The 144,179-nt window shown below is 45.5% G+C and overlaps 1 protein-coding gene across 4 annotated transcripts; it reads left to right on the forward strand.

Moving 5' to 3' along the window:
• Nucleotides 1-12,975: 12,975 nt before the first annotated feature.
• On the forward strand, nt 12,976-96,494 carry LOC132824519 (src substrate cortactin-like). Of its 4 annotated transcripts, none has more exons than XM_060839140.1 (17): nt 12,976-13,084; nt 24,108-24,191; nt 32,926-32,999; nt 42,541-42,670; nt 52,372-52,482; nt 53,184-53,238; nt 54,036-54,146; nt 63,542-63,652; nt 64,596-64,706; nt 75,195-75,305; nt 77,902-77,957; nt 85,983-86,052; nt 86,705-86,853; nt 90,029-90,289; nt 91,645-91,780; nt 91,994-92,065; nt 95,710-96,494. In XM_060839140.1, exons 2-17 carry the CDS (start codon nt 24,108-24,110, stop codon nt 95,844-95,846), a joined length of 1,779 nt encoding a protein of 592 aa, XP_060695123.1. In that variant the 5' UTR covers nt 12,976-13,084; the 3' UTR covers nt 95,847-96,494. The 4 variants fall into 4 exon arrangements, with proteins under 4 accessions (XP_060695123.1, XP_060695122.1, XP_060695126.1 ...); XM_060839139.1 differs by having other exon boundaries at nt 90,026-90,289; nt 95,710-96,493; XM_060839143.1 differs by lacking the exon at nt 54,036-54,146 and having other exon boundaries at nt 90,026-90,289; nt 95,710-96,492.
• Nucleotides 96,495-144,179: the final 47,685 nt, after the last annotated feature.

The following is a 144,179-nucleotide window of genomic DNA, read 5'->3' on the forward strand; positions in this document are numbered from 1 at the left end:
ACAGACCCTGATGAAAGGACACAGACAGACTCCGATGAAAGGATACAGGCAGTCCCTGATGAAAGGACACAGACAGACCCTGATGAAAGGACACAGGCAGACTCCGATGAAAGGACACAGGCAGACCCTGATGAAAGGACACAGGCAGACCCTGATGAAAGGACACAGACAGACTCCGATGAAAGGATACAGGCAGACCCTGATGGAAGGACACAGACAGACTCCGATGAAAGGATACAGGCAGACCCTGATGAAAGGACACAGACAGACCGTGATGAAAGGATACAGACAGACTCCGATGGAAGGACAAGACAGACTCCGGTGAAAGGACACAGACAGACCCTGATGAAAGGACACAGGCACACCCTGATGAAAGGACCCAGGCAGACTCTGATGATAGGATGCAGACAGACCCTGATGAAAGAGCACAGGCAGACCCCGATGAAAGGACACAGACAGACCCTGATGAAAGGACACAGACAGACCCCGATGAAAGGATACAGACAGACCCTGATGAAAGGACACAGACAGACCCTGATGAAAGGACACAGACAGACCCTGAACAAAGGACACAGACAGACCCTGATGAAAGAACACAGACAGACTCCGATGAAAGGATACAGGCAGTCCCTGATGAAAGGACACAGACAGACTCTGATGAAAGGACACAGGCAGACTCTGATGAAAGGATACAGGCAGACCCTGATGAAAGGACACAGACAGACCCCGATGAAAGGATACAGACAGACCCTGATGAAAGGACACAGGCAGACCCTGATGAAAGGACACAGGCAGACTCCGATGAAAGGACACAGGCAGACTCCGATGAAAGGACACAGACAGACACTGATGAAAGGACACAGGCAGACTCCGGTGAAAGGACACAGGCAGACTCCGATGAAAGGACATAGGCAGACTCCGATGAAAGGACACAGGCAGACTCTGATGAAAGGTCACAGGCAGACTCCGATGAAAGGTCACAGACAGACTCCGATGAAAGGACACAGGCAGACCCTGATGAAAGGATATAGACAGATCCTGATGAAAGGAAACAGACAGACCCTGATGAAAGGACACAGGCAGACTCTGATGAAAGGACACAGACAGACCCTGATGAAAGGGCACAGGCAGACACTGATGAAAGGGCACAGGCAGACCCCGATGAAAGGATACAGACAGACTCTGATGAAAGGATAGAGACAGACCCTGATGAAAGGACACAGACAGACTCCGATGAAAGGATACAGACAGACCCTGATGAAAGGACACAGGCAGACTCTGAAGAAAGGATACAGACAGACCCTGATGAAAGGACACAGGCAGACCCTAATGAAAGGACACAGACAGACACTGATGAAAGGACACAGTCAGACCCTGAAGAAAGGATACAGACAGACTCTGATGAAAGGATAGAGACAGACCCTGATGAAAGGACACAGACAGACTCCGATGAAAGGATACAGACAGACCCTGATGAAAGGACACAGGCAGACTCTGAAGAAAGGATACAGACAGACCCTGATGAAAGGACACAGGCAGACCCTAATGAAAGGACACAGACAGACACTGATGAAAGGACACAGTCAGACCCTGAAGAAAGGATACAGACAGACCCTGATGAAAGGACACAGGCAGTCCCAGATGAAAGGATACAGACAGACCCTGATGAAAGGATACAGACAGGTCCTGATGAAAGGACACAGACAGACTCCGGTGAAAGGATACAGACAGACCCTGATGAAAGGACACAGGCAGACTCTGACGAAAGGATACAGACAGACTCCGATGAAAGGACACAGGCAGACTCTGGTGAAAGGATACAGACAGACCCTGATGAAAGGATACAGACAGATCCTGATGAAAGGACACAGGCAGACCCTGATGAAAGGATACAGGAAGACCCTGATGAAAGGATACAGACAGACCCTGATGAAAGGACACAGGCAGACCCTGATGAAAGGACACAGGCAGACTCTGATGAAAGGACACAGACAGACCCTGATGAAAGGATACAGACAGACCCTGATGAAAGGACACAGACAGACCCTGATGAAAGGACACAGACGGACTCCGAAGAAAGGACACAGGCAGGCCCTGATGAAAGGACACAGGCAGACTCGAATGAAAGGACACAGGCATACTCTAATGAAAGGACACAGACAGACCTTGATGAAAGGACACAGGCAGACTCCGATGAAAGGACACAGGCAGACCCTGATGAAAGGACACAGGCAGACTCCGGTGAAAGGATACAGACAGACCCTGATGAAAGGACACAGGCAGACCCTGACGAAAGGACACAGACAGACTCCGATGAAAGGACACAGATAGACACTGAAGAAAGGACACAGGCAGACCCTGATGAAAGGACACAGACAGACTCCGATGAAAGGACACAGATAGACACTGAAGAAAGGACAAAGGCAGACCCTGATGAAAGGACACAGGCAGACTCCGATGAAAGGAAACAGGCAGACTCCGATGAAAGGACACAGACAGACTCCGGTGAAAGGACACAGGCAGACTCCGATGAAAGGACATAGGCAGACTCCGATGAAAGGACATAGGCAGACTCCGATGAAAGGACACAGACGGACTCCGATGAAAGGACACAGGCAGACTCCGATGAAAGGACACAGACAGACACTGATGAAAGGACACAGGCAGACTCCGGTGAAAGGACACAGGCAGACTCCGATGAGAGGACATAGGCAGACTCCGATGAAAGGACACAGGCAGACCCTGATGAAAGGACACAGGCAGACTCCGGTGAAAGGATACAGACAGACCCTGATGAAAGGACACAGGCAGACCCTAACGAAAGGACACAGACTGACTCCGAAGAAAGGACACAGGCAGATCCTGACGAAAGGACAAAGGCAGACCCCGATGAAAGGGCACAGGCAGACCCTGATGAAAGGACACAGGCAGACCCTGATGAAAGGACACAGGCAGACTCCAATGAAAGGACACAGATAGACACTGAAGAAAGGACACAGGCAGACCCTGATGAAAGGACACAGACAGACTCCGATGAAAGGACACAGGCAGACCCTGATGAAAGGACACAGGCAGACTCGAATGAAAGGACACAGGCATACTCTAATGAAAGGACACAGACAGACCTTGATGAAAGGACACAGGCAGACTCCGATGAAAGGACACAGGCAGACCCTGATGAAAGGACACAGGCAGACTCCGGTGAAAGGATACAGACAGACCCTGATGAAAGGACACAGGCAGACCCTGATGAAAGGACACAGGCAGACTCCGATGAAAGGACACAGATAGACACTGAAGACAGAACACAGGCAGACCCTGATGAAAGGACACAGACAGACTCCGATGAAAGGACACAGATAGACACTGAAGAAAGGACAAAGGCAGACCCTGATGAAAGGACACAGGCAGACTCCGATGAAAGGACACAGGCAGACTCCGGTGAAAGGACACAGGCAGACTCCGATGAAAGGACATAGGCAGACTCCGATGAAAGGGCACAGACGGACTCCGATGAAAGGACACAGGCAGACTCCGGTGAAAGGACACAGGCAGACTCCGATGAAAGGACACAGGCAGACTCCGGTGAAAGGACACAGGCAGACTCCGATGAAAGGACATAGGCAGACTCCGATGAAAGGACACAGACGGACTCCGATGAAAGGACACAGGCAGACTCCGGTGAAAGGACACAGGCAGACTCCGGTGAAAGGACATAAGCAGACTCCGATGAAAGGACACAGGCAGACTCTGATGAAAGGTCACAGGCAGACTCTGATGAAAGGTCACAGACAGACTCCGATGAAAGGACACAGGCAGACCCTGATGAAAAGATATAGACAGATCCTGATGAAAGGAAACAGGCAGACCCGGATGAAAGGACACAGGCAGACTCTGATGAAAGGACACAGACAGACCCTGATGAAAGGGCACAGGCAGACACTGATGAAAGGGCACAGGCAGACCCCGATGAAAGGATACAGACAGACTCTGATGAAAGGATACAGACAGACCCTGATGAAAGGACACAGACAGACTCCGATGAAAGGATACAGACAGACCCTGATGAAAGGACAGAGGCAGACTCTGAAGAAAGGATACAGACAGACCCTGATGAAAGGACACAGGCAGACCCTGATGAAAGGAAACAGACAGACACTGATGAAAGGACACAGTCAGACCCTGAAGAAAGGATACAGACAGACCCTGATGAAAGGACACAGGCAGTCCCAGATGAAAGGATACAGACAGACCCTGATGAAAGGATACAGACAGGTCCTGATGAAAGGACACAGACAGACTCCGGTGAAAGGATACAGACAGACCCTGATGAAAGGACACAGGCAGACTCTGATGAAAGGATACAGACAGACTCTGATGAAAGGACACAGGCAGACTCTGGTGAAAGGACACAGACAGACCCTGATGAAAGGACACAGACAGACCCTGATGAAAGGATACAGACAGACCCTGATGAAAGGACACAGACAGACTCCAGTGAAAGGACACAGGCAGACTCTGAAGAAAGGACACAGACAGACCCCGATGAAAGGACACAGACAGACCCTGATGAAAGGACACAGACAGACTCCGATGAAAGGATACAGGCAGACCCTGATGAAAGGACACAGGCAGACCCTGATGAAAGGAAACAGACAGACACTGATGAAAGGACACAGTCAGACCCTGAAGAAAGGATACAGACAGACCCTGATGAAAGGACACAGGCAGTCCCAGATGAAAGGATACAGACAGACCCTGATGAAAGGATACAGACAGATCCTGATGAAAGGACACAGGCAGACCCTGATGAAAGGATACAGACAGACCCTGATGAAAGGATACAGACAGACCCTGATGAAAGGACACAGACAGACCCTGATGAAAGGACACAGGCAGACTCTGATGAAAGGACACAGACAGACCCTGATGAAAGGACACAGACAGACCCTGATGAAAGGATACAGACAGACCCTGATGAAAGGACACAGACAGACTCCAGTGAAAGGACACAGGCAGACTCTGAAGAAAGGACACAGACAGACCCCGATGAAAGGACACAGACAGACCCTGATGAAAGGACACAGACAGACTCCGATGAAAGGATACAGGCAGACCCTGATGAAAGGACACAGGCAGACCCTGATGAAAGGATACAGACAGACACTGATGAAAGGACACAGACAGACCCTGATGAAAGGATACAGACAGACCCTGATGAAAGGACACAGACAGACCCTGATGAAAGGACACAGGCAGACTCTGATGAAAGGAAACAGACAGACCCTGATGAAAGGACACAGACAGACCCTGATGAAAGGACACAGACGGACTCCGAAGAAAGGACACAGGCAGGCCCTGATGAAAGGACACAGGCAGACTCGAATGAAAGGACACAGGCATACTCTAATGAAAGGACACAGACAGACCTTGATGAAAGGACACAGGCAGACTCCGATGAAAGGACACAGGCAGACCCTGATGAAAGGACACAGGCAGACTCCGGTGAAAGGATACAGACAGACCCTGATGAAAGGACACAGGCAGACCCTGACGAAAGGACACAGACAGACTTCGATGAAAGGACACAGATAGACACTGAAGAAAGGACACAGGCAGACCCTGATGAAAGGACACAGACAGACTCCGATGAAAGGACACAGATAGACACTGAAGAAAGGACAAAGGCAGACCCTGATGAAAGGACACAGGCAGACTCCGATGAAAGGACACAGGCAGACTCCGGTGAAAGGACACAGGCAGACTCCGATGAAAGGACATAGGCAGACTCCGATGAAAGGACACAGACGGACTCCGATGAAAGGACACAGGCAGACTCCGATGAAAGGACACAGGCAGACACTGATGAAAGGACACAGGCAGACTCCGGTGAAAGGACACAGGCAGACTCTGATGAAAGGTCACAGGCAGACTCTGATGAAAGGTCACACACAGACTCTGATGAAAGGACACAGGCAGACCCTGATGAAAGGATATAGACAGATCCTGATGAAAGGGCACAGGCAGACCCCGATGAAAGGACACAGGCAGACTCTGATGAAAGGACACAGACAGACCCTGATGAAAGGGCACAGGCAGACCCCGATGAAAGGATACAGACAGACTCTGATGAAAGGATACAGACAGACCCTGATGAAAGGACACAGACAGACTCTGAAGAAAGGATACAGACAGACCCTGATGAAAGGACACAAGCAGACCCTGATGAAAGGACACAGACAGACCCTGATGAAAGGACACAGTCAGACCCTGAAGAAAGGATACAGACAGACCCTGATGAAAGGACAAGGCAGACTCTGATGAAAGGATACAGACAGACCCTGATGAAAGGATACAGACAGGTCCTGATGAAAGGACACAGACAGACTCCGGTGAAAGGATACAGACAGACCCTGATGAAAGGACACAGGCAGACTCTGACGAAAGGACACAGACAGACTCCGATGAAAGGATACAGGCAGTCCCTGATGAAAGGACACAGGCAGACTCTGATGAAAGGATACAGGCAGACCCTGATGAAAGGACACAGGCAGACCCCGATGAAAGGACACAGACAGACCCTGATGAAAGGACACAGACAGACTCCGATGAAAGGACACAGATGGACTCCGAAGAAAGGACACAGGCAGATCCTGACGAAAGGACACAGGCAGACTCCGATGAAAGGTTACAGACAGACCCTGACGAAAGGACACAGGCAGACCCTGATGAAAGGACAAAGGCAGACACTGATGAAAGGACACAGGCAGTCTCCGATGAAAGGATACAGACAGACCCTGATGAAAGGACACAGGCAGATCCTGACGAAAGGACACAGGCAGACCCTGATGAAAGGACACAGACAGACTCCAGTGAAAGGACACAGACGGACTCCGAAGAAAGGACACAGGCAGATCCTGATGAAAGGTCACAGGCAGACTCCGATGAAAGGACACAGACAGACTCCGATGAAAGGACACAGACGGACTCCGAAGAAAGGACACAGGCAGATCCTGATGAAAGGACACAGGCAGACCCTGATGAAAGGACACAGACAGACTCCGATGAAAGGACACAGATAGACACTGAAGAAAGGACACAGGCAGACCCTGATGAAAGGACACAGGCAGACTCCGATGAAAGGACACAGATAGACACTGAAGAAAGGACACAGGCAGACCCTGATGAAAGGACACAGGCAGACCCTGATGAAAGGACACAGGCAGACTCCAATGAAAGGACACAGGCAGACCCTGATGAAAGGACACAGACAGACACCGATGAAAGGATGCAGACAGACCCTGATGAAAGGATACAGGCAGACCCTGATGAAAGGACACAGGGAGACTCGGATGAAAGGATACAGGGAGACCCTGATGAAAGGGCACAGGCAGACCCTAATGAAAGGACACAGGCAGACCCCAATGAAAGGACACAGGCAGACTCTGATGAAAGGACACAGGCACACCCTGATGAAAGGACCCAGGCAGACTCTGATGAAAGGATGCAGACAGACCCTGATGAAAGAGCACAGGCAGACCCCGATGAAAGGGCACAGGCAGACCCTGATGAAAGGACACAGACAGACCCTGATGAAAGGACACAGACAGACCCTGAACAAAGGACACAGACAGACCCTGATGAAAGGACACAGACAGACTCCGATGAAAGGATATAGGCAGTCCCTGATGAAAGGACACAGGCAGACTCTGATGAAAGGATACAGGCAGACCCTGATGAAAGGACACAGGCAGACCCTGATGAAAGGACACAGACAAACCCCGATGAAAGGATACAGACAGACCCTGATGAAAGGACACAGACAGACCCTGATGAAAGGACACAGACAGACTCCGATGAAAGGATACAGGCAGTCCCTGATGAAAGGACACAGACAGACCCTGATGAAAGGACACAGGCAGACTCCGATGAAAGGACACAGGCAGACCCTGATGAAAGGACACAGACAGACCCTGATGAAAGGACACAGTCAGACCCTGAAGAAAGGACACAGACGGACCCTGATGAAAGGACACAGTCAGACCCTGAAGAAAGGATACAGACAGACCCTGATGAAAGGACAAGGCAGACTCTGATGAAAGGATACAGACAGACCCTGATGAAAGGATACAGACAGGTCCTGATGAAAGGACACAGACAGACTCTGATGAAAGGATACAGGCAGACCCTGATGAAAGGACACAGGCAGACCCCGATGAAAGGACACAGACAGACCCCGATGAAAGGACACAGATAGACACTGAAGAAAGGACACAGGCAGACCCTGATGAAAGGACACAGGCAGACCCTGATGAAAGGACACAGGCAGACCCTAATGAAAGGACACAGGCAGACCCCAATGAAAGGACACAGGCAGACTCTGATGAAAGGACACAGGCACACCCTGATGAAAGGACCCAGGCAGACTCTGATGAAAGGATGCAGACAGACCCTGATGAAAGGGCACAGGCAGACCCCGATGAAAGGGCACAGGCAGACCCTGATGAAAGGACACAGACAGACCCCGATGAAAGGATACAGACAGACCCTGATGAAAGGACACAGACAGACCCTGAACAAAGGACACAGACAGACCCTGATGAAAGGACACAGACAGACTCCGATGAAAGGATATAGGCAGTCCCTGATGAAAGGACACAGGCAGACTCTGATGAAAGGAAACAGGCAGACTCTGATGAAAGGATACAGGCAGACCCTGATGAAAGGACACAGGCAGACCCTGATGAAAGGACACAGACAGACCCCGATGAAAGGATACAGACAGACCCTGATGAAAGGACACAGACAGACCCTGATGAAAGGACACAGACAGACTCCGATGAAAGGATACAGGCAGTCCCTGATGAAAGGACACAGACAGACCCTGATGAAAGGACACAGGCAGACTCCGATGAAAGGACACAGGCAGACCCTGATGGAAGGACACAGGCAGACCCTGATGAAAGGACACAGACAGACTCCGATGAAAGGATACAGGCAGACCCTGATGGAAGGACACAGACAGACTCCGATGAAAGGATACAGGCAGACCCTGATGAAAGGACACAGACAGACCGTGATGAAAGGATACAGACAGACTCCGATGGAAGGACAAGACACACTCCAGTGAAAGGACACAGACAGACCCTGATGAAAGGATACAGACAGACCCTGATGAAAGGACACAGGCAGACTCCGATGAAAGGACACAGGCAGACCCTGATGGAAGGACACAGGCAGACCCTGATGAAAGGACACAGTCTCCGATGAAAGGATACAGGCAGACCCTGATGGAAGGACACAGACAGACTCCGATGAAAGGATACAGGCAGACCCTGATGAAAGGACACAGACAGACCCTGATGAAAGGACACAGACAGACCCTGATGAAAGGATACAGACAGACTCCGATGAAAGGATGCAGACAGACCCTGATGAAAGGATACAGGCAGACTCTGATGAAAGGATACAGACAGACCCTGATGAAAGGACACAGGGAGACTCGGATGAAAGGATACAGACAGACCCTGATGAAAGGGCACAGGCAGACCCTAATGAAAGGACACAGGCAGACCCCAATGAAAGGACACAGGCAGACTCTGATGAAAGGACACAGGCACACCCTGATGAAAGGACCCAGGCAGACTCTGATGAAAGGATGCAGACAGACCCTGATGAAAGGGCACAGGCAGACCCCGATGAAAGGGCACAGGCAGACCCTGATGAAAGGACACAGACAGACCCTGATGAAAGGATACAGACAGACTCCGATGAAAGGATATAGGCAGACCCTGATGAAAGGACACAGGCAGACCCTCATGAAAGGACACAGACAGACCCCGATGAAAGGATACAAACAGACCCTGATGAAAGGACACAGACAGACCCTGATGAAAGGACACAGACAGACTCCGATGAAAGGATACAGGCAGTCCCTGATGAAAGGACACAGACAGACCCTGATGAAAGGACACAGGCAGACTCCGATGAAAGGACACAGGCAGACCCTGATGGAAGGACACAGGCAGACCCTGATGAAAGGACACAGACAGACTCCGATGAAAGGATACAGGCAGACCCTGATGGAAGGACACAGACAGACTCCGATGAAAGGATACAGGCAGACCCTGATGAAAGGACACAGACAGACCGTGATGAAAGGATACAGACAGACTCCGATGGAAGGACAAGACAGACTCCGGTGAAAGGACACAGACAGACCCTGATGAAAGGACACAGGCACACCCTGATGAAAGGACCCAGGCAGACTCTGATGATAGGATGCAGACAGACCCTGATGAAAGAGCACAGGCAGACCCCGATGAAAGGACACAGACAGACCCTGATGAAAGGACACAGACAGACCCCGATGAAAGGATACAGACAGACCCTGATGAAAGGACACAGACAGACCCTGATGAAAGGACACAGACAGACCCTGAACAAAGGACACAGACAGACCCTGATGAAAGAACACAGACAGACTCCGATGAAAGGATACAGGCAGTCCCTGATGAAAGGACACAGACAGACTCTGATGAAAGGACACAGGCAGACTCTGATGAAAGGATACAGGCAGACCCTGATGAAAGGACACAGACAGACCCCGATGAAAGGATACAGACAGACCCTGATGAAAGGACACAGACGGACCCTGATGAAAGGACACAGACAGACTCCGATGAAAGGACACAGGCAGTCCCTGATGAAAGGACACAGACAGACCCTGATGAAAGGACACAGGCAGACTCCGATGAAAGGACACAGGCAGACCCTGATGGAAGGACACAGGCAGACCCTGATGAAAGGACACAGACAGACTCCGATGAAAGGATACAGGCAGACCCTGATGGAAGGACACAGACAGACTCCGATGAAAGGATACAGGCAGACCCTGATGAAAGGACACAGACAGACCGTGATGAAAGGATACAGACAGACTCCGATGGAAGGACAAGACACACTCCAGTGAAAGGACACAGACAGACCCTGATGAAAGGATACAGACAGACCCTGATGAAAGGACACAGGCAGACTCCGATGAAAGGACACAGGCAGACCCTGATGGAAGGACACAGGCAGACCCTGATGAAAGGACACAGTCTCCGATGAAAGGATACAGGCAGACCCTGATGGAAGGACACAGACAGACTCCGATGAAAGGATACAGGCAGACCCTGATGAAAGGACACAGACAGACCCTGATGAAAGGACACAGACAGACCCTGATGAAAGGATACAGACAGACTCCGATGAAAGGATGCAGACAGACCCTGATGAAAGGATACAGGCAGACTCTGATGAAAGGATACAGACAGACCCTGATGAAAGGACACAGGGAGACTCGGATGAAAGGATACAGACAGACCCTGATGAAAGGGCACAGGCAGACCCTAATGAAAGGACACAGGCAGACCCCAATGAAAGGACACAGGCAGACTCTGATGAAAGGACACAGGCACACCCTGATGAAAGGACCCAGGCAGACTCTGATGATAGGATGCAGACAGACCCTGATGAAAGAGCACAGGCAGACCCCGATGAAAGGACACAGACAGACCCTGATGAAAGGACACAGACAGACCCCGATGAAAGGATACAGACAGACCCTGATGAAAGGACACAGACAGACCCTGATGAAAGGACACAGACAGACCCTGAACAAAGGACACAGACAGACCCTGATGAAAGAACACAGACAGACTCCGATGAAAGGATACAGGCAGTCCCTGATGAAAGGACACAGACAGACTCTGATGAAAGGACACCGGCAGACTCTGATGAAAGGATACAGGCAGACCCTGATGAAAGGACACAGACAGACCCCGATGAAAGGATACAGACAGACCCTGATGAAAGGACACAGACGGACCCTGATGAAAGGACACAGACAGACTCCGATGAAAGGACACAGGCAGTCCCTGATGAAAGGACACAGGCAGACCCTGATGGAAGGACACAGACAGTCTCCGATGAAAGGATACAGGCAGTCCCTGATGAAAGGATACAGACAGACTCCGATGGAAGGACAAGACAGACTCCGGTGAAAGGACACAGACAGACCCTGATGAAAGGATACAGACAGACCCTGATGAAAGGACACAGGCAGACCCTGATGAAAGGATGCAGACAGACCCCGATGGAAGGACACAGACAGACTCCGATGAAAGGACACAGACAGACCCTGATGAAAGGACACAGGCAGACCCTGATGGAAGGACACAGACAGTCTCCGATGAAAGGATACAGGCAGTCCCTGATGAAAGGATACAGACAGACTCCGATGGAAGGACAAGACAGACTCCGGTGAAAGGACACAGACAGACCCTGATGAAAGGATACAGACAGACCCTGATGAAAGGACACAGGCAGACCCTGATGAAAGGATGCAGACAGACCCCGATGGAAGGACACAGACAGACTCCGATGAAAGGACACAGACAGACCCTGATTAAAGGATACAGACAGACTCCGATGGAAGGACAAGACAGACTCCGGTGAAAGGACACAGACAGACTCTGATGAAAGGATACAGACAGACCCTGATGAAAGGAAACAGGCAGACCCTGATGAAAGGATGCAGACAGACCCCGATGGAAGGACACAGACAGACTCCGATGAAAGGATACAGACAGACCCTGATGAAAGGATACAGACAGACTCCGATGAAAGGATACAGGCAGACCCTGATGAAAGGACACAGACAGACCCCGATGGAAGGACACAGACAGACTCCGATGAAAGGACACAGACAGACCCTGATGAAAGGATACAGGCAGATACTGAAACTGCGGTTGAACAGGACAAGAACAAATCCTGCCTGTTGCCTGTTGTTTGCTGGGGATTTGGGAAAGGGGTTGTTGGACCCGGCGGGAGGCAGGAAGAAGGGGGTTTGTGGCTGTGTTTGGATCCTGAGGGATATTGACAAAAGGCTGGGATGGAACAGCTGATCCCAGACACGTGATCAGAGCAGGAAGTGTGTGTGATTCAGAGACGGAAACTGTGAGCAAAGGATCCCAGCTAAAAGGGAGAGAGAGAGAGAGAGCATTTACAGGAGCACGGGGAATACAGCCATTCCCGCGAGGTGAGTGATTGCACAGAGCTCCTGGCCCACAGGCAGGGACATTACCCTCTGCAGCTCTTGTTTCTCTCTCATCGCTGCATTCCTTGAGTCAGGAGCTGATGGCAGATTCCTGAGAAACTGAACTTGTCTGGGGTTTCACATTTCCTGTGAGTGGGCTGGGGCTGGGGGGAGGGGGGTGTTTGTATGATCCCCACAGGATGGGGGTGTGTGGGGGGTAGTGATGGGGATTCTCCCCCTGCCCCCCACTCCCCACCCAGTGTCTCTCCAGCTGCTTTGTCTAGTCTCTGTCTGAATGCGGCTAGCGCAGACCCTCCCTTCCCTTTTACTGAAAGGGCTCCCTCTTCCTCTCTCTCCCCCCCTCCTCCTCTCTCTCCTGCCCCCCTTGGGGTCGGGCTGGGTTGTCCAGGGGCTGGGGGTGAAGGGTAGACTGGGGTGGGGCAGGACCTGGCTCCGGCTGGGGGAGAGGGAGAGAGAGACTGAGCCCAGCGCAGCTCCCCCTCTCTCTGCCCTTCCCGAGGCTCAACTTCATCTGTTATAAAGTTTAAACCTTCAGGGATTAGAGATGGGTTTGTTTTGGGAACAGAGCAGCCTTTAGAACAGTCACCGTCCCAGTGAAGGAGGGGGATGGAGCTGCTCTGGGGGGTGGACACGGGCCAAGGTCAGATCAATCATGGAAGATGTTTCTCTTGGTGCTGGGAAATTCCGATCCCAACCCCATGTCCACATGTTGGAAGCTGCAGAAATCCCAGGCAGCTCTCCCTAAAAACCGGGAATGGGAGGGCAGGGTAGGGCTTCTGATGAATGTCTTCCTCTTCGTTTTGTGAGCTGCCAGCACAGGGTTCCTTTGTGTGAACACCAGAGACAGGGGAGGGTTGGAGGGCTTAGACATTGAGGTGTCTCAGGGAGTATGTTATTACTTGATGTTAAAACGGATCCTCCCAGTCTCTGTGCTGTGAATGGCGGTTGGGTGAATAAAATCCAATGTCTGTAGCAAACGTTGCCAGAAGTTGAAGTGCATTTGTATAGCACCTTCGCAAACGGTGGGCACTTTTCAGAAATGTTTACTGACTGCCAATGAGTTTGTACATAGCAAGATTTCACAATGAATTAACATTATTTGCTGTTAATGATGATATCAACGAAAATAGTGGGCAGGACCCCAGAAGAATTTCCTTGATCTTGGATCTACCCTTCAGCCCCAGCCCCTGGACACCTGGACCCTCCGGTAATTTACACTCACTCAAGAGACCAGAGAAGGTGTGGTATTGAGTCTGTCCTCAGAGAGGGGCTGGCCTAGCTTCTCAGTTCCCTGGGGTCAGTGACTAAAAGTGAGGAGTATTCTGAGTTTGCCATGGTTCATTCCTGGCTGTGGGTGGGGTGTGGAGAATGCTGCCTTGTGAATAGGGACTGTTCATGGAAGTCAATCCACTTCACTGCAGTTTAAGATCAGTAAGAGAACGATGCAGGGAGGTTTAATCTAGGATTTGGGAGAAATCCGGTTGACAGTTCGGGACAGACAGTAAATGATCTTGTAGGCACTGCCCTGACCCTGTGAATAAACAGGAGGTACTTTTAGTTTAATGGCCGTCACTGAAATGACACACAGAAGGTGGAAACTGATCTTTGGCTGTGATTTCATTCAGCAGGGTCTAATCATACAGTTCAGAAGAGGCCCTTTGGTCCATTGATTCTGTACAGCCGATGCTACACTCAATCTTTACTCATCCCACTTTCCTGCACTCAGCCTCGTGTATTGTGACATTTCAAGTGCTCATCTAAATACTTTTTAAAGATTTCCTGTCTTGTGCATTCTCGCAGCCAGTGCTTTCCAGAAACCTACTACCCTCTAGGTGAAAAAAACAATTCCTTAAAGTCCCTCTCAGCCTGCCTTTTGCTTTGTAACAACGTCCCCTTGATACTGACCCTGTGACTAAGGAGCACAGCCACTTTGTATCCACTGTCCACATTGGTCAACTTCTCCTTTAACCTCGGGCTGTCACACCTGAGATGGAATATTACATTAAGAAGGTGACTAGCAATTTTGGATCTGTGCTAATAATTAGGTAATTAATGTGAACTTCTGATCCAAGAGAAATGTGTCAGTTGCATTTGATCTCAATGAAATGGCCCTGGGTTCAAGTACTGCCCAGAGAGATTGATACTCCAGGGTCAGCGCCAAGGGAATACTGCATTGTCGGAGGGGTAATCTTCAGAATAAAACATGAAATTGAGATCCAACCCTCTCTGCTTGGATGTAAATGACACTAGCACATCACAGAAGGGCCGTGTTACCTTGCGTCCTGATCACCACATACCCCTCACTCACCCTCTCTCAGAGATGACCTGGTCATTTAATTTGTTTTCTGTCTGTGAAAAGTTGCTGTGTGCTAATTGGCTGCAACATTTCCTACATCGCACCATGTGACTGCCCTTTGATAGGGTTTCATTTGTTTTCAAATAGTTTGGAATGCTGTGATGTCACTTTAAAAAAAAGCAACATGTGGATAACAGGCGAGATACTGTGGATGATGGAAATCTAAAACAAACACACTATGCTATAGGAACTCAGCAAGTCTGACACTATCTGTGGAGAGAGAAATAGTTAGTGTTTCAAATTTGATATGATTTTTTATTTTGTTACCTTTGAAACTTTTTAAGGCCTTTAGAGTCATAGAGATGTACAGCACAGAAGCAGATTCTTTAGTCCAACTTGTCCATGCTGACTAAATATTCTAAACTACTCTAGTCCCACCTGCCAGCACCCGGCCCATATCTCTCCAAACCCTTCCTATTCATATACCCAATCAGATGCCTTATAAATGTTGTAATTGTACCAGCCTCCACCACTTCCTCTGGCAGCTCATTCCATACACGTACCACCCTCTGTGTGAAAAGGTTGCCCGTTAGTCCCGTTTATATCATTTCCCTCTCACCCTCAACCTATATGCCCTCTAGTTCTGGACTCCCCCACCCCAAGGAAAAGACTTTGTCTATTTACCCTGTCCACACCCCTCATCCCTGTCCACACCCCTCATCCCTGTCCACACCCCTCATGATTTTATAAATGTCCATAAGGTCATCCCTCAGCCTCTGACACTCCAGAGAAAACAGTTTTGTTGACTATTGTCTTCATCTGGGTTGTCCCTCCAATGGATTAGTGATTTTCTTACTGATTTCGAGAAGCAATTTCATGTGGACCAAGTATCCGTCCAAGATAGGAACATCAGTAGGACCAGGATTAGACCCTTCAGCCCATCAAGTCTACTCATCCGTTCATTGATCTGATCTGTTGGCATGAATTAAACTGCCTAGTTCCAGGATTCCTCTGCTATTAAGCAAACCCCTTCAATGCTAGTTGCTTGGGATATTAAATCAGCAACAAATCCCCTTGTCCAACCGTCTCCCAGTCGGATGTGGGAATGTTCACGCGTGATTGCACAAACACGTTTACAACTCCTCGTGCTGAAGCAGTCTGTGTTCAAACACACTAAAACCTGAACATTATCCAGGCTTGTGCTGACAAGTGGGAAGTAATATTGCACACATCAGGCAAAGACCATCTTCATCAAGAGACAATCTAACAGCACCCTTGACATTCAGTGGTGTTACCATCACTGAATCCCCCACTATCAACATCCTGGGGGTTACCATTGAGCAGAAACTCAACTGGACTCATCGCATAAACACAGTGGCTACAAGAGCAGGTCAGAGGCTAGTCATTTACCTCCTGACTCCCCCAAAGCCTGTCCACCACCTACAAGGCACAGGTCAGGAGTGGAATGGAATACTCCCCACTTGCCTGGATGGGGGCAGTTCCAACAACACTCAAGAAGCTCGACACCATCCAGGACAAAGCAGCCACTTTATTGGCACCAACTCCACAAACAATCCACAGCCTCTGGACACAATATCGAGTTCAATAATGTTAGGGCTTGAGGTGGTATTTCACCATGCCCTTACCCCAATCCCTGCTCACTAGGCCTCATTATCATATGGTCTGCTATTACACATTACCTTTTCTTAGCCATTCATTCTCCCAGCCTGACCATTATCCATTCCTTTGTCTGTCCAACTATTCTCGCTCGTTTGGATCTGCCCCCCACCTATCATTTACTCCTCACTCCCTTCCCCCCAACCCTCTCCTCTGCAAAGCAACCAGCATTTTCCTAGCTACCAAGAGTTCAGAGGAAGGGTCACTGGACCTGAAACGTTAACTCTGATTTCTCTCCACAGATGCTGCCAGACCTGCTGAGCTTTGCTGGCAAATTTTGTCTTTGTTCCAGAAGATTCTATCTTCATTTCAGATTTTCAGCTTCTGCAGTATTTTACATTTATGTTTTATTCATTTGCATGATGTGGGCTTTGCTGGTCAGGTCAGCATTTATAGTTCATCCCCAGCTACCCCTGAGAACATACAAACAAGGATTGAGAGGAGACCATTCAGCCCTTCCAATCTGCTTGGCTATTCAATAAGATCATAGCTGATGTCATGTTAACCTCACTCCAATAAGACTAGCGAGCTTCAAATGAGCAGGTGGGAGACAGCACATCCTGAGGGAGACTTCTCCCCAGTCTCTGAGTATTTCTGGGAAGTTGAAGCGCAGTACGAATTCTGTGCAGAGGGGAAGTGTGCGACTTGCTTTTATGTTTGTGTGGTTTGTAGTTTGTGAGGACTGTATCCTGTATTAAAAAGATGCACAGGCAGAGGAGAACATGCAGTGACGAGGCAAGGCCAGGCAGTGCAGGGGTCTCCTGTGGCTATTCCCCTGGAAAACCCAGCCATCACTTTGGATAGTATCAAGGGAATGGTCTCTCTGGGGAAAGCAGCAACTGCCAATCATAGATTGTTCTGCTGCACAGGGGAGGAGTAATGGGTGTGGGAATACAATAGTTACAGGGGGTTCAGGGGAATACAATAGTTACAGGGGGTTCAGGGGAATACAATAGTTACAGGGGGTTCAGGGGAATGGGAATAAATGGAAGGGATCAGGCAAAGGGAAATCGCAGACAAGAACAAAATATGTGGCATAGCTCGCTTAACAGGAATGAGGGTGACTACCTTATGAGACTACCATATCCACTATGATGATCCGCTGTCCCTGCATTAACAATATTTTTTCAATATAATGTATTAAATTTACTTTTGTCTCATTAATAAATATGATTCCAACCTTCATTCAGCCTGTGCTATACTTTGCATTAGACTTTTTGAGTGATTTCTGAGCGATTGTGAATGATACTTTTAACTGGTCTGTCCCAACCTCACTTTTCCCACAAGCCGTATTATTGATATTGTGATTTTCTATTAAGTGATGTTTTCCTGGAATGTGACTACAGTGTCGAATCTATATGGGTACAGCTGAGAAACACAGAGGGACAAAAACATGAACTGGTGGTTGTATATAGAAACTCAAACTGTTGGGTTGATGCTGGGAATGGCATTCAACAGGAAATTGGAGATGTATGTAATAAAGAAGTATCTCTAATTCTGGGCGACTTTAATCTGCATATGGATTTTGACAAATCAAGTCAGTAATAATACCATACAGGAGGAATTCCTGGTGTGTGCACAAGGTGGTTTGCTGGATCAATCAGTTGAGGTACCGACTACAGCACAGGCCATCCTACACTGGGTAATGAGAAAGAAATAATTGGTCATCTAGCTGTGTGAGACTCCTTAGGGAAGAGTGACCATAATATGATTGAGTTCCTCATTAAGATGGAAAGGTCGTTGATTCTGAGACTTGAGTGCTGATTCTAAATAGAGGAAACTATGATAGTCTAGGGTGTTTGTTGGATACAATAGATTGGGGATGTAAGTCTGACATTGGTAATGGGGAAAATGCTAGAGATTATTATGTAAAAATAAATTATAGCAGGGCATGTGATAAACATTGGCAGGTCCAGATAGAGTCAGCATGGATTTACAGAAAGGAAATCATATTTGTCAAATCTTCTGGAATTCTTCAAGGGTGTAATGTGTAGAACGGATCGGTGCTGGTTTATCTGGACTGTCAGAAAGGTTTCGACAAAGTCCCACAAGATGTGAGTGTAGAAATTTAAAGCACAGGGGATTGGGATACTCTGCTAAGATGGTTGGAAAATTGTTTCCTGTCTGTTAACCAGAATCTGGTACCACAGATAACCAGGGCTAGGACCCCAGCTCGTCACAATATATAATCACTGTTTAGATGAGGAAACTAAATATAATCTCTCCAAGGTTACAGGTTACCCAAAGCTGGGTGGGAGGGTGAGCTGTGAGCAGGATGCAGAGATGTTGCAGTGTGATTTGGGAAGGCTAAGCGAGTGGGGAAATGCATGGTAGATGCAGGATAATGTGGATACATGTGAGGTTATCCACGTTGTGGTAAAAACAGAAAGGCAGAGTATTAATCACATTGTGAGAGTGGAACATACAGTGAGACTCTGGTATCCTACACCAGTCACTGAAAGTAAGAATTCACGTGTGGCAGGCAGGGAAGAAGGTAAATAATATCTTGGGCTTTATACTGAGAGGGTAGAAGAGGGTACTGCAGATCGGAGTCAACAGCACAGCAGGCCAGGCAGCATCCGAGGAGCAGGAGAATCGATGTTTTGGGCCGGAGCCCTTCACCAGGAATGAGGCTGGGAGCCTCGGGGGTGGAGAGACAAATGGGAGGGGGGTGGGGCTGGGGGGAAGATAGCTGACAGTGTAATAGGTGGATGGAGGTGGGAGTGCTGGTGATAGGGTGGAGCGGATAGGTGGGAAGGAAGATTGGCTGGTAGGACAGATCATGAGGATGGTGCTGAGCTGGAAGGTTGGAACTGGGGTAAGGTGGGGGGAGGGGGAATGAGGAAACTGGTGAAGTCCATATTGATGCCATCAGATGCTGCCTGACCTGCTGTGCTTTTCCAGCACCTCTCTCTAATCTTGACTTTACAGTGAGAGAATTCAAATACAGGAGCAGGAATATCTTATTACAATTGTACAGGGCCCAATTATACGTATTATGTAGTGCACCTGGAAAAATTTGTGCAGGTTTGGTCTCCTTCCCTGGGGAAGGGCGTTCTTCCTCTCAAGGGATTGCAGTGAAGGTTTCCCAGGCTGATCCCTGGGTTGGCAGGGGCTGACAGATGAGGTGAGGATGAAACTCACTGGAGTTTAGGAGAATGGGGGTCTGGGGTGTTAGCTACCGATAAAACTCTAAAAGGGCATCACCGGGTAGATGCAGGAAGGGTGTTCCTGACAATGGGAATGTCCGGAACCAGACGCCACAATTTGAAGATACCGAGTAAATTACTAAGGACGCGGCTGAGAAGAAATATCTTCACCCAGAGAGCGGTGTGGGGTCTTGGCCTCAGGAAGCAGTTGAGGTCAAAACATTGTATGATTCTAGAAAGAGTTGGATATAGCACTTGGGGCTAAAGAGATTACAAGATAATGGAGGGGAAAGCAGGGACAGGTACTGGGTTGGACGGTCGGCCATGATCGATTGAATGGTGGACCAGGCTGACAGGCCTGAATGGCTGGTAGCTTTTAATTCTCTACCTATCCCCAATAATCTTTCACCCCTCGGTGAATAGGAATCTATCCAATTCTGTTAAAAATAATTAAAGATTCTGTTTTTGAGGAAGGGCATTCCAAAGATACTTGACTCTCTGAGAGAAAATATATTTCATCTTTGTGTGAAGTGGCTGTCCCTTTTATAAATAAGCCAGAGCTGTTTTCTCTGGAGTATCAGAAGCTGAGGGGTGATGTTACAGAAGTTTATAAAGTCATGAGGGACGTGGATGGGATAAATAGACAAGGTCTTTTCCCTGGGGTGAGGTGGGGGAGTCCAGAACTAGAAGGTACAGGGGAAAGTTATTAAAGGGACTCAAGCAGCAACTTTTTCACAGAGGGTGGTGCGTGTATGGAATGAGCTGCCAGAGGAAGTGGTGGAGGCTGGTACAATGACAACATTTAAAAGGCATCTGGATGGGTGTATGAATAGGAAGGGTGTGGAGGGATATGGGCCAAGTGCTGGCTAATGGGACTAGGTCAATAGACAATAGGTGCAGGAGTAGGCCATTCTGCCCTTCGAGCCTGCACTACAGGGACTGGGGTATCTGGTCGGTATGGACGAGTTAGACTGAAGGGTCTGCTTCCGTACTGTATGACTCTATGACCCATAGTTCTAGAATTTTCTACAAGCAGAAACATCCTTTCCAAAAGGTGATGGTGAATTGCCTTCCTGACTTGCTGTAGGTAGGCCCACAATGTGTTAGGCTGGGAATTCCAGGATTTTGCCTCAGTGACACTGTAGGAACAGCGATATATTTCCAAGTCAGGGTGGTGAGTAGCTTGGAGGGGGAACGTGCAGATGGTGTCCCCATGTATCTACTGCCCTTTGGCCTTCAAGTGGAACTGGTCGTGGGTTTGGAAGGTGCTGTCTGAGGGCCTTTGGTATATTTTTGCAGTGCACCTTGTAGATGACACACACTACAGCTACTCAGTGTCAGTGGTGAAGGGAGTGGATGTTTGTGGATGTGGTGCCAATTCTACAGGCTGCTTTGTCCTGGATGGTCTCGGGTGTTGTTGGAGCTGCCCCCATCCAGGGCAAGTGGGAGTATTCCATCACACTCCTGACTTGTGCCCTGTAGATGGTGGGCAGGGTTTGGGGAGGCAGGAGTTACTCACGGTAGGATTCCCAGCCTCTGACCTGCTCCTGTAGTCACTATTTATGTGGCATTTCCAGTTCAGTTTCTGGTCAGTGGTAACCCCCAGAACGTTGATAGTGGAGGATTCGGTGGTGGTAACACCGCTGAATGTCAAAGGGCAGTGGTTAGATTGTCTCTTATTGACAATCCTTAATGAACAGAAGTCATTTTTAATAAATCTGTGAAGAAAACCTTTATAAGGGATGAAGGGAAAGGGATTTGGATTTTCAAAAATGCCACGAGACAGGTCTTGTTGCAAAATTGGGACTCACTTGGGTTTAGTTTATTGGCTTGGATTGATGGGTTGGTTTTTGAACAGAAACAGTCAGAGTATGTCGGGAATTTTGCGTTGCTGGAAAAGCGCAGCAGGTCAGGCAGCATCCAAGGAGCAGGAGAATCGAAATTTCGGGCATGAGCCCCCATTCCTGAAGAAGGGCTCATGCCTGAAACATCAACTCTCCTGCTCCTCGGATGCTGCCTGACCTGCTGCGCTTTTCCAGCAACACATTTTCAGCTCTGATCTCCAACTTCTGCAGTCCTCCCTTTCTCCTGGGTAATTTTGCATTGCCAGGTTGTAACCAGCAGGATGCTGTATGGATCAGGAATCGTTTCTCAGCCATTTACAGTTGATTTTAATGATTTTAATTCAGGAGACGGGGTTTAATTGATCCAAGTTTGGTGACACAGGTTTAGATTAAAAAGTAAACAGCGCAAATAGGTTGTGGAGGGTGAGGTAAGAGGTTTGCTACTTTAGTAAGAGAAATAAAATAAGCATTTTTTTTTTGCATGGTCTAACTCTGAGTATCCATGAATCGTCCAAAGTTAATTTGCAGATACAGCAAGCAATGTGAAAGAAAAGCTGTATTTCCACTTCATTACTGGTTCAAAATCTTGGAATTCCTTCCTAATAGCACTGCTATCCTGACACGTCGAGCATGACAGCTCAGTACCACTACCCCCAGGGGGGTTAGGGAACAGGCATTCATTGTTCCACCAGCCAGTGATGCCTATATCTCACCTAAAGAATAAAAAATATACTGCCTGTTGTTACAAAGTGAGTGGCGTATCAGCAAAGAGGTCTTGAGTAAGGCGCCAGGGAGGCCACACCTGGTGTATTGTGTGTAGCTTTTGTCTCTTTCTCTAAGGAAGAGCTGTTTGCCCTCTAGGGAGTGCACTGAAGATTTGCCAGACTGATTCCTGTTGATGAGTGGATCCCTAGATGAAACAAAAGAACTGGCTAAGGTTATATTGCTTTGAGCTTCGAAGAAACAGCATTGATCTCATTGAAACACGTCCAGAAAAAATTCGAAAGGTGAATGTTGGGAAAATGTTCCCATGGCTGGAAACTCTGCAATACAAGGTGGCAGTCTCAGAATAAAGAGGTTTCCATTGAAGACTGAAGTGAGGACAAACGTACGTTGTCAGAGTTGTGAATCTTTAGAATGTTCTGCCCCAGAGAGCTGTAAGTCCTCAGTCATTGAATATGATCCAGAGAGACCAGCTGGAGATTTCTGGGTGCGAAGGGAGTTGAAGTAAATGGAGTTGTGGTGGAAGGTCAGCCATGCCCATTTTGAATGGTACAGCAGGCTAGAAGGGCTGAATGGCCTGTGGGATGCCTCTAGTTCTCCCATATTGTGAGCACAGATTACTGGAGTGATCACTAAAGGGTGGGACCTAGAGGCATTTCTTTGCGCAGATCTTGCATTCTTAACCAACCACCTGAGATTCAAATTCATGTCTTTCTGGAGATCTTGACCCTGGTCTGAAAGTGAGAACGAACAGAATGAGCTGAAAGTGGCCAGTAGGTTAAAAAAAAAAAGACATTTCTCCATCAATGGACAGGGTGAAATATTCTCTTTCCTCTGTGTAAACTCTGACTGTCCTATAATTATTACAGTTGCAGCTTGCTTCTGATTCCCAGTGTATTTTGCTTCTGAACTCGTGCTGCACTTTAATGGGAGCCTGGCCGAAGACTCAGGATGGTTCCAAATGTTTCTCTCTCTGACCGTTGAGCACATTGATTCTGGTTGTGATCGAGCAGCTGCCCTTGCTTACATTGCTGCTTCCCTTTGACTCTCTTTGTGAAATTAGACATTGTTCAGGAGTGATACTAACTGCTGGCAATTTACTTTAGATGTGATTTTATTTCTATCCTGTGAATGTTTGTACTGTCTTCTCTCCCAGTGTAGAGCAGTTTGTAGTCTCCTGGTCAAAGTTGTAAGGTGTTTCAGTTGGAGTTGATGTGGAGATCTTGTAGGATTCACGTTGCCTTTTGCAATTGGAATGTGTTGTGCTGAGCAACAGGCTTTTGATTGGTTGCTAATGCTATTCATGTCTTTTCCAGATGTGGAAAGCTGCAGCTGGTCGGACTATTTCTGTGACAGCATCAGATGACGGCGATGACTGGGACACGGACCCTGACTTTGTGGTAAGTGTTTGGTTTTCATTCATAGTTTCAAAAGGACGAGCTGACACAGAGATTACACCTCAGGATGTCTTGAGGCACTTCACAGCCAATGACATTATTCCTGATCTGTGCTCGGCTTTGGATACTGCGAAACTGGGAACATTTATTCAGGAATGTTTAGGAATATTCAGGACTGGACATAAAAGAAACAGGAGACATGTAACACGTCCAGAGGACCAAAATAACAGAGGCCCCAGGAGACTGTAGAAAGAGAAATAGGGAATTTTACGCAGGTAAAGAGAGGGCAGGAAGATTAGGGAGCATCCCAAGGCATTCAATAAGTAAAGGGAGGAGGATAACCTTGGGAAAGGGTAGGGACCAAGGGGGGATCTGTTTGTGGAGCTGGAAGATATTGGGAGGATGTTAAATGATTATGATGTCTTCCTTCACTCCAGAGAACCGGATGTAGGTACACAATTGGGCAAAAGGGAATGAGAGGCCCTTTATTAGATGGACATTGGGAGTGAGGGGATATTGGAGGTTTTGCAGGCTTCAAGAGGAGACACCTCACAGGCCTGGGTGAAGTTTATCCCAGGATGCTGTGGGAGACGATGGAGGAAATCACTGAAGTCCTGATCCAAATGTTTCTTTCTGCTCTAGCCCCAGGGACTGCAGGGCAGCTAACAGATCCACTTTACAAGAAAGGTAGGAAGAGAGAAGCCACAAAATTACAGACCAGTGAAAGGAGGGAAGCTATTGGAGACAAATCTGAGCAGTGGGATTAATGTCCACTTGAAGAGGCGAGGTTTGGTCAGGATAGTGAGAGGGGCTTTGTCGCAGAAAGGCCATGCCAAACAAATTTGATGGAATTTTGAGGTGACCAGGTGTGTAGGTGAGGGCAGTGCAGCTGGTGTAGTTTATATGGATTTCGGCAAGGTCTTTGACAGGGACATTCACAAAGAAGGCAAGAGCTCATAGGACCAAGGGCAACTTGGCATGGTGGATCCATAATTGGCTTAGTGACAGGGAACAGAGGGTGTGGGAGGGGCATGTTTGTGTGACTGGAGCCCGGTGTACAGTGGTGTCCCACAGGGATCAGTGTTGGGTCCCTTGTTGTTTATCATGTTTATCAATGATGGAGATGAGAATATGTGGGAAATGGGAGGTAAACTTGTGAATGAGCTGAAGATTGGCTGGAGGATATGGGTGGATTGGTCAGATGGGCAGATCAGTGGCTGATGGAATTTCACCCTGAAATGTGAGGTGATGCGTGTTGGAAGACAAAACCAGATGATGGGGGTACCCAATGAATGACAGGACACTGGGGAACACTGAGGAACAGAGGGGTCTTGGAGTGTAAGTCCATAGATCCCTAATCCACAGGTAAATAGTAAAAACAGGGCCATTATATTGAAGCTGTGCATGACTTTGGTGAGGCTACAGCTGGAGTACTGTGTGCAGTTCTGGTTCCCACACTATAGGAAGGATGTGAACAAAGAAGAACAAAGAAAATTTACAGCCTAGGAACAGGCCCTTCGGCCCTCCAAGCCTGAGCCGATCCAAATGTACTGTTTAAACCTGTCGCCCAATTCCTAAGCATCTGTATCCCTCTGCTCCCCACCTACTCATGCATTTATCCAGACGCATCTTAAATGAATCTACCATGCCTGCCTCTACCACCTCTGCTGGCAACGCGTTCCAGGCACCTACCACCCTCTGTGTAAAGTACTGGCAGCGTGTATCCCACCGTGGGTGGCATGGTGGCACAGTGGTTAGCACTGCTGCCTCACAGCGCCAGAGACCCTGGTTCAATTCCTGCCTCAGGCGACTGACTGACTGTGTGGAGTTTGCACATTCTCCCCGTGTCTGTGTGGGTTTCCTCCGGGTGCTCCGGTTTCCTCCCACAGTCCAAAGATGTGCAGGTCAGGTGAAGTGGCCATGCTAAATTGCCTGTAGTGTTAGATAAAGAGGTAAATGTAGGGGAATGGGTGGGTTTCGCTTCGGCAGGTCGGTGTGGACTTGTTGGGCTGAAGGGCCTGTTTCCACACTGTAAATAATCTAATCTAATCTTAAACTTTTCACCTCTCACTTTGTTATTGTATCCTTCACCCTGGGAAAAAGCTTGTCTCTATACCCTTCATGATTCTGAAAACTCAATCAGGTCCCCCCTCAATCTCCTTTTTTCTAATGAAAATAAACCTAACCTATTCAACCTCTCTTCACAACTAGCACCTTCCATACCAGGCAACATCCTCGCAAACTTTCTCTGCTCCCTCTCCAAAGTGTCCACATCTTTTTGGTAATGTAGTGACCAGAACTGTACACAGTATTCTAAATGTGGTTGGAAAATTGTACAAGACATTGTTAACATGACCTGCCAGCTCTTATACGCAATACCCCATCCAATGAAGGCAAGCATACTATATGCCTTCTTGACCACTCTATCCACCTGTGCAGCAACCTTCAAGGTACAATGGACCTGAACTCCCAGATCTCTCTGCCTATCAACTTTTCCCAAGGCTGTTCCATTTATAGTATGATTCGCTCTAGAGTTATACTTCCAAAATGCATCACCTCACATTTGTCTGGATTGAAATCTATTTGCCACCTTTCCACCCAACTCTCCAGTCTGTCTATATTCTCCTGTATTCTCTGACAGTCCCTTATGCTTTCTGCTACTCCACTAATCTTTGTGTCACCTGCAAACTTGCTGATCAGACCAACAGTGCCCTCTTCCAGATCATTTATGTATATCACAAACAACAGTGGCCCCAACACTGACCCCTGTGGAACACCCACTGGTCACCTTTCTCCATTTCGAGAAACTCCCTTCAACTACTACTGTCTGTCTCCTGTTGCTCAACCAGTTCTTTATCCACCTCACTAGAACACCCTGCACACCATGTGACTTCACTTTCTCCATTAGTCTACCATGGAGAACCTTTATCAAACACCTTACTAAAGTCCATGTATATGACATCAACAGCCCTTCCTTCATCTATCAACTTGGTCACTTTCTCAAAGAACTAAGTCCTCAAATATCCGTGCATTGGAAGATGTATAATCCTAATGGGTGGAGGTAAGAAAGAGAAGAAACAAACGAAGGAGACACTGGTAGCAGTGGTGTATAGGCTCCCTAACAACTGCTATACAGTGGGACAGAGAATAAACCAGCAGGCAGTGAGGGCTTGTAGCAATGGCTGTACATTGATTATGGGTGACGTTAACCTTCATGTAGTTTGGGAGTCCGATTGGAAGATGAAACCTCAAGGAAGATTAGAGAATTGGGACAGCTATCTTGAACCAGGAATCAAACTATTTTGGATTTTGTGATTTGCAAAGATGCTGCTTGCCTCGCTGGGCTCTTCCAGCCTCCTATTTATCTACTCTGGATTCCAGCATCTGCAGATTTTTTTTGTCTCTAACCAGATGTGTAATGAGGCAGGTTTAATAAACGATGTCAGAATAAAAGTTTGCCTTGATAACAGTCACCATAACATGGTAAAATTTTAAAAATCACACAACACCGGAATTATAGTCCAACAGGTTTAATTGGTGGTAGTCTGATGAAGGAGCGTCGCTCCGAAAGCTAGTGCTTCCAATTAAACCTGTTGGACTATAACCTGGTGTTGTGTGATTTTTAAGTTTGTCCACCCTAGTTAAACACCAGCATCTCCAAATCTTGGTAAAATTTACCAAGAGGGAGGAACTGAAGTCAGGAGCTACTGTGTAACACTGAAATACATGTAATTTATAGAGGAATGAGTTTAGAGCTGGCAGGAGTGGACTGAGAAAGAAGTTTGACAACAAAAACAGTTCAGGAACACTTTATGAAAATAATTCATGACTCACAACAAAGCCTCTTTCTGGTGAGAAAGAAGGATCCCAGGAAGGGTTTAAGCCAAATCTGATTAACTGACAAAGTTCAGGACAGCATCAAATTAAAAGTAAAAAAAAGTGGCAAATTTTCGTGGTAAACCAGAGGATTGGGAAAACTTTACAAATGACCAAAAGATAATGAGAGAAAAAAAAAGGGAGAGGATAAACTTGCAAGTAATATCAAGGCAGATAGCAAGAGCTTCTTTAAATATATAAATAGGAAGAGAGAAGCCAAGTGATTATGAGCACCTTAACAAATGTGGTCGAGGAAATAATAATGAAGAACCAAGAAATAACAGAGGCATTGAATAAATAAATTCCATCACTCTTCCCAGTATAAGATGCTGATAGCACCCCCAAATACAAGGGGCTATAGGAGGGGAGGAAATAAACATGATAACTATCACTGGAGACAAAGGTGCAAGGGAAACTAATTGGGCTGAATGCCAACAGTCCCCTGGACCTGACTGGATGCACCTTTGTATATTAAAGGAAGTAGTTATGGCGATAGTGGATGCACTGGTAGTAATCTCCCAGGAATTCTTAAATCCTGGAAAAATCCCAGACAATTATAAAACTGCTGATGTCATACATTCTTATTTAAGCAGGGAAGGAGGCAAAACAACAGGAATTATACCCAACAGGAATTGCTGGAAAATTTCAGCAGGTCTGGCAGCTGTGAAGAGAAATCAGAGTTAACATTTCAGAACCAATTCTGAGGGAGGGTCACCAGACTTCTGGCTTGTCTCCGTAGATACTGCCAGACCTGCTGAGCTTTTCCAGCAATTTCTGTTTTTGTTTCTGATTTACAGCATCCGCAGCTCTTCTGGTTTTTAACAGTAAGTATAGGCCAGTTAGTTTAACATCTGCTCTTGGGAGAATGTTAGAGTCTTTTTCAAGGATATAATAGCTGAGTATTTAAAAATACATAATATAATCAAACAGAGTCAGTATGACTTCTTGAAGGGGAAATTCTGTCTGACAAATTGGTTAGAATTCTTTGAGGAAGTAATGACCAGTGTTTTGTAAAGTATAACAAATTAGGTTGCTGAATAAAATAGGTGCCCATGGTATTGACGGTACAATGTCAGCATGGATAGAGGATTGGCTAATGATCGGAAGACAGAGCAGTAGGATAATGGGGACATTTTCCAGCTGGCAATGTGCAACTAGTTGAGTGTCACCGGGATTAGTGCTGGGACCACAATTATTTGCAATATATACTAATGACTTGAATGAAATAAAGTGAATGTACTATTGGCAAGTTTGTAATAACACAAAGAAAGTGGGAAGGCAAGTGGTGAGGATGATAACGAATCTGCAGAGGGATGCAGACAGGTTATGGGAGTGGGGAATTACTTGGCAGATGGAATAAAATGTAGGAAAATGTGAAGCTATGCACTTTGGCAGAAAGCGTAGGGGAGCTGAATGTTATTTAAATGGAGCAAGGCTGCAGAGAGCTCTAAAACTGAGCAAGTTTGGAATCCTTGTAAATAAATTCCGGAATGTTAGCACCCAGGTTCAGTGGTTGATAAGGAAGGGAATTGGAATATTGGCCTTAATTTCTCAGGTAAAAAGTGAGGTCTGCAGATGCTGGAGATCACAGTTGAAAATGTGTTGCTGGTTAAAGCACAGCAGGTCAGGCAGCATCCAAGGAATAGGAAATTCGACGTTTCGGGCATAAGCCGGTCATCTCCTCTGCAACTCACTGCACCCCCCAGGTCATCTCCTCTGCAAAACCTACTGTGAATCCTCTTGCAAGGATGCCTTCCTTGAAGAAGCTCTCTTCCTCCCTCTACAAGGATTTCAGTGAGTCTCTGTCTCACTGCACCCCCCAGGTCATCTCCTCTGCATTCCTGATGAAGGGCTTATGCCTGAAACGTCGAATTTCCTATTCCTTGGATGCTGCCTGACCTGCTTAATTTCTCAGGGAATGGAGAATAAAAATAGAGAGGTTTTGCTAAAGCTATACGCCTGGAATACTGTAAACAGCTTTAAGCGTTTTTATTGAAAGAATGATAGATAGGTATGGGAGGCTTTCCCATACCTCTCCCAACCAGAGAGGGTTCACTGCGCTGATTACAGGCATGGACAGACTGTCTGATACGGAGAGGTTGAGTAGATTCGGTCTTTGTTCATTGAAATATAGAAGAATGAAAATTGACTTTCTGAAACATCCAAGAATCACTGGAGGGTCCCAGAGGACTGGAAAATGGTAAAAGTATCACTCTGTTTAGGAAGGGAGAGAAGCAGAAGATGGAAAACAATAGGCCAGTTAGCCTGACCTCAGTCACTGGTCAACTTTTACAGTCCATTATTAAGTATGAGATTGTGGAGCACTTGGAAGTGCATGGCACACAAAGGCTGCGTCAGCATGGGTTCATCCAGGGGAAGTCATGCCTGACAAATCTGTTAGAATTCTTTGAGGAGGTAATGAGCAAGTTAGACAAAGAAGAGTCAGTGGATATGATCTATTTCGATTTCTAAGAAGCCTGTGACAAGGACCTGCACAGGAGGCTGCTAAATAAGATAAGAGCCCATGGTATTAGAGACAAGGTACTGGTATGGACAAAGGATTGGCTGAGTGGTAGAAGGCAGAGAGTGGGATAAAGGGGTCTTTTTCAGGATGGCAGCTGGTGACTAGTGGAGTTCTGCAGGGGTCAGTGGTGGGACCACAACCATTCATGTTATACGTTAATGATCTGGACGAAGGAACTGAGGGCAGTGTTGCTCAGTTTACAGACGGCACAAAGAGAGGTGGAGGGACAGGTTGTGTTGAGGAAGTGGGGAGGCTGCAGAAGGACTGGGACAGGCTGGGAGAGTGGGCAGAGAAATGGCAGATGGAATACAGTGTCGGAAAGTGTCAGGTTATGCACTTTGGTCGGAAGAATAGAGACATAGACTATTTTCTAAATGGAGAAAAGCTTTGGAAATCTGAAGCACAAAGGGACCTGAGAGCCCTAGATCAGGATTTTCTTCAGGTTAATGTGCAGGTTCAGTTGGTGGTTAGGAAGGCAAATATAATGTTTGCATTCATTTCAAGAGAGTTAGAATACAAGAGCAGGGATGTACTGCTGAGGCTGTATAAGGCTCTGGTCAGACCGCATTTGGAATATTGTGAGCATTTTTGGGTCCTGTATCTACAGAAATATGCGCTCGCATTGGAGGGGGTCAAGAATGATCCCGGATATGAAGTTTTGAGGACTCTGGGCCCTTTTCTCACTGGAGTTTAGAAGATAAATAGGGAATCTGGTTGAAACTTACAGAATACTGAGAGGCCTGAATAGAGTGGATGGGGTGAAGATGCCTCCTCTAGGAGGAGACCCGAGGGCACAGCCTCAGAGTGAAGGGACAACCCTTTTTAGAATGAGATGAGGATGAATTTCTTCAGTCGGAGGGTAGTGCCTCTGTGGAACTCATTGTCGCAGAGGGCTGTGGGGGCCAAGTTACTGAGTTTATTTAAGACAGAGATGGATAGGTTCTTGATTAGTAAAGGGATCAAAGATCATGGGGAGAAGGCAGGAGAATGGGGTTGAGAAACGTATCAGCCATGATTGAATGGTATAACAGACTTGATGGGCCAAATGGCCTAATTCTGCTCCTATACCTTATGCTCTTGTTCTGACAGGGCCTTGCCAGGCTAGATGCAGAGAAGTTATATCTCCTTGTAGGAGAATCTGGGACAAAGAGTCGAATCTTGGAATAAGATGTTGCACGTTTAAAATGGAGATGAGGAATGTCTTGTCTCCGAGTAGAGATTCCATAAGAGTCTTTACTGTAGAGAGTTGTAAAGGCTAGGTCACTAAGAATATTCAAGGCTGAGATAGACTGATTTGTAATCAGTAAAGGAATTGAGGATTGTGAAGCAAAGGCAGGAAAGTGGTGTTGAGGATAATCAAATCAGCCATGATCGTATTGAATGGTGGAACTAACTTGATGGGTTGAATGGCCTACCTTTTTTTAGTGGTCTTGTGTTGCTTGACCTGTGCTTTTCCAATTCTTTGTTCCAGCTCTTTTGATTTCCACCGTCTGCAGTTTTTGGCTGTTGTATACTTGTCTGCTTCATCACCTCAAACTTGGAACCTGTGCAAAATATCACTCAAAGAAATCTAATAGTTTAGTGTCTAAAATTAAGATCGGTAATCACTGGCAGTACAGAGTGGATCAGTAAAAATCTGACAGACAATGAGTATTTAATATTTATAAAAGCACAATGGAACCCAGTTGTGTTTCCACAGCATTGTTTGTGGCTCTAGAATAAATCAAAGGGTTTTACAGTCTGTCTATTTCATTGCTTTTAAAGTGGGAGAAAGACAGGAGTCAGAAGCAGTGAAGTGCTGCTGACCAGATCACCTGTGTTCAGTCATGCTGATGGATAGGTAATGGCTAAATCAAAACCCCTTTGCTGTTCTTTGGAATAATGCCATGGGGTCTTGTGCATCTACCAGACAGTGCCGTCGGGGCAGTGTGTCTGTAAAGATCCTCCTCAGTGGTACGGTTCCTCAGGACTCTATAGAAGTCTGAGCCACAGGTTTCTGCTTGAGACACAAACCCGAGACTGTCCAAGTTGGAAACCGGAACTGCTCCCACACCACTAATGTCCCTGAATTTGAATTGTTCATTTAACATTCCAAGCAAGTAACATTTTGGTTTCATCTGTAAAATTATTAGTTGTTCCTTGGCCTGGTGTCAAAGCAGTGGTACAATGTGATGAGGCTGTTCACCACATTAAATTTACAACACTGTGTCCGGTCAAATAAATTACAGTGAATAGTAAATTGCTCTCCCACTGTTAACATTTTCTTTCCATTCCTGTGTGCGTGTGACTGGATGAAAGTTTTTTTTTTACTATTTTCTCTGTTTTTGTTTTAACTAGAATGACTTGTCTGAAAAAGAACAGCGATGGGGAGCCAAGTCAGTTCAAGGATCAGGACACCAGGCCCACATAAAGTAAGTTGCTCCTTAGTGGTTGTGACTGGGGGAGTGGCCAGCTTTCTTCTTCTTCATGTCACTGGCATGGAGAAGTTTGTTTTTGCCACTGGAGGAAATGTTCTGGGCTGTGGCATCTCCTGGTTTTGATTCAAACAATGAAAATGGTTTCTAGTAGCCAAGCAGTCATGGTCTGTTCTGTTGATGATTGTGAAGTCCTCTTCATACGTTGCACCATCTTACACAGAAGTATTTGTTGCAATGACTTTTAGAAGGTATTAGACTTAGTCTTTTCTGCATCCATCGACAAAATAATGAGGAGAGTCTTAAGGTTATATTTCTGTCACCTTGTTGATGCACATGTTTGGGATGTGGAGGACACTGGCTGGGCCCAGTGTTTATTGGCCATCCCAGGTTGCCCTTGAGAAGGTGGGGGGGTGAGCTGCCTTTTTGAACCGCTGCAGTCCATGTGCTGTAGGTTGACCCACAATGCCCTTACGAAAAAAAATTCCGGGATTTTGGCCCAGCAACAGTGAAGGAACGGCGATATATTTCCAAGTCAGGATGGTGAGTGATATCGCCGCAGTTTGATGTGAAGTGGGATTCCTGTTTCCTCCTCGAGAAGCAATTGCTCAGGATTTAATGTCACGTTCCTTAGTTTTTCCCAACTTAGTATATCTTTTACATATGGCAGTTAGTTCCCGATTTTGAATTGGACGATCAGGTAATTGTAGATTAGATTACTTAGTGTGGAAACCGGCCCTTCGGCCCAACAAGTCCACACCGACCCACCAAAGCGTATACCACCCAGACCCATTCCCCTACATTCACCCCTTCACCTAACACTACAAGCAATTTGGCATGGCCAATTCACCTAACCTGCACATCTTTGGACTGTGGGAGGAAACCGGAGCACCCGGAGGAAACCCACGCAGACACGGGGTGAAAGTTTCTGTCACCTGGTCAAAATGTTGGTCAGTGGATGCATCGTCATCAACCTTCAGGCTGACCCCCAAATGTTGAGCTGTAATTCTTCTCCTTATCTATCCCAAGGAAACTAATTTGATTAGATTAGATTAGATTCTCTACAGCGTGGAAACAGACCCTTCGGCCCAACCAGTCCACACCGACCCTCCGAAGAGTAACCCATCCAGACCTATTTCCCTCTAACTAATGCACCTAATACTACGGGCAATTTATCCTGGCCAATTCACCTAACCTGCACATCTTTGGACTGTGGGAGGAAACCGGAGCACCCGGAGGAAACCCACACAGTCACGGGGAGAATGTGCAAACTCCACACAGACAGTCGCCCAAGACTGGAGTCGAACCTGAGACCCTGGTGCTGAAAGGCGGTAGTGCTAACCACTGAAACACAGACCGCAATCAAAAATTAGTCAAATTCACCAGATTGAAAATCCAGGTTAACGTGGCCGACTTGGCTAGTTCAGTCGAAGCTAATTTTTTTTAGCTATTACAAGGAATGGTGGATGGTCATTGGTTAGTGGTCCCTCACAGAGTGGGTATAAAGTTGAAGAGAGGGTGGGAAATGAAAAGCAAACTTAAACACAAAACCTCCCAAGAGCTAGAAACATAACACTCAGCTGGTCAACACTGTTCAGTGATATCTGTGCAATAGTGGCTGTGCACATCATCAAGTGTTTTAGTTAACTACAGCTGTGTGTGGTACTAATTATTCAAATAAACAGTCAGAGTTGGACTATCCGACTGATGGGAGGGCCTGTCCAGTCTGGTCACTGAGTTGTTCCTGTGTTATGTAAGAACTCTGAGCAGGAGGAGGCCATTCAGCCCCTTGATCCTGCTCTGCTATTTAGATTAGATTACTTAGTGTGGAAACCGGCCCTTCAGCCCAACAAGTCCACACCGACCCGCCGAAGCGCAACCCACCCAGACCCATTCCCCTACATTTACCCCTTTACCTAACACTACGGGCAATTTAGCATGGCTAATTCACCTGACCCGCACATCTTTGGACTGTGGGAGGAAACCGGAGCACCCGGAGGAAACCCACGCAGACACGGGGAGAACGTGCAAACTCCACACAGTCAGTTGCCTGAGGTGGGAATTGAACCCGGGTCTCTGGTGCTGTGAGGCAGCAGTGCTAACCACTGTGCCACTTAATCCAATCATTGCTGATCTCATCTCGGGCTGAACTCCACTTTCCTGCTCACTAGTAAAACTCTGTCTATCTCCTTTTTAAACTTTAAATTCCCGGCAAGGTTAACAGGTAGGTTCAGTTGGCTGTTAGGAAGGTAAATGCAATGTTTGCGTTCATTTCGAGAGTGTTAGAATACAACAGCAGGGGTGTACTGCTGAGGCTGTACAAGGCCTGGATCAGATTGATATTGGAACATTGTGAGCAGTTTTGGGCTCTGTATCCAAGGAAAGGTGTGCTGCTGTTGGAGGGGGTCCAGAGGGGATTTGTAAGAATGATCCTGGGGATGAAGGACTTGTCATATGAGGAATAGTCAAGGAACTCTGGGTCTGTATTTGATGGAGTTTAGAAGAAAAAGGGGGGATCTGATTGAACCTTACAGAATACTGAGAGGCCTGGATAGAGTACACATGGAGAAGATATTTCCATTGATAGGAGAGACTAGGACCTGAGGGCACAGCCTCAGTGAAGGGACAACCCTTTTTAGAACTGAGATGAGGAGGAATTTCTTCATCAAGAGGGTGAGGAATCCATGGAACTCATTGCCACAGAGGGCTGTGGAGGCCACGTCACTGAGTGTATTTCAGACAGATCGGTAAGTTCTTGATCAAAAAGGGGATTACGGGGAGAAGGTGGAGAATGGTGGGTTAAGAAACATATCAGCTCTGATGATTGGTAGAACAGATTCGATGGGCTGAATGGCCTAATTATACTCTTGTATGTTACAGTCTTATGGCATCTACTGCACTCTGGGGGAGTGAATTCCTCCAATTCATGGCCCTTTGAGAGAAATAATCCCTCCTCATTTCTATCCTAAATCTATGACCTCTCGTTACCTAGATTCCCTTGCATGAGGCAATGCATGTTCCTGGGAGAATTCCTGTCTGCGGGCTCACTCACATGAAAAAAGCAGGTTCTGGTCTATCCACTGATCAGCTTTGTTAATCTGAGGGAGCCAATAATGGGAAAGCCATACATCATTAAAGTGGTTATCTTTTAGTCTGCTCAATGTAGCCTTTCCTAATGTGCCCTTACCCCACCCAGTTAACAAGCCCCAGATATTGAGGAATGTTTTGCCCTCATCCCTTGCTCAATATATAGCACACTGGGTGTTCAGCCTGAGAAAGCACTCCTTGCATCCCGTGTGAAGACAAAATGTCTGCCTGTCAGGATTGGAGGTTAATCGCAGCAATGGTCTGTCCACTTCTGAGCACAACTCAACCTGCACAGTCAGAGTCCGGCAGGACCTCTTGCCCTTTAATGGACTGAGCTATTTTGTAATGTTAATGTTCAGCTGGTTGTACAGAGGCCAGGACTCCTCATTAGGAGCCATTAGCACGGGAGCTGCCAGGAAGCCTGGGGAATTCCTGACTGGGATTATTCTGGTTCTGCAGGTTTGTAGTTTGGGTCTTTCCAGGTGACTGAGTTGAGTTTACAGCATTGAGACTTCTTATTGGGACTGAGAATATAATTGGGTCCAATCAGATTTGTCGATCAGGTTTTATAGGAGGAGACCTTTTGGTCCATTGTGCTTGTACTAGCTCTCTGGAAGAACTTTCAATGAGTGACACCTGTCTGTTTTCTTTCGGTTCTGTTCTCTGTTTGAAAGCTGCCACTGAGTCTTTAACCCTTTCAGGCAGCACGTGCTGGGTCAGTCTCTCTGTTGTTTGACTGCTTCTGATAACATTCTTACCAGCAACCTTGAGCTACTTGTAATTTGAATTAAATGTTTGATTTCCCTGATTTACAGGCTCTCAGTAATAATAAGACCATAAGACATAGGAGTGGAAGTAAGGCCATTTGGCCCATCGGGTCCACTCTACCATTTAGTCATGGCTGATGGGCATTTCAACACCACTTACCCGCACTCTCCCTGTAGCCCTTAATTTCTTGCGAGATTAAGAATTTATCAATCTCTGTCTTGAAGACATTTAACGTCCCGGCCTCTACTGCACTCTGCGGCAATGAATTCCATAGGCCCATCGCTGTCTGGCTGAAGAAATGTCTCCGCATTTCCATTCTAAATTGACCCCCACCTCTCAGAAACAATTTTCCAGTGTCCACCCTTTCTAAGCCATGCATTATATTGTAAGTTTCTATTAGGTCTCCCCTCAACCTTCTAAACTCTAATGAATACAGTCCCAGGATATTCAGCCATTCATCCTATGTTAGGCCTCCCATTTCAGGGGTCATCCATGTGAATCTCTGCCAGGCATGTTCCAGGGCCAGTATGTCCTTCCTGAGGTGTGGGGCCCAAAACTGGACACAATATTCTAAATGGGGCCTCATCATAATAATGGAGAAAGTGAGGACTGGAGGTCAGAGCTGAAAAATGTGTTGCTGGAAAAGCGCAGCAGGTCAGGCAGCATCATCACAGTAATGGGTGGTATAGTGATAAAGTCACTGAATTAGTGAGCTAGAAACACACCCTCGGGATATGAGTTCAGATCCGACCATTTGGTGAAATTTTAAATTGAATTTATAAACAAAATTGGAATTAAAAATAGAAACTAGCCTAATGGTGACCAGGGTAAAACATATCTCGTTCATTTCTGTCTGTTGGGGAATGGAATCTGCCATCCTTACCTGGTCTGGCTGACGTGTGACTCCAGACCTTGATAATGTGGCTGACTATGAACTGTCCTCTGAGTGATATAAGGATGTGCCATCAATACAGGCCTGACCAGCAACCCCCACATCCAATGACCAAAGAAACATTGTAATAAAAATATCATCAAGGCTGCCATGCCTCTCAATGAGACTGTTGCTGATCTAATAATCCTCACCTGCACTCCCCTACTTTTTCCCTGTAAACCTGGATTCCCTTCCTGACTAAACATCTCAGCTTTGAATAGACTTGACCCAAACTTGACAGAATTCCACAGATTCACTCCTGTCTGAGAGAATAAATCATCTCTGCTCAATGGTGGGATATGAGGCTCGGGGCTGAAAAATGGGATTAGACAGATCAGTGATGACCAGAACAAATGTGATGAACATTCTGAAAAGTTCAGAGTTATTGGCAATGACCAGGCGAGGAAGGAAACGGAGAATTTGTATTTCAGCTCCTCTCCAATTTCTTAAAAAGAGGCAGGAAATTAGGAGAAGTGTTTTATGTAGGTGGCTCTTGGAAGGTTTTTTTTATCAGAATCAGTTTAACAAAAGGCAGGTCCTGTGAGGGGTTTTGAGGGGGGGATGTGGGAAGGGGTACTGCTGAGATAGCTATTTGCAAAATGATCTGTTTATAGGTGTTTGGAGAGGGTTCTAGAGATGATGAATAGCTGTTGGTGCTGAATGACCTCATCCTGACCTGTGAAAACCAATCGTTTGAATCCAACATAAATGTGATTGTTGTGCCTATTTTCAGTTTAACAAAGAAGGGTTTTGATTTCTCCTGCCCTCTGTGCAGTAAGCCTCCACTGTACTGTTAACCTTGATTTGAATGTGTTGTCTGACTGAGTTACAATGGAATCAAAAATGGAACAAGCTTTGTATTGGGGCAGATTTGTGGATTTTTGTAAAAGTTAAGCTGAGCTCGCTTTTCCACTGTCTCCTTAATTTGATATTTATTTTGAATGGAGGCTTGCTGTATTTGCTGTACCACATGGTCCCTGGCATATTGTGATAGTAACTAGTAATGCTAATCTCCAGATGCCCTACTTTAATGTGTATGCATTTTACTAATCTTTTCCCCTTGGGCATTGCAGTGTTGACTGATTAACTCACCCATTCCTGTTTGTTTAACATGTGTAAAGGACACAAACAGCTTTTCGTGTGGAGGATGTTTGCAGTGCTGACATTTTTAAATGGTTCAGCTATGTAATTGGTTCAAAAAAAGCTGTTGTTTCTTTTGTGAGCATGTGAGGGGCCTGGATTCCAGACTTTCACAGTGACTGCTGTGGGATTGGCTGCTAAAAGTGGGCTTGGATGGACCTTCCTTTGACCTGGTTAGAGCACTGTGTTCCCTCAGTCCGGCCTGGAAGTGATCCTGTGCTCTCAGAGCAGGAAGTAAATCTGTGATTGCTGTTTCCTGGATGAATGTTTAGTGCATCAATTGGGAGGCTCTGCTGGCTGCTGTCTATGACATGTGCTTTGAACCCATTTAGAATCATCAGGCAGTGTCAACTGAAGTAAAACTGTGGGAATGAATTGAGATGAAAAGTTGTGTTTCTAAGGGAATTTTCACAACATTTTTCTCCAATAAGCAGATCTGGACACCACTTCTTAGGAATGACATGTTGGCCTTAGAGTGAGTGCAACATATACAAAAACCAGTACAGCACAGGCCCTTCAGCACGTCATGTCTGTGCTGACCATGATGCCGTACTAAAGTAATCCTACCTTCCTGCACATGGCCCAAATCCCTCTATTCCCTGCCTGTTCATGTCTCTATCTAAATGCCATTTAATTGTTGGTGTTCTGCTTCTCCCACCTTCCTGGCAGTGTGTTGAAGGCACCTACCATCCACTATGTTTAAAAACCACTTGTTATCTTGTACAGCTTGTTTAAGCCCCCCCCCCCCCACCTTAAATCTGTGCCCCCTAGTATTTGACATTTCTGCCCTGGGAAAAAGACTTTCACCTATCCACCCTATCCATCTCTCAATGTTGGTTGATAAGAATAATATCTGGATTTCAGGGGTTACGTTATGAGGAGACATTATACAAATGAGACCTGTTTCTCTAGAATTTAGAAGGTTAAGGGTGATCTGATTGAAGTCTTCAAGGTATTGATAAACCATTTCCACTGGTTGTGGATTCTAGAACTAGGGGCATAATCTGAGAATTAGGGCTAGAGTGTTCCGGAGAGATGTCAGGAAGCACTGGGTAGGAGAGGTTTGGAATTTCCTTCCACAAATGGCAGTGGATGTTGGATCAGTTGTTGGTTTTAAATCTGAGATTGATTTTCTTTTGTTAAGCAAATATATTAAGGAATATGGGACAAAGGCAGGTGCATGTATATGGAGTTAGAACACAGGTCAGCCATGATCTCATTGAATGGCAGGACAGGCTGGAGGGGATGAATGGCCACCTCCTGTTCATTTTAGTCTTTTTGAAGTGTCAGTAACATGTTTGTTAGTGTACACATGGCTCGATCCCACAAGCAACAATACAAATAGTGATGTTGACTGAAAGAGAAACACTGAGCGACAAAGTTTCCATCTGACTTGTGTAATCTCCATTTGTAAAGGTGGCCATTTTATATAGTTTTGAATTCTGGAAAATAAGCTCTTTTCATATTTAGAAACTACACAAGGTCATTTAAATACTGGATTTTACAGTTCACACACGTCATTGTCCTTAACAGCTCTACCTTCATTCTATGTCTGAGAATTTGGACAAACGATGACCATTGTTAAGATTCAAGCTCATTCAAGAAATGATAACAAAGTGCTGGAGAAACTCATTAGGCCTGACACCATGCCGTCTGGGGCAGCACGGTAGCTCAGTGGTTAGCACTGCTGCCTCACAGCACCAGGGTCCCAGGTTCAATTCCAGCCTCAGGTGACTGTCTGTGTGGAGTTTGCACGTTCTCCCCATGTCTGCGTGGGTTACCTCCCACAGTCCAAAGATGTGCAAATTCGGGTGGATTGGCCATGCTAAATTGTCCCATAGTGTTAGCTGCATTAGTCAGACAGAAATGGGCCTGGGTGGGTTAGTCTTCGGATGGTCGGTGTGGGCTTGTTGGGCCGAAGGGCCTGTTTCCATACTGTAGGGAATCTAATCTAAACTGTGGAGAGAGAAAAGCTTAACTTTCCAAAGTCCAAATCTTCTTCTGAAGAAAAGTCATATTGGTCTTTTTGTTATTATCTCTGTTTCTCTCCACAGATGCTCCCAGACTAGTTGAGTTTCCGCAGTAGTTTAATTTAATTCCAGATTTCCAGCATCCACAGTATAAAGGCTTTATTTTAGCTGGCTGTTGAGCACAGTTAAATTTGTAAAGTTTATAAGATTGTTTGTTTATTTATAATTGTTTGGTAATACAGAAACTGAGTATAGTTTGGAAAAAATCTCAAACCTTTTGTTTTTGTACTCATGAGGAGAAATTGTAAGGAATAGAATTTAAAGAGAAAGCCAACATTTATATTGTTAAGGTGAGAGTGCTGAATGGTTGGTTGACAATTGGTTAGTACTGCGTGTTTAAGTCATTTTGTATAAATTTCCAGCAGGTATTTGATAAAGTGCCACATTAAAGGTCATGGCAGAAAATAAAAGCTCTGAGATTGAAGTTTGGTTGTTTAACAGGGTGAGTGGGAATAGGCTGCTTCGCCAATCAATATGCTCATGGCTGATCATTCAACTCAGCACCCTCTTCCTGCTTTCCATCTATACCCTTTGACCCCTTTAGCCCTCAGAATGTATTCAACTCCTTGAAAACAGTCAATGTTTTGGCGTTAACTGCTTTTCTGCGGCAGAGTTGCACCCGCGGCCTGCTCTCTGGGTGAATAAAGTTCTCCTTCTCTCGGTTCTAAGTGGCCTATCCTGTATCCTTTGGTTGTGGACTCTCTGGTCATTGGGAGCGTCCTTCCTCTGTCTAGTCTGGTTAGAATTTTATAAGGAAACAGAAGGCATAAGAGAATCTCTCAGGTTGGTAAGTTGTAATGAGTGGTGTGCCGCAGGAATCGGTGCTGGGGCCTCAGCTGTTTATTTCGAGAAATGACTTGGATGGAAGGACTGAAAGGATGGCTGAAAAACCGGCACAAAGCTGGGTAGGCCAGGAAGCTCTGAAGTGGAGATTAGGAAGTTACAAAGGGGTACAGATCTGGCAAATAAAGGGAGTATAACATCAGAAAATATGAAATAGAATACAACAAACATCTTATTTAAATGGTGCGATATTAGAGGTCGGAGTTGCAGAGGGATCCTGGGTGACCTGGTACAACAAAACGTTGCTGTGCAGGTGCAACCAGTAATTAGGATGTTTTGCGTTTTTCTTGTGAGCGGAATTGAACTCTGAAGTAAGGAAATAATGCTTCAGTTTGACGGGGTTCGAGTGCGACTGTATTTGGCGTGACCCTGGGGAGACAGTTAAGTATTTTCCTGGATCACATTGGTCTGTGTATCACTCTTGCAGTTTTCTGTAAGGAACTATCTGGGATTTGAAATTTGCCTGAAGGATAGTGGACCGAGAGAGAGGAAGAGGATCGCTAGACTGAATCGATAACCTTTATTGATCCATTGGGTAAACTCCTGACCTTGATAGAACTCCAGTTGGGTTGTTCTAGTCCATGGGGATTTCTCACACGTGCCACTACATTCTGTGATGTAGGTCAAGACATTTTAGATTGCAAATTGCCAAAAGCAATGATTTTATTTGGCTCCAGTGTGCCTTGTGTGATATTTATAGCTCAACCCTCCTTATTTTGTCTCTATCCTGCTCATCCAGCTTGCACGAGTTGAGGGAAAATGTTTCTCAGGAGCACAAATCTCTCAAACAGAAAGAACTAGCCGATGGGCCCAAGGCGTCCCACGGATATGGAGGCAAGTTTGGAGTCCAAGATGATCGGATGGATAAGGTAGGAAATGTGCTGGTTTTAAATGAGTAAAACCAGCTGACTTTGCTTGAATTGTTTTTAATTACAGACCTTGAGCTGCCTTGTATCTCAGCTGGGTTGTAGTTTCTGGTCCCTGTACTGTTTTGTTTTGTTCCTGGCTGTGTTTCTTTGATAAATGATACCACTTTGGAAAGCTTACACATTCACCAGTGTGTAGCAGTAAAAGGTCAATTAACATAGTCCTCCCAGACCAGGGAGCTGCTCTCCCATTCGAGAGAGAGATGACTGAAGAGGGAGTGGGGATGGAGGGGTTAATTTGAGGGTCACCATGCCCCGGGGAGGGGAAGACTTTCACAGTCCGCTGTGTCAGTGCAGGAATGGAACCTGCGCTGTTGGTACCACACTGCATTGAAAACCAGTTGTTGGACCAACTGCAGAAATAGCACCTGTCATTTCGACAGCTCAGCAAGTTTCTCCCATGATGTGTTTAAAAACGCTTTAAAGAAAATTGTATCTTAGAAAAAAATACTCATTACTTTTTCTTCCATTTCTCACCCCCATCCCCATACTCTATGATAAACAATTGCTCAATATTTAACATAAGCAGCATCTAATTGTGTGGGCAGGAGAATCCAGTGTCTATTTTGAGCCAGTATTTTAGTTCCTTTGTGCTGTCTTCTGTGCATTAAGGTTCCAGGTATTTAAACTGGATAACGTAATTCCAACATCAACGGTCAGTGTTTTGTGTCACTGTGACACTAGAGCTAAGCTGAAGCTGGGATCGGTGACTGGTGTGAACTGGCCACTGGGGGTCCGGGGGTTGGCACGTGGATACCTTCCATCTCCAGCCCAGTCGAAGGGCCTGGGTCAGAAGATCTCCTTCCCATAATAAAAGTGAAATACTGCAGATTCTGGAATAATGAAATGAAAACCACATGCTGGAAAAACTCAGCGAGTCGGAGCTCTGTGGAGAGAGAAAGAGAATTGATGTTTGAGTCCAGTATGGCTCCTTGGAACTCTGCTTATATTTGGATAGGACCTGTTATGCTTTTATTCCATACTACTCCTGCTCCACACACTACAACATGTCTGGGTGACCCCTGCTTTTCCAAATGTTGTGACCAGTCTCCCAAATTACCTTGTAGTTTTTTAAACAAGAAATGATTTAAATAATGATGAATCTGCCTCTATCTGGCTGCCTTGCCAATTCTCTGCATGTGGTTTGAAAGAGAGATGGCAAAATCGGATGTAACGGTGTTACAGTTAAATAAAGGTAATTATGAGGGCATGAGAGAGGAACTGACAAAAATAGACTGGAAGCAGAGCCTAGCGGGGAGGACAGTAGAGCAAAAATGGCAGGAGTTTGTGGGTATAATTGAGGACACTGTACAGAGGTTCATCCCCAAGAAAAGAAAGATTATCCGGGGAGGGATTAGACAGCCATGGCTGACAAAGGAAGTCAGGAAATGTATTAAAGAAAAAGAGAGATCCTATAAAGTGGCCAAGAACAGTGGGAAATCAGAAGATTGGGAAGGCTACAAAAACAAACAGAGCATAACAAAGAGAGAGATAAGGAAGGAGAGGGTCAAATATGAAGGTAGGCTGGCCAGTAATATTAGAAATGATAATAAAAGTTTCTTTCAATACATCAGAAACAAATGACAGGCAAAAGTAGACATTGGGCCACTTCAAACTGATGCAGGAAGCCTAGTGATGGGAGATAAGGAAATAGCAGGAGGACTTAACAATACTTTGTGTCAGTTTTCACAGTGGAAGACATGAGTAATATCACAACAATTAAAGGGCTGAGTTGAGTATGGTTGCCATTACAAAAGAGAAAGTGCTAGAAAAGCTAAAAGGTCTTAAAATTGATAAATCTCCTGGTCCCGATGGGATACACCATAGAGTTCTGAGAGAGGTGGCTGAGGAGATAGCGGAGCATTGGTTGAGATCTTTCAAGAGTCACTGGAGTCAGGGAAAGTCCCGGATGATTGGAAGATCGCTGTTGTTCAAGAAAGGATCAAGGCAAAACTTAGAAAATTATAGGCCAATTAGCCTAACCTCGGTTGTTGGTAAAATTCTCCATTAAGGATGAGGTTTCTAAATTCTTGGAAGAGCAGAGTCTGATTAGAACAAGTCAGCATGGTGGTCATGTCTGACAAACCTGTTGGAATTCTTTGAAGAGGTGACAAGTAGGTTAGACCAGGGAAACCCAGTGGATGTGGTCTATCTAGACTTCCAAAAGGCCTTTGATAAGGTGCCACACGGGAGGCTGCTGAGCAAGGTGAGGGCCCATGGTGTTCGAGGTGAGCTATTGGTATGGATTGAGGATTGGCTGTCTGACAGAAGGCAGAGAGTTGGGATAAAAGGTTCTTTTTCGGAATGGCAACTGGTGACAAGCAGAATCCTGCAGGGTTCAGTGTTGGGGCCGCAGCTGTTCACATTATATATTAATGATCTGGATGAAGGGACTGGGGCATTCTAGTGAAGTTTGCCGATGATACGAAGTTAGGTGGACAGACAGGTAGTACTGAGGAAGTGGGGAGGCTGCAGAAGGATCTAGACAGTTTGGGAGAGTGGTCCAGCAAATGGCTGATGGAATTCAATGTGAGCAAATGCAAGGTCTTGCACTTTGGAAAAAAGAATAAAAGCATGGACTACTTTCTAAACGGTGAGAAAATTCGTAAAGCCAAAGCACAAAGGGATCTGGGAGTGCTAGTCGAGGATTCTCTAAAGGTAAACATGCAGGTTGAGTCCGTGATTAAGAAAGCGAATGCAATGTTGTCATTTATCTCAAGAGGGTTGGAATATAAAAGCACCGTTGTGCTACTGAGACTTTATAAAGCTCTGGTTAGGCCCCATTTGGAGTACTGTGTCCAGGTTTGGTCCCCACACCTCAGGAAGGACATACTGGCACTGGAACGTGTCCAGCGGAGATTCACACGGATGATCCCTGGAATGGTAGGTCTAACGTACGAGGAATGGCTGAGGATCCTGGGATTGTATTCATTGGAGTTTAGAAGATTAAGGGGAGATCTAATGGAAACTTACAAGATAATACATGGCTTGGAAAGGGTGGACGCTAGGAAATTGTTTCCGTTAGGCGAGGAGACTAGGACCCGTGGACACAGCCTTAAAATTAGAGGGGGTCAACTCAGAACAGAAATGCGGAGACATTTCTTCAGCCAGAGAGTGGTGGGCCTGTGGAATTCATTGCCGCAGAGTGCAGTGGAGGCCGGGACGCTAAATGTCTTCAAGGCAGAGGTTGATAGATTCTTGATGTCACAAGGAATTAAGGGCTACGGGGAGAATGCGGGTAAGTGGAGTTGCAATGCCCATCAGCCATGATTGAATGGTGGAGTGGACTCAATGGGCCGAATGGCCTTACTTCCACTCCTATGTCTTATGGTCTTATGGTTAACTGTGTTAACCAGACCAGGGAATGTTAGCAAAGTGAAGCTGCATGTGTAGGTCATGTCCATGAGGTGGTGTCACAGAAATTTCATTGCCTCGGTGCTGCTCATGTGGAATAAACCCCCCACCCCCCACGCTCCCTCCTGCCCCTGCACTGTGGTCAATCCCTCGCAGACTGCCACCTCTCTTCCTACTCTTTGGAATCACGTTTGCGCTTTGTTCCAAGAATTAAGAGACATCCATAGGTTCAATCCCAGACCTCCCAGGAGAGACCGGAGCGAGAGCAATGTAAAACAGGTTTGGACTGAGCCAGCCTGAGAGATTACCCTCTAGAATGATCCAGAACCTTCATTGTAGAACAGAGTGCTTTTGGATATTGTGCTGTGCTCACTCAGTGACTGTAGCATTATGGAAGGAAAGGATATTTTCTGTCCTTGCCCTACTAAGAATAGATATTTAATGTAATTTTATTTGTAAATGTTAACATTTTTAGCTTGAGGCTAATTAATGTGATTAAATGGTTGAGTTTTCAAATCCTGGCTGCATGTCAGGGTTCTCAGCCTTGGAGTCATAGAGTCATACAGAAACAAATGCTTCAGTCCAACTTAACTGCACTGGCCAAACATCCCAATCTGATCTTGTCCCATTTGCGAGCACCCGGCCCATATCCCTCCAAACCCTTCCTACTCATAAACTCATCCAGATGCCTTTTAAATGTTGCAATTGTACCAGCCTCCACCACTTCCTCTGGCAGCTCATTCCATACACGTACCACCCTCTGTGTGGAAGATGTTGCCCCTTAGATCCCTTTTAAATCTTTCCCCTCTCACTTTAAGCTTTTGCCCTCTAGGTTTGGACTCCCCTACCCTGGGGTAAAGACCTTGCCATCACCCTATCCATACCACTCATGATATTATACAGCTCCATAAGGTCCCCTCCAAAATATATTTCACAGCAAATAGCTGCATCATCGCAGAGCTGGAACCGAACCCGGGTCCCTGGTGCTGTGAGGCAGCAGTGCTAACCATTGAGCCCCGTGCCCCTGATAGAGCTGTGAGTGCTGTGGGGTGGGGGATAGGTCACAGAGACAGGAAGTGAGAGTGGCTTTAGAGGCACGGATGTGAGGGCGGGAATGCCCTCCATTTGATGATTATCTGATTGTGGGTTTCATGTTCAGAAATGAATGTTTGTTTGAAACTTGTTGGAGGAAAAGCATTGCTCATGCCAAACAGCAAATGTTTGTTTCAGCTTAAATCAGGCTGATGATTGATTTTAGCGAGTGTTCTCCCAGTGATAATAAAAAGTGTGATTTATGGGTCACCAGCACCGAGAGGGGTGGGGTGTCAGTATTACTGAAAACCTGTTTTTAAAAAAAAAAGGGGATTTTCAAACTGATGATTGAATTTAATGTGCGATGAGTTCTTCAGCTTCCAAAGTGATTGTGAAGAGATGGGGAAAACAAATCAACAATGAAAACAAAAAGCTAGGATGGCGAACCACCCGGCTCGAGTTGGGTTTGGGGTGAGGAGTCGGTTGTTTAGAGGTTCCTGTTCTGTGCCTGGAACAGGCTTTGGTCTTGAGCTACGACCCTCCCTCACTGTCCCCCACATTGCAGCCAGAAACCCACTTTACCCCTGGATCTGTATTTGTTTCTGATGTGGGGGATGCATTCTGTTTAAACTCTGTTTCTCACTCTGAAATACCAGCCAAGATGCTGAATGTTTTCAGCACGATCTGTTCTTATTGGAACTGAATATTAAGGTCTCCTTTCCAGCTAGTGATTTGAAGGCGCACCAACAGCTGATTGAAACGAGGGCCAGTTGTACATATTTAAAGCATAGTTGCAGAGAATTATGTTCAGTTTATGTTCCATACAAGCCTCCACTTTTCATGGGCGATGGTGTGTGTCTCTGGCAAGGACAATATTTATTATTTCCTGTTAGTTGCCCATGAGGGTTTGCTGGGCTATTCAGAGGAATGTTGGGAGTAGACCACGTTGCTGTGGTTCTGTAGCCCAGACCAGGGAAGGATGGCAGATGATGTAAACCCAGTAGGTTTTTACAGCATTGATGATGATATCATGGTCATTGTTATTAATTGTTAATTTTCTCCCGAGTTGGGTGACCTGAGGTGCATTGGGCTGTCAATTGGAAGTCTCGAAGCTAGTTGACCTGGGTCTAGTCTGGTCGAGGGGTAAGAGTCTTCAAAGAGTCTAGTTTGAAAGAGGGGTCTCAGCAAGTTGGGAGATCTGGGGACAGGCAAGGGGCAGGGCACTTGGTGTGGGGTGTTTGTTGGTGTGGGGGCGGTCGAGGGTGCGCTCGAGGGTGGGGTCAGTGTGGGGAGACAGTGGTGCAGTGGTTGTGAGCTTGACGTTCAGAGAGCTAGGTTAACGTTCTGGGAAAAGCCATGCAGATGGTAAAATTTGAATTCAGTAAAACTCTGGGATTGAAAACCAGCCTTGTGCTCACCGTGTGGCTCTTATTAATGTTTTAAAACAATCTGATTCATTAAAGTTCTCTTTTAAGGTGGTAGATCTGTTGTCCTTACCAGGTCTGGCCTACAGCAATGTAGCTGAATCCTAACTGTCCTCTGGGTGATCAGGGCTGGGCAGGTAACGCTGGTATCATTATCCAGGGGTTAAACAAAAGTCTTCACGCATCATAAAGCACCAGGCATCACCTAAAAAATGAGGTGTCAATCTGGTGAGGCTACCAAACAGGGTTAGATTAGATTACTTACAGTGTGGAAACAGGCCCTTCGGCCCAACATGTCCACACTGACCCAGTGAAGCTCACCCACCCAGAACCATTCTCCTACATTTACCCCTACACCTAACACTACAGGCAATTTAGCATGGCCAATTCACCTAACCTGCACATCTTTGGATTGTGGGAGGAAACCGGAGCACCCGGAGGAAACCCACGCAGACACGGAGCATGTGCCAACTCCACACAGAGAGTCGCCTGAGGCAGGAATTGAACCAGGGTCTCTGGCGCTGTGAGGCAGCAGTGCTAACCACCGTGCCACTGTGCCGCCCACTTGCCGACTACCTACGTGCCAAACAGCATAAACAGAAAGTGATAGACAGAGCTAAGCGATCCCACCACCAACACATTTGGATATAAGCTCTGCAGTCCTCCACGTCGAATGATGAATGGAGGTGGGCAGTTAAACACCTCACTGGAGGCTCCACAAATATCCCCATCCTCAATGATGGAGGAGGCCAGCACATCAGGGCAAAGGATAAGGCTGAAGCATTCACAACCATATTCAGTCAGAAGTGCTGAGTGGGTGATCCATCTCGGGCTCCTCCAGTGGTCCCCAGCGTCACAGATCCCAGTCTCCGGCCAATTCCATTCATTCCACATGATATGAAGAAACAGCTGGAGACACTGGATACTGCAAAGACAATGGGCCCTGATAACATTCCAGCAATAGTACTGAAGACTTGTGCTCCAGAACTTGCCGCTCCCCTCGCCAAGCTGCTCCAGTACAGTTATAACACTAGCATCTACCCGACAATGAGGAAAACTGCCCAGGTACATCCTGTACACACAAAGCAGGACCAATCCAATCCAGCCAATTCCTGCCCCATCAGTCTACTCTTGAGCATCAGTAAAGTGATGAAATGTGTCAGTAACAGGGCTATCAAGCAGCATCTGCTCAGCTATAACCTGCTCAGTGACGCCCAGTTTGGGTTCCCCCAGGGTCACTCAGCTCCTGACCTCATTACAGACTTGGGTCAAACATGGACAAGAGAGCGGAATTCCAGAGGGGAGGGGAGAGGGACAGCCCGTGATGTCAAGGCCGCGTTTGACGAAGTATGGCATCAAGGAGCTCTGGTAAAACTGGAATCAATGGGTACTGAGGGCAAACACTCCACTGGTTCGAGTTATACCTGGTACACAGGATTGTGGCTGTGGAGGTCAGTCATCTCAGCTCCAGGACATCTCTGCAGGAGTTCCTCAGGATAGGGTCCTAGGCTCAACCATCTTCCGCTGCTTCATCGATGACCCCTCTGCCATCAGGTCAGAAGTGGGGCTTTCGCTGAGGATTACACCGTGTTCAGCACCATGTGCATCTCCTCAGATACTGAAGCAGTTCGTGCTCAAATGCAACAGGATCTGGACAATGTCCAGGCTTGGGCCGACAAGGGGCAAGTCACATTTGTGCCACACAAATGCCAGATAATGACCATCACCAATAACAGAAACTCTAACCACTGCCCCTTGACATTCAACAGTATTACCATCACTGAATCCTCTACCGACAACATCCTTGGGGTTATCATTGACCAGAAACTCAACTGGACTCACCACATAAACACAGTGGCTACAAGAGCAAGTCAGAGACTAGGGATACTGCGACAAGTAACTCTCCCCCTGACACCCCGAAGCCTGCCCACCATCTACAAGGCACAAGTCAGGAGTGTGATGGAATACTCCCCACTTGCCCCTGGATGGCGGCAGCTCCAACAACACCCGAGAAGCTCAACACCATCCAGGACAAAGCAGCCTGCTTTGATTGGCTCCACATCCACTCCGTCCACCACTGACGCTCAGTAGCAGCAGTGTGTACTATCTACAAGATGCACTGCAGAGATTCACCAAAGATGCTCCGACAGCATCTTCCAAACCCATGACCACTTCCATCGAGAAGGACAAGGGGCAGCTGATATATGGAACACGACCACCACAATTCCTCCCCTTCGGGAAGGAATTCCTGCATACTCCTCCAAGTCACTCACCATCCTGATTTGGGTGGAATGGCCTGTTCCTATTCTCTTGACACAATGTAACATGCAATTTTTAAAGATTACTGTTAGACTTGCAGATGCCTCCCTAGCTGTGGTCAAACAAATATTCCAGTGTGCTGGTGATTCACCAGGAGATAAATAATTCTCCGAAAAAGACAAACGTTGGAAATATTTGAGAACCAAGTTTTGCATGTGTTCTACGTTAGTGCCTTTGAGTTTCCATAGATGAATAAAGCTTTGTATATTTTTAATTCCTTTTTTTTAATTTGCCACAGAGTAGTGGAAACTTTCTAGCCTTTGCTATTTTTAAAAGTTGATGTAAGCTTTTTTTAAAAATACAACAGCAGCTTGTTTTAGTGGTAAATCACAGAAAGGAAACATTAAAGCAGCCATCAGTGCTGTGTAACATGTGGCTCATGTCCTGCCTTAACCAGTCTAACCCTGAAATACCTCTTCGCAGTGACTGAGACACAGCCAAGTCTCAAACTTTGATACGTGGAAATTGTTAACAGATGCTGCACTAACTGAATAAAAGCAAAATACTGCAAAATAACAGTGAGTGAAGCATACTGGAGAAACTCGGCAGGTTTGGCAGCATCTGTGGAGAGAGAAACAGTTAATGTTTTCAGTCTTGATCTGATTTCTCTGGAACTGAAAGGTATTGGAAATATTTGTAACAGTTTAGGCAGAGGCCCAGTACCAACAACAAAGAGGTTGCTAATAGCGGTAAAAGACAAATAGAGATGTAAAGCAGATATACATAAAGTTGTAAAAGGAAAAACATGGGTCTTCTCTACAAGAGAAATGCAAATGAGACAAAACAAGGTTGTGTGGGTGAATGTGGGTGAATGGAGATAATGCTGTCAGTTTCTGAAATTATTAAATTAATTGTTGAGACCTTGAAGCTGTGAACTGGTAAATGTGTTTGTGTTGTTATTCACTGGAACATTATAACATGCCCAAGTCAGAAACCTGAACGTGATTGCAGCTCGCCACTTTCCAACAGCTTCAGCTCTGAAGGAGAATCAGACCAGACTTCCAACATTCACTCATGCTGCTGGAGCAGTTTGAACATTTTTCATTTCCTTTCCAATTTGTAGTACCCTCAGTATTTAACTGCGGTTTTGTCACTGCCAAACTCATTAAGTCTCTAATGAAAACATTGAATGTTTGCTAAAGGGAGTGTTTGTTTTCTAGTTAAGGTCAACACTTGTATGACCCTTGCGATGTGTTTTCTCTGTTACAGTGTTGCAGAGTCCCAAAATAGAAAAGGAGATGTAAATCTGGCATCATGCCAAACGTACAACAAGCTGTTTGGAAGATCAGTTGATAAGGAATGAGATTCTGTGGCATAAGTAAACAATCCCAATAATTGTGTGTGGTTTGGAGGAAGAAGTGAAATTGCAGAAAGGATCAAAGGTTGAAAGGCTGAACAAGTGTTTCTCTCTCCATGCAGTGTTCAGTGGGTCTGCGAGACCATTCTAAAGAGCACACACGCCTTGCTGCTGTTTTAAAGTGTTAATGTTAATGTGTGATTCTCTTCTAATTTCAGTCTGCTGTTGGACACGAATATGTTGCTAAACTCTCCAAACATTGTTCTCAAACTGACTCGGTCAAGGGATTTGGTGGAAAGTTTGGTGTGCAGAAGGATAGGGTCGATAAGGCAAGTACTGAGGCTGTGTGTGTGGGTAAAGGTGTGTGCTAATGTTTAACTCTACATTCTCCCAAAGGCAAACGTGAGGGCTGGAGATCAGAGTTCAGGTCAGAGTGGTGCTGGAAAAGCACAGCAGGTCAGGCAGCATCCGAGGGGCAGGAAAATCCACGTTTCGGGCAAAAGCCCTTCATCAGGAATAGAGGCAGGAAGCCTCTCAAAGGGTCCACACTGCCCCAACACCCGCCCCCTGCCCTGCCTCCCCCGCCCTGTCCTCTGCTCTGTCCCCTCCCACCTCTGCCCTCCCCGCCCCTCTGCTGGCTTGTGATATCTCTCCACAGTGGGGCCACAGTAGAGTTGACGAAGCTTGCTCGCGATATGGAACATTGAGGGCCCATTGGCTGAATTTTAGACTGCTCTGTTCCTCTTATTCCTGTGGGATTTTGACTCGGTTTCTCTGGCTGCCCCTGGGAGAAACCCAACTTTCCAAATAAACCCATCGCAGTGCTCGGGCAGCGAGCTGACCAGAGTGTGGCCGCAGTGCCCAGGCAGCGAGCTGACCAGAGTGTGGCCGCAGTGCCCAGGCAGTGAGCTGACCAGAGTGTGGCCGCAGTGCTAGATGCTGGATCCTAAACCCCTGAGTTCTCATTGTTTTGTTTGTGTATGAAATCTCTCGAAGTGAACTTGATGTGACTTTTTTTTCCCTCCTGCAGTCTGCTGTGGGTTTTGAATATGAAGGCAAGACTGCCAAGCATGCATCTCAGAAAGGTACTGGACCATCGACGCTGAAACCTGCACCACAGAACTGATGGTAGCAATGTGGACATGATGTTCAAATCAGAGATTTAAATGTATAAATGCTCAGAAGATGTTTTTGATCTCTTGTTGAATTGGACTTTCCCCTTCATTGGGAATGGGTAGAATTGCATCTTCCTGTGCTAATCTGTGTCTCACCTTGAGCCATCTCTTTGCACCCGGGCTTCTGTGGAATTCTCCAGTGAATCAGGGCGTGATATGACACTGGGACTGTAACTGCCCTCCTTGTTTTAATTCATCTCTTTCAACTTTAAGATTGGTTTTGTTTTCAATTATTGATTGTAAATTGAAAAGCTCATTTGTTCAGAACAATGGATGGAAAAAGCCTTTGGCAGGAATGTTCTGCATGAAAACTCATTTATCTCTTGCCCTTTAGAATATCATTTGGAACTGTTGGCCCATTCTCCTGTCTCGGGAACGTAGTCTTACTGATGGGGCCAATCAGTGAAGGTTAAAGTAAGAGGAATGTTTGAATCTTTAACAAACTCTAATTATGGCAAACCCAACTCAGACTGCAGCGTGATAGCAGTCTCCCTCCAAGATTTATTTTCAGTTCAACCTCAAGTTCAGGGTAGCCCAGCTCCTGTTTGTTTTCACCACAGTGTAGTGACCTTTTACAAATAAAGGGCAGTTACTCTCTCTGGGTCGATCTGCGTACAGTTGGTAAACCACGGGGCTTTTGCATTTCTGCCTCAATCCAAAGATGCTGCATGCTGCGTTTGATGCCTGTGCTATCTTGAATTATTCAGATTACAGTACTGGTTTTGGGGGGAAGTATGGAGTGCAAGCAGACCGCGTGGACAAGAGTGCCCTAGGGTTCGATTACCAAAGCAAAACCGAGGTTCACCAGTCCCAGAGAGGTGTGTCATTTCAGCTTTCTCTTTGTTCCACTTCTCCCTGAAAAGGTAAAGGGGGAGTGGGGAGGGGCAGGGGCAGCTCTGCGGGGAGGGGTGAGTCTGTGGCTGTGTGGGTCGTGTGTGTGTATCTGTGCGTGGGGTGTGTGTGTGTGTCTGTCTGTGTGGGTGGGGTGTGTGGAGTGTGTGTGGGAATGTGTGTGGGGAGGGGCTGCACCTTGGTGGCAATCTGCTTCCAATTTGATTAGTTTCCTTTCTGTATCCTGAGCATTTCCTTTTGCAATCTGCTGAAAACTGCTGGGAATTCTGTTTTACTTGCAATGTTCCTTCATGAATTTTCAGACCTCTGACCAGTTTTCAAAAGGGTTTCAGTTCCTAGAGGCGTTGCCTCCAGTTTCTGGTTCAAGACTGTGTATGATTTTGTGAGTCAAGGTGGTATTTATGTGACGACGTTGTTGCTGTGCAGTAACAGCTCCCATGAACACTGGTGACAGAGCTGTATGCTGTAAATGTAGGCCAGGACCCAATCTAACTGTCTTGTACTGCATTCCAATGTGGACTCACTGCCTGCACTTCCGATAGAGCATCATCGAGCTCAAACTCAACCTTGCTTTTCCTCAACTCGATATTAACTGAGCTGCTGTGTGACTCTGGCATTTTCTGCTTTGATGTAGGATTTCCAGCATTTTGTGATATTTTTACTATTGTCTCTGTAGAACTTGTCTTCATCAGATAGGGTGGCTGACTCTACACGTAAATAATACAACAACCTTCCTGCTGTATTGCCTCATGCATCAACATTACTGTTTCTATGGAAACAGATTAATGGATCCTTACAGTGCAGAAAAGGCCCTTCGGCCCATCAGGTCTGCACTGACATAACTACCAATAGAAGTGTACTAATCCCAATTTCCTGCATTTGTCCCATATCCTGGAATGTTATGACAGTTGAAGTGTTTGTCCCAAAACTTTTTTAAAGATTGTAATGTTTCTGCCCTCCACTACTTTCTCCAGGCAGTGCATTCCAGATTCCCACTACCCACCAAATGGAAAGGCTTTCCCCAAGTCTCCTCTATATCTCCTGCCCCTTACCATAAAACTGTGCCCTCTGGTGATTGACCCCTCAGCCAAGGGGAACAGCTGCGCTCTCTCTCTCTTTTTTCACCATATCCATACCCCCACCTCGTACATCTCAGTCATGTTCCCCTAAGCCTTCTCCGCTCAAAATGAGTTGTATTCATAAAAATTCCTAACACTTTTCTGGAGAAATTAAGAGTTGGGTTTGGGTAAGTGGAGAATGGTCTGTGGATATACTGTCATCTGACTTCTACTACTGCAAAAGTTAAAGTGACTCCATCTGAGTTTAATAACATCTCAATGCCATTTCCAAAACTGTTGCTGAGGTTCAGATCCCATTTCCCTTCCATGTACGTGCACCATGTGCCATATTATTGCTCTGTCGATGTGTTTCACTAACCTTCTTTGTTACACAATTTCTGAAAGCCTGCCTTTAGCTCCTCCACATATAGTTTGTATCATGTTGCTGATCTCGTCACTGATCCACTGATTGTCCTTCAGCTAAATTTTAATATCATTTTCAATGAATAACAAGCGAGGAAAGCACACTTTCACTGAAATTGAGTTTGTGTCTGTCACCCTTTTTAATCCATTGTTCTTGGCTTCCAATCAAACAAATATTTTCAGATCAAAAGGAAAACTTGCTTTATTAAATTATTGGTACAAAGTTTGACCAATGTTGATGCAGTCAATTAGGTTAAAGTGAGGACTACAGATACTGGAGATCAGAGACAAGAATGTGGTGCTGGAAAAGCACAGCAGGTCAGGCAGAATCCGAGGAGCAGGAGAGTCGACGTTTTGGGCATAAGCCCTTCATCAGGATTTCTGATGCTGGGAGTGCTGCCTGACCTGCTGTGCTTTTCCAGCACCCCACGCTCTCGGCTCAGTTCTGGAAAGTGATTGGACTGCAATCTGACTTTACTGGTTTCTGGTAAAGGGCCAGCTTTGTGAATGGTTTCTGAATCAGTGAGCTGATCCGTGTTTCAGCTGTTCTAGTCCGGGATGGCAGGACAGTGTGCTTTCCTCAGCACTTTCTCTGCAATCTTAACTTCTCTGCATCGCTATTGGACCCTGAATATTTCAATCAACAAATAACCTTGGCTTGGCTTTGAGTATTGTCAACTGTTCGAACCTGCTTGAGTTAAACAATGATTTAACAGAGTCTGCTGTCGGCTCATCGGGAATACACTGGCTTGCAAGGGAACAACTCTAATTTGTTGGATGCACACAACTGTTAGAATGCGCTACTTTGGTCAGGGAATGCACAGTTTGGAGGGAGTGGGGGAGTGGTATTAATGAGGGAATATGTTCAAGGTACTGTAGGTACACCGTATTCTCGGCTCCTCCTTTGACTCTAAGACTTAATATTCCATTGATTTCCAACAAATTACACCCGTCCAGTCCGTGGAGTTTTCTGATTCAACTTCTCTTTGCCTTAAAAGCTCCTCAAGTGTTTGGCCGCAGGATTTCGTTGCAATGTACTTACAGTTGAAATGCTTTGTTATTGGCTCAAGTGGCCTCTGTTAGATGATTCTATTACTAAAAGCAGCCTAGGTTCAGTTAGCACTTTGTAAAATCCAAGCTTTCAAAGGAAATGGAATATAAAAGTCAGGAGGTTTTCTAAAACTATACAAGACAGACCCCAGCTGGAACACGGTGAACGGTTTTGGGCCCTTTCTCTAAGAAAAAATGGCCTGACCAGCGGAGGTTCACTCAGCTGATCCTGGGGATGGAGAGTCGGTATTATGAGGAGAGGTTGAGTAGATTGGGCCTGGATTCACTGGAGTTTAGAAGAACGAGAGGCGACATTATTGAAAGATTAAAGATTCTCTCAGGGTCTGACCGAGGAAATGTAGAGAGGTTGATTCCCTTGTGGAAGAGTCTGGGACCAGAGTCCATAATCTCAGAATAAGGGGTTGTACATTTAAGATTGAGCTAGGAAGGAATTTTGTCTCCCGACAGTGAATCTATGAAATTTTTTGTTACCTCTGTGTTGACACAATGCTGTTTTGGTTGTAGCTGACTGGTGAGTTTTTAACATTCCAAATCCTCTCTAGACTGAGTCCTGGGTCCACTATTTATTCCAATTAAAGACAAGTTAATGAAATAGCTGAATCTTACTTTTTGTTATCAAGGGTTTTTTTTGGTTATTGAATCATCAGCTTCAAATGTGGAGTAATAGACTTCACTGTGTCTCCAGTTGTACGTAGTTGTTGGCTGGCTGAACCTGGGTTTTGACTACACGTTTGAGAAATGCTGCCTTTTTCTGAATGCATTTCCTTCAGGCTATGAGTTAAAGTAAACTCCTTTCCTTCTGACCCGATGTTCTTAGTCGAAGAGTGTGGTGCTGGAAAAGCACAGCCAGTCAGGCAGCATCCGAGGAGCAGGAGAGTCAATGTTTCAAGCATAAGCACTTCATCAGGAATGAGGCTTGTGGCCCAAGGGGGCTGAGAGATAATTGGGAGGGGGGGTGGGGCAGGGGGGGAGATAGCTGAGAGTGTGATAGGTCAGAGAGAAGGTGGAGTGGATAGGTGGGAAGGAAGATGGACAGGTAGGATAGTTCAAGAGGGTAGTGCTGAGTTGGAGGGTTGGATCTGGGATGAGGTGGAAGGGGAGATGAGGAAACTGGTGAAATCCACATTGACTGCGTGTGGTTGGAGGGTCCCTCACAGTAGGTGCTCTGAAAGACCCGTTGGGTCTTTACAAAATACACTCCCTGCTACACCATGCTATCCCTCAAAGTAAACCAAGTGCTTTCTAATGATCACTTTAATCTGTTTTACTGTTTTTAGTGATGTTTGTATCTGTACTCACATACCCCCTGGTTCCTCTTCCTCATTTAAATCATAGATTCTTAGAATAGGGAAAGAGACCATTTGGTCCATCGAGTTCACACCGACCCTCCGAAGAGCGCCCCCACCCCCTATCTTGTCCCTGTAACCCCGCATTTCCCATGGCTAATCTCCCATGGCTAATCTCCCATATTGAGCTCCTGACCTCTGCTGCAGTTCAGGATCAGCTGCCCGTTTCTCTCTCCCGCTCTGCCTTGCTCTCCTCATTCAGCAGCGACTTTGTTCGATGAAGTCTGGTTCTCACATGTTTCGGGTTCAGGAGAGGCAGGCGCCAGTTTTAAAACTCTTTCTCATTGTTGTTCATCCTCTCCTACCCTCCCTCCATCCCCTACCCTCCCTCCATCCCCTATCCTCCGAGATTTCTCTGACTCTAGCCCTGTCAGCTCTCCCCAGCTTTAATCGCTCCACCGTCAGTGACCTTGTATTAGTCACTGGGTTCCAATTCTAAACAGGCAGCAAGCAGTTAGTGAGGCGAATGGGATGCTGGGCTTGATAAATAGAGACCTATGAAATATAAAAGAAGGGGGGTTAATGGAAAGTATGCATAAACCACAGGTTTGCCCTTACCTGCTGCGCTATGTCCAACTCTGGGCTCCACAATCCAGGAGGGAGCAGAAGACGGTAGAGACCTGGCTTTACTCTCTCAGAAGATCCGGCTGAGAGATTCCACAGAGGTGCTTGAAACCCTGAGTGATCTGTACAGAGCAGCTAGGATCTGTTCCAAATGATTGTCAAATGTACCATCAAGGAGAAGCCCATGTATGGGGTTAGGATCTGTGTTAATGGTGGTGGAGGTAGCAGATTTTCCAAGGTATTGGAAAGTGATCTGACCAGACCGTTCTGCAGGGTAACGGGGAGTAAGTGGGTTCACTGGGATGATTCCGGAGTTGAGGGGGTTGGATTATAAGGAGTGGCTGAGTAGATTGGGATTATATTCATTGGAATTCAGAAGGATGGGGAGGGGATTTTATAGAAATATATCAAATTATGAAGGGCATTGATAAAATAGAAATAGAGAGAATGTTTCCACTGGTGGGTGAGACTAGGACAAGAGGGTATATCCCCAGGATTAGAAGGAGCAGGTTTAGACATGAACGGAGAAGGGACTTCTTCACCCAGAGGGTTGTTCATCTATGGAATTCCCTGCCCAGGGAAGTAGTTGACACTACTTCAGTAATTGCTTTTAAAGCTAAGGGAGATATTTCTTTGAAAAATAAGGGAATTAAGGGATATGGTGAAAACGTGGATAACTGGAGATGAGGCCAGGAAGAGATCAGCCATGATCTTATTGATTGGCGGAGCAGACCCGATGGGCCGAATGGCCTACTCCTGCTCCTGCTCCTAGTTCATATGTTCTGATGTTCTTGGAGAATTACTGTCGCAGGGATCAGGCTAAATTGCTTCCTGAGCTGAAACCTTCTGATGCTACGTGGCCTCCCTGTCCCACATCTCGATTAAAGTGAATTTTCTGTACTCTCCCGAGTCATGCCTTCCTGTATTTATTTGCGAACATCATCCAGTAATAATGGCCCTTGAGTTTGGTGTTGTCAGTACATTGTAAAGGTGAAAATATGCTGCAAGTTGCTCACACAAAGGGTGAACACAGTGGTCACAATACCACGTCTTATTAGATGCCACTTGCTAGTACTTGCCAGTCAGAATAACTAACAAACTACTATGTTTTCCTGTTTGAGGTTAGCTTCTTACCCTTTATTATTTGTCCCCAAACTCCACACATTAATCATGGGTCTACTGAGCATTCAAAGTGAGTGTAACTTGTTCCTTTATCCAAACAAAATATTATATATCTTCCTGCCTGCTGCTATATTTCTGATATTCTGTCATTAATTCTCTCGTGTTATTTACATCAACACCTTGGGTAGGCATAGTGGCTCAGTGGTTGGCACTGCTCACAGCACCAGGAACCTGGGTTCAATTTCATCCTCAGGGGACTGTCCGTGTGGAATTTGCACATTGTCCCCGTGTCTGCGTGGGTTTCCTCTCTCAGTCCAAAGATGTGCAGGTTCGGTGGATTGGCCATGCTAAATTGACCATAGTGTCCAGGGATGTCTGTTCAAGGTGGGTTAGCCATGGGAAATGTGGGGCTATGGAAATCTGGCAAGTAAATTATTTAGTTTCTGGTCAGACTGCCTTCTGGAATCATTGTCTCAATTATAGAACATTACAGTGCAGTACAGGCCCTTCACCCTTCGATGTTGCTTCAACCTATGAACTCAGTCTGAAGCCCATCTATCCTACACTATTCTATTACCATCCATATGTCTATCCAATGACCATTTCAACGCCCATAAAGTTGGTGAGTCTACTACTGTTGCAGACAGGATGTTCCTTACCCCTACTACTGAGTAAAGAAACTACCTCTGACATCTGTCCTATATCCATCACCCCTCAATTTAAAGCTATGCCCCCTCGTGCTCACCGTTCCCATACTTGGAAAAAGGCTCTCACTGTCCACCCTATCTAACCCTCTGATTATCTTATATGTCTCTATTAAGTCACCTTTCAACCTTCTTCTCTCCAATGAAAACAGCCTCAAGTCCCACAGCCTTTCCTCATAAGACCTCCCCTCCATACCAGGCAACATCCTGGTAAATCTCCTCTGCACCCTTTCCAAAGCTTCCACATCCTTCTATAATGCGGTGACCAGAACTGTACACCATACTCCAGGTGCGGCCGCACCAGAGTTTTGTACAGCTGCAGCATAACCTCCTGGTTCTGAAACTCAATCCCTCTACCAATAAAAGCTAACACACCGTACACCTTCTTAACACCCTGTCAACCTGGGTGGCAGCTTTCAGGGGTCTATGTACCTGGACACCGAGATCTCTCTGCTCATCCACACTACCAAGAATCTTACCACTAGCCCAGTACTCTGCATTCCTGTTACTCCTTCCAAAGTAAATCACCTCACACTTTTCCACATTAAACTCCATTTGCCACTTTTGGTCAAGGGGACTTATCTATTTTCACACTTTCCAGCATTGCTAAAACCACCACATTATTAACTTCAATCCTGTCAGTATTCTCCTTGATAACATTGTCTTTTTACAGTATGAATATTGACCAAAAATATTCATTTAGTGACTCTCCTATCTTTCTTATCGCACAACTTCCCACTGCTATCCTTGACTGGCTCTAATCTTACTTTTGTCATTCTTTTATTCCTGATATACCTATAGAAAGCCTTTGGATTTTCCTTGATCTATCTGCCAATGACTTCTCCTGGCTCTTCTTGGCTCTCTCTTTAGGTCTTTCCTGGCTAATTTGTAACTCTCAGTCGCTCTAAATGAGCCTTCACATCTCATCCTAACATAACCCTCCTTCTTCCTCTTGACAAGAGATTCAACTTCTCTAATAAACACAGCTCCCTCACTCAACTACTTCCTCCCTGTCTGACAGGTACATACTTATTAAGGACACGCAGTAGCTGTTCATTGAATAAGCTCCATATTTCTATTGTGCCCATCCCCTGCAGTTTCCTCCCCCATCCTATGCATCCTGAAGCTTGCCTAATCTTCTCATAATTGCCTTTCCCCCAGCTGTAACTCTTGCCCTGTGGTATACACCAATCCCTTTCCATCGCTAAAGTAAACATAACCGAATTGTGGTCACTATCACCAAAGTGCTCACCTACCCCCTAATCTAATAGCTGGCCGGGTTCATTACCCAGTACCAAATCCAGTGTGTCCTCGCCCCTTATTGGCCTGTCTACGTGTGTACAGGAGGGCTTCCTGATACAGTGTTGGACAAAAACTGACCCATCTAAAGTACTCAAAGTATAGCATTCCCATATTTGAAGTCCCCCATAACAACTGCCCTGTTACTCTCACTCCTATCCAGAAATACCTTTGCTCTCCTTTCACCTGCATCTCTGGGACTATTCGGAGGCATACAGAAAAGTCCCAACAGGGTGACCTCTCCTGTTTCTAACCTCAGCCCACACTACCTCAGTAGACAAGTCCTCATTAAATGTCCTTTCTGTCACCATAATACTGTCCTTGACTAACAATGCCACACCTTCCTTTCTTTTACCACCTTCTCTGATCCTGCTGAAATATCTAAATCCAGGAAACTGTAACAATCATTCCTGTCCCTGCTCTATCCATGTCTCCGAAATGGCTACAACATCGAAGTCCCTCTTTTTTTCAGTTACAGGAGAAGGATGAGTGGGAGACACTATGTCAGTAGTGTTTTGGGTAAAGCAACTGCCCAAATATATTACCTCACTTACTCAGCAGTCCCCCTATTCACGAGGTAAACTTTTAAAGGATTAATTTACCATCTTGGCAGCCCCCGATCCTCTCTCTCACTGCTCCCACTGCCGCAAAAATGGAGGCCGCTGATCCCAAAGTTTACCTCGTGAATAGGTGGAGCACACGCTGATCAGGAGTGGACACGGCACTGTAAGTGAGGTAATATTATTGAGTGGCTGTTACTCATTGCTGACGTCTTCAACATCAAGTTGCTGTATCTCACTTGGAACACCATTGATCCGAGTTCTCTCTATTTATCTCCAGGTCCTTCTCAATATCTCACCAGCTTATTAATGTAGCAGTCCTCACAACCTTTAGTTGTTTAATAAGGCTGTGGTAATCTTTGCAGTGTCCTGTGTTCTTGCCAAGACATACCTGTTGGTTAGAGAACCTTTTGTGTTCTGTAGATTTAATGCCATGTGTTAGAAAATGGGGTGATGTATACAGAGAGTCTGGGCATACATGAATGATCTCTCAGACAGTGCCCTTCTTATACCCAGCTGAGTGATGGCCTGGCACTTGTTGGAAAGTTTGGGTGATAAGGCGTTCTGCCAAATCACTTTGCCATATAGTTCCCTGAGTAGATGTCAGAGTCCACCCTCTCCTTTTCCCACAAGGTCTCAAGGACACTATGTGCTGACCACTTCCTGATGGACTGCTGGTCAAAAGGGATTTTCTTTGCAAATTTCTCCACGAAGAATGGGTGATACAGGATGGTCCAACTACTTGGAGTGTTCCGTAACAGTGAGGCCACTCTCATTCTTCCCAACTCCAGGGAGAACCTCAGTACGCAGTGAGACCTGCTGTTTGTGTACTGAGGGTCTACGCCCACTTGGTGCAGCCACATGCAAAGATGGCTGTTAGGGTGAGGGTGAGGTTAGGTATGTTCCCACCCTGCACCACCCCTTCCTCACCTCTCCCCTTCATGTCATATATGGGAATAATTAATTTAGTAAACTGGAGGTGAATTGAAACTTCTGGCTCAGCTGTTAGAAAACCCTGTCTTTAGCTGTTAATTAAATGTTATTCCTGGTCAGTGATTGGTCAGGTGACTTTTTTGTGTTTAGTGGTGGATGCAGAATTTTATCAACCTTAATTCGGTGCTGAAATGTCGGTTTCTCTGTACGCTGCAAGGTGTGTTTTTGAATAAGTAAATTTCTTCAGCCTTCGTTTAACAATACCGTTTGGTTTGCTGCAGATTATTCCAAGGGATTTGGTGGCAAGTACGGAGTGGAGATGGATAAGGTGGACAAGAGTGCTGTTGGCTTTGAATACCAAGGAAAGACTGAAAAGCACGAGTCACAGAAAGGTTAGTTTCCAAGTTGCTGTGGAGACTGGACCATACTGTGCTGCTGACTTGGATAATGTGGTTTGTTTGTAGTAAGCTGAGCTGCAGTCGCTCCTTGTGCTGGCAGTCTGTGTGGACAGAGTGGAATCTGAAGAATGTATTGGTGCACAGAGCAAATTAGGATTTGGCTGCTGCTTTATTTAATAATTTTAATGTGGGTGCAGGAAAATCTTGAGTGCTTGAGTTTGATGGATTGTTTCCTGCATTTTGAAAGTGAAGGCTTTTAGTCTGAAATCACAGGGAAAAAAACCCAGTTACATGAAGTCAGCATCAATGTGTTGCAGCTCGAATATTCAGCAAGAGCCATCTCTTTTTACTTACACCTTATTTTAACCAACCCATGTCACATTTATGACTCCCAATCCTGACACACAACTGCTTCAGTAACTGTATGTGTAAATTTAAAGATATTTATGAATAAAGTATATGTTGTATTTAAAAACTCAAATTTCCAAACGTTTGGATTTTTCTGATGGGAGGGTATTAATGGTTCAGGAATACTGTGGTGATTGGCATTAAAGGGCCAGCCATGATTTAATTAAATGGTATATCAGGACTTGATAGGCTGAATGGCCTTCTCCTGTTCCTCCATTCTTGCGGATCAACAATGATTTTAATTGATTGATGGAATAGGCTGAATGGATGACATTGTTAATTGTTCAATTCATGTTGTGTTGGGGAGCCAAGTCCATTTGTGATAGGGTTGGAAATGTCAACCCGCTTCAAGTAAAGGGTCCTCTGAGTTGAGGGGAGATTTCATTCTGATTGGCTGAGATCCATTTAAAGTCATCTCCCATTATCTCTAAGTTCTCCTCCTTTTAGAAGTATATTTTGTTGTTGTTTTGTACTTTGGGAATGAATGGGGCATCAGCCCAAACTCAATGACTCTGTTTGATTTGTTTAGATTATGTCAGAGGTTTTGGTGGAAAATTTGGTGTCCAGACCGACCGACAAGACAAGAATGCTTTGGGCTGGGATCACCAGGAGACAACACAACTTCACGAATCGCAGAAAGGTCAGTGCTCAGGTCTTTGTGACAAACTAAAGATGAAAGGCCAATCTGTCGGAATTACTGAGCATTGGAAATGCTGATTGGTCACTGACTGGCGGTTATTAGGAACAACAGCGCCATTTGAAGCCAAAGTAGCACAGAGTGGGTGTGGAGGAGGTGGGGATTGGGGTTAGGTTTGGAAAGAAAAAGGAGGAATGTTTATGTTCTTTTAAAACAGAAGTGAAAACAATAAAGAGAGAGGAAAAGTAATTTTGGGGAAATTGGTTAACGATTGCTATGGTTCATACAAACTGCTCTGTTTAGGTACAAGACATTCTATGTGAGCTGGACTTGGGTTGGTTTTACATGAGTTGGAGAGGAGAGGCAAGGGGACAGTGTGGCTATGAGTGCTATCAGCTGGGCTGGGCTGGGGTGGGCTGGGGTATGAGTGAGAGCAGAGAGTACCTTCATGCACTGAGCTGTTTATCCAACACTTCACCTACCTTCCTGCAGGAAGTGTTTTAACACATCACTTCCACAGTAGGAAAACACTCCAGGATTCTAGACAGGAATATGAAAATGGTTTTGCATCACATTGGACTTTCTCAAACAACTGGTGACCCATGGCCCTGTCTCTTTTATAAATTGGATCAAGTTTTTAATCACCATCTTGACAGAGATGTTATCAATTTAGGGCATGTCAGATTTTTAAATTTTGAAGGATGACATAATGTGGAAAAACTCTCAGACCTATACTCGATTGTAGAATTGAGAGAGGGCCTGTCTTTATGTAGCGACACATTCTCCTTGGGAAGTATTTACCTGAATAGCAATCATAAAAATATTTTAAAACTTTAAGATGGAAAGCCTGTAAGGTCTGTGCAGCAGAAGAGCAGTGTGTTGTGATGTCATACATTATATAGAATGGTAGCACAGTAACAGGCCGGTGCTCATGGGCTTATTCCTCACATCCAGCTGCGTTTCCTTCTGTTCCCCCTTGTACTTATCTGGCTTTGTCTTCAATGCTCTTCACCTCAATTACTCACTGTTTATTAGTAAGAAATACTTGCTGACCAGGCACACCCACATCCCTTGTGAATAAAACTGCAAAAGCATTCCACAGTCTAGCCACTCCCCAGTTAAAGCAGCTTTTTCTGCATTCCTTTACTGGAATGTTCACTAACATTTTGTATGGGAACATGGGAGGCAGGAGTAGGCTATTCAGCCCATCTAGACCATGGCTGATCAACTACCTCAACATCAACTAACTATCCCACATTCTGTAATTTTGTTAAAGCGTTGGGATTCTGAGTGCTGGATTCCCCTGTTGAAATAGTAACTCCTCTGTTTATCCTATCGAATTTTTCACATTCTCAAAGGTCCAGCTTCCTTATGGATATTCCCTGCGATATTTCTCATGGTCACAAGTTTTACATCCTAATGATATTATAATGAGCTCGTGCTAAAAGGGCTGTGACATCCTTTCCAAAAATTAAGATGAGAACACAATTCTCTCACTGTCACCGTGAAGGTTATATGAAAATGGAGCAAAAATAAACAGAGCAGTTTTAGGGCAGTTAGTCTAACTTGGGTACCAAGCGAATTAATGGACTTGGTTCTGAGAACCAGATAAATTGTCACTTCCAAAGGTGGGGAGTAGCCCTGGACAATTGGAATGGATTTATTCAGGGAAGTTCTGTCAATGAACTCCGTTAAGGTTTTTGTGGAAGTTACAGCGAGGATTAGTGAGGGTAGTGCAGGGGAGTTGATGTGGAAGTTTTTGGAAAAGGTTCTTCAGAACAGCCTGGTTAAAAGCAAATAAAAGGACTTGGGATCTGGAGGGAGAGAGAGATGACAAACTGGTTCTGTGACAGGAAGGACCATGTTTGATGGATGTTTGTGGGATGGAAGATTGAGTTTTCAGTGGGACTCTGTGGGGCTCAGTACTGCTCCCTGCCTTTTGGGGTTTATATATTTATGATTGAGACACATCTGTAAGGGGCACAATCCAGAGGCTTTGGGCAACCCAAAACCAGCTGCAAACACTAGACTGCAACACAATATCGGTGGAGTGGAGAGGTCCCTCAGAAATCTGAGGTAATGCATTTGGGGAGTTCAAAAAGACAAAGGAATGGACAATAAATGGGAGAATACTGAGGGGATTAGGGAATTGGGAGGACCTTGGAGTGAATGCCCACAGATTCCTGAAGCCAGCAGGAACGATGGATATAGTGGTGAAGGAGGAAGATGGAACCCTGATACAGAGTGGGATGCAGGAGTTGGGGGTGTGGAGGGGGACTCTATGTATCATCAATTTGTTGACCAATGAGCACTTTGTGCAGTTTGGCCATTTTATTATAGGAAGGATGTTGTCAGGCCTAGTTGAGGTGTGTGGATGGTTAGAATCCAGAGAAAATGGTAGAAGTGGGTCCAATTACAACAGTTTAAAAGACATTTGGACAAGTACATGAATCCGAAAGGTTTAGAGGGATATGTTCCAAACCCAGGCAAGTGGGACCAGTTGAGTTCAGGAAACCTGGTCAGCATAGACGAGTTGGACCGAAGGGTCTGTTTCCATGTTGTATGATTCTGTGGCTCTACTTCCTTCAGTAGAAGGGTTCATGACTAGGTGGTGAAGATTTTGAGGGATGGATAGAAGGATTAGGGGAAATTTGAGCTGAAGCAGAAACCCCCAACTCATTGATAAGGTGCCCGGATATCTACCCGAAACCCCAGGGAAAGAGCCAAATGCTGGGAAAAGGGACCAGGCTGTGGGGTCTATTGGCCAGGGCAGACACAAGGGTTGAGTGGCTTCCTTCTGTGTTGTAAACCTAAGTATAACTACCTCAACGACCTGAAGGAGAGGGATGTGGGGAAGGGGGGTTCACGAATGATTGGTGGGAGCAGAAATGGTTGAATGACTGGTTTCGTATCGGAATAAATCTGAGAATCTTTGGTGTGTTCTGTCTGAGGGTGGAGAAAACTGAGATTAGGCCCCTGAGAGGATTAAACATGTGAAGCTAAAGGACGAGGGGGAATGGGGCTGACTGACTGACGTCATAGAGATGTACAGCATGGAAACAGACCCTTGGTCCAACCCATCCATGCTGACCAGATATCCCAAGCCAATCTAGTCCCACCTGCCAGCACACAGCCCATATCCCTCCAAACCCTTCTTATTCATATACCCATCCAAATGCCTCGTAAATGTTACAATTATACCAGCCTCCACCACATCCTCTGGCAGCTCATTCCATACACGTACCACCCTCTGCATGAAAGAGATGCCCCTTAGGTCTCTTTTATATCGTTCCCCTCTCACCCTAAACCTATTCCCTTTAGTTCTGGACTCCCCCACCCCAGGGAAAAGACTTTGTCTATTTACCCTATCCATGCCCCTCACAATTTTGTAAACCTCTATAAGGTCACCCCTCAGCCTCCGACGCTCCAGGGAAAACAGCCCCAGCCTGTTCAGCCTCTCCCTGTAGCTCAGATCCTCCAACCCTGGCAACATCCTTGTAAATCTTTTCTGAACCCTTTCAAGTTTCACAACATCTTTCTGATAGGAAGGAGACCAGAATTGCATGCAATATTCCAACAATGGCCTAACCAATGTCCTGTACAACCACAACATGACCTCCCAACTCCTGTACTCAATACTCTGACCAATAAAGGAAAGCATACCAAACACCGCCTTCACTATCCTATCTACCTGTGACTCCACTTTCAAGGAGCTATGAACCTGCACTCCAAGGTCTCTTTGTTCAGCAACACTCCCTAGGACCTTACCATTAAGTGTATAAGTCCGGCTAAGATTTGCTTTCCCAAAATGCAGCACCTCTCATTTATCTGAATTAAACTCCATCTGCCACTTCTCAGCCCATTGGCCCATCTGGTCCAGATCCTGTTGTAATCTGAGGTAACCCTCTTTGCTGTCCACTACACCTTCAATTTTGGTGTCATCTGCAAACTTACTAACTACCTCTTATGCTCACATCCAAATCATTTATGTAAATGACAAAAAGTAGAGGGCCCAGCACCGATCCTTGTGGCACTCCACTGGTCACAGGCCTCCAGTCTGAAAAGCAACCCTCCACCACCACCCTCTGTCTTCTACCTTTGAGCCAGTTCTGTATCCAAATGGCTAGTTTTCCCTGTGTTCCGTGAGATCTAACCTTGCTAATCAGTCTCCCATGGGGAACCTTGTTGAACGCCTTACTGAAGTCTATATAGATAACATCTACTGCTCTGCCCTCATCAATCATCTTTGTTACTTCAAAAAACTCAATCAAGTTTGTGAGACATGATTTCCCACGTACAAAGCCATGTTGACTATCCCTAATCAGTCCTTGCCTTTCCAAATACATGGACACCCTGTCCCTCAGGATTCCCTCCAACAACTTGCCCACCACCGAGGTCAGGCTCACCGGTCTATTGTTCCCTGATTTGTCTTTACCGCCCTTCTTTAACAGTGGCACCACGTTTGCCAACCTCCAGTCTTCCGGCACCTCACCTGTGACTATCGATGATACAAATACCTCAGCAAGAGGCCCAGCAATCACTTCTCTAGCTTCCCACAGAGTTCTTGGGTACACCTGATCAGGTCCTGGGGATTTATCCACCTTTAACTGTTTCAAGACATCCAGCACTTCCTCCTCTGTAATCTGGACATTTTGCAAGATGTCACCATCTATTTCCCTACAGTCTATATCTTCTATATCCTTTTCCATAGTAAATACTGATGCAAAATATTCATTTAGTATCTCCCCCATTTTCTGTGGCTCCACACAAAGGCCGCCTTACTGATCTTTGAGGGGCACTATTCTCTCCCTTTTGTCCTTAATATATTGTAAAAACCTTTAGGATTCTCCTTAATTCTATTTGCCAAAGCTATCTCATGTCCCCTTTTTGCCCTCCTGATTTCCCTCAAGTATACTCCTACTTCCTTTATACTCTTCTAAGGATTCACTCGATCTATCCTATCTATACCTGACATATGCTTCCTTCTTTTCCTTAACTAAACCCTCAATTTCTTTAGTCATCCAGCATTCCCTATACCTACCAGCCTTCCCTTTCACCCTGACAGGAATATACTTTCTCTGGATTCTTGCTATCTCATTTCTGAAGGCTTCCCATTTTCCAGCCGTCCCTTTACCTGCGAACATCTGCCTCCAATCTAAAGTTCTTGCCTAATACCGTCAAAATTGGCCTTTCTCCAATTTGGAACTTCAACTTTTAGATCTGGTCTATCCTTTTCCATCACTATTTTAAAACGAATAGAATTATGGTCGCTGCTCCAAAAGTGCTCCCCCACTGACACCTCAGTCACCTGCCTTGCCTTATTTCCCAAGAGTAGGTCAAGTTTTGCACCTTCTCTAATAGGTACATCCACGTACTTAATCAGAAAAATGTCTTGTACACACTTAAGAAATTCCTCTCCATCTAAACCTTTAACACAATGGCAGTCCCACTCTATGTTTGGAAAGTTAAAATCCCCTACCATAACCACCCTATTATTCTTACAGGTAGCTGAGATCTCCTTACAAATTTGTTTCTCAATTTCCCTCTGACCATTAGAGGGTCAATAATACAATCCCAATAAGGTGATCATCCCTTTCTTATTCCTTAGTTCCACCCAAATAACTTTCCTGGATGTATTTCCAGGAATATCCTCCCTCAGCACAGCTGTAATGCTATCCCTTATCAAAAAGGTCACTCCCCCTCCTCTCTTGCCTCCCTTTCTATCCTTCCTGTAGCATTTGTATCCTGGAACATTCAGCTGCCAGTCCTGCCCATCCCTGAGCCATGTTTCTGTAATTGCTATGATATCCCAGTCCCATGTTCCTAACCATGCCCTGAGTTCACCTGCCTTCCCTGTTAGGCCCCTTGCATTGAAATAAATGCAGTTTAATTTATTAGTCCTACCTTGTCCCTGCCTGCCCTGACTGTTTGACTCGCTTCTGTTCTCAACTGTATCAGTCTCTTTCCTGACTATCTCCCTGGCTCCCCCATCCCCCACCTTACTAGTTTAAATCCTCCAGAGCAGTTCTAGCTAATCTCCCTGCCAGTATATTAGTCCCCTTTCAATTTAGGTGCAATCCGTCCTTCTTGTACAGGTCACTTCTACCCCAAAAGAGATTCCAATGATCCAAAAGTGTGAATCCTTCTCCCACACACCAGCTCCTCAGCCATGCATTCATCTGCTCTATCCTCCTATTCCTGCCCTCACCAGCTCGTAACACTGGGAGTAATCCAGATATTACTACCCTTGAGGACCTCCCTTTTAAATTTCTGCCGAACTCCCTGTAATCTCCCTTCGGAGTCTGAACCTTTTCCCTTCCAATGCCGTTGGTTCCGATGTGGACAATGACCTCTTGCTGGCCCCTCTCCCCGTGAGAACATCCTGCACCCTCTCTGAGACATCCTTGATCCTGGCACCAGGGAAACAACACACCATTCTGCTTTTTCACTGCTGGCCACAGAAATGTCTCTGTACCTCGGACTACAGAATCCTCTAACACATTTTGATCTTTGGAACGCCGACATACCCCTCGTTGCATTAGAGCCAGTCTCAGTACCAGAATCCAACACTCTCTACATTTTCCAAAACAGCATAGCTGTTTGAGATGGGGACAGCCACATCAGTGCAATATTTGAGAGCTAATTACCAGTTGACAAACATAACTTTTTGAAGCATGAACTGACAGGAGATGACTTTGTTTCTTTAAGACTATTAGAAATAACAACAAGGGGAGGCCGTTCAGCCCCTTTGAGCTTGCTCCACCATTCTATGGAATTGCGGCTGATCCGACATTCCTGATTCACTTTTCTGCCTGTTGCCCATGACCCTCGATTCTGCTCCTGTACAAGAAGCTGAAACATCCAGAAGGACTCTGCCCTCCAGCTCTCTGGGGCAAGGAGTTCCAAGGAGAAGAAATTCCTCCTTAGCTCAGTCTTAACTTGGTGCTCCTTTTATTCTGAGACTATGCTCTCTGGTCCTAGACTCTTCCCTGAGGGGAAACATTTCTCTCAGCATTGACCTTGTGAATCTGATGTGTTTCAGTGAGATCACCTCTCATTCTTCTAAACTCCAATGAGTGGAGTCCCGATCTGTTGAATCTTTGCTCATCAGACGGTTCCTCCATCCCAGAAACCATCCAAGTGAACCTTCTCTGAACTGCCTCCAACAAAATGATACCCTTCCTTAAATAACGGGACCATAAACTGCTCACAGTGCTCCAGATGTGGTCTCCCCAGCACCTTATTCAGTTGCAGTAAGACTTCCCTACTCTTATACTCCAACCCCCTTGAAATAAGGGCCAACATTCCTTTCCCCTTCCTGATTCCCTGTGAGCTAGCTTTGTGTTTCATACACAAGCTCCCCCTAAATTGCTTTGTGTTGCGACTTTTTTTGCAATTTTCTCTATTTAAATAAAGTTCTGTTCTTTTGTTCTCCCTTCGAAAATCAGCAGCTCCACATTTTCCCACACTTACTCCATTTGCCCATTAACTTAACCTATTAATACCTCTGTGTAAATGTTTTTTTTCCCGATATAACTTTGTCCATCTATATTTCTGTTATTGTCAAATTGAAATCCCGTGTTTTTGGTTGGGTATGCACTGTTATATCATCAGCAAGTTTACTTTCCAGGAGAATAGAGGCGATTTCCTGCGCTGCGCTGACATTGAAATTCTCTCATTGAGCACAGCCACTGACAGTGCTTGGCCTGTTGTTGATGCTGGGAATTGTCAGGACAACTGCTAACAAAGCATCTGGTGTAGGCAGTCAATAACTGGGAGCTCGATTACAACCTCACAGTCAGTTAACAATAATGGTATTAGTCAGGGACAATAAAAATCACCACTCTGCTATTCCCTCAGCATTGGTAATGGTATAACTGCATCAGTTGCAGAACCTTTGAACAGTTCCAGAAAAGGGGCTGTTATTTTGCCTTTTAAATTGCTCATCAGACCTAAATCTCTCCTTTTTTATTTGGAAAGAGGTCAGCTCATTGTTTGCCATTGTGTGCATCTGGATAACTTCCACCCATTCCCCCCGAAGAGAATGGGTGGAAGTTATGTGGGTGGGTGTGGGTGTATGTGTGTGGGTGGGTGTGGGTGTATGCATGTGCAGGGGAGGTAAGTGTTGTTTAGGTTGATGGAAGGATGGGGGTGGGGGGTGTGTGTGTGTGTGTGTGTGTGTGTGTGTGTGTGTGTGTGTGTGTGTGTGTGTGTGTGTGTGTGTTGTCTGAGCTGGGATAATTGAACTAGATGGACCATTAGTTTCACACTAATGTAACTCTATTTCCACTCGTCTGTACATGTGTATTTCCTGGTAACACAGGACGACTTCAGAATATTAAAGTATTTACAACTAAACCTGTCCTGCACTCCTCATTTCTCTTTATAAAAGATTACTATGTCAGTGAGCCACGTTTTAGAAATATCCTACTTTACATTCACTAAGTACAAAAACACATTGTGCTGTGTCAGCTCTACATCATCTCTACTGTTTCCTTATTGACTCCGATGTTGGACAGCACAGCAGAAGGCCAGTCAGCCTGCTGTTCATGTTGGCCCACAAGGATCTGATGACGCTAATCCCGTTTTGCAGCCCTTGGCCCATTACTTTGGAAGCTGTGACATCACGAGCGAATGTCTAAATCTACTGACTCAACCGCCCTTTCAGGCAGCGAGTCTCCCACCGCCCGCACCCTGAGTTGAAAAAGAAACTTCTCCATTTGGCCTTTTACCTCTATCTTTAAATCTGTGTCCCAGGTTCCTGACCCCTATTCTAAGGGACAGGCCTATCTCTGCCTGCCATAATCTTATACAGATCTATCAGGTTCCCTCTCTACTTTTTCCATTCTAGCTTTTCCAATTTCTCCTCCTAGCTCCTTCAGCCCAAGGCAACATCCTGGTAACTCTTCTCTGCATCCTCTCCAGTGACATCACTTTGTCCCTATTGTGTGGAGACCGATATTACACACGGTACTCCAGCTGTGGCCAAACCAGCGATTTACATCGTTCCAGGAAAGCCTTGTATATCGCTGCCTTGGCTAATAAAGGCAAGTATCCCATATACCTTCTCAACTGCTTTATCTCCATGCCCTGCTAATGTCCCGGATCTGTGGCTATGAACACTAAGGTCCCTTTGACCATCAGCACTCTCCAGGGCTCATATCATTCAGAGTGTAATCCCTTCACTTGTTAGCCTTCCCAAGGACATGACCTCCCAGTTTTCCAGGTTGAATTCCATTGTCCAGTGTTCTGTCCAGCTGACTAGGCCATTGGGATCCTCCTGTAGTTTACAAATCATCATCCTCATTATTTCCTCCTTGATCAATTTTCATTACAATTGCAAACTTCTTGATCTCACAGTCTATGTTCAAATCCTAAATCTAAATCTAAATCTAAATAGTTAATGTACATTAGAAGCAGCAAGAGCCCCAACACTGAGCCCTGTGGAACCTCACTGGAAAAAGGCCTCCAATCACAGAAACCTTTTCCTCACATCATCCTCGGTTTCCTCCCTCTCAGCCTAGTTTGGAATCAGTGTGCCACTTTGCCTTGGTTCCCATGGACTCATTCTTTCTTGATCTGTCTGCCATGAAGAACCTTATCAAAAGCCTTTCGAAAGTCAATGTCGATGTTTCCAACATGTTCCTCTCATCCGCGTTCCTCAGAAAATTCGATCAAATATGTCTCTCACTATTCTTGATGGATCCATATTTCACACTCATAGATATATCCTGTTCCTCAGATTATTTCTAATTAGACTGAAATTAGACTGATTAGCCTGAAATTTCCTGGTCTATCCCCTCCTGATGATTTTAAACATGTGACATTGTTAGCAGTCCTGCATTCTTCTAGCGCCTGACTGTAAGGTGGCTTGGTCATCTCTACAAAGAGGGTGCCAGTTTTCTTTCTCTATTCTGATGAAGCACAAATCCAATATGTGACTGAATATTTTGGCACAGTTTCTTTAAAACCAGTAATTTCTAGATCACAGTTTCTGTTGGTGAAGATTTTCATTGGCACTCGAAAGGATTTCTACAGAGAATCTGACGAAAAGGGAACTTCACAGAATCCGAGTTGTTTCAGAGCAAAAGGGGGCCATTGAGCCCCTCATGCCTGCCTCAGTGTGGTGTGTGTGTGTGTGTGTGTGTGTGTGTCTGTCTGTCTGTCTGTCTGTCTTGCCCTAACTACTCGTTCATGTTGGTATGACAGTTGGGCACTGGATTGACGTTGTGCCTAAAACAGTTTGATTAGAACTAACTGGTATTTTCAGAAAATGCAGTTGAACAAGAATCTAATTGTACTTGTCAAAAAATCCTCACCTAGAATGTGTTGTGTATTGAAGCAATCTGCTTTTTTAGAGTTTTGTTTTATATTGTACTGTTATGCATTTTAGTCTGTTTTGTTTTATAATTCTGTTATTGTGTGTTTGACATAACTTGGCTTGTGTTTTTCTTGTCACTGTCTTTGTTTTGGTTGTGTATGGATTTGCAGACTATAAGAGAGGTTTCGGTGGCAAATATGGTGTTGAGACAGAAAACCAGGACAAATCTGCCGTCGGCTTCGATTACAAGGAAAAGCTGGCCAAGCACGAGTCTCAACAAGGCAGAGTCTGATGCCAGGCCTCGCTCTGGCTTCATAAAAATGCACTAAATTGAGAGCACATACCCCTTCAGTGGCATTTTCTTTCCAGTTCTACAATGGATATTAGAAGCAACTTTCTCCCCAAAATTTATTCAATTAATTCCGAGAAACAGTGGGGCTCATATGGAAAGTTCCGGAAGTGCTGACAGAGTTCTGGTGCCTTTTCCCCCACATGCTCCCCCTTCTAGGTCTGTCCGGTTTAAACCGGCCATGTGGTTCACGGGAGCCACCCATTTTCCTCCTCCAAACCACTTGATTTTCCCCAATAGTTCCTGATTCCCTCAACCCTGCAGCAAATTCCTCCCAAAATTTCCTAGTTGACCCTGTTGAATCTGCTGTTTTATAATATCTTGCATCAATGTTCAGACTACTGTGCCATGGAGAAATCTGATTGACATCTGTTTCTATCGTGTATCCATAACACACGTGGAAATGTGACAGTTTCAAATCTTGTTTTAGTGAAAGGTAAATGTTTATTTCAACGCGACACACTGACATTCTGTCCACAAACTCGATACCATGATTTAAATCCCCAATTCAGAAGTTATGCCAAAGAACATTGAGTAGAATCTTCCTCATAATCTGATTTCTAAACTATTAGCTGGAAGTCAAGCTGCTAATAAATAAACTTCCCACTTGGCTAATACAAATGTCCAGACTTTAAGCTACAATGCTGCCATCTACTTGACAATGTTTAAGATTGCCCAGGTATGTCCTGTATACAAAAAGCAGGACAAATCCAACCTGACTAACTCCTGCCCCATCAGTCTCCCCTCAATCATCAGTAAGGTGATGAAAAGTGTCAGTGACAGAGCTACCAAGCAGCACCTGCTCAGCTATAATCTGCTCAGTGACGCCCAGTTTGGGTTCCCCCAGGGTCACTCCGCTCCTGACCTCATTATAGCCCTTGGGTCAAACATGACTCTTAAAAGCCTGTCCACCATCTACACGGCACAAGTCAGGAGTGTGATGGAATACTCCCCACTTGTCTGGATGAGTGCAGCTCCAACAACACTCAAGAAGCTTGACACCATCCAGGGATAAAGCAGCCACTTGATTGGCACCAGATCCACAAGCATCCTCTCCCTCCCCCACCGACGCTCAGTAACAGCAGTGTGTACCGTCTACAAGATGCACTGCAGAGATTCATGGAAGATCCTCAGACAGCACCTTCCAAACTTACAACCACTTCCATCGAGAAGGACAAGGGCAGCAGATACATGAGAACACCACCCCCTGCAAGTTCCCTCCGAGCCCCTCACCATCCTGATTTTGAAATATATCGCCGTTCCTTCAGTGTTGCTGTGCCAGAATCCTGGAAATCCCTCCCTAAGGGCATTGTGGGTAACCCCAAAGATTCAAGAAGGTAGCTCACCACCATCGCCACCTCGGGGGGGGGGCAACTAGGAACGGGTAATAAATCCTGATCCGGCCAGCAACACCCATGTCCCACAAATGGATAAAAATAAAAGCACCTTGTGTTGGGAGGTAAGCTGAGTGTGTGAAGAGCTGGTGATGTCAGTGCTGTAGCAACATCACTGTATGATGGAAGGGGTGGTGTCAGAGATCGGACGCACCATGACCATGGTAACATCAACCCACAGGAGTATAGGAAGTAATCTCTTTCAAACTGAAGATCTTGAGGGGTTTGGGAAAGGGTGGTTCCTTTTCTGGGAGAGACTGAAACAGTGCTTCAAAATGAGATGAGAATTTCCTTTCTCTCGGAGTGTCATTCGGATGTGAAATTCTCTCCCCAGAGGGTACTGCTGTTTAGATTCAATTGGTTAAGATTCCCTACGGTGTGGAACCAGGCCCTATGGGGGTTAGAGGCTCCATGAGTGATGTCTGAAAGACAATGGGGGTGGGGGGGGGGGGGGGGGGGGGGAGAGGGGATGTGAGCAGAGAATAAACAGAAAGTGGGTTTGAAATTCTAATCAAATCAGATATGATCTCATTGAATGATGGGATTGGCTTGAAAGGACTGAATTCCCTGATCCCTGATCCCTGATCCCTGAACCTGATCAGCTCAGCTTTATTTGGTGGAGAAGAGATTTCTCAGTCTGGGGATGGATAGAAATGATATAACCTTGATCATCCAATTAATTTCTGACCCCAAGAGGGGGATAAGTAATTTTCTGGCTAAATGCCTCCAAAGGTCTGTGCTACAAACTGGTGCATTTATTTGTCATTGTCCTGTTGAACCTGTAGACTTTATTTCTGCTTGTATGTTTATGTTGATCAAGCCAATCAGCACCTGTTCCCCTGATAGACTGGCCCTCAGCATGGCTGTAGTAATCAGGTCATTCATTCCAACATCTCATTTACTTTCCTCTGATAAACTGATCAATTTCAAAAGGCACAAAGCCACAAAGCTCGATCAATAATGCACATCATTATAAATCTCCTCTTTGGATCTGACCTTACTGAGCCTATTCCAATCTTGGCTGTATGTTTTGCATTCTGTTTGGCTGCCTCATTGAATGATGCATGGTCACTCCCTTTATTTCTGAATACCTCTTGTGTGGCTGCACCTTATTCTCTCATCTCTTTATTTCAGATTATTCTAAGGGATTTGGTGGCAAATATGGAGTTCAAAAAGATCGGATGGATAAGGTGAGTGACTGCAATGAACTGTCTTCTATGTCAATGTAGCGCGCACAGCCACTCCATCACTCAGTCACAATGCAACTATCCAACAAGACAACACTGATTCATTCAGTTATAACATCCTGATAACTCCTACAACATGGTGCTAACATTAAAACCATGTGATTTCCTGGGAAAGGGAAGAATCTGGAATCTCCCTGTTGTATCAGAGTCTGAATGGGTTAATGATAAATTCCTTAAGCATCACACATTACGATGATGCCCACAAACTGGGGCAAGGTAAAGCTTGGGATCTCCAAGGAGGTAAGTCTGATCATCTGGGACTTGCTTATTCTCTGTGACAATGTCTACCACATCAGTGTAACTTGTACCTAGTTGCTGTCTTGCAATAAACACCATCTTGTTTTGTCTTGTTTGATCACTAAGTGACTGTCTTCAATCACATTTGACCTTGTCAAGCCCAACCAGGGAAGGGAATGATGGCAGCAAATCCACCAAGAGCTCATCCGATATCAGCAAATGGTGGTGATTCGTTTTATAACTGATCAATCTGAGACAGGTACAGCTGAGAACAGAAGTGAGTCAAACAGTCAGGGCAGGCAGGGACAAGGTAAAGAATAAGGTAGGACTAATAAATTAAACTGCATTTATTTCAATGCAAGGGGTCTAACAGGGAAGGCAGATGAACTCAGGGCATGGTTAGGAACATGGGACTGGGATATCATAGCAATTACAGAAACATGGCTCAGGGATGGGCAGGACTGGCAGCTTAATGTTCCAGGACACAAATGCTACAGGAAGGATAGAAAGGGAGGCAAGAGAGGAGGGGGAGTGGCATTTTTCAGAAGGGATAGCATTACAGCTGTGCTGAGGGAGGATATTCCTGGAAGTTATTTGGGTGGAACTGAGAAATAAGAAAGGGATGATCACCTTATTGGGATTGTATTATAGATCTCCCAATCGTCAGAGGGACATTGAGAAACAAATTTGTAATGACATCTCCGTTATCTGTAAGAATAATGGGGAGGTAATGGTAGGGATTTTAATTGTCCAAACATAGAGTGTGACTGCCATAGTGTTAAGGGTTTAGATCGAGAGGAATTTGTTAAGTGTGTACAAGACAATTTTCTGATTCAGTATGTGGATGTACCTACGGGAGAAGGTGCAAACTTTAACCTACTGTTGGGAAATAAGGCAGGGCAGGTGACTGAGGTGTCAGTGGGGGAGCACTTTGGGAGCAGCGACCATAATTCTATTCGTTTTAAAATAGTGTTGGAAAAGGATAGACCAGATCTAAAAGTTACAGTTCCAAATTGGAGAAAGGCCAATTTTGACGGTATTAGGCAAGAACTTTCAAAAGCTGATTGGAGGCAGATGTTCGCAGGTAAAGGGACGGCTGGAAAATGGGAAGCCTTCAGAAATGAGATAACAAGAATCCAGAGAAAGTATATTCCTGTCAGGGTGAAAGGAAAGGCTGGTAGGTATAGGGAATGCTGGATGACTAAAGAAATTGAAGGTTTGGTTAAGAAAAAGAAGGAAGCATATGTCAGGAATAGACAGGGTAGATCGAGTGAATCCTTAGAAGAGTATAAAGGAAGTAGGAGTACACTTAAGAGGGAAATCAGGAGGGCAGAAAGGGGACATGAGATAGCTTTGGCAAATAGAATTAAGGAGAATCCAAAGGGTTTTTACAAATACATTTAAGGACAAAGGGTAACTAGAGAGAGAATAGGGCCCCTCAAAGATCAGCAAGGTGGCCTTTGTGTGGAGCTGCAGGAGATCAGTAATTACTGTGGAAAAGGATATGGAAGATATAGACTGTAGGGAAATAGATGGTGGCATCTTGAAAAATGTCCAGATTACAGAGGAGGAAGTGCTAGATGTCTTGAAATGCATAAAAGTGGATAAATCCCCAGGACCTGATCAGGTGTACCCTAGAACTCTGTGGGAAGCTAGAGAAGTGATTGCTGGGCCTCTTGCTGAGATTTTTATATCATTGACAGTCACAGGTGAGGTGCCGGAAGACTGGAGACTGGCTAACATGGTGCCACTGTTTAAGAAGGGTGGTAAGGACAAACCAGGGAACTATAGACCAGTGAGCCTGACCTCGGTGGTAGGCAAGTTGATGGAGGGAATCCTGAGGGCAAGGATGTATGTGTATTTGGAAAGGCAAGGATTGATTAGGGATAGTCAGCATGGCTTTGTGGGTGGGAAATCATGTCTCACAAACTTTGTTACTTCTTCAAAAAACTCAACCAAGAGGATTGATGAGTGCAGAGCGGTAGATGTGATCTAAATGGACTACACTAAGGCATTTGGCAAGGTTCCCCACAGGAGACTGATTAGCAAGGTTAGATCTCATGGAATACAGGGAGAAGTAGCCATTTGGATACAGAACTGGCTCAAAGGTAGAAGACAGAGGGTGGTGCTGGAGGGTTGTTTTTCAGACTGGAGGCCTGTGACCAGTGGAGTGCCACAAGGATCGCTGCTGGGTCCACTACTTTTTATCATTTATATAAATGATTTGGATGTGAGCATAAGGGTATAGTTAGTAAGTTTGCAGATGACACCAAAATTGAAGATGTAGTGAACAGCAAAAAGGGTTACCTTGGGGTTACAACAGGATCTTGATCAGATGGGCTAATGGGCTGAGAAGTGGCAGATGGAGTTTAATTCAGATAAATGCGAGGTGCTGCATTTTGGGAAAGCAAATCTTAACAGGGCTTATACACTTAATGGTAAGGTCCTAGGAAGTGTTGCTGAACAAAGAGATCTTGGAGTGCAGGTTCATAGCTCCTTGAAAGTGGAGTTGCAGGTAGATAGGATAGTGAAGAAGGCGTTTGGTATGCTTTTCTTTATTGGTCAGAGTATTGAGTACAGGAGTTGGGAGGTCATGTTGCGGCTGTACAGGACATTGGTTAGGCCACTATTGGAATATTGCGTGCAATCCTGGTCTCCTTCCTATTGGGAGGATGTTGTGAAACTTGAAAGGGTTCAGAAAAGATTTCCAAGGATATTGCCAGGATTGGATGATTTGAGCTACAGGGAGAGGCTGAACAGGCTGGGGCTGTTTTCCCTGGAGCATCGGAGGCTGAGGGGTGACCTTATAGAGGTTTACAAAATTATGAGGGGCATGGATAGGATGAATAGGCAAAGTCTTTTCCCTGGGGTGGGGGAGTCCAGAACTAGAGGGCATAGGTTCAGGGTGAGAGGGGAAGGATATAAAAGAGAGCTAAGGGGCAACATTTTCACACAAAGGGTGGTACGTGTATGGAATGAGCTGCCAGAGGATGTGGTGGAGGCTGGTACAATTGCAACATTTAAAAGGCATCTGGATGGGTATATGGTTAGGAAGGATTTGGAGGGACATGGGCCGGGGGCTGGCAGGTGGGACTAGATTGGGTTGGGATATCTGGTTGGTGTGGACGAGTTGGACCATAGGGTCTGTTCCGTGCTGTATATCTCTACGACTGTCTGACTCTAAGCTCTGTCCATTTGGTCCATCTTCCCCATCCTATCACTATGAACGGCTTACCCAGTGTCACTCCCCTGCCTTCTCCCTGTAATGCTGCACATTCTTCCTTTTCAAATAAGCATCTTGCTTCTTTCTCAAAGCCTGCACCCCATCCTCTGGTATTATAGTGCAGACCCCAACCATTTCTCACATGAAAAAGGTCTTCTTCATGTCTCTGTTGCTTCTTTAACTGATTATTTAAACATGTGCCTCCTGATCCCCAACTGTTCCACCAATGCAGTGATTTCTCAGTATCTGCTCTGCCCAGACCTCTCTGATTTTGAACACCTCAATCAAATCTCCCCTTCAGTCTGGAGAACAGCCCCAGCTGCTTCCTCCTGTTGATGTAACTGAAGTTCCTCACTCAAAGGTTCCTGCACTGTCTCCAACACCTTCACCTCATGCTCCTGATGCCCACTCCAGCTGAAGGTGAACCAGTGTCTGATACAAGTTCAACTCGACTTCCCTGCTCCTGTACTCGGCTCCTGTCACTGAATCCTGTCTACGTTATTAATGGCTCTCTCCAGCTGCCCTGTCTGCTAGTATTCTGATATTGTGGCTGTTTGTGATATCTTGCAGTTGAACCTGTGAATGACGAGTGAGTTTGGATAAAAAGAAATGTAAATTTTAATCCAAAATTCTTTAACATGATAGTGAAGATGTCTGGAATTGATTGATGCAGATAGCATCATTGGAAGAGGCTGAAACAGAAATTGTTGGAAAAATGCCAGGTTCTGAAGAAAGTATCAGTGGACCCAAAATATTAATTCTGCTTTCTCTCCCACAGATACTGCTGAGCTTTTCCAGCAATTTCTGTTTTTGTTTCTGATTTCCACACCTGAAGTTCTTTGTTTTTTTTTCATTGGAAAAGATTATTTGGTTCTTCGAGTCAGTACTGACTTTAAATTGGAGCTGTTTCCCCTGTGCCCCTTTCCAATTGCTTGTTTTATCCTTTACAGGATCTCTCAATGTTGTGACTGTTGTGCGCGTGGTCATGAATGTCCTGTCCTTTTAATATTGCTCAGTTTATCCCTCAGCAACTGAATCACCGTCGTTGAATATAATCTTCTTGTTTTAATAACCCCCAATTTCAGTTTGTTGCACTATGGGTTTTTAAAGCTGGGATTGACTGAGAGACTCTAGGCTGTACCTGATTGTAAAGGCTGCTGCATCCTTTTTGTAATTGGACATTACAAACCTGGCCAAATGTCAGCTGTCCCCAAGCAAAGTCCTGTTGATTATTGGAAGTGAAGTTGCTTAGCAACATTTGATATTCTGGTTTAATATTTATCCAATAAAACTGCGTTTGTCTCCTATTTTCCCACTTCCTCTCTTCCTCTCCATTCAATAATCAGATCTCGAAAACTTCTGTATCACCTAACTCCTTTCTGCTTTAAAATTGAGCCATTTGCCCCGAACTCTCAGACCAACAGAGGAGGTTGTTGGGCCTATTGCATGTATACTGGCCCTATGGAGTGGTCAGCCTCACCACTACCACCCTGCTCTGTCCCTGTAACCTTACACATTAATTTCCTTTCAGGGCCCTCCCCTCTCCGTATGAACCCCTTGTTCCTGCTCAGGAAGCCATGTCCCGGTTTACTGCCACTGGCCGTATTGGAAAAAAAAACAAAGTTCTTGACCACGTTCTCCTTGTTTAAACCTTAAATATGTGTTCCTGCCCCCACAAATCCTTGGACCATCAGCTGGTGGGAACAGTTTTCTGTCATCTATCCTATCCAAACCTGTCCTCCATTCTGATACAAGCCTCTGTAACCAGAGCTCCTACCTTAGCCAGTCCCACCCGCAGCCAGATCCCTGGAAGCATTCCTCTCCGTCTCTCCCTGTTGTCATATTTTGCATATAAAATAACAGCAGTGCTTCATTTATATTAAAAGCTCTATATTAATGTTAATTGTAATCCTCCATGGATTTACATCACATAATGATTAGTAAAACTGAGACATTAACAGTTCCTCACTTTGAGTTGAAAGTTATCAGTGTTAAGTTTAATATTTATATCACTGTTCAGTTAAGTTTGCTTTGACTCCCAACTTTAATTTTATTTGCTTTGCTTTTCCCTCTGCCCCTTCACTGTTGAGACTTTGAGACTGTGACCAGAGTTCGGGAAAATGCTGACTGAACACACTTGGGCACTCTTCAATGTTTATTTTGGGAGAGGGGAACAGCTCAACAAAGATGGAACCCCTGTCCCCTGCTTCTCAACGAATCTTAGTCTTCTAACGGAGGCTTTCATGTTGTGTTCTTGGTCACCTGCTCCACTTTTTACCAGGAAAATAGAATCATACAGTACAGAGAGGCCTTTCGGCCCATTAAGTCTGCATCACCAAAAACCACTCAATCTACACAAGCCCCACTTTTCCACACTTAGCCCATAGCCTTGAATTTTATGACATTTCAAGTGTTCAGACAAAGTACTGAAGTTGTGAAGTTTTCCCCTTCAACTCCCTTCCCAGGCAGTGCATTCCACACTCTGGATCAGTGGTGCTGGAAGAGCATCCAGCGAGCAGCGAAATCGACGTTTCGGGCAAAAGCCCTTCATCAGGAATAAAGGCAGAGAGCCTGAAGCGTGGAGAGATAAGCTAGAGGAGGGTGGGGGTGGGGAGAGAGTAGCATAGAGTACAATGCATGAGTGGGGATGGGGATGAAGGTGATAGGTCAGGGAGGAGAGAGTGGAGTGGATAGGTGGAAAAGGAGCTAGGCAGGTAGGACACGTCCGGACAAGTCATGGGGACAGTGCTGAGCTGGAAGTTTGGAACTAGGGTGAGGTGGGGGAAGGGGAAATGAGGAAACTGTTGAAGTCCACATTGATGCCCTGGGGTTGAAGTGTTCCGAGGCGGAAGATGAGGCGTTCTTCCTCCAGGCATCTGGTGAAGGAGCAGCGGTGAAGGAGGCCCAGGACCTCCATGTCCTCGGCAGAGTGGGAGGGGGAGTTGAAATGTTGGGCCACGGGGCGGTGTGGTTGATTGGTGCGGGTGCCCCAGAGATGTTCCCTAAAGCGCTCTGCTAGGAGGCGTCCAGTCTCCCCAATGTAGAGGAGACCGCATCGGGAGCAACGGATACAATAAATGATATTAGTGGATGTGCAGGTAAAACTTTGATGGATGTGGAAGGCTCCTTTAGGACCTTGGATGAAGGTGAGGGAGGAGGTGTGGGTGCAGGTTTTACAGTTCCTGCGGTGGCAGGGGAAGGTGCCAGGATGGGAGGGTGGGTTGCAGGAGGGGGTGGACCTGACCAGGTAGTCACGGAGGGAACGTCTTTGCGGAAGGCGGAAAGGGGTGAGCCGCACCCCATCCACACTCTGGGTGAAAACATTTTCCCTCAAATCCACTGAGAGTCTTTCACTTTGAAGTGATGTCCCCTTGTTATTGACCTTTGGCTGAGGGAAACAGTTGCTTCCTATTCCCCCGCCCACCCACCCCCTGTCCATTCCCCTGATAATCCTATACATCTCAATCATGTTCCCCTTTTAACCTTCTCTGCTCCACAGAAAACAACCTGAGCTTATGCAGCCTCCCATCTTTGCTGGAATGCTCCATCTCAGGCAACGTCCTGGTGAATCTCCTCTGCACCCCCTGCACTCCTATAGTGAGGTGACCAGAACTGCACACAGTACTCCAGCTGTGGCCTCACCAAAGTCCTGTACTGCTCCAACATCACCTCCCTACTCTTAGAATCGATGCCATGACTGATAACGATAATTGCCCTATCTGCCACTTTAACTATCCTGTTAAACTGCCATGCTACCTTCAGGGATCTGTGGGCAGACATCCCTAGATACTGCAGAGCTTACTCATGCCCTGTAGTTATTAATTACCCCCTTGTCATGTTCCTGCTTCCAAAGTACATCACCTCACATTTATCAGGGTTGAATTCCATCTGCCACTGATCTGCCCAATTGACCAATCCCTTTGTATCTTTCTGTAACCAAGTACCTCCTTCCTCATTGTCAAACATCTGGCCAATCTTGTACTTTTTACCTTCTTTATCACTTTCCCATATGGGACCTTGCGAAAGGTTTTGCTGAAATTCATATAAACTGCATCAACTACATTATCTTCATCAAAACACCTGATCGTCACCTCAATTCAATCGAATTTGACCTCCCTCTGCCAACACCACGCTGACTATCCCTGATCGAACCTTGCCTTTCCAAGTGGAGATTAATTCTCTCCTTCAGAATTGTCTCCAGTTATTTCCCTGTGACTGATGTCAGACTTATTGGTCTGTAATGCTGTGGTTAATGTTATTTCTCAGTAAAACAGGGTCTTGTTTGATACAATGGATCTGCTAGTGTTTGTAGAATATGTGCATTTTTTTGAGTCTGTTATAATTGAAGGTTTCTAATCAATAGCCTGAAAGAATTTGTGTTGACAAAGCTTTAAATTAGTTCACATATAACTGGAGAAAAAAATACCATTGTGAAGGTAGCAGCAGTAAACAAGGGCAGGGGTGGAGTTAGAGAGAAGCTGTTCTAATGTTGAACTACCTGATTACAGAGTGCTGCCTCCTTCGATGATGTCGAGCAGCTGTCTCCAGCCTATCAGAAAACGAAGCCGGTCGAAGCTGGTACGTATACATGTCACTCAGAGACCCCTGTCCAGAGCGATGCCTTTGGTTTAACGTGGTGCTGATATCATGGCTGGATCCTTGTGGCCTGATCTCCTGATCACTCCCAGCCCGTACCCAATTAGCTTCCCTGATCGTGGAGGCATTTCACTTTGTGGCTTGTAAAGACAAATCAAAGTTAAAGTTTTGGATCCAGTGACTCTTCCTCAGAACTGTTCTGAGGATCACCGGACCCGAAACATTAACTCTGATTTCTCTGCACAGATACTGCCAGACCTGCTGAGCTTTTCCAGCAACTTCTGTTCTTTCTGATTTACAGCATCTGCAATTCTTTGGTTTTCACTCTGTAGTTTGTCTTTCTCACATTTATGTAAATCGTTGGAAATCGCTGCTCTGTTGGCAGGCTCCTCGAGGTGTTTTTGGGAATCAGTGAGGATATCAATGAAACTTCACGATTGGCTGCATTCTCAAGCAGTTCTGAAGAAAACTTATGTCAGATTTGAAACATTATCTGTGTCTTCCTGTACAGAGGCTGCCAGACCTGCTAAGCTTCTCCAGCACTCTGTGTTCTTCTTCTTGGATTTACAGCATCCACAGTATTTTATCTTACTATAATTTTACTGTAATTTAGTCCATTCTGTCTGCTTTGCAGCCAATGCAAGTGCAAGTAGCATCCGTTCCAAGTTTGAGAACATTGCCAAAGTGAAGGAGGACGAGGATAGGAAGAAGGCAGAGGAGGAGAGAGCTCGGCGTCGGGCTACTGAGAAACAAGAACAGGAGGAAGCCAAGAGGAAGTTGGAGGTTGGTGACAAACCTTTGTACTTTGGCACTCTTGATGCTGATGCAGAACTGGCACCTGGTCAATCAGTCTGGGGTTTGAGCATTTTCTAGTCTAGAAATGGAGCAAACGAGAGCTGCTCGAATGTCTGGCTGGTTTCTGCTGGATGTAAACTTACGCTGAACCAAGCGGCTTTACCGTCCCAGAGGAATCGCTCTTTGTTTGACTGTAATCACCTTCCCTGGTGGGGGTGAAATCTCCGAGTACAGTGTTGAGTTTGAGGAGTGGCCCCTAATGAATGACCACAGGGTTATGTTGCTGGTTTTCAGTGTCTCTCAGTCTGGATCCAGGTTTTGGTTGCATTGTGACTGCCCATCCATCTATGTTTGACCCAATAGTACAAACTGTGGCTTCCAGCCAATACTGAAAGCAGAGGCTTGTATTTATACGGTACTTTTCCCAAACTCAGGATGTTCCAAACTGCTATGCAATAAACAAAACCTTTCTGAGGTGTAGTCACAGCTGCAGTATGGAAACCATTGCAGCCAATTTGTACACAGCCAGATCCCCCCAACCTGCAGTGAGCCAGTGACTAACTCACCTGCCACGGGCAACGTGCCAATAGAAGGTTTGGAATAGGAAACACAATAATTATTGACTAGTTGATCACTCCCGCATTGAATGCAATCCAAATTATGCCAAGAATCAAGTTAGTAATTTCAAAGAATTCAGTTCGTAGTTGTGATATTTATTTGGTTTTCTTGCTCTGTGACAAGCTGAGAATGTTCTAAAAGAAAGATTTGAAATTCAATGGCACTTTCAAATATCCCAAAGCATTTGACAGCCAGCAGATACTTTGGAAGTGTTTGCTCTGTTGTAAGGCAGGAAGCACAGCTGCATATTTGTACACAAGCAGAAATGTGACAAGTAAACAAAGAGCTGCGGGTGCTGGAAATCTGAAACACACCCAGAAATTGCTGGAAAAACCCAGCAGGTCTTACAGAATCTGTGCAGAGAGAAACCGAGTTAACATTTCAACCCCAGTGAAACTTTGTCAGGAATGATTCAATTCTGTCCAGAGAGTTGTAACCAGACTGAAATCGTTAATCGCTGAAAATGTGTTGCTGGTTAAAGCACAGCAGGTTAGGCAGCATCCAAGGCACAGGAAATTCGACGTTTCGGGCATAAGCCCTTCACCTGAAATCGTTAATTCTCTGTCTCTATCTCCACAGAACCTGACAGAGCTGTAATGTGATAGTGATGTGGGTGATCAATGTTTAGATGAAGTTATGGTGGTGTGTTCGATCTAACCCACTTTCTGATGAGCAGTTCCAGTGAAGTGATGAGGAATAAGAGGCAGACAGTTGATGTTGGGTGGGTGTGAGGTTGTAGTGTTTTAATGGGTTAAAATGCTGCTACAAGCTTTGGGCTTTATCAGAAATCTGTAAGAATTTCTCAGTGAGACTTCAGATACTGGGGTCTGCTGTTTGATTCATTCATGGTATGAGTGACATGTTACCTTTGGATGACCGATCTGCTGATGGTGCTGTCAATCTGGGGGTTCAGGACATTAACCCAGGGCCCAGTGAGGATGAGTGATTTGGTTCCATGGTTTTCATGAAGAATGTGAAGAAATGAGAAAGTTGTCAAAGCATTATTCCTTAGATATGTAAAAAGGTTCAAACACAGTTATGGTTATGGATTATAGGATTTTGAATTAAATTGTTCAATAAAGATTTTTCCCACTTATAGGAGACTGTAGGTCAGGGAAATATGGCCTTAACAGAGCACTAGGCTAATTAGGAAGAGAAGAAATATTTCCTATCCTGAAGGTATTACATATGTGAGTTGTTCCAAAGTGAAATGCTAGATAAATTGATAATCTTGGGTTCAGATTGAATAGCATGGGATCAATGGCTCACAGTATCTCTCTAATACTCCTGTCAGTCTCTATGATGGATTGTCATTGAACCATGATGAAGAGTGAGAGAGAGCCATTGCTGCTGGATAGAGCTGAGCTTCTGGTCAGTCAAGGTCTCTCCAGTGACAGGAGAGAGTCTGAATGACCAACTGCTGTTTCCGTTTTCTGATTGACTGATTGTTCATTGTATTGTTCATAGGATATTACTCTGTGAGTGTTAACTGTAAGTATTTAGACCTGGAAAGGTGCCACATAAATGTCCATGCTTTAGCACCATCATGTTAAGCCGATTAACATTGCTATCTTTCAACTAAATGTTTCTAAAGATATTGTTCCATTCACATTTAGCTACTTATTCTAAGTTATTTATTTAAATGGAAAGACTGTGGGGAGCTCATTTATGATTTGGAAGTATGAGCTTAAAGCTGCTCTTTGTTAGATTAAACAATTAAACGTTTCAGGATAAGATGATGCAATGATTACAAATATGGTGATTGTTTTTAAATGAATTATGGTAAGTAACTGATTTAATTTCCTCATTATCTGGTTGGCATGGATGAGTTGGACTGAAGGGTCTGTTTCCGTGCTGTACATCTCTGATATATTCCGAGGTTGTGGTCCCTACTATGGTAATGAGGTCTGTCTACAACACAACAAGGAACCCAATAAACTTGAAACACCTTGAGAAGCCCAGGTGCTGTGGAGGTGGCTATAAAAATGTGGATCTGCCGGTGTAGGACATGGTGAAAAGTCACATGATCCCAGATTATAGTCTAACCAAGTTCGACAAAGGGGCAGCGCTCTGAGAGCTTCTGATTTCAAACCAACCTGTTGGACTATAACCTGGCGTCATGTGACTTCTCATCTTGGCTATAAAAATGCAAGTTTGCATGGACTTGTCACCAGGTCCCCCATGTAGAGTTGGAGCTGGAATCTGGTAAATGCCAAACTGAGATTTTAGTATCGGAATATTTAATAATTCATCTCAGCAAAGATTTTGTAAATGCATCTTGATTGTAGCTGAACTCAATTCAAACCCTTTATGAATAAGTGTAAAAGGAATTCTTGTATTCAAGTAACAACAAAGAGAAACATTTATTAGAAATCTTTACTGTTTCAAAAGAAATGATGAAATTGGGGGGGACAACCATGAGAATTATTGGATGATTCCCTTAATTTTTGATTCCGTTTATTTCTACTGATAAGTGAACTGTGAAAATATTATTTCTGAACAATAAGTGTATTAACATGAAATATTTTTTCTTTTTGTAAAGCAGGAGCAAGAATTCACAAAGAACCAGCCCCCTGCATCCCGGGAGCCCCCTGCATCCCGGGAGCCCCCTGCTTCCCGGGAGCCCCCTGCTTCTCGGGAGCCCCCTGCTTCTCGGGAGCCCCCTGTATCCCAGGAACCTGTTTCCGCTCCCGCTCCCGCTCCAGCTCCAGCTCCAGCTCCAGCTCCAGCTCCAGCTCCAGCTCCAGCTCCAGCTCCCGCTCCAGCTCCTGTGAAGGAGCAGCGATCACCTAGTCCAGTTTATGAGGTGAATAGTGTTTTTAATATTCAATCGCTATCTCTCTTAATTGTTTATCTGGAAATTCATTTCAGGGACGTTGTTTATTCATTAAAAAAGTTAGATAAAAGAAAGAAAGAATGTAGATTAGATTAGATTCCCTACAGTGCAGAAACCGGCCCTTCGACCCAACAAGTCCACACCAACCCTCTGAAGAGTAACCTACCCAGACCCATTTCCCTCTGACTAATGCACCTAACACCATGGGCAGTTGAGCATGGCCAATTCACCTGACCTGCACGTCCTTTGGACTGTGGGAGGAAACTCACGCAGACACTGGGAGAATGTGTGTACTCCAAATAGACAGTTGCCCAAGGCTGGAATCAAACCTGGCCCCCTGGCGCTGAGAGGCAACAATGCTAACCACTGAACCATCCTGCTGCTCCCATGCAAAAAAAATCTCAAGCAAGGGGCAACACATATTGGATCTGAAAAGGGAGAGAATGAACATGCTACACATCCTGGGGAACAGGGGAACAATAAAGAACTCGGCAGCTAGTTTATTACTGTGCAACCCTATGGGAAAACATAACAGCAGCTAATGCTATTTGAACCTCCCTGAAGTCCGATTTTATTAAAATCTGATTTTCTTTTTCCCTCTCTGTGGAACAATACTAGACCAAAGGTTGCACAGCTTGTTAGTAGCTCACAACTGAGGAATTGAGACAATTTGAGACATCGTTTTGCCCCTGATATCTCTTGAGGTATCACATGTGAGTATACCCTCCAACTGTGTGGAGGTAGTGGTCCAGTCCAAGAATGAAGACCCAAGAGAATAGGGTACTCAGTATTGATCCACCCATCCTCGGAAGGTTTGCTAACGTGACCACTAGCCTTTAACCGATTTCCTCTTGTGAAACAATCGTTTCTTAAAACAATTGTTTTCCAAAACTTTTGTAACCAATGCACAAAAATGAATAAAGGTGAAATACTGCAGATATTTGGAATCTGGAACAAACATGGAATTCTGGAGAAACTCAGCAGGTCTGGCAACAGAGGGAAAGCAAAGTTAACATTTCGAGTCTGGTATGACTCTTCCAAATTGAAATGTGTTGGAAAATAGATTTTTAAAAATACTTTTGACAGAGGCAGAGGAGCAGCAAGAGGGCAAATGGTGCATAAACCCAACACAAAAGGTAAAGAGGTGATCGAGTCATAGAGAAGCAAACATAAAAGGGAGATGAAGGATGGTGACTGTAGGACAGTTAGGGAAAGTTAATGATCCATTCCCACTTTGGATAATTGTGTACAACCATTCAGTCAGTAGGAAGGAATCAATATGGAATGCAAGTTGTAACAGGTTTGAAATATTCCCAATTTAATAGGAGCCCCCTGCCCAGGAAGAGCCTGTCTATGAGGTTGAACCTGCCTACAGCAGTGAGCAGCCACAATACCAAGAGACAACATATGAACAAGAAGCAGTTTATCAGATGCCGGATGAGAGTCAAGCTTACCAAAGAGGTAATGGCAAATACACAGTTTTAACCTTTGCTTCCCAAGGTCCTGAAATAGAAAGTACAGTGTTAAATTATTTACATTTTCTTGCATTTAATATTAGAATGTTTTCTGCTTTATAAGGGAGGAAAATCCTATTATAAAGGAGGATCTTTTTAAAAAGATTTGAACATTTTTGTTTGAATTGTTTCCCATTCCAGCTTGTGTGGTCTTTTCCAGATGAACCCACTTATGCTGAATATGGGAATGAGTATGGGATCACAGCCGTGGCGTTGTATGACTACCAGGCTGGTGAGTGTGTGGCTGCAGCTCTCTGTCCTCCCTAATGTGGCCCGTTTACAGACAGGAGCACTGGGGAAGGTTTGCTAGAGCAGTATCAGAGCTCTGAGGGATAGTTGAGAGCAATCAGGATGGACTGAACAGATTCAGACACTTTCCTCAAGAAAACAGAAAGTTGGATAGTGAATAAATGGAGATATTTAGGATGGTGAAAGGAAAGGAGTGTGAGGGTGAAGAAGGATGTTAGCTCCTGCTAAAGTAGAAACAGTGCAGGTTGAGCTTAGAAACACCAAGGGGTTTCTATTAGAAAACAATAGTCTGGGCTTATATTGGCCCCTAGCATATTGGGAAGGCATTAAAAAGAGAATTCAATATGCAAATAATAACAGTACAGCTGTAATACTGAGTAACTTCAGTCTGCATATAGATTGGACAAATCAAATCAGTAACAGCAGTGTGGAGAAGGAATTCTTGAAGTGCATAAAGACTAGTTTTATGAATCAATATATTGAGGAACCAAATGGAGAGAGGTTACCTTGACTGGGGAGTTTGTAATGGGAAAGGAATAATTGGCAGTCTAGTTGTGCGTGGGCTCTTGGGGAAGTGTGACACAATAGGATAGAATTCTTCATTAGAGTGGAGAGTGGTGTAATTGTTTCAGAGACTGGTATGGGGTGTGAGTTTACTCAGATTATTGGGGATTGTTATTTAAAGTGGTAGGCAATGGCAAACATTTAAAGAATGCACAAACCAACTGCGAAACGTTCATTCCAGTTTGGCATAAAACTAAAAGATGGCGCATGGTCAAACTATGGCTAACAAGGGAAGTTACGGACAGTATTAAATTCTCAAACATAAAACAATAGAGTTGAGGATTGAGAAGAATTTAGAATCCAGCAAACGCAGACAAGAAGACTGATGAAGAGGGACAATGCACTGTGTGACTAAACTTGCGGGTGACATAGAATCTGCCAATAGGTATAAATATGCAAAGAGAAAAGAAATCAATAACGATGAATGTGGGTTCCCAACAGTCAGAAGAAACAGGGGACAAAGAGAGAGCAGACCAATTCAATACATAAAAACAAAATAAAGAGCTGTAGATGCTGGAAATCTGGCAAAAACAAATTTCTGGAGAAACTCAGCAGGTCTGGCAGTATCTGTGGAGAGAAAGCAGAGTTAGTATTTTGGGTCCTCTCTGAAGAGGGCCACTGGACTGGAAACATTAACTGTGATTTCTCTCCATAGATGCTGCCAGACCTGCTGAGTTTCTCCAGCAGTTTCTGTTTTTCCTTCAATTAAATATTTACTTCTGGTTCTGTCTTCACAAAAATCACAAATAACATCCCAAAGTAACATCACAAGTACCATTCCAGGTAACATCCCAAATATATCGGATAACACAGGACCGAATGGGAAGGAGGAATTAAAAAAAAAATTATTAGTGACGACAAAATGTTGGGCAAACCAATGGAATTAAAGGCATATCTATCGCCAGGGCCTGATCAGCTTTGTCCCAGACTACTTAAGGAAGTGGCCCCAGAAATAGCAGGTGCAGCAGTGGTCATCTTCCACACTTGTATAGACTCTGGAATTGTTCCTGTGGTTTGGTGGGGGGAGGGAGTAGCAAATGTCACCCCACTCATTAAAAGGGAGGCAGAAAAAAATAGGAAATTATTGACGAGTTAGTTTGATATCGATAGTGGGGAAATTGCTAGAGTGAGCAGGGCGGCACGGTGGCTCAGTGGTTAGCACTGCTGCCTCACAGCGCCAGAGACCTGCGTTCAATTCCCGCCTCAGGCGACTGACTGTGTGGAGTTTGCACATTCTCCCCGTGTCTGCGTGGGTTTCCTCCGGGTGCTCCGGTTTCCTCCCACAGTCCAAAGATGTGCGGGTCAGGTGAATTGGCCATGCTCAATTGCCCGTAGTGTTAGGTAAAGGGGTAAATGTAGGGGTATGGGTGGGTGCGCTTCGGCGGGTCAGCATGGACTTGTTGGGCCGAAGGGCCTGTTTCCACACTGTAAGTAATCTAATCTAATCCATTTGAAACAATTTACCAGCAAAGCACTTGGACAGAATCAGCTTGCCCTTACAAAGGGGGAAAGTTGTAATTCCATACAGATCTGCTGGAATGTCTTGAGGATCTCATTAATAGACTGGAAAAGACGGAGCATGTAGTTTACTTGGATTTTCAGAGTGCTTTTGATAAGGATCCACATAAAAAACTGCCAAATAAAAATTAAAGTACATGGAATGGGGATGGTGTACTGAACTGGTTGGCAGATGGAAAACAACAGAAATTAAATTGTTCAGAGTGACAGGGAGTGACTAGTGGACCCCAGTTAGTCACAATATACGTTAGATGAGGGAAGTAAATGTAATTTCTCCAAATGTTCAGATAAAGTAAGGCTTGGGAGGGAGGGGAATCTCAGGAGGATGCAGAGATCCTTTAGGAGAAAGTGAGGACTGCAGATGCTGGAGATCAGAGCAGGAGAATCGACGTTTCGGGCGTGAGCCCTTCTTCAGGAATGAGGAAGAAGGGCTTATGCCCGAAACGTCGAATTTCCTGTTCCTTGGATGCTGCCTGACCTGCTGCGCTTTTCCAGCAACACATTTTCAGCTGCAGAGATCCTTTAGTGGTGATTTGGATAGGCTAAGAAAATGGGCAAACGCGTAGCAGTCAATGTGGATAAATGTGTAGTAGTAAAACTAGGATTAAATGGTGATAGATTGGCAAAGGGTGAGATGTAAGGAGACCTGTGTGTCTTCATACACCAGTTGCTGAAGTTAAGCGTGCAGGCAGTGAGGAAGGGAAATGGTACATTGGCCTTCACAGCGAGAGGCTTTGAGTACAGGAGCAGGGAGGTCTTGCTGCAATTATACAGGGCCTGGAGTTTTGGCCTATTTAGCTAAGGAAGGATGTTCTGGTGATGGAGGGAATGTGGTAAAGGTTTCCCACTGGGATTCCCAGGGTGCCTGGATTGATGTTTGGACCTTGGTTAGGACTAGAAGAAGAATGAGGCAGGGGGTCTCATACCAACCTTTAACATTCAAACAGGAAGGATGTTCCCGATGATCAGGAAGTCTGGAACCAGGGTCGCAGTCTCAGGATGAAGATAAGCCTCTAGAGCTGAGATCAGGAGAAAGACCGGGAGGAACCTCTTTCCTTGGATAGTGGGGAGCCTGCAGAATTCTCAACCACAGGAAACACTGAATGTTGTCAGGAAGGAGTTAGATCTTGTTCTTAGAATTAAAGGGCTCAATAGGTATGGGGGGGAAGTGAGGCCAGGGACTGAGTTGAATGATCAGCAATGATTATATTGAATGTTACAACAGGCTCAATGGGCCGAATGGTGTGTTCCTGCTGCGAGCTCCTGTCTAAGATTTGTAGGTTTGGTGCGATAGATGAAGAGTTGATGTTTCCAGGTGTGGGAAAATCCAAAATTAAGGACATAAATATGAGAGAGTCACTTAAAACTAAAATAAATTCTGAAGAATGCCATTACAGGAATGGTGATCCATTTCCAGGATAGTGACCAGCTCAGAGGGCGAGGTAATTACCTGAAGGCAAGTGGAGGTTTCTGGAAGGAGGCAGTGCCCTGCCTGCGTGCTGGACATTATGTAACTCACAATGTGGCCTTTGTGTAATGTTCCAGATGGCGATGATGAAATTTCATTTGATCCTGATGACATCATCACCAACATTGAGATGATTGATGAAGGGTGGTGGCGTGGCGAGTGCCGGGGTCGATACGGTCTATTTCCAGCTAACTACGTCGAACTGAAACAGTGAAGAGCTCATACTGACTTACATCGATGACGTAATGCACAATTCCAGTGTAAATGAGCATGAATTGTGTTCAGTAATGGGAATAAAGTTTTCTTTTTCTCTTGTGTTGCAATTAGACATTGCATAATATCCAATCTTCAAAAGCACTGGGGGAAGGAGCTTCAAGTTGATCTTTGACATGCCTTTGAGAAAGGGTGTGTTGGCATGCTGTCCTTTATAAAGTTAAATGCACTTTCTAATTGACCAGAAACCCTAGCAGTGTGAACCAATGTGCTAGTTGTGTGGGAGCACTGATGAATTCTCCAGGTGCTCCCTACAAAGTAAGACCAATCACTTCTTGGTGACCAAGTTAAAGTTTTAAATAAGGTGGCAATGGTTGTATATCACAGCCCAGTTTAATCCTTTCATCTTAGCCATGTGGTTTGTTTAAAATACCCCCTGGTTTAATAGCCCCTTACTAATGGTAAATTAATTCATTCATTATTTTTGGTATATTCTCCCTTATCTTGATAGAATTTCAAGCAGAATATTGAGACTATTTGCTGATTCACAAATGGGTTTGGGTTTTTATTAAAAAAAGTTGCCTTTTTCAGTACTTTGTTTATCAAGAATTAAACTGGTTTTATTGCACAACACTTGTTCCAGATCTGCTGTTTTGCTAATTTTGTGAGCTGTCTTAATTTTGAACAAATGATTTCTGAACTCACTTGATGCCTGTTAGGTTCCAAAGAGAGAATCCTTTTTGCTTTATAAACCAGAGTTTGATTTAACTGATCCATTGTGCTCTTGTGCATCATTTAACACGCAAACAAATACGTTTTTGTCCAATAATTTAGGTTCCATGTATAACTGGGCTGATGTTATGATGCTAGAAACAGGTGTTTGTAAGTGATGATGCTGTCAGGGTCAGGTATGACACCAAGATTGTCAACAGTCTGGTCTCTGAGGCGATGAAAGATGGATGGAGTTTTGGCAGGAACCACAATCTTCACAGTTAGCGGTCTCCCAAATTCAAATCTTCACAAAGCAACTTCTGCCCTTCACACAAAGCTTTTGTGATGGAGAATGAACTGGGTACAGAGAACAACAATCTTAATAGTATGTGGAAGGAAAATTTCTCTGTTACAAAATATTCAGTACAGACACATTTGATTATTGTTCTGAGAGATCATCAACTTGCTTCAAAACCAGTTACACACCAGCTGGCTCTCCATTGCTGGCATTGAGTGACATAACTCTGGCCATCGTGGTGTTAACAACAAGGGCTTATTGTCCCTGAGAAATTGACCAGTGACTGATTTTACTCTCCAATTCAATGCTTACTTGGACTGTTCTAAAATTAGGAAATCCATTTCACTCAGGTCCTGACCAGTGTTAGTGTTGGGCAATGTTTAATTCACAGGGGGGCACGGTGGCTCAGTGATTAGCCCTGCTGCCTCACAGCACCCAGATCTAGGTTTGATTCCAGCCTCGGCCGACTGTGTGAAGTTTGCACATTCTCCCCGTGTCTGCGTGGGTTTCCTCCGGGTGCTCCAGTTTCCTCCCACAATCCCAAAGATGCGCAGGTTAGAGTGGATTGGCCATGCTAAATTGCCCATCATGTTCAGGGATGTGTAGATTAAGGGCATTAGTCAGGGACAAACATAGGATAATGGGGTAGGGGAAATAGTCTGGGTGGGTTACTCTCCGGAGGTCAGTGTGGACTTGTTGTACCAAAGGGCCTGTTTCCACACTGTAGGGATTCTATGATTTTGTGATACCTGCACTTATATAGAAAAGGAAACACAGACAAACTAGTGTTATGACTGTTATATTCATGTCAATGTTTTGTTCTAATCACCAATGCAGTTATTAGTTCCCCTTTTGTCTGGTTTCCCAGAATAAACACAATTTTTAGCAGGTTTCTATAATGAACTCAGGACCACTGCCCACTTCAACCACCAGTTTCTCTCCAAGTGCTTGATGTTGCCAAGTCAGTCAGGGTACTTGTAGATTGGAAAGCAGGAAGTTAGAATTGACATTTCTAGAATGCTCGAGGGGAAAGCATTGTGTGGCTGTTTTAAAAAATCTTGTTTTTTTTTGTGTTTAGAGATTTAAAATAGATGTTTATGAGCAGCAGCTTGACTTTGCCAGTACATTGCACAGAGAGTCCAAAGTGAAGCATTTGTGTGGTAAGGCTGGACAGTTCACAGACCAAGCAGCAGGTTTTACTGAGAACAGGTGTTTGAATTTAGCCAAGCAATTTGAACCAGATACTTAGACGCCAAAAATCTATTTAAATTTAAGTCTGATGGTTCTGACAATATAAGACCAATCCTATCAATATTTCTTATAAATGTCATCAAGGGTATAAAAGAAGGTGGAATTTGGACAGAGACACCAGAGCAAGCTGCCATCCACCAGGGCTAACGACCAGAGAGAGAATAGCTGGCGCTCTCACAGTCTCATCTATGTGGGTGGCATGTTGGCACAGTGGTTAGCACTGCTGCCTCACAGCGCCAGAGACCTGGGTTCAATTCCCACCTCAGGCGACTGTCTGTGTGGGGTTTGCACATTCTCCCCGTGTCTGCGTGGGTTTCCTCCGGGTGCGCCGGTTTCCTCCCACAGTCCAAAAATGTGCAGGTCAGGTGACTTGACCATGCTAAATTGCCTATAGTGTTAGGTGCAGGGGTAAATGTAGGGAATGGGTCTGGGTGGGTTGCGCTTCGGCGGGTTGGTGTGGACTTGTTGGGCTGAAGGGCCTGTTTCCACACTGTAAGTAATCTGATCTAATCTAATCATGACTGTGAGAAGGCACCATCTAAATAACAGCAGTACCATTCCTGACAGACGAATCGACAGGAAAAGCACAGAACATTCCAGGAGGCCTGTAACCTGGCTGTAATTTTGAGAGATGAAATTTTTTTTATATATGAGTGGGATTTGCATTATTGGAACAGCACACCATTAGAATGTTGGTTCCTTTGGGAAAAGTTAATAGTTTGAAGGGATTTATTTGGTTTGTTAATTGTTTAGTTAATTTGTTCACCATTTGAGTTAGATAAATAGTTATTTGTGGATTTTAAACTGTGTGTCAGGAATTTATTTTATTTAACCACTAGAAATTGTTGAAAAGCAGGTTACACCACGTTTCACCCTCTGTTCCCAGATTATAGAGTAAAGTCCTTCTTTTGGGTGTTTCTGTTTGAGTTCTCAGACAGGTACAACCTCTGTTTTCTGACAGATTGGTGACTTGGGTGTGGAATTTGGACAGGTTTAGGGCACACAAGGTCCCAGAAGATTTTGAGAGTCTTAGAGACGAGAGTCCTAGAACTTTAAATAAAACTTAAGGGAGAAGTAGAAAATCTGTTTAATTTCAGTAACTTGTTGGTTAAATCAAAAGTGGGGCAATGGCTCATAATCATTGCTAAAGGAGGTTATGGGGGTCAAAGATGCTTCCCAAATTTGCCAAGAAAGTTTAGTAAAACAGAAAAAGGTGACACCTGTAGAATGAGCAAACAGGCTAAAATTGGGTTTAACTAGGGATGTAAAGAAGCTGAAACTGTTAGACAATCATTGAGGTATATCGGAGAAATTGTCAAGGACAGCAGAGTTGGAAAAATTAAATTGCAAATGACACCATTGGAATTAGAAGGTGAACTTAAAGGGAAAAAAAGAGAGTAAAGGAAGGGAACTGAACCAGTTTGAATTACAGTTAAAGGCAGAGAAAAGAGAAAAGGAAAGAATCACTCTGGCAGAAGAAAGGGAAAGAATGTTCAAACTGGAAAAAAAATGGATTTGAATTTGAAGCAAAAAGACTTTAAATGACCGAGGGAAAAGTGCAGGGTAGGAGCAATGGTGAGGAAGCCCATTGTAACCAGCAGCCTGGCCAGGATATACAAATATGTCCAAACGTTACCAAAATTCAGTGAAGAAGTTGTCTGAGCCATTTCCTTTGAGAAACCGGTTACACCGATGCTGTACCAGAGACTGTGGGGGAAATGTTCATTCAGAGTGAGTTGCGAGGCAGGGTGGGTGAGGTGTTGGCTGCACTCAGAGGGGATGTGTCAGGAGAAGGCGAAGCTGTAAAAAAAAAAGCCTGTTTAGTGTCTAGATAACGGTTCAGAAACTTAAAGAAGGAATGATGCCAGACTTATTTCGAGTTTAAAGGAATTAAATAGAGCAACTTTGATACTTGGATGAGAACATTTAAGAGTGAAAAGACATCGGAGACTCTTAGTGATATTGTTCTGCTGGCAGAGTTTAAAACCTCAAGTCCAGAAATGAGAAGGACTCCCGTTGAGGAATAGAAAGTTAAAACAGCGAGCAGAGCGGCAGGGATGGCAGATGAATCTGCATTAATACATCAATCGAAATCTAGCTTCTGACAGCAAGTTCTCTCCATGTGGGATAGCAATTGGGGAACGAGGCAGATTCTTCAATGAAAATCAAAAGGTAGACCATGCTAGGAACAGTTTACCACATGTGAAAAGAGAAAGTGAAGAGGGTGGGAAAGCCTTGGGTGTTTTCACTGTAAATGAGGTGGGACACAGTCACAGTGCCAGTGGTTAAAGAAAGACACTGGGGTAAAGGATGTGGTAAAAGAGGGATTAGTTAAGGCAGTGAAAGAAATCCCAAGAGAAGTTGAGGAGCTGCAGGAGAGTACACAGCCTAGTCACAGGCTGGATAGTCAGATAGCACCCAATCTATTCAAAGATCTCACCTGTGTGGGTAATTTTACTTCGGTAGATCAGGAGAAGTAGGTAACAAAGTTAAAATATTGAGAGATATGTGAGCTAGTACATCTCTAATAGAAAGAGATGAAAATATTTGCACTCCTGAGAGAGTGGTAATGTGTGGAATAAATGGAGACAGGAGTAGTCTACCCCTAAGGCTAGAAAACCCAATCCAGACTGGGGACGTGACAGTGGGAGGAATGAATAAATGGGCTATTCCAGCAATACAGTTTATTGTTGTGAATGGTCTGGCTGGTACACAGGCATGAGTGATACCCATTGCAGTGGAAAAGCCAAAAGAAAATCGGGGAACCGAGGATTTCAAAGAAAAAACCCTGGAATTTTTCTCAACTGTGTAGCGACAAGATCCCACAGCAATAAGTTAAAACAAGAAGGGAGAACAAAAGAGAATGATGGAGGCGTTGAGGGCCAGTTAGCTGACACTCTGCTTGATGAGATGGTAAAGGCAAAGCCTAAACAGGCAGAGGATGGATTAATGGAATTATGACAAAAAGTTGAGATGATAAAGGATTTTATATCATAAAGCTTACTTGGAAAAGGAATCGGAGAGTATTCCAGAATGTGATTACCTTGGGATGAAATTTTAAGGTGGAAATGGAGACCTTGGCAGGTTAGTGCAGATGAGAAATGGGAGGAAGTTCACCAGATTGTGTTGTAAATAGAACACAGACAGGAACAATTGCAGACAGCACACACCATTACCTGTAGGAGCTCAACTAGAAGTGAGGAACACTCCGATTAAGATACAGAAACATTTTTATTGGTCTGGATTACAGAAAGGTATGGTTGAATTTTGCCCTAACTGTCATTCATGGGAAAGCCAAGTGATAAACCCAGTGCCTTTGATGCCAATTTTCTCATTTGAGGAACCTTTCAGGCAGGTTATAATTGATTGTGTGGGTCCCCTCCCTAAAACTACAAGCAGGAAACAATATTTACAAACTGTAATGGATGTGTTTGCCAGGATTCTGGAGGCAATTCCATTGTGGAATGTCAAGGTGAAGAAAGGTTGTGGAGATGTTGCTTGCTGTCTTTCCCCATTCTGGATTCCCCAGCGAGATTCAGCTAGGGTCCAACCTTACTGCCAAATTACTTAAAAAGGTGATGGATCGTTTAGGGATCAAATAGGTTAAATCAAGTGGGTACAATCCTGAATCCCAGGGGGCATTGGAAAGGTGGGATCAGACTATGTTGAAGGCTGATTGCCAGAAATTTCCAAATGACTGGGATAGAGGTATCCCATTTCTATTATTTTCTCCAAATGAATCAACTCATTTTACGCCATTTGAACGGATGCTTGAATACGAAGTAAGAGGGCCTTTAGATTAATTAAGAAAATGTTGATAGGTCTGAAGTCGGAGATCTCCCAGTTGGATTGTGTAATTTGGTGAGAGAAAGATTACACTGAGTCGGTGAATTATCTTGACAAAGTTGGAAGGTGCTGCAGCTCCTAATGAAGCAAGAGGCAAATAAGAAATCTCAAATTCACATGTTTGCCCCGTGGGGATAACGTATTGGTGCTGTTCCCAGTGGTAGGACGTCCCTTCAAAGCAAGGCATAGGGGTCTCTATCAGATTGAGAAGAAGTTCATTCAGGTGAATTATCAGATAGGAAAATGTTTATTGGTGATGTCATGTGACCATGCTGAAACATTGCCATGACAGGGAAAGGGAATCCAAGAAACACGTATTAGTAACTGCCTCTCAGAGGGACACATCAAATCCAGATGGTTTGGATTTTGATGTGCCTCAGAATAAATTGAATAATGAGGAAGTCTTTAAGGAAGGGGAATGGGTAGTAAGCTATCTGTCCCAGGAACAGAGGACTGAATTATTTCAGTGATAGGAGGCTCTGTCCCCCTCTCCTCCCCCTCTCCCTCTCCCTTGAGGACATGTCCATATTGAGCCTCCTCCACTGCCTACACAAGGGTGAGGAAAGAGGAAAACCTCATCTTCTGCCTCAGGAGTTCATCCACACGGCATGAACATCAAATTCACTAGTTTCAAAATCCCCTCTCCCCCCACCCTACCTCAGTACCAACCCTCGAACTCAGCTCCACCCACTCGACCTGACCTACCTGTTCATCTCCCTTCCCATCTATCTGCTCTACACTTCCTACCAACCAATCACCATCCCCTCCTCCCTTCGCCAACCTATTGCCAAACCACCTACCTTTCCCCTAGCGCCACCCCTCCATTTATCTCTCAGCCCCTTTCCTCCGCCTCAGTCCGGAAGAAGGATTATGCCTGAAACTCCAATTCTCTTGCTCCTCGGATGCTGCCTGACCTACTGTGCTTTGTCCAGTGCCACACTTTATCAACAGTGCTATGAAGACCTATGTAGAACTTGAATGGGGAGAACTAGTGCCATAATATATGAGATTGATGGAGGGAATGCTGTTCCAATAAAACAACACCCCTACAGGCTTAATCCTCTTAAAGCTGTGCAAGTTCAGAAGGAATGGAAGCAATGCTCCACTTTGACTCATCTCTATGTGGAGATGAGTCAAAGTGAGAGGAGGTTGCCAATTGTTTTGGTTCCCAAAACTGATGGTACTCAACGCTTCTGCCTAGATTATCGGAAGGCCAATGCTGTGACTAAATCTGACTCATACCTAATCACATGGTTGGAGGATTGTGGATAAAGTAGGACAAGCCACTTACATCACCAGCTTGGAGACTTCACTGTTATTGGCAGGTAGCTTTGTCAGAGAGAGCAAAAGACGTTTCTGCTTTGGTGATTACAAATGGGCTACATCAAGTTAAAGTCATGCCCTTTGGGGTGAAAAAGGCGCCAGCCAGCTTTCAAAGGCCCATGAACTGAGTTGTTGCAGGATTGATAAATTGTGCCATCTACATAGATGACTTAGTGATCTTTAGCCCTTTGTGGAAAGATCACATGGAACATTTGGCAGCATTTTTAAAGCTATTATATCATGGGATGTAGGAAGAAAACAGAAAGCATTAGGATAGAGGGTCAGCCAGGATCATAGTGAATGGAGGAGCAGGCTGGCCTCCTCCTGCTCCTTGTTTCTCCATTCTGTGCAGAAACCAACATAACATTGAGGAAATAGTTAGATGGCAGTTGAAATGCCACAACAGCAAGCAGCTGCAAATGTGTTGCTGGTCAAAGCACAGCAGGCCAGGCAGCATCTCAGGAATAGAGAATTCGACGTTTCGAGCATAAGCCCTTCATCAGGAATAAGAGAGAGAGAGCCAAGCAGGCTGAGATAAAAGGTAGGGAGGAGGGACTAGGGGGAGGGGCGATGGAGGTGGGATAGGTGGAAGGAGGTCAAGGTGAGGGTGATAGGCCGGAGTGGGGTGGGGGCGGAGAGGTCAGGAAGAGGATTGCAGGTTAGGAGGGCGGTGCTGAGTTGAGGGAACCGACTGAGACAAGGTGGGGGGAGGGGAAATGAGGAAGCTGGAGAAATCTGAGTTCATCCCTTGTGGTTGGAGGGTTCCCAGGCGGAAGATGAGGCGCTCCTCCTCCAGCCGTCGTGTAGTTGTGTTCTGCCGGTGGAGGAGTCCAAGGACCTGCATGTCCTCGGTGGAGTGGGAGGGGGAGTTAAAGTGTTGAGCCACGGGGTGATTGGGTTGGTTGGTTCGGGCGGCCCAGAGGTGTTCTCTGAAGCGTTCCGCAAGTAAGCGGCCTGTCTCACCAATATAGAGGAGGCCACATCGGGTGCAGCGGATGCAATAGATGATGTGTGTGGAGGTACAGGTGAACTTGTGGCGGATATGGAAGGATCCCTTGGGGCCTTGGAGGGAAGTGAGTGTAGAGGTGTGGGCGCAAGTTTTACATTTCCTGCGGTTGCAGGGGAAGGTGCCGGGGGTGGAGGTTGGGTTGGTGGGGGGTGTGGATCTGACAAGGGAGTCACGAAGGGAGTGGTCCTTGCGGAACGCTGATGGGGGAGGGGAGGGAAATATATCCTTGGTGGTGGGGTCCGTTTGGAGGTGGCGGAAATGGCGGCGGATGATACGTTGTATGCGCAGGTTGGTGGGGTGGTAGGTGAGAACCAGTGGGGTTCTGTCTTGGTGGCGGTTGGAGGAGCGGGGCTCAAGGGCGGAGGAGCGGGAAGTGGAGGAGATGCGGTGGAGGGCATCGTCGATCACATCTGGGGGGAATCTGCGGTCCTTGAAGAAGGAGGCCATCTGGGCTGTGCGGTGTTGGAATTGGTCCTCCTGGGAGCAGATGCGGCGGAGACGAAGGAATTGGGAATATGGGATGGCGTTTTTACAGGGGGCAGGGTGGGAGGAGGTGTAGTCCAGGTAGCTGTGGGAGTCAGTCGGTTTATAATAGATGTCTGTGTTGAGTCGGTCGCCCGAGATAGAAATGGAAAGGTCTAGGAAGGGGAGGGAGGAGTCTGAGACAGTCCAGGTGAATTTCAGGTCGGGATGGAAGGTGTTAGTAAAGTTGATGAACTGTTCAACCTCCTCGTGGGAGCACGAGGCAGCGCCGATACAGTCATCGATGTAGCGGAGGAAAAGGTGGGGGGTGGTGCCAGTGTAGTTGCGGAAGATGGACTGTTCCACATATCCTACGAAGAGGCAGGCATAGCTGGGGCCCATGCGGGTGCCCATGGCAACTCCTTTAGTTTGGAGGAAGTGGGAGGATTGAAAAGAGAAGTTATTCAGGGTGAGGACCAGTTCAGTCAGTCGAAGGAGGGTGTCAGTGGAAGGGTACTGGTTGGTGCGGCGGGAAAGGAAGAAGCGGAGGGCTTTGATTGTTGACTATGGAGTTAGTATTGGGAATTGAGATTAGGTTAGATTGGACTTGATGACCAGTATGGTCATGATGGGCCAAAGAGTCTCTTTTGGTGCTGTAAAAACTATTCCCTTTGTCATTAATCTTCTTCCACTAGCAACACAGGGTTTCCCAAATCCTCAGCTCAGAAAGTACATGGGAGAAAGCACATGGCTCATCATTGTAGTGTTGTTCTTTTCCCAATTACCATCAGCACGTTCCTCGTGTTATCAAGCCCTGTCACTGGAAACCATCTCTCTCGAGTCAATCAATAAAATCCCTTCGCTGCTCAAATTCAGTGGTTCCATCCTCCCCACACTGCACTCCCTCACCCCTCACCCCTCACCCCTCACCCACCTGGAGTCAATTTCCTCTGGATCTTGGCACCTTCTGAAAATGCAGCCTCTGAGATTCGACGAGCTACTCACCGTTGCTGATAATCGAGTGCTTTCTGCTTTTCCCTTGGATTAATTATACGGTTTTAAAAAAACCTTCTCAACTTGACCTGCCTCTTAAAAAGATGTTCATCTCCAGTTCACTCTGCTGCTGCACTACACTGTCAGCTGAAATCGCCTTACAGACATGACACTACAACGTGTGGATGGAGATCTTGCTTCAATCCGTGCGAAGGGATTGCTGCAATCTGAAAAATACACACTGACTCCAAGCCCTGTTTTAGTGCCTGGCCCAAATCATCCGCCGACATTTCCGCCACCTCCAAAAAGACCCCACCACCAGGGATATATTTCCCTCCCCACCCCTTTCCGCCTTCCGCAAAGACCGTGCCCTCCATGACTACCTGGTAAGGTCCACGCTACCCTACATCACACCCTCCCATCCTGGCACTTTCCCCTGCCACCGCAGGAACTGTAAAACCTGTGCCCACACCTCCTCCCTCACCTCTATCCAAGGCCCTAAAGGAGCCTTCCACATCCATCAAAGTTTAACCTGCAAATCCACCAATATTTATTGTATCCGTTGCTCCCGATGTGGTCTCCTCTACATTGGGGAGACTGGGCGCCTCCTAGCAGAGTGCTTTAGTGAACATCTCCGGGACACCCGCACCAATCAACCACACTGCCCCGTGGCCCAACATTTCAACTCCCCCTCCCACTCTGTCAAGGACATGGAGGTCCTAGGCCTCCTTCACCGCCACTCCCTCACCACCAGATGCCTGGAGGAAGAACGCCTCATCTTCCGCCTCGGAACACTTCAACCCTAGGGCATCAATGTGTTCTTCAACAGTTTCCTCATTTCCCCTTCCCCCACCTCACCCTAGTTCCAAACTTCCAGCTCAGCACTGTCCCATGACTTGTCCTACCTGTCTATCTTCTTTTCCACCTATCCACTCCACCCTCCTCCCTGACCTATCACCTTCATCCCCTCCCACACTCACCCATTGTACTCTATGCTAATCTCTCCCTACCCCACCCTCCCCTAGCTTATCTCTCCGTGCTTCCGGCTCACTGCCTTTATTTCTGATGAAGGGTTTTTGCCAGAAACGTCGATTTCGCTGCTCCTCGGATGCTGCCTGAACTGCTGTGCTCTTCCAGCCCCACTAATCCAGATTCTGGTTTCCAGCATCTGCAGTCATTGCTTTTACCCTGTTTTCACCTACATGGTGTACCACCTGACCACATGGTGTACCACCTGACCACATGGTGTACCACCTGACCTTCATTGGGACATTTCTGCAGAGAAACACCTTTGGCCACAAGTCCATCAGTCAGCGGTCAGTGTATAACATCCTCAGGACCCTAGGAAAGGAGAGGGTTGGTCCTGGGGGGTTCTTCCCTGAGCAGACTCTCAAAGCCATTTGGCCGAATGCCTCATCTTCCAAATATTCCAACAAGCCCCAAGATGGAGATGGTGAGAAAGGCCCTTCCCATTTGCTCCTTCCTGTATACTGGGACTCTCACCTGCTCCACACGCTGCCCCCATGGAGGCTGGAGGAGTCGGGTGGGATGTTGTGGGGGTGTGGGTAAGAGATAATTGTGGAACGTACCTCTGCCTGTGACACAGGACTCTGCACTCGAGGACATGGCAATATCACAGGACACACACTGAGACAAAGAGCGACTGCACCTGGAGGACCATCAACTCGCTGAAAGATACTCTTTGATCTGCCCACAACCCATTGCCTTCTGCTGCCCAGTGTTCCAGCCGGCTGACTGAAGGATGAGCTATAGTCTGGGGCAGACTCTCCCACGGTCCAGTGAGGAGTAGGCACTGTCTAAAACCTTCCAGCCAGAGTACACTTGGAGCTGAGGTCTCTAATACCCCTCATGCTGTAGACCTTGCAATCAATGCAGGTTGTAAACCAAGATCTTTGGAAAGATCTATGAGGGACCTCTGCGTGAAACATTGTATCGAGAACTTTATATGTACTTTCCATGATTTGGAATTTGAAAAGTTTTGCCCTTGGGCTATAGATCAGCTGAATATAAGCTTGTTACAATTGTACAGGCTGAGCCTGCAAATCCTATAATGTTCAAGTTGAAATACTTGTGTAATACTTTTATGAATAAGCTTTGATTTTGAGTGCACAGCAGCAGCTCTAACCCATCAACCAAAAGGGAATCACTAGAAGGAATAAGGAACACAAATTAGTTTCATTGGCCAATTAGCTTTTTCTTCCATTAAAAAACATGACTTTTGAGCAGCTTTTGCAAAGGTAGTTATTACAAAATAATGAAATATAGCCTTGATGTAGAAAAGGACCCAGTGATTGGATGAAGCAGGAAGTGCAGGTTTTGAATTTCTGAGGGAGCCTTCACATCTTCACGAAACAGCACCCTCCTGGTAAAATATTAATCATTTTGGAAGGACTCAACCTCAAATCATTCTTGGAAAATAGTTAATGATGATGAGACATGAGCTCAGATCACACCACTTCCACTGGGGAATTCAGTTCAAATGAATCTGAAACTTAATTAGGATTTAATTAGAATTTAACTCTCAATTTAATTCAGTTTCCGCAAGTCTTCCAGGGAAGGAAATTTGCTGTTCGTACCCAGTCTCGCAGCTATAAGACTAGAGGGCAGTGTGGAGTCAACCACATTGCTGTGGGGTTGGAGTCACATGGAGACCAGACCAGGGAAGGAAGGCAGTCTCCTTCCCTGAAGGAATAGTGAACCAGATGGGTTTTCACAACAATCGATGGTTACTGTCACCAAAACTAGTTTTTCCTTCAAGATTTTTAGTGGATTCAAATTTCACTAGCTATTATGATAGAGTTTGAGCTTGTGGCCAGAACGTTAGCCTGGTGTCCTGGATTACTAGTCCTGTGATAATACAACCATGCCATCACCTCTGGATCAATCCAGTAGGCTTCATTACATAGATTTAAGCTAATAGGAATAGCGCAAGGGTGGCTTAGGGATTTCAATGAGGGCTTCAGAACCACCCCCCTGTTCTCCTAGGCCTCAGAAGTCTGCAATGTGGGGCAGGGTGGGGGTGGTGGGCAATCACACATTAGGACTTTCCCTCAAATTATCAGTGAGTTGTTAGAGTGTGACCCGACTGTCCAACTGATGATGGTGTTGGGACATGGTGGGAATTAAAAGTAACGTGACACAAATAATTGCACTCTGTTAACATATTTGGGGCATTTAGTCAGTGTGATAGGGTAACAAATTATCAATGAATACTAAAATGTCAGCAATGAAAATAGAGAATGCTAGAGAAACTCAGACATAGAACAGAAACAGACCTTTCGGTCCAACTCATCCATGCCAACCAGATATCCTAAATAAGTCTCATCCCATTTGCCAGCATTTGGCCCATATCCTTTTAAACTCTTCATATACCGATCCAGATGCCTTTTAAGTGTTATAATTATACCAGCCTCCACCATTTCCTTTGGCAGTTCATTCCATACATGCACCACCCTCTGCATGAAAAAGTTAAATTGTTCCCTTCTCACCTTAACCTCTGCCCTCTAGTTCTGGACTCCCTCACCTTAGGAAAAAGACTTTGCCTATTTATCCTATCCATGCCCCTCATGATTTTGTAAACCTCTCTAAGGTCACCCCTCAGCCTCTGACACTCCAGGGAAAACAGCCCCAGCCTGTTCAGCCTCTCCCTAAAGCTCAAACCCTTCAACTCTGGCAACATTTTTGTAAATCTTTTCTGTTCCCTTTCAAGTTTAACAATATTCTGCCCGTAAAAGGAAGGCCAGAAATGAACGCAGAATTCCCGTAGAACATTTGTGAAGAGAGAAACAGAGTTAGTGTTTTGTATTTGATATGATATATCTTTGGAACTTAAAATTTCAAACTTTTAAATGTAGGCAGTTTAAGATGTAGAAGTTCAGAACCAATAGCAAAGCCTGGGCCGTGGACTGAGGCTAATTTGATTCTGGCACCGATGCTATTGGACAAATAATGAAGCATTTGTTGCTGCATTTACTTGTACTGGAATGGTGGTCATGGTACTGACGAAATCCTGATCCAACCCTGCACTGTAGCCCTTAAATAATCAGGAATCAGCAGCAGAGACATGAACACAGGATGCAGACAGATAGGTTCTGGATTAGTGGTGCTGGAAGAGCGCAGCAGTTCAGGCAGCATCCGAGGAGCAATAAAATCGACATTTCGGGCAAAAGCCCTTCATTAGGAATCATGCACACAGGGGCAGATGGAGATTGTTAATGTGGCCAGAGATGTAATACAAAGTAAAGCCTCTAGAGGGAACATTTGAGCTTTCTAAGCTTTGGAGAAAAGCTCTGTTCACATTAACTTTCCACACATTTTGTTTTTCAGCACTTAGCTGCAAACATACAGATTAAGAATGTGTCTAAAGATGTTACTGGTTGATCCCTTCTTTAACACTTAGGTTAACTGTGCTGTCAAGATCAGAGTGGTGCTGGAAAAGCACAGCAGGTCAGGCAGCATCCGAGGAGCAGGAAAATTGATGTTTCAGGAAAAGCCCTTCACCAGGAATTGTGGTGTATATTGTACATGACGCAGAACATTAACTGTGCTTTGTCATGTACACACCACACCAACGTTGTTAAACTGGCGAGAGGGCATGGAATTATTGCTTCCTAGTTTTTCACCAACTCTCACAAAATCCGCTGGGTTGGGTTTTCTGAGGAGCAGTAATGCCACAGCACTCCCGTTTCCTTACTAAACAAAAGACCTCTCCATTTCGGACAAGGATTCCAATCAGGGGTTCTCCAGAATCGTGGAGAGAGATTTCCATTCTGACAGGCCCTTCTGGTGTAGGACAGGCAGGAGAATGAAAACCACGTCCCGTTTTCACAGTCATCAAGCTCCTGACACAGCACTTTCCAAAACCCACAACCGGGGCAACTAGGGACAGTCAGCAACACTCACACCTCACAGATAAATAAAAAAGATATGTCACTTCCTGTAAAGTACAGCTCCACCATCACATCAGCCACCTTGAGAGCTCCTGTGATGGCAAAGTAGATACGGGAGGGGTGTTGGGGGGGGTAGAGTGCCTGCGAGCAGGGAATGAAAGGTGTCAGAGGAATAGTGCACCATGTATGTAGGGTATAGTGCGCCAGGTGGGGAGGGAACATGGTGGTAGGTGGGTACGGTGCCAGTCAGTCAGTAAGTTTCCATAGCGCCAGGTGGGAAGGATGGAGTGATGGAGTGTTTGGGATAGGTCAGGGTGGATAGGATGTATTGGGTTAGCTGGGTGGGGCAGGTTTGGTGCTGTATCCCAGGGAAATCACTGTAGCTGTGAGGTGGAGGAAGGTGGGGTGGGGGGGGGGGGTGGGGGGGTGGTTCCAGATCTGAGGCACATACATTGTCTGGGAGCTGTAGTCAGGGGTGGGTGAGGTATGTTGGGTAGTTGGGTGAACAGTAACTCAGGAGTTAGACTTGATGTTTTATCGTGAGGAACGGTCACCAGACCCGAAACGTTAACTCTGATTTCTCTTCACAGTTGCTGCCAGACCTGCTGAGCTTTTCCAGCAACTTCTGTTTTTGTTTCTGTATTTAATAGTCTCACTTTGCCTGAATAATTATCTACTTAACTGCATCAGGACCCTCTGAATTATCTGATTTCAATAAAGATCCTCCTTGAGGTCCAGGCGATGAATGTGATTTAATGAAAGAGCAAAGAAGCACAGCCTCAGAGTGAAGGGATGACCCTTTTCGAATTGAGATGGAGAGGAATCTCTTCAGCCAGAGGGAGGTGCCTCTGTGAAGCTCAATGCTACAGAGAGCCATGGAGGCCAAGTTCTTAAGCGTATTGATGACAGAGATAGATCGGTTCTTGATTAGTATGGGGATTGAGGCTGATCAGGAGAAGGCTAGAGAATGAGTTATAGAGTTACAGACTCACACAGCACGGAAACAGACCCTTCGGTCCAACCCATCCTTGCCGACCAGAAATGCGAAATTAATCGAATCTCACTTGCCAGCATTTGGTTCCATATCCTTCAAACCCCTTCCTATTCATACTCCCATCCAGACGACTTTTAAATGTTGTAATTGTACCAGCTTCTTTGGCAGCTCATTCCACACCCACACCACCCTCTGCATCAAAATGTTGCTCCTTCGGTCCCTTTTAAATCTCGCGCTTCTCATCTTAATGGGGTAGAGAATTGTGCAGCAGGCCCGATGGGCTGAATGGCCTATTGGTCTTATGATCAGTAATAACATCAGCTCGAATCCCAACATTGTATTGAATTCTCTCTCGTGTACTTTGCTGGTTCCTGCACGTTAGTAAATGCTCATATCAATAATCAATTCAATTCATTAAAAAAGTCTTTCTGTAGGCTATGTAGGCAGATTATATTTTGTCTTATTTTAATTTAAACTATCGTTCGTCCATTGTCAAGTATTGACCACTTCAAAGTTCTTTTGTTACACATCATGAATCAATTGTGTATTAATTATTGAGGAATAATAACACGAAATATCGCAGACAGTGAATGGGCCGGGTCGCAGCTGAGCTTCTTGAATGAGAGGTTCTGCATTTTCTTTTCCTTTCTCAGATTTCCGGGTGGGGTTTGGTTTTTGTTTATATAGCATATTAAAGATCGTTGAGTAGATTTACCAATAACTTATTGCATTCTTCGATCTAATGGACATTAATTGTACAAAACATCCACTTGGTTTGGAAATTACTGTCGATTTTTTGAGTTTCATTTTGTGTTTACACATGAGGTAAAGCAATCTGTGGTTCCCTGCTCAACGTTACACTGGCCCTCACATTTCTCAATCACATGTTTATTTGAAACAGAATTATTCCAGTTCTGACCTCAGCTGTGTCTCACCAGCGGCTACTGTCTCATCGGACACACAGCCGCTAACTTTGGAATTTTCTCCTCAACCTCCTGCTCTAAGTCTCGGTAATCTTTTGAGACAGCCCAAAAAATTTACTTCAGTTAAAAATGTTTCTATTACCTCTATGTTTCCATCTTTAAATAGTTTATTGATGATACAGAACCTGATTACTGCTGAGAAAGACACATTTTGTCTTCACTTATCAATTGCCAAGAAATACCAAACAGAGGCATTCTTTACAACAACGTCACTCCTTTGTTTTGTCGACTTCACTGACCATGGGTGGCTATGTGGAGCCTTCCCCTGTCCAAGATACTGTTTAAAGGTTTAGAGTTGTGGGCCAGTGCAGGAGATATTGCTGATTTTGATAAAGCAAATATATGGAATTGGGAGCAGAAAAATAACTCAAGGTTTGTAGATGATTCCAGATTAGTGGGTATAGCAGAAAAAAATGGGAAGAGCTTTTTAACTCCAGTATTTCTACTCAGTCATCCTTCTGGCAAGGTGAGAGTGACAGCTCTTGACATCAAAACTGCATTCAACCAAGTGTGGCATCAAGGAGCCCTGGCAAAACTGGAATCAATGGAAATCAGGGGGCAAACTCTCCACTGGTTAGAGTCATATCTGGCACATAGGAAGATGGTTGTGGTTGTTGGAAATCAGTCATCCTAACTCCAGGACATCTCTGCAGGAGTCCCTCAGGGTAGTGTCCTACACCCAACCATCTTTAGCTGCTTCATCAATGACCTTCCCTCCATCATAAGGTCAGAAGTGGGGATGTTTGCCGATGATTGCACAGTGTTCAGCCACATTCGCGACCCCTCAGGTACTGAACTACGCCATGTCCAAGTGCAATGAGATCTGGACAATAGCTGAAAATGGGCTGCTGGAAAAGCACAGCAGGTCAGGCAGCATCCAAGGAGCAGGGGAATCGACGTTTCGGGCATGAGCCCTTCTTCAGGAGTCTAGATCTGGACAATATCCAGGCTTGGGATGAAAAGCAGCAAGTACATTGGTGCCACATAAATGTCAGACAATGACCATCACCAACAAGAGACAATCTAACTAATGCACTTGGAAACTCAACAGCATTACCATCACTGAATCTCCAACATCCTGTGGGCTACCGTTGACAAGAAACTCAACTGGACTCACCACATAAACACAATGGTTACAAAAGCAAGTCAGAGACTAGTAGCACACCTGTAAATATGTAAATCCCAGAACTTCATTCCAGTCATGGTCTCAAGCTAACTTAAGGTATTCTAGCCAAGAGGAAAAGGGAAGTGTATACAAGGTCCAGGCAGCGGAGAACAGAACGGACCCTGGAGGAATATCGGAAGAGAAGGACAAGTCTTAAATTAGAAATCAAGCGGGCTAAATAGCTTTAGCCAGCAGAATTAAGGAAAATCCCAAAACATTTTATTCTTATATATGGAGCAAGCAGTTAACTAGAGAAAGGATTGGTCCACTAAAAGATAATGAAGGAAGGCGGGGTGTTGAACCTAGAGAATGGGTAAGATTCTGAATGATTACTTTGCATTAGTGTTCACGGAGAAGAGGAACATGATGAATGTTGAAATTAGAGATAGAAGTTTGATTAGTCTGGATCACGTTGGCATAAGTAGGGAAGATGTGTTGGGTAGGCTAGAGGTTATTAAGGTGGACAAATCCCCAGGACCGGATGGGATCTATCCCAGGTTGCTGAGGGAGGTGAGAGATGAAATAGCTGGGGCCCTGACTGATATCTTTATGGCATCCTTAAATACAGGTGAGGTGCTGGAGGACTGGAAGGTTGCTCATGTTGTCCCCCTGTACATGAAGGGTAGGAGGGATATTCCGGGTAACTACAGACCAGTGAGCCTGACGTCAGTGCTGGGGGAGTTGCTGGAGAGGGTACTGAGAGACATGATCTACTTATGTTTAAGAAAAGAATGAGTTTTTCAGTGATAGTCAACATGGTTTTGTGTGGGGGCGATTGTGCCTTACCAACTTAATAGAGTTCTTCGAGGAAGTGACCAAGTTGATAGATGAAGGAAGGGCTGTTGATGTCATATACATGGACTTCAGTAAGGTGTTTACTAAGGTTCCCCACTGTAGACTAATGGAGAAAGTGAAGTCACACGGTGTGCGGAGTGTTCTAGCTAGGTAGATAAAGAACTGTTTGAGCAACAGGAGACAGAGAGTAGTAGTTGAACGGAGTTTCTCGAAATGGAGAAAGGTGACCAGTGGGTGTTCCACAGGGGTCAGTGTTGGGGCCACTGTTGTTTGTGATATACATAAATGATCTGGAAGAGGGCACTGTTGGTATGATCAGCAAGTTTGCAGATGATACGAAGATTGGTGAGTAGCAGAAAGCATAAGGGACTGTCAGAGAATACAGGAGGATATAGATAGACTGGAGAGTTGGGCAGAAAAGTAGCAGATGGCTTTCAATTCAGATAAATGTGAGGTGATGCATTTAGGCAACTCTATTTCAAGAGCAAATTATACAATGAATGGAAGAGCCTTGGGAAAAGTTGATGAGCAGAGAGATCTGGGAGTGCCGGTCCATTGTACCCTGAAGGTTACTGCACAGGTGGATAGAGTGGTCAAGAAGGCATATGGTATACTTGCCTTCATTGGGCGGGGTATTGAGTATAAGAGCTGGCAGGTCAGGTTAACATTGTACAAGACATTGGTTCGGCTGCATTTAGAATACTGTGTACAGTTCTGGTCGCCACATTACCAAAAGGATGTAGACGCTTTGGAGAGGGTGCAGAGAAGGTTTGCGAGGATGTTGCCTGGTATGGAAGGTGCTAGCTATGGAGAGAGGTTGAGTAGGTTAGGTTTGTTTTCACTAGAAAAAAGGAGATTGAGGGGGCACCTGTTTGAAGTTTACAAAATCATGAAGGGTATAGACAGGGTGGGTAGAGACAATCTTTTTCCCAGGGTGAAGGATTCAGTAACGAGAGGTCACGCTTTCAAGGTGAGAGGTGGAAAGTTTAAGGGGGATACATGTGGCAAGTACTTTACACAGAGGGTGGTGGGTGCCTGGAATGCGTTGCCAGCAGAGGTGGTTGAGGCAGGCACAGGAGATTCATTTAAGGTGCATCTAGACAGATGCATGAGTAGGTGGGAGTAGAGGGATACAGAACCTTTGGAATTGGGCAACAGGTTTAGACAGTGGATTTGGATCGGCTCAGGCTTGGAGGGCTGAATGGCCTGTCCCTGGGCTGTAAATTTTCTTTGTTCTTTGTAACAAAAGGTGACATCTCTGCTCAGACAAAGCATTAATGGTGTGAGATTAGAGTCTGTCTGTATCCCAATCTTGAGTCAGACTGGTTCTATTTCCAAAGTGGAATTTACAAAATATTACATGGATTGACTGCCTGCAGATTATGCATTGTTTGAGCAAAATAGAATGTATCTGCAGGTGTAATTCTGCAAATACAAATTCACCCCATAGACGTATATGTGTTTGTGTGGGCAGGAGAGAGAAGAGAAGTGTGTGAGTGTGTGCATGTTAGTGGAAGTGTGTGCATGTGAGTGTGAGTGCACGTGAGAGAGTATGTCTTTACGTGTGTAAGCTCGGTAAAATGTGTGTGTGGGTGTGATGGGGTACAAGCCTGTGAGAGGGTGTATACGTGATTGTGAGTGTGGGAGGTGTATGTGTGTCTATACGATGTGCTACAGCGAGAAACTGTAATGACCTCTTCAGGAGAACGTAGCCCTCATTGTCCAGTACTTCCCGGGAGCCAAGAAACTACGGCATGTTCTTCACAGCCTGCAACACATTATCGATGAGGATGAGCACCTTGCCAAGACCTTCCCTATGCCTCCACTTGTCACCTTTAAACAGCCACCAAACCTCAGATTATTGTTTGCAGCAAACTGCCTCGCCTTCAGGACAACATTGACCACCACACTGTACAGCCCTGTCATGGCAACTGCTGCAAGATGTCTCAGAGTGTCGACATGGAGACCACCATTACACGTGGGGACATCATCCTCGGTGTATGCGGCAGGTATTCACGTGACTCGGCCAACACTGTCTATCTCATACACTGCAGGCAAGGATCTACATTGGCAAGACCAGGCAGACTTCACGACAACAGATGAATGGACACCACACAACAGTCACCAGACAGGGGTGTTCACTCCCAGCTGGTCAGGGATCTTCAGCCTCCAACCTTCGGCTGATACACAACAACACAGAGAGGCCAAGCAGAGGCTGATAGCTACCCATGGGGATAGCCTCAACTGGGACCTTGGGTTCATGTCCCACTACAGGTGCCTCACTGTACTCTACACTCCCATTCACATGCACGTACACACTCTCATACAAACACACATACACCACCCCCCCCACACTCACACCCACATGCACACCCTCTCACAGGCTTATATGCCAACACACTCACACCCACACTTTACCAAGCTTAAACACACACACACACACTCTGTCACATGCACTCACACTTACACACTCACATGCACACACTCACTCTCTCTCCCCCTCTTTCTCTCTCCTGCACACACAAACATAAGTTTATGGAGTGAATTTGTAATTATTTATGGATACATTCTGTTTTGCTCAAAAATGCCCAATCTGCAGGCAGTCAGTGTAATATCTTATAAATTCCTACTTTAGAAATAGAACCAGTCTGACTCAAGATTGGTCTCAAGACAGCCTTTAACCTCTCACCTTTAATGCATTACCTAAGCTGAGAAGTCACTTTTTAAATAACCTTAAGTTATCTCGAGAAGGTGACTTAAATAAATTCTGGGATTTACATATTAATGAACCAAAACCTGCAACCCATTCTAAAAGATGGAAGACTTAACAACAAGCTAGGTTTGTTCTATATATAATTTCAGTTGTAGGACACTGATCTTTTGCTATAAATTCTGTGCCTTATGATCCTGCTCCACTGCTACCCGATGAAAGGGCAGCGTTCCGAAAGCTAGTGCTTCCAAATAAACCTGATGTGGAGATGCCGGTGTTGGACTGGGGTGTACAAAGTTAAAAATCACGCAACACCAGGTTATAGTCCAACAGGTTTAATTGGAAGCATTAGCTTTCGGAGCAACGCTCCTTCATCAGGTGATATGAACGAGTGGATAAGGACTGTAATCTGGTGATGTGTGATTTTTAACTTTGTTCACCCCAGTCCAACACCATCACCTCCACATTGTTATTAAATGTGTGAACCCTGGCTGATTCCAGGCTAAAGCATTTGTAAATCCTGTATATGCTCTGAGATTCCTGACTTGGAAATTGTTAGGTTCCATTCCGGTGGATTACACATGATGGCAACATTGAGTAAATTTACATGCAGCGTTATTAAAATTCATATTTATGCTCTATGTTAAAGACAAGCAGAGTGAAATGTTAATGTGCCCTCCTCACCCACCTCACCGTTCACTGCCTCAGGAACAATTAGAAAGAGGTTGGCAGTTTCAAAGTGTGAAACCATCATTCCTGTATTGGGAGGCTGCAAACTCAAACTCAACAAGGTTCCAGTGTAATACTCGGGTTGAGGGAGATCTGCATTTCTGGGTGTACTTTTGTTCATGCGGGTGTTGTGTATGGGTCAGAAAAGGTTAATACTGCATCCACAGCAATAAATACTGTGCTAATGTCATAAGGACCTGGTGAGACACTCACCATCTGACGGGAGACAGAGTTGGGGTGAGAATTTCCTGACAGTCTTTGTAGTAAAAAATGAGGTCTGCAGATGCTGGAGATCACAGCTGCAAATGTGTTGCTGGTCAAAGCACAGCAGGTTAGGCAGCATCTCAGGAATAGAGAATTCGACGTTTCGAGCATAAGCCCTTCATCAGGAATAAGAGAGAGAGAGCCAAGCAGGCTGAGATAAAAGGTAGGGAGGAGGGACTAGGGGGAGGGGCGATGGAGGTGGGATAGGTGGAAGGAGGTCAAGGTGAGGGTGATAGGCCGGAGTGGGGTGGGGGCGGAGAGGTCAGGAAGAGGATTGCAGGTTAGGAGGGCGGTGCTGAGTTGGGGGAACCGACTGAGACAAGGTGGGGGGAGGGGAAATGAGGAAGCTGGAGAAATCTGAGTCCGTGTGGGATCAGTCGGTTCCTTAGGCAGGTGCTGAGGAAGGAGATGTGGCTGTGGTAACGAGTCTGTTTGAGAACGTGGCTGAAGAGCTTCTGTGCAGAGGAGATGACCTGGGGGATGCAGTGAGAGAGGGACTCACTGAAATCCTTGTAGAGGGAGGAAGAGAGCTTCTTCAAGGAAGGCATCCTTGTAAGAGGATTCGCAGTAGGTTAAAATCTTCGAGTAAAAAATGAGGTCTGCAGATGCTGGAGATCACAGCTGCAAATGTGTTGCTGCGTCAAACCTTATGTTGCGCCTGTAAATCAGGCATCAGTACAACATCAGGACACATCGCCTCCACCCTCCATCGCCTCCACCCTCCATCGCCTCCACCCTCCATCGCCTCCACCCTCCATCGCCTCCATCCTCCGTCAATACAACATCAGGACACATCGCCTCCACCTTCCATCACCCCCATCCTCCATCAGTACAACATCAGGACACATCGCCTCCATCCTCTGTCACTCTGGGATCCCTTATATCCAAATCCATCGTGAACATGAGCACTGAATATTTAATGTAACCTGATTGCTGCTAGAATTACGTTTTGATGTGTCTGCTCTGTTTATCCATTCAATGGGGGACATTTTGATGTTTCAGTTTGTGGGATTAGTTATTGATGTTAGAACCACAGCATTAATGAAATGAACAACCATAAAGCAGCTACATTTCTATAGCCACCACTGAACACTGAGTATTCCCCAGCTCTGTGTCTTCCTCTGCTCATCATAACCCAGCCAATGGGTAACATTGATCCACCATTACATCTGTCCTCATTTTTTATGGGATTGTTCACAAACAAAATTCCATATTTTACTTCAGAGGGAAGAGCTAGGACAAACATTTGGACAAGATACAGTCCTTTAGGAGAAGTGTCTTAAAGGGAGAAACTGAGGGCAGGAGTTGGTGGAGAGAGTTCCAGATCTGAACTGAGGCAGTTTAAAGACAGAGTAACAAAAACCAGGGATACTCAAGGGACCAGAATGGAGGAAGTTCCAAACTGCTAGAGGAATCTCATCCAACCTAATAGCATTTTAAACCAATAATTCTGTCAATAATGGAAATAAACGGACCCTGGACTGGCTGTACATTGGGTGGTATTCCTAATGTTGCTTAGAGTCATAGAGATGTACAGCACGGAAACAGACCCTTCGGTCCAACCCGTCCATGCCGACCAGATATCCCAACCCAATCTAGTCCCACCTGCCAGCACCCGGCCCATATCCCTCCAAACCCTTCCTCTTCATATACCCATCCAAACGCCTCTTAAATGTTGCAATTGTACCAGTCTCCACCACATCCTCTGGCAGCTCATTCCATACACGTACCACCCTCTGTGTGAAAATATTGCCCCTTAGCTCTCTTTTATATCTTTTCCCTCTCACCATAAACCTATTCTCTCTGGTTCTGGATATCCCCACCCCAAGGAAAAGACTTTGTCTATTTATCCTATCCATACCCCTCAAGATTTAATTAATCTCTATAAGGTCACCCCTCATCCTCCGACGCTCCAGGGAAAACAGCCCCAGCCTGTTCAGCCTCTCCCTGTAGCTCAAATCCTCCAACCCTGGCAACATCCTTAAATCTTTTCTGAACCCTTTCAAGTTTCACAACATCTTTCCGATAGGAAGGAGACCAGAATTGCACGCAATATTCCAACAGTGGCCTAACCAATGTCCTGTACAGCTGCAACATGACCTCCCAACTCCTGTACTCAATACTCTGACCAATGAATGAATGAATGCAATTTGGGAGAAGTATATGATTGTATGAATGTATATTTAAACATACAAATATATATATTTACATATGTTATATATGTATATATATTTCCCTGTATGTAGTGTCAATAGAGGTGGAGCTATGACAACACAGCAGGTCAGACAGCAATGTTTCCATTGAAACCCTTGGTCAGGACTGAGGGGGTGTGTGGAGGCCAGGGGCCTATAGAGGGAAGGGGTGAGGATAGGGGTGGGGTAGCTGGGATGGTGATAGGTGGACACAGGTAGAGGGTTGTTGTGACTGGTCAGTGGGAAGGGTGGAATGGATAGGTGAATATTTAGAGGTTAGGGAGAGGGGGGAGGGCGAGACATGCGATAAGGCTGGGGGATGGGGGATGGGGGATGGGGGATGGGGGATGGGGGATGGGGGATGGGGGATGGGGGATGGGGGATGGGGGATAGGGGATGGGGGATAGGGGATAGGGGGATCGGGGGTGGGGGATAGGGGATAGGGGATAGGGGTTAGGGGGATGGGGGATGGGGGATGGGGGATGGGGGATGGGGGATGGGGGATGGGGGATGGGGGATGGGGATAGGGGGATAGGGGATTAGGGGATGGGGATAGGCGATAGGGGGACAGGGGATAGGAGATAGGGGATGGGGATAGGGGATGGGGGACAGGGGATACGGAGGATAGGGGGATAGCGGATAGGAGGATAGGGGGATAGGGGATGGGGGATGGGGGATAGGGGATAGAGGATAGGGGATGGGGGATGGGGGATGGGGAATGGGGGTTGGGGGATAGGGGATGGGGTATAGAGGGATAGAGGATAGGGGGATGGGGGATAGGGGATAGGGGATAGGGGATAGGGGATAGGGGATAGGGGTATAGGGGGATAGGGGGATGGGGGATGGGGGATGGCTGATGGGGGATAGGGGGATGGGGGATAGGGGAGAGGGGATGGGGAGAGGGGATGGGGGTTAGGGGATAGGGGATAGGGGGATAGGAGGATGGGGGATGGGGGATAAGGGGATAGGGGATAAGGGATGGGGGATAGGAGATAGGGAGAATGGGGATAGGGGGATGGGAGATAGGGGGTTGGGGGGATGGGGGATAGCGGGATGGGGGATAGGGTTATAGGGGGATGGGGGATGGGGATGGGGGATAGAGGGATGGGGGATAGGGGAATGGGGGATAGGGGATGGGGATATGGGGATAGGGGATAGGGGGATGGGGGTTAGGGGGATGGGGGATGGGGATGGGGGATAGAGGGATGGGGGATAGGGGAATGGGGGATAGGGGATGGGGATATGGGGATAGGGGATAGGGGGATGGGGGTTAGGGGGATGGGGGATAGAGGGATGGAGAATGGGGGATGGGGTATAGGGGGATGGGGGATAGGGGATGGGGGATAGGGGGATGGGGATAGGGGATTGGGGATAGGGGGATGGGGGATGGGGGATGGGGGACAGGGGGATGGGGATAGGGGAATGGGGGATGGGGTATAGGGGGATGGGGTATAGGGGGATGGGGTATAGGGGGATGGGGTATAGGGGATAGGGGGATAAGGGGATTTTGATGCTGGTGAAGTTAGTATTGAGGGCATTAGGCTGTAACCTTTCCCGGTGAACTCTGAGGTGAAATGTGTACCTACATGAACGTGAGTATATATTTATATTGGTGATTATGGTTAATTGGGCATTGCCTGATGAATTCCAGAATGAAGGTGTCACAAGGCGGTGAAAACACAGCTCAGAAATCATCCAGGGACTGTGCTAAAGGACCTGAACTGGGCGTTAATCTGGTAAATTGACTCCTTCAGAATTCTGGTGTCAACCACTGGCCCCTGTCCTCTTCGAACGGCAGTGGACAGGTCTGTGGGACCTGGTGGGTTTCATCCTGGGCTCATCGTTATGTAAGCTTTAATTTTCCCTTCAATCAAGAAAGGTTTAATTGTGTCAGAGAACTCCTTTATTTGAAAAGGGCAGGAGCAAAAACAAGGCAGCAAGTTACCGGGTAGTTTCACTTTCTGGGACGAGATGTTAGAAACATGTTGAAAAGTTTAAGGTAATCAGGAGGAGTTTTGTGAAAGGGGAAACCTGTTTAACCAATGTATTAAAGTTCTTTAAGAAAGTAACATGCTGATGGTAAAGGGAAACTAGTGGATGTGCTGGAAGGAGATGGTGGCCTGGAGGGTAGGTATTATTAACGAGAGGCCCAGGCAAGGGTCTGGGGACCCGGGTTAACCCAGAGACCCAGGCAAGGGTCTGGGGACCCGGGTTAACTCAGAGACCCAGGTAAGGGTCTGGGGACCTGGATTAACCCAGAGACCCAGGTAAGGGTCTGGGGACCCGGGTTAACCCAGAGACCCAGGTAAGGGTCTGGGGACCTGGATTAACCCAGAGACCCAGGTAAGGGTCTGGGGACCCGGGTTAACCCAGAGACCCAGGCAAGGGTCTGGGGACCCGGGTTAACCCAGAGACCCAGGTAAGGGTCTGGGGACCTGGATTAACCCAGAGACCCAGGTAAGGGTCTGGGGACCCGGGTTAACCCAGAGACCCAGGTAAGGGTCTCGGGATCCGCGTTTACCCAGAGACCCAGGTAAGGGTCTCGGGACCCGGGTTAACCCAGAGACCCAGGTAAGGGTCTGGGGACCCGGGTTAACCCAGAGACCCAGGCAAGGGTCTGGGGACCCGGGTTAACCCAGAGACCCAGGCAAGGGTCTGGGGACCCGGGTTAACCCAGAGACCCAGGTAAGGGTCTGGGGACCCGGGTTAACGCAGAGACCCAGGTAAGGGTCAGGGGACCCGGGTTAACCCAGAGACCCAGGTAAGGGTCAGGGGACCCGGGTTAACCCAGAGACCCAGGTAAGGGTCTGGGGACCCGGGCTAAGCCAGAGACCCAGGTAAGGGTCTGGGGACCCAGGTTAACCCAGAGGCCCAGGTAAGGGTCTGGGGACCCGGGTTTGAATACTACCTTGGCAGATGGTAGAATTTGAATTCATTAAAAATCGGAAATTAAGAATGTAAGTATGGTCATGAATCCATTGCTGATTGTTGTAAAAACCTATCAGTGTCACTAATGTCATTTAGGGAAGGAAACTGTCATCGTTACCCAGTCTGCCCGACAATGTGACTCCAGTCCGACAGCAATGAGGTTGACTCTTAACTGCCTTCTGGGCAATTAGGGACGGGCAATAAATACAGGCCTAGCCAGTGATGTCCACATCCTGTGAATGAATAATAAAAACTGGAAGACATTTGTTGATACACAACAAGAAAGGCTATTGTGGGAAATGAAAGCTCAGAGGGGTAATGGGTACAGTATGGAATATGAGTTGCTGGAAAAGCACAGCAGGTCAGGCAGCATCCAAGGAGCAGGAGAATCGATGTTTCGGGCATAAGCCCTTCTTCAGGATTCTCCTGCTCCTTGGATGCTGCCTGACCTGCTGCGCTTTTCCAGCAACACATTTTTCAGCTCTGATCTCCAGCAGCTGCAGTCCTCACGTTCTCCACAGTATGGAATATGTCGAGGATTGGCTGCTAACACAAACAGGAGACAGATAGGACTATCCTCTGGCTGGCAGAGTGCAGTGAGTGGCATGCTACAGGGATCATTGCTGGAACCTCAGTTTTTTTTATAACTGATGTGCATGATTTATGGAGGGCTCAGTCTCTGGGTGTTTTGCTCAGACAGTTTGAGTGTGTTGTGAATAAGGCCTGGTCATGAGTTCAGTCCCTGTACTGACTCATGCTGTTGGGTTCCAATCGAGACTGACTGAAGGGTTGGTTGACAAATTTGGTGATGACGCGAATATATGTAGGAAATCAAGTTGCAAAGTGGGTGTAATGAAATCTAACACACCATGTGCCTTCTTAACAGCATTATCTACCTGGGAGGCAACTTTCAGGGACCTATGTACATGGGCATCTGCACATCCACATTACCAAGAATTTTTCCATTGACCCAGTACTCTGCCTTCCTGTTATTCTTCCCAAAGTGAACCACCTCACATTTAGGACGATTTAATCTTGCAGCAAGATCCAAACACAATCCTGACACATTGACTTCATGCTTCAGCTGTTTCTTAAAGTCACTCAAAAGCCAAATGGATTATAAAGTCTACCAACCTATCAGAACCAGAGGAGCTGTACAAAAACTAGAGACCTGGCTGGTTAAACAATGACTCAATTACAAATCTCAAAAGCCATGTCAAGTACTCGAACAGTGATAAGAGTTGACGCATTGCATAGAACGAAGGAAACAATTTATTAAATGTCTGAATCCCCTGAGCAAAGGTCATGGACTCATGATTCTGCTGAACATAACACTTGGCAGGAGACATCCCTCAAAGGCAGTCAGAGTTTCAATCTTGAAATTGTTTTGGGATTTTTTTGTAATACAAAATGAACTGAAAAGACTTGCATTTTTGTAGCCTGTGAACTCTAGATGCTGTATCATTGTGGTGAAAATACACAGAAATACCTGCATTTATATAGTGCCTTTTATGATCTTGATCAGTGAAGTAATGGTGAACTGTAGTCACTGTTGTTGGAATGTAGGAAATAAGGCAAACAAATTGTGTTTAATGAGGACCCAAAAGGTGATAAAGATTAAGGATTTAGCTTTGTTAAGGTCAAAACATGGAATTGTTTCAAAAATTAGTATCACAAAACTGGAGGATAGCAAATGTGGTTCTCTTGTTCAAAAGGGTTGTAGAGACAGCCCTGGAAATGAAAGACCAGTGAGCCTTACTTCGATTGTGGGTAAGGTATTGGAAAGAGTTATAAGAGATAGGATTTATAATCATCTAGAAAGGAATAAGTTAATTAGCGCTAGTCGACACAGTGTTGTGAAGGGCATGTCATGCCTCACAAATTTTATTGAGTTCTTTGAGAAGGTGACCAACCAGGTGGATGAGGGTAAGGCGGTTGATGGGGTGTATAGGGATTTCAGTAAGGTGTTTCATCAGATGAATTGAATTGAATTTATTGTCATGTGTACCGAGGCACAGTGAAAAGCTTTGTCTAGTGAGCAATACAGGCAGATCACAGAGTTAAGTAGCATCGATAAGTAAATAATAGGTAAACAGCAGCAACAACAAAATCACCGGTACAGGTGAATGTTAAGAGTTTGTGAGTCCATTCAGTATTCTAACAACAGTAGGGGAGAAACTGTTTTGAAACCGGCTGATGCATGTGTTCAGGCTTCTGTACCTTCTCCCCGATGGTAGAGGTTGTAGAAAAACATTGCCAGGGTGGGATAGATCTTTGAGAATGCTGGCAGCCTTTCCTTGACAGTGGGCCTGGGAGATGGATTCTGTAGATGGGAGGTAGGTCTTTGTGATTGTCCGGGCCAAGTTCACCACTCTCTGTAACAGACTCCGATCTTGAATGGTACAGTTGCCATACCAGGTAGTGATATACCCAGACAGAATGCTCTCAATGGCGCACCTATAAAAGTTGGCAAGGGTATTCACCGTCATGGCAAATTTCCTCAGCTGCCTGAGGAAGAAGAGACGTTGTTGGGCCTTTGTAACCAGTGCATCCACATGAAGAGTCCAAGAAAGCTTGTTGTGGATGACCACTCCCAGGAGCTTGACACTCTCCACCCGTTCCACCTCTGTGCTGTTAATGTGTAGAGGGGCATGAGTAACATCCCGCCAAAAGTCAATAATGTGTTCCTTGGTTTTACCAGCATTGAGAGCTCGGTTGTTCTCAGTGCACCATTTTTCCAGGTCTTCCACCTCCCATCTGTAGTCTGTTTCATCACCATCTGAGATTCGACCTAGGTTCCCCATGGTAGGCTATTGTACAAAATGCGGAGGAATGGGATTGAGGGTGATTTAGAGGTTTGGATCAGAAGTTGGTTAGCTGAAAGAAGACAGAGGGTGGTGTTGATGGGAAATGTTCATCCTGGAGCTCAGTTACTAGTGGGGGACCACAAGTGTTGGGTCTACTGCTATTTGTCATTTTTATAAATGACCTGGATAAGGGTGTAGAAGGATGGGTTAGTAAATGTGCAGATGACACTAAGATTGGTAGAGTTGTGGATAGTGGTGAAGGATGTTGCAGGTTACAGAGGGACACAGATAAACTGCAGAGCTGGCCTGAGAGGGAGCAAATGGAGTTTAATGCAGAAAAGTGTGAGGTGATTCACTTTGAAAGGAGCAACAGGAATACAGAGTACTGGGCTAATGGTAAGATTCTTGGCAGTGTAGATGAGCAGAGAGATCTCGGTGTTCATGTACATAGATCCCTGAAAGTTGCCATCCAGGTTGACAGGGCTGGAAAGAAGTTTTACAGTGTGTTAGCTTTTATTGGTAGAGGGATCGAGTTCCGGAACCATGAGGTTACGTTGCAACTGTACAAAACTCTGGTACAGCCACACTTGGAGTATTGTGTACAGTTCTGGTCACTACATTATAAGAAGGATGTGGAAGCTTTGGAAAGGGTGCAGAGGAGATTTACCAGGATGTTGCCTGGTCTGGAGGGAAGGTCTTACCAGGAAAGGCTGAGGGAGTTGAGGCTGTTTTCGTTGGAGAGAAGAAGGTTGAGAGGTGACTGAATAGAGACATACAAGATAATCAGAGGGTTAGATAGGGTGGACAGGGAGAGCCTTTTTCCAAGTATGGTGACGGTGGGCATGGGGGGACATAGCTTTAAATTGAGGGGTGATGGATATAGGACAGATGTCAGAGGTAGTTTCTTTACTCAGAGAGTAGTAGGGGTGTGGAACGCACGGCCTGCAACAGTAGTAGACTCACCAAATTTAGGGGCATTTAAGTGGTCATTGGATAGACATATGGATGTAAATGGAATACTGTAGGATAGATGGGCTTCAGATTGGTTCCACAGGTCATTACAACATCGAGGGCCGAAGGCCTGTACTGCACTGGAATGATCTCTGTTTTATGTTTGAAGAAGGAGTTAGATAAAATTCTTAGAGCTGAAGGGATCAAAGGCTATGTAGAGAAAGCAAGAACAGGAACTGAGTTGGATGATCAGCCATGATCCTATTGAATGGTGGAGCAGGGCCGAAGGGCCAAATGGCCTCCCCCTGCTCCTGTTTGCCACATTTCTATGGTGTGGAGGAGCCGGTGTTGGACTGGGGTGGACAAAGTTAAAAAATCACACAGCACCAGGTTAGAGTCTAACAGGTTTATTTGGAAGCACTAGCGCAGCTCCCTCATCAGGTAGCCGGGGAACAGGATTATAAGACACAGAATTTAGACACATGATGAAGGTTAATGAAGGAGCAGAGGTTTGAAAGCTAGTGCTTCCAAATAAGCTGGTTGGATTGTAACCTGGTGTTGTGTGATTTTTAACTAAGTTTCTATGTTAACAGATGGCTAAATGCAATCTCCCTGTTAGAGGAGTGTTAAGGGATCTTTTCCATCCCCTGTAATGTATGGGCAGGGCACTGGCTGACTAACTCATTGAGATATTTAAGCTTCAGGATTTGGGATTTCAGTCAGTGGTGTTGTAACTCAGAGGGAAGTGTGCTATACACACTGCCGAGTGTGTGGTGCTGGAAAAGCATAACAGGTCAGGCAGCATCTGAGGAGCACGAGAATCGATGTTTCGGGCATAAGCTCTTGATTCTTGACAAAGGCTCTTGCCTGAAATGTTCTTGCCAACTCTGATCTCCAGCATTTATAGACCTCACCTTCTACTCTACACACTGTTACACTCAGGCCAGTCAGAGTTTCTCAGTGTCTATGTTACCATCAGGAATGGTCTGGAACAATTTCTACAAATGAGCAGTTTGCAAGGGCAACAGGCAGATGAACCAGTGCAGGAGACCTGAACACCCCATCCACTCGATACTCACTTGGGTCCGGCAGGCCACATGTGGAATATTCCCTCCCACGCACCTTCCCTCAGAAAACCATGAAATAGGAAGTGGACGAGGCTATTCAGCCCCATGAGTCTGTTCCACCATTCAACAGGATCATAGTTAATCCGACGTTCTCATATGCCCTTTCCCTGTAATCCTGGATTCCCCAACTGATCAAAAATCTATCTCAGCCTTAAATATACACAAGGACCCTGCCCCCACAGCTCTCTGTGAAAAAGAGTTCCAAAGGCACCAACCCTCCGAGAGAAGACATTCCTCCTCATCTCTGTCTGAAATTGGTGCCCCTTTACCCTGAGACTGTGCCCCCACGGTCCTGGACTGCCCTATGAGGGGGACAGTCAACATTGACCCTGTCAAGTCCCTTAAGAATCCAATATGTTTCAATGGGATCACCTGTTGTTCTTCTAAACTCCAGTCAGTAGCATCCCAACCTGTTTAATCTTTGTTCAGAAGACAATCCCTCCATCGTGGGGATTATCACCCATTCCCCCCTCTAATCCCACATTCCCAAGAGATGGCCAGGTTTTATAACATATTCTTTAACATGTGAACATTGAAACATTGGCGAGATGGGGTGTCAGTGTTGAAAATTCACCTTCGGTTACTCAGCTGTCAGCATGGCCTGCTGTTCCTTGTCATTATTTATATAAAGGGGCCTACACACTGTTGAGGTTTACTGTCGGCCAAGCTGCAGCCTGGATCCAGTCTTCAACTCAAATGTCAGAGGGGTTTTGGATGAGAACCTAGGGGACGTGGTTAGTAAGTTTGTGGATGATATCAGAATTGGTGATATCATAATATAGGAGATACGGTTGGGAAGTTTGCAGATGTAGTGAACAGCGAAGAGGGTTATTTCAATGTACAATGAGGTCTTGATTGGATGGGTCAATGGGCTGAGGATTGACTGATGGAATTTGATTTAGATAAATATGAGGTGTGACATTTTGGAAAGGCAAATGAGAGCAGGACTCACACAACACCAGGTTATGGTCCAGGGTTATTTCGGAGCGCTGCTTCTTCATCAGGTGGTTGTGGAGCAGGAACATCAGACACAGAATTTATCTCAAAAGATTACAGTGTCATGCAACTGAAATGATATATTGGACAAACCTAGATTGTTAAGTCTTTCATCTTTTAGAATGGGTTGCAGGTTTTAGATTAGATTAGACTTACAGTGTGGAAACAGGCCCTTCGGCCCAACAAGTCCACACCGACCCGCCGAAGCACACCCACCCATACCCCTACATTTACCCCTTACCTAACACTACGGGCAATTGAGCATGGCCAAATCACCTGACCCGCACATCTTTGGACTGTGGGAGGAAACCGGAGCACCCGGAGGAAACCCACGCAGATACGGGGAGAACGTGCAAACTCCACACAGTCTGTCGCCTGAGTTGGGAATTGAACCCAGGTCTCAGGCGCTGTGAGGCAGCAGTGCTAACCACTGTGCCACCGTGCCGCCCGAAAGGTTTCGGTTCATTAATATGTAAATCCCGGAACTTCTTTTAAGTCACCTTCTCAAGATAACAAGGTTTTATAGCAAAAGGTGACATCTCAGCTCAGACAATACATTAAAGGTGAGAGGTCAGAGTCTGCTGTATCACAATCTTGAGTCAGACTGGTTCTATTTCCAAAATAGGAATTTATAAAATATTACATGGATTGACAGCCTGAAGATTGTGAATTTTTTATAAAGACTGTTTATAAATGACTGAATTGTTGAGGCAGTACAATTTAGAGGTTTATGAATTGTAGTAGACTTCAAGATGACTGAGAATATTGAAATAGGCAGAAACAATTTAGTGCAATGAAATGTGTGACTGTCTTCATATTGATACCCATCCTGGCAAGGAAGGAATGAGGGAGGAAATGCAGAGAGACTTGTAGCAGCTAACATAGAGTCATAGAGATGTACAGCACGGAAACAGACCCTTTGGTCCAACCTGTCCATGCCGACGAGATATCCCAACCCAATCTAGTCCCACCTGTCAGCACCCGGCCCATATCCCTCCAAACCCTTCCTATTCATATATCTATCCAAATGCATCTTAAATGCTGCAATTGTACCAGCCTCCACCACATCCTCTGGCAACTCATTCCATACACGTACCACCCTCTGCATGAAAAATTTGCCCCTTAGGTCTCTTTTATATCTGTCCCCCCTCACCCTAAACCTATGCCCTCTAGTTCTAGGGTAAGAGGGGAAAGATACAAAAGAGACCAACTTCCATGAACAAGCGACCAAATTTATTAAGCACAGTACAGTACAAGCTATCTGGAGGAACCTTTAACACACACCTCACAGAACTTATAGGGTCGTGGCAAAAGCGCTCCCTGAACAAAGGAGACAGTCTTTCCTTTATCCAAATGGTTCTCAAGTTTCTCCGTTCACAGGTAAAGCACACCTTCAGACCACTGTCCCCCCTCCACAGCCTGATCCAACAGATTCAATCAGCTCCTCAGCCATCAGCATGAAAAGTGAAGAAGCTAACACCAGAGAAGGGAAGGTCTGTATGCTTTCTGTCAGTGACCTTCCTACTGACATTAAACCATGTGAGCACCACCTTCTCTTTCGATCATTTAAGGGACATGAAGGTTCAAGCTAACACCACAACAGCCAGTCGGCTTTGTTACATTTAACAGCAGAGCGGGAGCAGAAGCAGCAAAGGATGCTGCATTCACCTAGCCTCCAGCTGCAGTACTGCACACTTTGGTACATGGATATCCTCCATCTGAAACATCTCCGCAAGGATGGAAGTCTCGTCAGCTTTAACTGCCCTTATCCAAGAATTCAGATTTCTCCGAGGAGTGGTGTACAACGACAGACTGGGGTTTGTTTTCAGCTTGGATGTTACTAAAGGAGCTTTTGGAGAATTGGCTCATTTCCACTTGACTCGGAGAGGTTGGAGTGGTCACAAGGGACTGGATTTCAGAACGTTACTGGTGAACTTTCTTTCCCATGTGGGAGAATCCTGGGAATCCTACCTACTGCTTGGGCGAGTGATTTTTGTTGTTATAATCATTATATGTTGTGTGTCAATAACTTGCTCGAGTACTGGCTGTAAGTTTCTTACAAGCAGTTTGGTAGTGCCTTTGTCATCCCCCATCTGGGGGGTTCCCATGGAATGATAAAAGGAGAGAATGAGATATGAAAGAGTTAATTTGCTCTGCTGACCTGGAAGAAATCGAATGCCTGGGGGGAGTTGGGGGGGGGGGGGGTGGGGTCCAGCGGGGGAGGGGTGGGGAATAAGGTGGTGTGTCTTTGTTTTATAGGTGGACTGTTTAGGTTGATATGGCTATGTCCTTACTATTCAGGGATGGTTTACATTTTCATCCAGAAATCAATCAGAACATTACAACTGGAATTTGACTACTCCCCTACAGTTACAAAAAAAAAACCCAATTTGCAACAGATTTGACCATGAAGGGATGGTTTACATTCCATTGTTTCTGGAGAAGGGTGATCACTGCATTGTATCTTGAGTGACTTGTGACCATGAGGGGATGGCTGGGCATTACTAACTGTAATGTTGAGAGTTTTGGATAAAGGAAAGACAGGGAGACCTTTTGCCACGACCCCATAAGTTCTGTGAGGTGTGTGTTAAAGGTTCCTCCAGATAGCTTGTACTGTACTGTGATTAATAAATTTGGGCACTTGTTCACAGAAGTTGATGTGTTGCAGTTACATCAAGTATGTAACAATCTCAAGGGTATAAGAACCTAACCCTCTGACCCTAAACTGATGCCCTCTTGTCCTTGATTCCCCAACCCTGGGAAAAAGACTGAGCACATTCACACCCTATCCATGTCTCTCATGATCTTATACATTTCTATACGTTCCTCCCTCAGTTTCCTATACTGTGAAGTAAAAGATCCTAGCTTGTCTAACCTCTCCCTATAGCCCAGACCATTGAATCCAGGCAACATTTTTGCAAATTTCTTCTGCACTCTTCCCAATTTAGTAACATCCTTCCTATAACAAGGCGACCAAAACTGAACACAATACCTGTACACCAAGTGTGGCCTCACCAACGTACTATATAACTGCAACATAACTTCCCACTCAGTGCCCTGACTGATGAAGGCCAGTGTGCCAAAAGCCTTCTTCACTCAGCTGTCTGTGTCTCCACTGACTGTACCTGAACTCCACGGTCCCTCTGTTCCACTACACTGCCACTCACCAAATTAGGGAGGCATGATCTCCCACTCACAAAGCCATGTTGATTCCTCCTAATCAAACCCTGTCTTTCCAAATCCATGTGTATCTTATACCTCACAATCTTTTCTCCCACAAACATATCTCCCACAGATTCGCAGACTTTGCTCTCCAGCCCTTCTTGAATAATAGCACAACATTAATACCCTCCAGTGTTCCACGATCTCACCCATGGCTAATGATGATGCCAAAAAAATCAGCCAGGGAACCCGACAATTTCTTCTCTAGTTTCTTGCAGTGTTCTTGGATTTGCCCAAAATGTCGACTCTCCTGCTCCTCGGATATTACCTGACCTGCTGCGCTTTTCCAGCAGCACACTCTACAACTCTGATCTCCAGCATCTGCAGTCCTCACTTTCTCCTAATGTTCTTGGATATATCTGGTCTGGATCAGGAGATTTATCCATCTTCATACATTCTAATACATCCAACACCTCCTCGACTGTGATATGGACAGTTCCCCAAATATCAAGATACCCCAAGCTATCCTCAAGTTCCCAAGTCTTCATGTCTTTGTTCACGGTAAACACAGAGGAGAACGATTCATTGAGAACCTCGCCCACCTCCTGTGGTTCTACACCTTCATGTCCACTTTGGTCTTTGAGGAGCCCTGTTTTCTCTCTCTAGTTTTTCTTTCTCCTTTAATATACTGAAAGAACCTCTTTGGATTCACCCTAATCTTCTCAGCCTAGGCTATCTTGTGCCCCCTTTTCACCCTCCAGATTTCCTTCCCTGTATATCTCCAGGAATTCCCTTGATCCCAGCTGCCTGGATCTGAGCCACACCTCCTTTTTTCTGGTCAAAGTCTCAATATCACTTCACATTCAGGATTGAAAAATGTGTTGCTGGAAAAACACAGCAGGCCAGGTAGCATCCGAAGAGCATCAACCCTTCTTCAGGAATGAGGCTGGTGTGCCAAGCGGGCTGAGATAAAAGGTAGAGGGGAGGGGAATTTGGGGGAGGGGGTGCTGGTAATACGATAGGTGGAAGGAGGTGAGGGTGAGGGTGATAGGCCGGAGAGGGAGTAGGGGCGGAGAGGTCGGGAATAAGATTGTAGGTGAAGAGGGTGGTGCTGAATCCCGGGGTTGGGACTGAGATAAGGTGGGGGGAGGGGAAATGAGGAGGGTTAGGTTCTTATACCCTTGAGATTGTTACTCACTTGATGTAACTGCAACACACCAACTTCCGTGAACAAACGACCAAATTTATTAAGCACAGTCCCTCTTTACTGCAATCTTCTTCCCGACCTCTCCGCCCCCACCCCCTTCTCCGGCCTATCACCCTCACCCTCATCTCCTTCCACCTATTGTATTCCTAGCGCCCCTCCCCCAAATTCCCTCCCCCCTACCTTTTATCTCAGTCTGCTTGGCACACCAGCCTCATTCCTGAAGAAGGGCTTATGCCTGAAACGTCGATTCTCCTGCTCCTTGGATGCTGCCTGACCTGCTGCGCTTTTCCAGTACCACACTTTACAGCTCTGGTCTCCAACATCTGCAGTCGTCACTTTCTCCTCACGTTCAGGATTCCCTATTCCTGCCAACCTTGCCCTTCACCCTCACAGGAACATACAGACCTGCCCTGATTTGCCTTTCCAAAATGCAGCACCTCATATTTATCTAAATTAAACTCCATCTGCCACTCCTCAGCCCATTGGCCCATCTGATCAAGATCTCGTTATAATCTGAGGTAATCTCATTCACTGTCCACTACACCTCCATCTGCAAATTCACTAAAACCACCCAAATTCACTAAAACCACCCAAACTCACTAAAACCACCCAAACTCACTAAAACCACCCAAACTCACTAAAACCACCCAAATTCACTAAAACCATCCAAATTCACTAAAACCACCCAAATTCACTAAAACCACCCAAATTCTTCCTTTTCTTTCTTTCTCCGTTTCTTCCCCATTTCTTTCACTTTTTTAGTTTTGAGTTTTTTTTCCCACTAACGTACTGCCTGGGGAGGGACAGCAGTGGCGGTGGTATTGGGTGGTTGGTGCGATGTCTGGTGTGAGGCAGCAGCTGGGAGACTGACCTGGGATTCCCGGTGAGTTCCCGATACACAGTGCCAGAGCCAAAGGCACAGCCAGGATTGGTACAGACAGTGCCTGGGTCAGGGGTTGGCTGTCTGAGTGAACCCAACGTGGTGATGAGGATCCCCTGATATCTGCAGCGATGACAACAGCAGGGGAAATCAGGCCAGCGTGGGGAAACATACCAAAGTGGAGGAGATTGGGCCCGTGTAGGAGTGTGGTCCCAGCATTGCTAAACTCTTAAGAAAGACTGTAATAGTTGAACTTTTACTTTATTTTCTCAGTTTAATACTCAGAGTGACTGTAATGTTTAAGTTATAACTTGGTTCCTTATTACTTTCTACCTTGTTTTTAAGTTTTTGTACATCAGATGGTGCCATGTGTGGTGACATTGAAAACTTTTCACTGTAACTGGGGATAAATAACAATAAAGTCTAACTTTAAATCTAGAATGGAGTTTCTGTGAATGTGTGCAGGATGCCACTATCACTGATTTCAACTTCATTGTGTTGAGAGAGTTTGAGATGAGGTTTTACCAGGGAGCTGAATATCAGACTGAGAGCGTGTCTGGGACATTCAGCAAGTCAGTACCACAGGAAGAGCTCCAGTTACAGAGGCTGCAAAATAGGAGTGTGGGAACAGTCAATAATTTACAGGAAATGCTCCAGAGAAAACCGTGTACAGCACAGCTGCTCTGGGGCAAATTACCATCATGTCCATTGGGAATATACAGTTGTAACCCATTCAAAGTAATTAGCTGAACATGCCAACAATCAGATGATATTTCACACTGTTTCATATTCTGTTAGTTCAGGTCACACAGCACCTTGTGAAATGAAGGGGACTGTAAAATTCCATCTGATGGTTTATTAGCAATTGGTGCCAGAGAACAAGGAAGAAAGGGAACATTTTCCTGCTTTTGAACATCATCCAAGTGGAGCTGCTTTGAATGTAATTTGCATATCTGTCTGAACAAACCAAGAAATCTAGCAGCATAATTAATGAGATTAAAGCTGAAAGACCATCTCAAACTGTTAAACTGGAACATCCAGCTCAGAGATAATCACTGACAGACTGCACTATTTATACACAGCTCTAGATGAGCTATTGAGATGGGGCTGTTATGGAGAGGCTGAGTTATGCTTTCATTCTTCCTGTATTTGTACAGGGTCAGTCATCAGGTCTATCATTGACAGTTCCTGGTCATTTCCTTCTTGCTTTTTAAAGACATTTATAATGCCTTCTGGTGTAAACCACATCCTTTGTCAGGGAGCGCCTACAAATCACCATTTCATCAACACTTGCAAACAAATTCCTTTTCAAGATGCACAGCTGGCAGCCATTGACTGAGAGCAGTTCGGAGAATGATTCAGTAATAAACAAAAATGCTGGAAACGCTCAGTGGTGTTAGGTTTGAGGAACATCTACAATGAGAGAAAGGGTTAAATATTCCAGGTTAATGGCCTCGCATCAGGACTAGATTATCTCTGCTACTCTCACAACTGGTGCTATTCCTCACCTTCTCCCTGCAATCCATTATACTCTGCACCTCCACGTGATCACACAACAACCTGCTCATTCATTGCTGCAGAACATGAGGGAGAAGGCCAACATAACTCACTCCAATCAGAGCTGTGCATCATGGTACAATTACACTCAAAACAAGCCACTGACTCAGAACTGGGAGGAAATGGAAATAAAAGCAGCAAGATATTAAATGTCAGTGGCATTCAGCTAGTGATTTTCACAGCCAGTCAATGGGCTAGAAGGATGAATGCCCCACACTTAACAGGTGACTTAATTGAGACATCAAAGATGATCAGAGGGTTAGATAGGTTGGACAGTGAGAGGCTTTTTCCTTGGATTGTGATGGCTAGCAAGAGGGGACATAGCTTTAAATTGAGGGGTGATAGATATAGGACAGATGTCAGAGGTAGGTTCTTTACTCAGAGAGTAGTAAGGGTATGGAATGCATTGCCTGCAACAGTATAGACTCACCAACTTTAAGGGCATTTAAATGGTCATTGGATAGACATATGGATGAAAATGGAATAGTGTGGGATAGATAGGCTACAGATTGGTTCCACAGGTCGGCACAACATCGAGGGCTGAAGGGCCTGTACTGCCCTGTAACAATCTATGGTTTACTTTGGAACTGATTGGGATTCACAACATCGGGTTTCCAGAAGTTATTCTCACGGGGCAGGCTTGCTGTTGCCATGGCAGCCATTAAGGATGGTCACTGTTGAAGCTGGAAGGAGGTGAATGGGTCCATTTATTCCACGTTACCGTCCAGAAATAGGAAACATAAGTTTCAAAAAGATGAGGGCCATCAAACAGGAAGTGGAAAGTCCCCTTCAGCCCCACTTTATTTTATTACAGCTGTTGCCTCGTCAGACAGCATCCTCCTCCCAGAATGGAGTCATTGTTGATTTGGTGGCCTCTGCTTGTGGCAGACTTATAAATGAATAAAATGCCTCACAAAGAGATTGGTCCTCGTCAGCCCAATCTCTGAAAACTGGTTCCAATCTCAGATCTCAACAAGCTGCTGAGATTCCCAACCTCTGGTGACCCCTCTTGAAACCTGTCCACTTCCCTTTCCTGTTACATAATGTTCCTTAATCCCCTCCTCTTTAATCCCCTCCTCTTTAAACCCCTCCTCTTTAAACCCCTCCTCGTTAATCCCCTCCTCTTTAAACCCCTCCTCGTTAATCCCCTCCTCTTTAATCCCCTCCTCTTTAAACCCCTCCTCTTTAAACCCCTCCTCGTTAATCCCCTCCTCTTTAAACCCCTCCTCGTTAATCCCCTCCTCTTTAATCCCCTCCTCTTTAAACCCCTCCTCTTTAAACCCCTCCTCGTTAATCCCCTCCTCTTTAAACCCCTCCTCGTTAATCCCCTCCTCTTTAATCCCCTCCTCTTTAAACCCCTCCTCTTTAAACCCCTCCTCGTTAATCCCCTCCTCTTTAAACCCCTCCTCGTTAATCCCCTCCTCTTTAAACCCCTCCTCTCTAACCAAGTGTTTGGTCAATCTGCCATAATACCTCCCTTGCGGTTGGTAACACTGCTGGGAAATACCTGAGGCACCACAGCAATTCAATATTGTCATTGAAACTGTTCAAAGAAAAAGAACGGTACATTCCAAATGCCAAAGGTGCAATATGCACACCGATTGGTAGGACATTTCTGTTAAACACCACATTGAAAAACCATTATACAATTCTAACAGAGTCAGTTTCAGTCCTTCAGTTATTGAAATGATGGAGTTGAGCCCCATTTGTTTTTATCTTCACAGCATTTGGCCAAGAAGATTTTACTTATTGGCATGAAATAAAGGAATGATCGTGGACATTAAAACACCACAACAATCATTGTGTTTCTAACATATTAATTACAGAATTCATGCCTGGACTCCAGGCTCAGAGTCAAACAGAGTGACCAAGCTCTTGGTAAATCCCAATTTGCGACAGCTCTCAGGGGAAGCTGAAATTCCACAGAATAGCTATCGACCACTTTCCCCCGGACTGGAACATATCAAACCCACAGCACCAGAACAGAACATGGGGAGGTGCTCCAGGCATTGGCATAGCAAAGAGGCGATGGTGAAATGGCAGGGGCTTGATGTGTCTGGTCTCAATCCTCAGAAGAAGACTGTCTTTGAACAGATGCTGAGCACTAACAATGCCTTCTGTTTCTGATTTGGCAGCAAGTGCATGGGTTTTATTTCTCTGTTCATCGTTATTTTCACGAGGCAGCGATTATAATTTGGTCAGATGTAACGTCACAAATTTTAAGGTTTCTTCTCCTTCAATAGCGGAGTTTTCGAGGCGACGCTGGGAACATTCCTCTAACTTGGGATGGAATCAGCTTCGAGGAGAAAGTGAGGACTGCAGATGCTGGAGATCAGAGCTGAAAATGTGTTGCTGGAAAAGCGCAGCAGGTCAGGCAGCATCCAAGGAGCAGGAAATTCGACGTTTCGGGCATAAGCCCTTCTTCAGGAAACGTATCATCTCTGATGATTAAGTCCCTGCAAAAAGCTATTTCACTGATGTAGCAAATAACTGATGCGAAGAAGGCCTTATGCCCGAAACGTCAATTCTCATGTTCCTTGGATGCTGCCTGACCTGCTGCGCTTTTCCAGCAACACATTTTCAGCCCAGGATGGAATCAGCTTTAACAGAGTAGAGTGGTGAAACTGTGGGCATTCCCATCAGTTTTCCTAACAACAGGAAGCTGGGAAAACAAGACAGCCCATGGAGTGTTCGCATCAGTTATTTGCTACACCAGTGAAATAGCTTTGTGCAGGGACTTAATCATCAGAGATGATACATTTCAGATCGACTAGAGAAGCTGGGATTGGTTTCCATGGAGATGGTTAACGGAGATTTAATAAGATGTTCAAAGTTATAAAAGATATTGGGAGAGGAAAGGGGGAATAAACTGTGTCCCCTGAAGGAGGATAGTCCCTGAATGCACGAATTTAATTCAGAGATCACACGACATGAGATCAAACCTATTGGACTATAACGGTGTCGTGTGACTCCTGACTTTGACCACCCCAGTCCAAAACCAGCACCTCCACATCAAGGATTTCATTAACAACAGAACCAGAGGGGGTGAGAAATAGTTTGAACACAGTGAGTTGTGATGATTTGGAATGCGCTGGCTGAAAGAGAATTGGAAGTAGATCTATGAACAATTTACAAATCAAACTTGTACATACATTTCAAAAAGAAATAATTATAGGTTACGCATTAGGAGCAGAAAAGTGGAACTATTATTCTAGCACAGTCACAATGGGCTGAATGGCCACCTTCCAACCTTTGTGATTCTGTTCATCTTACAAGCCTCTGTTATCCACTGAGATATTTCTGTGAATTGATTAATAACTAAACATTAAAGAAAGCAGATGGATCAAGTTTTTGAATAGATTTGGGGTAGTTTTCTGATGAATATATAAAAATGATATTCCTATGTTCACATTCTGAGATGAGAAACCTGAATGAAGCAGCAAGTTTCCTGGAGTACATGCAGTGTGCTTGTCTCTGTGGCCCCAGCAATCCCCACCCCATCTATCCTCATCCTGCATCTATTCCTACAGTTGGGAAGGTGCATGAGTGGAGGCAATTTGGAATAATCCTGGATAGGAAGAAAACACAAGTCCAGTATTGACAGTATCAGCAACAGCTTCAGATTTAGATCAAATCAGAATGACTTGCATTTATAATCAGACTTTTCATAACCTTTTCATGTAAAAACTTACCTGGAATTTGCAGGGGCAGTGATGTAAGTCTCCTGTTTATACTCTGCTGAAACAGGACAACTCCTGAAGGCTGCATGTTCTCAGAATTAAAATGTTGTTACATTGTTGAACCACCTCGATCATCACCTCGGTTTGTCCCAAAGGATGTAAGAGCCATATGGTGGTCTAAAAGTCACAACACTGTGATAAAGGAGTCAGTGTAGCAGTGGTAATGTCACTGAACTGGTCAAGTAGAGACGCTGGGTCATGGTACGTGGATGCAGGGTTAAATCTCACATCAGCAGCTGGTTTAACGATCTGGTGCTGAAAACGAGTCTTAATAATGGTGACCATCAATTGCTAAAAAACTGATCGACTTCACTAATGCCCCTTAGTGAAGGAAATCGGTCATCCTTACCTTGTCTGGCCAATGTGTACATTCAGATAGAGACCATTCGGCCCATAATGTCTACACCAGTCAAAGATCTGACGACACTAATTCCATTATCTCGCCCCTGGCTCAATGCCCTGGAGGGCTATGGCAATACAAGTGAACCTTCAGATGCTGCTTAAATGTTACAAGAGTTTCTGGCTCAACCACTCTTTCAGACAGTGACACTCACCCCATCCTCTCAGTGAAAGGCTCACTCTCTCAGCGGAGCAGGTAAGGGCTGTTTGGCAGTGGCTGCTTGAAGCTTGGTGACGTTTGTTTAACGGTTTAAATTTGAAAGTTTTTTTTAAAAAAAGCGCGGAGCAGACCCGGAAGTTGGTGTAGCGCAAGCTTACCTGGGTAAGTTGTTTCCCTATAAAGGCGCGCAGGGGAGGAACCCGAGGCACCACAGAGGTAGAGCCTCCCACCCGCCCTCCTCCTCTAACCTAATAACAAGACCCGTTGTGGTAAGCAGGTAAGTGCTGCATTTTGCTTGTTCTATTCTTTAGGCCTAGTTTTTTTTAAAGGTTACTTTTAGAGGGATGGCAGTGAAGGCAGTGCAATGTTCCTCTTGCAACATGTTTGAGATGAAGGATGCCATATTCGTCCCTGCTGATTACACTTGCAGGAAGTGCACCCATCTCCAGCTCCTTCAAGACCGTGTTAGGGAACTGGAGCTGGAGTTGGATGAACTTAGGATCATTCGGGAGGCAGAGGGGGTCATAGATTGGAGTTTTAGCGAAGTAGTAACTCCAAAGATGCAGACAGATGGGTGACAGTGAGGGGGCCTGGGAGGAAGCAGCCAGTGCAGGGACCCCCTGCGGCCGTTCCCCTCAAGAACAAGTATACCGTTTTGGATACTTGTGCGGGGGACGACTTACCAGGGGCAAGCAATGGGGTTCAGGCCTCTGGCACGGAGCCTATCCCCATTGCTCAGAAGGGAAGCGGGGAGAAGAGCAGAGCAATAGTTATTGGGGACTCGATAGTTCGGGACACAGATAGGCGGTTTTGTGGGGGCGAGAGAGACTCACGATTGGTAAGTTGCCTCCCAGGTGCAAGGGTACGTGACGTCTCTGATCGTGTTTACCGGGTCCTTAAGGGGGAGGGGGAGCAGCCCGAAGTCGTGGTCCATGTTGGCACCAATGACATAGGTAGGAAGAGGGGTGAGGATGTTAGGCAGGCTTTCAGGGAGCTAGGTTGGAAGCTCAGAGTTAGAACAGAGTTGTTGTCTCTGGTTTGTTACCCGTGCCACGTGATAGAGAGTCGAGGAATAGGGAGAGAGAGCAGTTAAATGCGTGGCTACAGGGATGGTGCAGGAGGGAGGGATTCCGGTTTCTGGATAACTGGGATTCTTTCTGGGGAAGGTGGGGCCTCTATAAACAGGATGGTCTACACCTGAACCTGAGGGGTACCAGCATCCTTGGGGGGAGGTTTGCTAGTGCTGTTTGGGAGGGTTTAAACTAACTCTGCAGGGGCATGGGAACCTGGACTGTAGCTTTAGGGTACAGGACCTGGAGTGTAGGGAGGTTAGGAACATGGCATCGATCTCGAAGGAGGGTGCCTGTAAGCAGGAAGGTGGCTTGAAGTGTGTATCCTTCAATGCGAGAAGTATAAGAAATAAGGTAGGTGAACTTGCAGCGTGGGTTGGTACCTGGGATTTCGATGTTGTGGCTATTACGGAGACATGGGTAGAACAGGGACAGGATTGGCTGTTGCAGGTTCCAGGGTTTAAATGTTTTAGTGGGGTCAGAAGTGGGGGTAAAAGAGGGGCATTGCTTGTCAAAGATAGTATTACAGCGGTGGAAAGGACGATGGATGAAGACTTGCTATCTGAGGTAGTTTGGGCTGAGCTTAGAAATAGCAAAGGTGAGGTCACCCTGTTAGGAGTTTTCTCCAGGCCTCCTAATAGTCCTAGAGATGTAGAAGAAAGGATTGTGAGGATGATTCAGGAGAAGAGTGAAAGTAATAGGGTGGTTGTTATGGGGGACTTTAACTTTCCAGATATTGACAGGGAAAGCTATAGCTCGAGTTCGTTAGATGGGTCGGTGTTTGTCCAATGTGTGCAGGAGGGTTTCCTGACACAATATGTTGGCAGGCCAACAAGAGGTGAGGCCATACTAGATTTGGTTCTGGGTAACGAACCAGGCCAGGTGTTAGACTTGGAGGTAGGTGAGCACTTTGGGGACAGTGACCACAATTCGGTGACTTTTACTATAGTGATGGAGAGGGATAAGTGTGCACTGCAGGGCAAGAGCTATAGCTGGGGGCAGGGAAATTATGATGCGGTGAGGCACGACTTAGATTGCGTGGCTTGGAAAAGTAGGCTTCAAGGGAAGGGCGCAATTGATATGTGGAGCTTGTTCAAGGAGCAACTATTGAGTGTCCTTGATAAGTATGTACCTATCAGGCAGAGAGGAAAGGGTTGTGTGAGGGAGCCGTGGTTTAATAAGGAACTGGAATCCCTTGTGAAAGGGAAGAGAACGGCCTATGTAAAGATGAGGCGTGAAGGTTCAATTGGAGCGATTGAGAGTTATAAGGTAGCCAGGAAGGATCTAAAGAGAGAGCTAAGAGCAGCAAGGAGGGGACATGAAAAGTCCTTGGTTGGTAGGATTAGGGAAAACCTAAAGGCTTTCATTAGGTATGTCATGAATAAAAGAATGACTAGGGTAGGTATCGATCCAGTCAAGGATAGTAGTGGGAGTTGCGTGTGGAGGCTGAAGAGATTGGGGAGACACTGAATGAATACTTTTCGTCAGTATTCACTCAGGAACAGGACATTGTTGCCGATGTGAATATTGAGTCACAATTAATTAGAATGGATGGCTTTGAGGTATGTGGGGAAGAGGTGTTGGAAATTCTGGAAACAGTGAAAATAGATAAGTCCCCTGGGCCTGATGGCATTTATCCTAGGATTCTCTGGGAAGCAAGGGAGGAGATTGCAGAGCCATTGACCTTGATTGTTATGTCCTCGTTGTCTACAGGAATAGTGCCAGAAGATTGGAGGATAGCAAATGTGATTCCCTTGTTCAAGAAGGGAAGTAGGGATAACCCTAGTAACTATAGGCCGGTGAGTCTCACTTCTGTTGTGAGCAAAGTCTTAGAGAGAATTGTAAGGGATAGGATTTATGAACATCTGGATAGGAATAATGTGATCAAGGATAGTCAGCATGGTTTTGTGAAGGGCAGGTCATGCCTCACAAACCTTATTGAATTCTTTGAGTAGGTGACTAAGGAGGTGGACGAAGGTAAAGCGGTAGATGTGGTGTATATGGATTTTAGTAAGGCGTTTGATAACGTTCCCCATGGTAGGCTACTGCAAAAAATACGGAGGTATGGCATTGATGGTGCGTTGGAGGTTTGGATTAGGAATTGGCTGGCTGGAAGAAGACAGCGGGTAGTAGTTGATGGTAAAGGTTCATCTTGGAGTGCAGTTACCAGCGGTATTCTGCAAGGATCTGTTTTGGGACCATTGCTGTTTGTCATTTTTATAAATGACCTGGAGGAGGGGCTAGAAGGTTGGGTGAGCAAGTTTGCGGATGATACGAAAGTCGGTGGAGTTGTTGACAGTGAGGAAGGATGTGGCAGGTTACAGCGGGATATAGATAAGCTGCAGAGCTGGGCAGAAAGGTGGCAAATGGAGTTCAATGTAGCTAAGTGTGAAGTGATTCACTTTGGTAAGAGTAACAGGAAGATGGAGTACAGGGCTAATGGTTGGATACTTGGTAGTGTGGATGAGCAGAGGGATCTTGGTGTCCATTTACACAGATCTCTGAAAGTTGCTACCCAGGTAAATAGTGCTGTGAAGAAGGCATATGGTGTACTGGCTTTTATTGGTAGAGGAATTGAGTTCCGGAGTCCTGAGGTCATGCTGCAATTGTATAAGACTCTGGTGCGGCCGCATCTGGAGTATTGTGTGCAGTTTTGGTCGCCATACTATAGGAAGGATGTGGAGACTCTGGAACGGGTGCACAGGAGGTTTACCA

This window comes from Hemiscyllium ocellatum, chromosome 18, assembly GCF_020745735.1.
Source record: "Hemiscyllium ocellatum isolate sHemOce1 chromosome 18, sHemOce1.pat.X.cur, whole genome shotgun sequence".
In the NCBI taxonomy this organism is placed as follows: domain Eukaryota; kingdom Metazoa; phylum Chordata; class Chondrichthyes; order Orectolobiformes; family Hemiscylliidae; genus Hemiscyllium; species Hemiscyllium ocellatum.

What these genes read in the sequence shown, in the direction of transcription:
- LOC132824519 (XM_060839139.1), top strand. Translation starts at nt 24,108, where the DNA reads ATGTGGAAAGCTGCAGCTGGTCGGACTATTTCTGTGACAGCATCAGAT. An exon ending in CAAGCATGCATCTCAGAAAG is followed by an intron (nt 53,239 to 54,035) that starts GTACTGGACCAT and finishes TGAATTATTCAG; the next exon opens with ATTACAGTACTGGTTTTGGG. An exon ending in AAGCCAAGAGGAAGTTGGAG is followed by an intron (nt 86,854 to 90,025) that starts GTTGGTGACAAA and finishes CTTTTTGTAAAG; the next exon opens with CAGGAGCAAGAATTCACAAA.